At 41.3% G+C, this 144,179-nt stretch overlaps 6 protein-coding genes across 7 annotated transcripts in view; 4 read left to right on the top strand and 2 right to left on the bottom strand.

Moving 5' to 3' along the window:
* Window positions 1–12,902: 12,902 nt before the first annotated feature.
* Window positions 12,903–80,964, top strand: LOC136701582 (NACHT, LRR and PYD domains-containing protein 12-like). 2 transcript variants are annotated; one of them, XM_066676188.1, is made up of 13 exons: window positions 12,903–13,029; window positions 21,399–21,584; window positions 22,232–22,286; window positions 25,891–26,086; window positions 26,487–28,251; window positions 34,440–34,613; window positions 37,815–37,988; window positions 48,566–48,736; window positions 55,557–55,730; window positions 68,663–68,836; window positions 72,574–72,747; window positions 77,341–77,387; window positions 77,667–80,964. In XM_066676188.1, exons 2-13 carry the CDS (start codon window positions 21,463–21,465, stop codon window positions 78,203–78,205), a joined length of 3,765 nt encoding a protein of 1,254 aa, XP_066532285.1. In that variant the 5' UTR covers window positions 12,903–13,029; window positions 21,399–21,462; the 3' UTR covers window positions 78,206–80,964. The 2 variants fall into 2 exon arrangements, with proteins under 2 accessions (XP_066532285.1, XP_066532286.1); XM_066676189.1 differs by having other exon boundaries at window positions 77,804–78,058.
* Window positions 80,965–93,886: 12,922 nt separating this feature from the next.
* On the bottom strand, window positions 93,887–106,313 carry LOC136701960 (zinc finger protein 850-like). Its single transcript, XM_066676763.1, has 3 exons — window positions 106,092–106,313; window positions 103,193–104,110; window positions 93,887–97,522 (listed from the first exon to the last, which is right to left on the bottom strand). Exons 2-3 carry the CDS (start codon window positions 104,011–104,013, stop codon window positions 96,001–96,003), a joined length of 2,343 nt encoding a protein of 780 aa, XP_066532860.1. The 5' UTR covers window positions 104,014–104,110; window positions 106,092–106,313; the 3' UTR covers window positions 93,887–96,000.
* A 235-nt stretch (window positions 106,314–106,548) lies between these two features.
* On the top strand, window positions 106,549–115,601 carry psmc6 (proteasome 26S subunit, ATPase 6). Its single transcript, XM_066676261.1, has 14 exons — window positions 106,549–106,750; window positions 107,359–107,438; window positions 108,206–108,245; window positions 108,760–108,812; window positions 109,266–109,333; window positions 110,002–110,116; window positions 110,429–110,516; window positions 111,573–111,634; window positions 111,724–111,847; window positions 112,899–112,960; window positions 113,849–113,969; window positions 114,345–114,425; window positions 114,816–114,887; window positions 115,159–115,601. The coding sequence occupies exons 1-14, from the start codon at window positions 106,666–106,668 to the stop codon at window positions 115,275–115,277; spliced, it is 1,170 nt and encodes a 389-aa protein (XP_066532358.1). The 5' UTR covers window positions 106,549–106,665; the 3' UTR covers window positions 115,278–115,601.
* Window positions 115,602–117,135: 1,534 nt separating this feature from the next.
* Window positions 117,136–122,033, bottom strand: cgrrf1 (cell growth regulator with ring finger domain 1). The gene is made up of 6 exons (XM_066676272.1): window positions 121,900–122,033; window positions 120,355–120,539; window positions 120,006–120,183; window positions 119,656–119,803; window positions 118,758–118,865; window positions 117,136–118,501 (listed from the first exon to the last, which is right to left on the bottom strand). The coding sequence occupies exons 1-6, from the start codon at window positions 122,001–122,003 to the stop codon at window positions 118,154–118,156; spliced, it is 1,071 nt and encodes a 356-aa protein (XP_066532369.1). The 5' UTR covers window positions 122,004–122,033; the 3' UTR covers window positions 117,136–118,153.
* Window positions 122,034–122,173: 140 nt separating this feature from the next.
* On the top strand, window positions 122,174–141,100 carry ddhd1b (DDHD domain containing 1b). Its single transcript, XM_066676217.1, has 14 exons — window positions 122,174–122,675; window positions 123,222–123,678; window positions 124,547–124,723; window positions 126,190–126,318; window positions 127,327–127,474; window positions 127,688–127,797; window positions 128,045–128,151; window positions 130,060–130,319; window positions 131,184–131,259; window positions 131,852–132,001; window positions 133,009–133,073; window positions 134,419–134,597; window positions 135,571–135,825; window positions 137,340–141,100. The coding sequence occupies exons 1-14, from the start codon at window positions 122,427–122,429 to the stop codon at window positions 137,522–137,524; spliced, it is 2,547 nt and encodes an 848-aa protein (XP_066532314.1). The 5' UTR covers window positions 122,174–122,426; the 3' UTR covers window positions 137,525–141,100.
* Window positions 141,101–142,521: 1,421 nt separating this feature from the next.
* The window catches only part of stxbp6l (syntaxin binding protein 6 (amisyn), like), a 10,701-nt gene continuing 9,043 nt past the window's right edge, over window positions 142,522–144,179 (top strand). Inside the window, exon 1 of the mRNA XM_066676285.1 lies at window positions 142,522–142,605. The gene's annotated coding sequence lies outside the window, so the exon portion shown is untranslated. The remainder of the gene's footprint in view (window positions 142,606–144,179) is intronic.

Genomic DNA, 144,179 nt, shown 5'->3' on the forward strand with positions numbered 1-144,179 from the left:
ATCGGTGGTTCGGCACACATGTCTGCGATTCGACTGCACCGGTAGATTCAACGTGCATCGGGTTTAATTTGTGGGCGAATTTACGGTGCATCTCCTCTAGCCTTTTTGCATCGGCAAATACCATGGTTAAATCGGGTGTTTTGTTTTCCAGTATCTATTCCTTATTCTAACGTATTTTCAGAGGCAACATATTTTTTATTTTTATTGATTTCTTTTTTTTTCGAGGCAACATAAATGCACCATCGTGTCCTCAGGTACTGACGCAAGCACGCAGACGTACACAATAAATATGGAGGGAAACGAGAGCATTAGCAACGACAAAGAGATATTTAATGCACCAAAAAAGACACACAGATCAAACGTGTGGCAATATTTCGGGTTTTTTAAGCGAGGTGGTCAACTTGACAAGACGCACGCAATCTGCAAACAATGCCGTGGGTCTATCAAATACGTTAGTAGCACAACGAACTTGGCGACACACATGAAAAGACGGCACGGTGTGGACATCTCTGCGGCCGCCACCCCCTCGTTTTCTTCGGATCCTGCTGAAACACGAGCCACACTGAGCAGTAGCAAAGGAGGTGACAGGTCTATCGCAAGTTTATTTAGGCAAAACACGCCCCTGGCAGCTAACTCTGCTCGCTCCCAAGCCATAACTGATGCCATAGCCTACTTTATTTGCAAAGATATTCAGCCCTACAGCGTCGTAGAGAATGAGGGATTTAAACAACTGGTCCACATCTTAGACCCAAGGTATAAAATACCACAAAGGGCATTTTTTACTGACACACAAATTCCTGCTCTGTACATAAAAGTGAAAAAAGAGGTGATGGAATCCCTCAGTAATGCCAAACGAGTTGCTATCACTGTGGATGGCTGGACATCATGTGCCACTCATTCATATATCACAGTCACATCACATCATATTGATAATGAGTGGAATATGAAAAACTATGTTCTACAAACAAGAATATATGATGAAGCCCACACTGGACAGAATCTGTCAGTTTTTCTGCGTGATGTTTGCTGTGAATGGAAACTTGAAGACAAGAAGCCTGCTTTAGTAACTGACAATGCTAGGAACATGCTACTGGCTGGAGCAGGTGCAGACATGGAGCCACACATCAGATGCATTGCTCACACTCTTAATCTGTCCTCCCAAAAGCTCTCAAGGTTGAAACTGTTTCAGCACTGCTGGTTAAGATAAGGAAACTTGTAACATTCTTTCACAAAAGCCCCAAAGCCTGTGGTGCTCTGCATGAAGTGCAAGCCCAGTTAAAACTAAAAGACCACAAGTTGATTCATGATGTCACCACAAGGTGGAACAGTTCATTGGACATGATGGAGCGTTTGTGGGAGCAGCAGGCTGCTGTGACTTTGACAACAAGGAAGATGAAGTCAAGGAGTCGAGGAGAGAACCTACCTGATCTCACTGAGGAGGACATTACCTTGATGCCTGAGATCATTAAGCTGCTGACACCACTGAAAACAGCAACCAAGTGTCTCAGTGAAGAAAAGACGCCCACTATTTCCATCATCGCCCCAACACTGGTCAAACTGCTGGAGCATTTTAATCCTGATGACAGTGACCTGCCAGTCATCTCTGAGATGAAAGATAAGTTTAGACAGGACTTCAGCACCCTTTACACATACATTCAAGACTTTCTCTGGAAAGCCTCAGCACTCGACCCCCGCTTCAAGGCACTGGAATTTCTGGATGATGACCACACCAGGGACACCGTATACCTGGGAATAACAGCTGAAGTGGAGAACATGGTAATATGCTCATTACGTTTATTCTTATTCCTAAATTCATTCTGCCATGTCAAACTGATGTGTTTTATATGATTTAGTAAAATAAGTGTAATTGTTTATATCTGCTCATTATTCTCAGGCAGAAGAGGATGGCAGGCTGAATGAAAGACAGGCAACCAACCCAGAGAATGAACAGAGCTCCCACAGAGAGGAGGAAGACGAGGATAAATGTTTGTTTTTATTCAAACGTATTTTGATATAATATAGTTCTTGTCAAATTGTATTAAATTTCTCTTTTCTTTTCTAGATGATGACCCAGAGCCTCCCATGAAGAAGTCAGCATTGGACCTGATGTTTGGAAGTTTCTCCTCTCCAAGAGCACAGAAGAGTTCAAGAGAAAGAGCTAAGGAGGAAACTGCCAAGTACAGGGGGAGGGATTGTTTAGATCTGCATGGTGATGTGTTGCAGTGGTGGAAAGAGCAGGTGGATCTCCCTCTTTTGTCCAAATTGGCCAAAACCTACTTATCTATCCCTGCAACAAGTGTTCCATCTGAACGTGTATTCAGTACAGCCGGTGACATCGTGACTGCTCAGCGTAGTCTGCTACTCCCAGAACATGTTGACCAGTTAATATTTCTAAAGAAAAACCTTACACTAAGCCATGTGAGATAAATCATGAAGTGAAGAAAGTTGTTGGCACTTTTAGTATTGTTTGATTGCCAGTTGATGTTTTTTGTTTACATGTTCCATTTCTAATATAAATCACACAATACTTTTTTTTCCTAAGTACACAGGAGTACTATGGACATTGCACTTTGAAAAGCAATACTTCTATTTGAGCACCTTAGTGAAAGTATTGTTTACAGCAGCTGCTACATGCTGCAATAATAGTTTTATTTTTACATTGTTATTTAATTTTTATTTGTAAAATGGAATTAGAGCCATTTATGTTCACTACTCAGTCAGTCAACTATCTGAAACTTTGTGTAGCAGTTAAGTCTAGCAGACTGTGTTGCAGATCATAATTTTCACTATGCACATTGTTAATACAGTACTTTTAAAAACTGTTCATCTTAAGTTTTATACGATTTGTATAAATATAGATGGAGAATATAACTGAATAATTAAGTTGAATAAATTAATGCTCTGTCTGAATATACTGAATTATGCATTTTTTATATTATGTATTGGTTTTGCTCCATTGAAAACAACCAGATGCATACATCCCTTAAATTGTTATAGAGTAAATTAGAATTGTGCTATTGAGTTAAGAAAACTGATGGGTTAGGCCAATACATCCTCAAACCACAACTAACTGTATCGAATGATCACTTATCAAACCAAATCCTCATATAATTAAGTCATATCGTTATCAAATCATTTTTGAATGGCATCATATCGTGAACAGGAGTGATTTGTATCGCATCGTATCGACAAGGGGTTTCAGTGTATCGCAAGTATATCGTATCGGTGGCAGTGTATCGAGATGTGTATCGAATCGACCTTAGTGGTGAAGATATACATCCTTAACACACACATACGAACACTTTGGAGTCACCAATCCACCTACCAACGTGTGTTTTTGGACCGTGGGAGGAAACCGGAGCACTCCTCACAGACAGTCACCCGGAGCGGTAATCAAACCCACAACCTCCAGGTCCCTGGAGCTGTGTGACTGCGACACTACCTGCTGCGCCACCGTGCTGCCAGATACAGACATTTGATTCTATAATATGTTAAACACAAATTATGTCTATGGTATATTATTTCTATGTGCAGTAATGGTAAAAGTGTGGTAGACGGGACTGCGACATATTGCTGCCTATGTTTAAAATGAGAATCATCTGTGTGTGCTGATACCTTCACTATGCTATAACTCCTTTGTGAAGACATCACCCAAAGGGGTAAGTTACTAGAGTGAGAGGGAAAACACAAAGCAAAATTTAGCCAACTCCTCATTCATATTTCCCACTCCACTTTCAATCAGTTTCTCCCATGTCCTCCCATGTCAGTTTCTTCTATGTTTCTCCTGCTTCATTTAAGATAAGACTTCATTGATCTCCTTGGGGAAATTAACTTGTTACAGAAGCAGGAGGGAAAGACTGAGGGAAAGAATGAGAAGATCATACATGTTAATTGTATGAAAAATTATAATTAATAATCAATTAGTAGTTTAGCAATGGAATTGAAAAAGAAACAATGAGAGAATTCTTTATATGTGGGGGGAAAACCACGGCAGGTGTTAAATAGGGTAGTGAATAGGTGTGTGTGGTCACTTTTCAGGCAAGTTAGACCGGTTCCATATCATGTGAGTGTGACTGGGTGTCATGTGAAAGTTTGTAGATGAGAGTTGTCCTTGCAAAACAGGTTAGACAAGATCATATTGATAGGAGTAGTGGGTGTGACAGTGTTGTGGAAGTTTTGAGTTTATAAAAGATTATTCCTATTCAATCAGCACAATTGTCAGCTTTAATTCAATGACGAGTCTTTTATTTCTTCTGCAGAAGAATTACCCCAAGTCTGAGAGCTGCTCTGGTCTGCTGCAGGGTGGTCCACTATTTTATATCTCTACTTCTGTCGCCTTGTAAGGGTATAAAATACACAATCAGTCCTCTTTTACTGATAACTACCCTCAATCTATACCAGGTGTGCTGCCAAGTGGACCACACAGAACTAGTTCTGCTACATGTCTCACCCAAAAGCAGATATGAGCCCCAACAGACTAGAATACATTTCAACATACACACACACATACAACAGAAAGATTATGTGTTGCACAGCACACACCTAATTGTAGTTAATGAAATATTCTACTACACATATCATATATTGTAGTTGATGAGAGTATTAATGAAAGATCCCACATATTTTATATATGCTCAAACAACAGTTTGTAAGGGAGACAGTGTAGTATTGTAATTTATGGTGTATTTTCTATCGTTAGTTTAGTTATAATTGTATAACATGAGTTAGTATTGATTTGTTTGTTATCTTTGGGCATATACATATCCCTGATGATATAATGTATTACCTGCAGGCATTAAACATTACTTACTCATGTACCATTATTGTAAAATGTTACCCTGAAAAATATAGACATCAAATATCAAAATATACATGAAAATGAAAAAATGAAAATATTTAATTTCTTCTGAATAAATTGTGAATTGAATCTAAATTCTATTTAAACTGACAAAAACTGTCTTAAACTTATTTTAATTTTGAATACATTGTTGTACTCAAGATCTGAAATTTCAATTTTTTTTTTTTTTATTAACAAAACCTCTGACCGTAAATTACCTCCATAGACTGGGGGATGATTGAGGGTTCAGTGTGAAAGAAACATTAATACATTAAATATGCAGATGACAAAACAGTCATTGCAAAAAGAATTCAGGACTTGGAGGGCCTTCTTATGAAAGTTTTAGAACAAAGTGAATAGATGGGACTTCAGCTCAATTTTTTAAGAAGACAAAATCATGGTGACAGTAAAGATTACATTTTCACCGCTCACGAAGGGTGGACAGTTTTGCCTTCTTGGATTATCGACAACAAAGGATCCAGAATCAGCACATATGACAAAGACTGGCACTCGACAGATCAAGGATGAAGATTTTCAAATGTAATGATGTGTCTCTCCAAATAAAGATCAGAATTGTTAAGACTGTGGTCTTTTCTCTGGCTCTTTCTGCACGTGAAAGCTGGACAATTAAAAAGTTGGACAGGAGAATATCAACTCTTTTAATCCTTATTGTTGGAGAAGACTTCTGAGAGAACATTGGCTGAGTTAAAGTGGAACGTAAACCTGAACTGAACGTCTCTAAGATTTGTCTCACAGACTTATACAGAGTCAGAGTTGTGCTCTGTCTGTTTGTATAATGCTGTGGAGCAGTACTAACTATTAAAAGAGGGGTCCAGGGAGACACAGAGCAACCCCCTCCCTTCATTATCCCACCCTCTAATCTTGTGGCTGCTGCTGCTCTATGCCTCAAACTTTCTAGCTTGCACCCCTCACCAGGTGCTGCTGCAGGCCTGCTTCCTGCCCAGCAGTCTAGGCATTCAACGCAACCTCCTAACTGCATGGCTTCCTTCTTGCTGATTTGCTCTCATGTTATAATCCCACCACACCCTTTATCATTCCACCCCTCACTTTATCATCCCACTACCTCCCCCTGTGGCAGCTGCCACGTCATGCCTTTACAGATTGCACCCCCTCCTACTGCCTTTTTGCTAGCAGCTATGCTGCTCCCAGCTCTAGCATTGTAGTTTGCAATTTCTCCTACCACAGACCTTCTGTCCAACCTCTCTTTTTGGTTACATCACTCCCAACCTCTTCTTTTTCAACCCTCACTCTGTCCTCAGGTATTGCTGTGGACTTTTGTCCCATCATCTTCTCTCAGCAGCCACACTGCTCCCGGCTTCTAACTTTCCAGCTTGTGCCACTTAGGAGCTTTGTCCATATCTCTTCTCTAGCAACCACGCTGCACACTGCTTCCTAGGGTACAGTTCACACTGCCTTCTCTAGCTGCTGTGGGCCTTCAACCTGACCTCTCCTCTTTGCAGCCACACTGCTCCTAGCCCCTAAATTTCAGCTCATGCTCTTTCCTCAGGCAATTTCTTGGACAGCACTCCAGGTTTCCAACACCACCTCTGTCTTGGATGTATTCCTCAAATTCAAATCACTCTCTCACATGCTGCCTCTTCTCTGGCACCTGCTTTTCACCATCTAGGCATCTCTGCCATCTTTGAGTCAACTTTCTACCTTGTAACCACGCTTGAGCTCCCCAGCACCTTTCAACTTTTGTCTCTTTGGCCTCACTAAAACCTTTCACTTACGTATTTACGATTCAGGACACCAACCAATCCGTCAACCAAAGCACCTCAATCTGTTAATTCTTTAGCACTTAATGACTAGCATTCCTGTCATTTTTAGGGTACGGCTTCATATGCATTCATAAGCAACCCTGAACTCCTCTTCTAAAATGTCAAAATTTACCTCACTCTTTCAGCCTTTATGTGTGTTTTCTGTACTAGCAAAATGAAGTTATATAATAACATAATGTTTGAAATAGGACCACACCTAAACCCTTCCCCTCAACCCTGCAAATTCACATCATTTTCACAATGGACAAACTTGCTCTCACCTCCACCCTGTCTCCACCATCTTCTTGTATTTACATATCCACTGGTTTAATAACCATTCCATAAGCTGCCCTGAACTCCTCCACAAAAACTTTTGAGTCAACTTCCCCATTTCAGCCTGTATGGGTGTGGTATGTATTAGCATATATAACATAAACTGATGAAACTCCTGTTTTCTGTTGTGTGTGAGATGAATGTGAGCTGAAGTCGGTGATAAATTTCACGGTGTAAAGCTCCTCCTACAAAGGCAGTGCTGAGTGTGAGGTGTCTCCCATCCTGTACAAACAGACTGGACTTTGTCCAGGTGTGTCGAGTTTTATAAAGAGCTTTATGGAAAATTCTGAGGCACATTTTCAGTCTGGTCACTAACTGCAGCTAGAAAGCTAGCTGTTTAACCTTGAACACACAATTCAGACATGAAAGAACCACAGCTAGAGAAAATGGCAGCCAAACTATTCTCAGAGGAGGATTTCTCATGTTCTGTGTGCTGTGATATCTTCAGGGATCCTGTTCTTCTGTGCTGTAGTCACAGTGTGTGTAAAGCCTTTCTGCAGAGCTTCTGGGAAACCAAAGAATCTAGAGAGTGTCCAGTTTGTAGAAGAAGTTCTTGACTAGAATTCCCTTCTCTTAAACTGTGCTGTTCACATTTAATTCAGATTATTTACTTCTGAAATATGAACACAAAGCCTGAGGACTTTAAACAGGACAGGAGCAAGGGCTTTTTTCCCTTCACACATTGTAACCAAACACATCTTGGAAATTATCTGCTTTATTGGTTCTACTGTTCCACTTCTGGAGAGACTGTGAAGCTTGAGTTAGCACTTTTCTTTAAAATGGTTTTCAGTGCATTTACAGTTTTTAAAATCAAACACTTTTCTGTGGAAGATAGCAGCATGGTAGATGGTAGAGCTGCATGGCTAGCAAAGTGTTTCCACTTTGTCTACAATAATACCTGAATTCCAGCACTTCATGTTTTTCTTCCCCCCAAACACTTTGTACATAAATGCATAAATTAGTTCAGAGTTTACTACATGGTGCACACCAGAGAGCATCGATTTGCACCCAAGTGTGAATGGAGAATATGTGTGGTGCCCTGTGATGGACTGGTGCTCTGGCCAGTGTGTGTTCCTGCCTTGCTTCCAATGAATCTGTGTAGGCTCTGGACCCACTGCGACCCTGAACTGGATGAAGCTGTTACAGACAGCTGTAAGGGAAAACAACTTGCAGGCCAGTGCATAAACAAACAAACAAGGCAGAAACATAAAATCAAAACACATTTAGCAGAAAATAAAAACACACACAGTATGCATAACAATACTTTGAAAATTGCAAGTACAACCATGCCACCTCAATTCGCTTGTAAAGTCATGATGCATCAACCTGGTGAAATGTCACATCTCGGTCCAAACCGCTGCTCAGTATGGCCACTAGATTTAGCAACTTTTCAGACCATCTGGTGAGTTATTTAAAAAAAAAACAGACTACCACCATATCTATTGACGTTCTGTACAAATCTTTGAGATAATCACTGGTTGCCATGACTGATTGGGACTCACAGCTCTCCCTGAGGCTTCTTTGCTCCCAGAAACCATGCAGCAGGAGACACAGCTCCACTACAGCCTGAGCTGCAGGAGCTCTCAGCTCGACTCCTCTGCTCCCAGAAACAGAGCAGCCCAGTCAGTCGCACGGCAAATCACATACATCGAAATTAGCTGTGAATATAAAAATTGTGCTCCTAAAGACACGTTTGCTTCTTTTTACATTTTATTTATTCCCTTTTTTGAAATATTGAACTGAGATTACATAATTGTTTGAGACATTCATCTTTATTCAAACAGTAAACACATGCCTTATGAACAAGTGGATTTATAGTTAAAAAGTAGTAAATAATAATTAGCATTCTAGGGAATGAGGGCAGGGGTGTGGACTCTGATCTGTAGACCATCACTCATGTCCATGTGATTCCCCAGGGGATTCTGGGAAATGGAGTTCTTAGACTTCTGACTTATGAATGCATGAACTTATTATCAGAACAGTTTGTGTTTATTAGCTTAATTAATTATTAGCTTATTGTTATTTAGTTAAATGAAATTAGGAAACTTGTATTTAAATTTCATTGGTTGTTAAAATTTGTTTTTATTATTATTATTATTATTATTATTATTGTAATTGCTATTTTGGCAAAATATCATAAAAATGTACTGTTCTAAAAAATCGTTACTGAAAGACTGAACATAGCTAGATTGAGATGTGGTAATGCTCTCTGCACAATTACTGTGTGAGTATTCTTATCAAATCATGAGCATTTTTAGCATCCTCATACCATCAATTAGTCTTATACAAAGCTCACCTCAAAGCCCTGAACACAAAGAGATGCTATTCTTAAATTTAACCATGAATAATAAAAGTGTTTTGTGTCAAGACAAAATGACAGATGACAGCAATAATTGAGTTATTTAAAGAAGATAATTTGTTCTGCTTTAGTTCTACCCCTCCAATTCTGCAGAGAATATGAAGCTGGATTAAGGTGTTTTTTTACAGTGACTTCAAACTGGGTAGAGTAGCTATTTCAATCCCTGTCAATATATTGATTTTAAGTAGAGCTATTCTGCATTAAAGCTGTTGTCCACAGAGAGCAGTTTGTACTGAGTATTGCGTCACAGAGGGCAAAGGCCTTAAACCTGCAAGAGCTTGTTAAACACTTTGCAAGAATTAAAGCATTAAAATATAGAATGTAGAAGAACCCTAGAGGAGTTATAACAGAAATCAAACATGAAACTGAAATAGACTGAATAAATAATGTTGTTAAACAGAGCAAATGCCTTGAACAGTGATAATGCTTCAATATTTTTGTAAGAAACATTAGACAATTTAGAACATAGGTCTCCACCAGTTTCTCAGAGATGAAGAGGCAGCCAGGATCTCTGCACTGGGGGAGGAAGAGGAGCAGAAGAGTCAGAGGATGAAGGAGAAGATCGAGAAGATCAGCAGAGAGAGCTCGTCCCTTTCAGACACAATCAAAGCCGTAGAAGAGCAGATGATCTTCGGATAATGGCCATACTCAGGAGGTGTATTCGGAGGAAGCCGGGTCTAAGCCAGAGCAGGAGCCATAGCACATGGAGAGGTAGAGCAAACATAAGACATTTGGCCCTCGATCACAGGATGTTTTAGACTGAGACGCTCACGTTCTAGTGTAAACTCCACATCTTCAGTTCTCTCCACTGTTGTTAGGAGACCCTTACCCTTTAAGACCCTGGGGGACAACTCAGTGATGTCGTATACAACAGCAGTGTGCACTTCAGAGGACATTTCATTCCAGGTTTGGAGTCTCACTCCACCATCGTTCACAGCAGCTCCAGTTTCTCTCCATCTTTGGAGCGTTTCTGGAATCATCTTTAACATCTCCACCACAGCGAGTGACTTTTGGAGAACAGTGACTACAAACAGCAGCAAACGATGGCCTTCCTCTAAACCCTTTGTTCATGTCCCAGGTTAAGAGTTCATGTCGGTGAAGAGGTCAGTGGCAGCAGAAAGTCACTGATTAGGAACAAGATGGTCAGAACACTTAAAAATGTGCTGGATACATCAGTGCTGTGTGTGTGCAGTGTGTTTAGTGTGGACCCTCAGTGTGAACAGTATCAATAACACACTACTGTACATAGGAGAGCGATGGAGAGACTGAACAGGATTCACAGTCCTGCTTTTACTGTGTGTGCTGTGATTTGTTGACGGAGCGTGTCACTGTGACACAGAAGAGAAAAACAAGACTGTTTCTCTACACTCAGTAACTCAAAGGAAATAATAAGGAATCAGAAATATACAAAGACAGTTTACAGTCCGATAGAAAGCAGGGCTTAGAGAAAAGTGTCCACACAGTGCAGTCTGGGGAATTCCAGCTCAGTCTCACTCCTCCTGATATTCCTGTCTGTCTGGCCCCACACTCTCACCCACATGAAAACGGAGACACTCCCCTTGAAGGAAAGACTCTGTGAGAACATCTTCTCCAGGCTCTGCAGGCGTCTGCGCTGACGTCCTCACACACTGCGTCCACAGCAGTCAGCAGGTGGTCTGAGTGTGTGTCTATGATCAGAAACCTTCCACCTCCAAAGTAGAGCTCCTCCACTGGGTTAATAAAATAAATCAGTAAAAACACTGAGACTGAGAACATCCAGCAGACTGCATCTTGTTCCAGAGGATCACATTCATCCTTCACTCAGACTTGTTCTGGACCAGTATCCTACGTCCATCAGCAGAATGGTACAGTGTGTCCCCATCTTGTCCTCCTCTTTGGACGCTGAGGGAGCAGTGAGGACCTTTGTAGTTCACAGGATCCAATGTTTGTGATTCAGCAGTAGATGTTGTGTCAGGTGTTGTTCTCCTGTTTACACCGAGGTGTGTACACACACAGTTCCTCACTCCCTCTACAGTGAATTACATCAGTCATAAACTACACTGTACACACACAGCTCCTCTCTCCCTCTACAGTGAACTACATCAGTCACAAACTACACTGTACACACACAGCTCCTCGCTCCCTCTACAGTGAACTACATCAGTCATAAACTACACTGTACACACACAGCTCCTCTCTCCCTCTACAGTGAACTACATCAGTCATAATGTAGTTATGGAGGGGGAGGTGTTCTCCGAGACCTGGCGCTGCTTTCAAAGACAGCTTGTTCTCAGGTGGTGACTCCCTGTAGTTTACTTTTTTTTTGGTAGTTGTACTGTACTTCCTGTATGTTTCCATCAAAGGTAGTGTCTGCAGTCTCTGACAATCTCATTTACCTTCTCCCACAAACACCTTCAGAATCTGCCTGAGAGCCTTGTGAAGGGACAGAAAACCATCGCTGGAAGGCAGCAGAATTACGCCAGTTCATGGTTTACTGTTGTCCTGTGGCTCCACAACAGCTTCATCACCACTTTCTTATTTTCAGTGCTGTGTGTTTGCTGATCTGCCCAGTGTGTCCAGTGTGAAACATACTGAGAGCTGGGAGTGCACTCTGTGTTTTACCTGAAGTTCAAGAACACCGATTCACACTTTTCACATCCCTCTCCATCCTCAGATCTCTGCTCTGAACAGGATTACGACTCACACAGACGGTTCAGTGTGAACAAGGTCATCACAATAAAGAGAAAAGGTGTATTACTCTCAGAAAGGGGATATTTTACTGCTGTCCCTCTCTCTCACCAGTGTCTGACAGAGGAAGGACTTACAGTTTCAGATTAGACACCAGGAATGAAAAAACCTGCACAGGCTTAAGGGGCACTTCACCCAAACAAAGGACAACTGTCTGATTTCACACATTCACATTCAGTCCAAAGATATTTTAACAGCAGTGTGGAGTAAATACAGTAATTTAATGATAGCCAGCTTTTTTCGATTCTGTCACATCTTTAGAAGAACTGAAATAAGGCAGAGGAACAATGGATAATACACTGTGCTTTGTTCTTCATTCAGGAGTCGAGAACCACCTGTTGTTATCTACTTTAACTGTGTGAAAAAGAACTGCTACAACATGTTTACTTTGTGTTCCAAAGAAAAACTAGAACCACACAGTAGTTCCTGGCCCTCCTGTCAGAGACAAGCAGAAAAAAATCAATTCACTGCTGCACTGAGAGTAGTCCACAGAATAAAATCATCCAGCCGACAGCGTCCTGTGTCACTGATGAAGGGACTAGAGGACGACCGACACACACTGTCCAGCAACAGATGAGCTACTGTCTCTGACTTTACATCTACAAGGTGGACCAATGAAGGAGGAGTGGACAGTGAGTGGGTTTATAAACTCACGCTGCAGTGCTGTGTCTGATCTACTCGCACCTGCACAACACACACTGACACACCCCCACTGCAGTGCTGAGAATGACTGGAATGTGCAATGTGCTCTGACTGGTATATCCCCCTCAACCGCCCAGTGATTTCTCTCTCTCTCTCTCTCTCTCTCTCGTTCTCTCTCTCTCTCTGTAAAGAAATAAAGAAATGAAAGTTCAGTCAGTCCTAACTGAGTGTGGACTGAAGAAGAGTGTGTTTGTTTAGTGGTGATGTCTTTCTGAGTTTGTGCTGTTGGAAATTAAAACCGATCAGATTGAACTTTCTCTCTGAAGACGTCCAGACAAAGCTCAGAAAAGGTAGCAGTGTTTTCTCTTTCTCTCACACATCACTCTGCTCTTCTCACACCAATGGAGGCATTATGTTTCTGCTTGTATTGTGTGAGTTATAAAGTGGGGGCCAGTAAAATGTAAAATTAGATCATATTGGATTTTCTGACATCCAGTTTGAAAGTGACTGTAGTGATCTGCTCTGTGTCCAGTCTGTGCTCATGGCTCTGATCCTCTGTTCTGATCCTGAAAGTGTGCAGTGGACACTAAACAGGACTCATTAAACTCTGGAGTAAATCAGTTTAAATCTGTGTTTGTGTTGGTGGTGTGTAATGGACTTTAAGAGGAAGTGAATTCCAGAAGCTGTGTGTGTAGAGACTACAGCAGCTCGACATGTTTTACTCCATTTGTAATTGGACACTGGAGGAAGTGTTTATGTACATCATCAGAGAATGTCTCAGCCACATGTTCATGTGGAGTCCATAGGGGTCAACACTGCAAGAGCCCAGTGCATGTTATTTGAATGCAGTGAACTCTCCCTAGAGCCGCCATGCCTGGTTGACTTACTCTGACTGTAGCATTGATATCTGCAGCTGTAATCCTGTACACACACTGCATCATTGTTTACGGCTCTCTGCATTTTTTAAACATTTTATTTCTGAAAATAAGTTGTGATGTGTCTTTTTAGATGTGTTGTACTGAACCAACGCAGGATGTGTTTTTTCTATGTTTCTGAGGTGAGACTGTTAATACAATGATTTGTTTGAGACAGACACACACAGTTCTCCCTCAGACAGAGGGAGGGGCAGATGCTCCATGGCACCTAAACAAAGAATGAGCTTCCCATTTGTCATCAATCTTGATCTTTTTATCATTTTTTTGACTGAAGTCAATTTCACCTGATATTTGATGTCAGTCACGTTTAATAAACCAATCAGAGCCAGAGATATCTGTCCCTCATTAATGCTGCAGCCAGTGGAGTTACAGTCCCTCCTACAGGTATTGGTTTAGGGGTGGCGCTGAGACCATGTGATGAAACACTGTGGAGATTAAGATATATGTAAAAAAAGGGCTGTGCGTTTTAACACTATGTCTTGGAGAAACTAGGTTTTGTTTCTCCCTCAACACATCTATGATGACAGGAAATGACTGACTTAAAGAATCAAACAATTCTTTATGTATAAAAATCATATTAGATCATTTCATATGAGAATAAAGAACAGTTCGATCATAAAGTGATGGTGTTTCCACTGAAAGGAGGACTCTGAAGTTCCTCATCATATGAAAGCTTTAATGTGTGCAGTTATAAGACCACATTTGTCTAACACAACAAAGAGAAAAGACAAAAACTACTCCTGTGCTCCACAGAACATACAATGCAGATTGTTGCAGATGTGTAAAGCAGAAGCATGATGGAAAATAAAAAACAAACAATGCAAACCATTAGAAAACACTTTCATCAAAGTAATGGGAATGGTGCCATCAGGTTACTATAAAATACCATTAGAAACTAATATAATCAAAATATTTTTTCCCAAAAGGATCCATTAGGAACAACATGTTTACATGCAGTCTGATAATCTATTAATAATCCGACTGTCATTACAGACCAATACAAATCCATTACAATCCACTAAGGACCACTAGAAATACCTAAAGGATTCTAATGGTTTTCTAGCCGAGAATAATGTATAAAATATGTTCAAAAATTGTTGCCCACATATTATTCTTTATTTTGTCCCATGTTGCAACTCTGTCCAAAAGGAGTCTCCCTCAGCTCTGTTCCTATTGGAAAGACTTGAATTGGGGCTTAAAGGCATAGTTCACAATTTTTATCAAAAACACTTTTCATAAAATTCTGAGGATGTTTCCTCTCCATGTTCTGCTGTCCAGTCTGTTTGTGCTGGAAACCAGTTTAATGTATTTATGAAACAAAAAGAATGCATGGGAAGGAAATTTAGGGTAAATGTCATTAGAAAGTAATTAAAAGAGTTTGAGAGTCAGATTATGATGAGTGCATGTACAGTTCCCCTCTGTGCTTGTGACTTTCATATCAGCACTCGCAAGAGGTATTCTACACATGAGAAATGTTAAAACATACAGGTTAATATTTTCCATCTGGTGTTTTTGCACCCTGTATTTTAATATTAATGTGAAGCCATACTCACAGCTCAGACCTATGAAGTATACAGGAGAGTGTTGTCACATGTTGTACACAGAGTGAACCGGACAGAAATTCCTGCAGCTCCTGTAACACTGCTGTTGCTCTCATAAAAAAGCTCCAAGCAGATTTTAAAAGTTTCAAAGCGACATTCAGTACATTATTTTATTTATTGTTGATGACTGCTTTCACAGTGTTTCAAGAACATTTCATCTCTACAGTGTTCTGTCCTGTCATGGTCATTTTTTCAGAGATTTTTTCATGTTAGAGTGAACTGTACCCTGGGAGAACTGCATGGAGGAGGCAAACAAAAGGAGCCAAGTTCTCCAAGTACCAGGAGTTAGTAGAGAAATGTCGAGCGCAGGACTGGAACATCTGCTGTGAGTCAGTAGAGATAGGATGTTGGAGATTTGCGGGGCAATTGCTCTGTAAGGTCTTGTGTGGTGACTCCAAAATTGGAGGTCTATATTGTCCAGTGCTACTGGGACAAAAGCCAGGAAATAATCACTCCTGGCTGGGTCACCTGAGTTAGTGTGTCTGAACTTGAAAGATCCAAAACTCCTAAGGATACAAGGATACATGACTGATCATGTGTCCAAGATTGCATTCACAAAGAATGTATTGTGGAGTGTGGAGTTCGGGCCTTTGTTTAAGGAAGGAACACCTTCAAGGGACTGGAAGGGAAGTTTGGAGGTTTAAAAGAGTGAGAAAGTTGGTGGCCTTCACTTTTCCTCAAGGAAGTAGGACAATGCCACAACCTTAGAACCTGGGGGAAAGTCTTGCTGGTGGATGAGTTATGGTGATGTTTATAGAGTGTTGGTTTTGTCTGTTTATGTGTATTTTACATAGTATTAGATAAAGATGAGGCAAAGGAGCTAGAGTTGCCCTGGAATATTCCACCATTGGATGAATATGAGTGGCAAATGGAGGTTAGCCCACTAAAATGGGATGAGGTTTAAGATGTGTGTCATGTGTAGCGAAGTCAGTGATAATTAATCATTATTTGATTAATAATTAATTATTTAATTTATTTGGTTCTGTGTTTGGGAACCATTAAATAATATGTAGTGTCTTTACCTGTCCAATGTTAGCTTGGGCAAGTAGGTCATCATGTTGGATGGATTTACATATAATATAGCAGAATTAGCTAGAATTAATTATTATTAATTAATTATGCTCATTGCCTCATTGTAGGTTCTTGGCTCCGAAATTGAATCTGACCTAAAATAATTCTATACAAGAAAGGTGCACACACAAACAAATAACCAAATAATTGGTTTTATCACACAGATTGTTTATTAAATTTAACATCAAGTATTGAATATTGATTATACATTCATATAATGAAATGGATTACAGTGATATATGAGGGAGCAGGGAGATTAACATATGACAAAATTTCTCTATGAAAATTACCCTAAATTCTATAAAGGCTGTAATTTGACTATATCTTCAGAGCTATGAAAGAATTTAACCAGTGACATTATGTACCCCTGGAGAGGAGTGGAGCTGGCTTGCAGGATGTCACTGACATGCAGGGCTTTGTGGGCATGGGCCTTGTAGCATTGCATCAGTGGCCATTCCTCTTCTCCCTTTTGGCTTTGGTCAGAGACATGGTCTTAGAAATGGCGACCACTCCGTTGAAGCTGGTGGCGTTCTGAAGGTCTCTGTGGGGATTCTCCATCATCACTGATCTGCATCCTTGTGTGGGACATGTCTCTGAAGGTCTCTCCTGGGCCTTGGCTCAGAGACACTACCTCAGAAAGTGATCATTCTGAGGGAGCATGTAGCCTTCTCCTTCATGGCTGATCCTGAAGCTCTTGTCACCTCCTTGAGGGTCAGAGGTCTGAGGTCTGAACGCGGCAGTGAACTTTGCTGGATTTAAACTTTCAGGCTAGAAGCAGATTCACCCTTGGGTGAACCTAAGTTTCTCTTTCATTCCACCCCTCCTCTTTCTTCACTCTCTACATTTTCTTTCTGTGATTTAGGAGAGAACCATAAGAGTGATCTGAAGAGCTTCTGAAGAAGCTTGAAGACAGCTGAAAGTTTCTCTAGAAAGTTCTGAACTGAACTGAAAACTGAGCTGAAACTCTAAACTCTAACTCTTAGAAATCTGCACCACTGGTTTTTAACCAGATTTTTGGAAACCCACCTTAAAGACCTGATTGGTCCTCAGGGATTGAGGATTGAAGCATCTCTTGCTCCTGATTGGCTGTTTTCTGTATTTTCCTTGGTAGTGGCATCACATAATTTATGAAACTTGACAAGACAAAGACTTAAGGAAGATTTCTGTTGAATGAATATCCAAGGATTCTGAACCATGCTTTTGCAATATAAAAGGTTATATGTTAACACAAAGTAATATCATTCAGACAAACCCATGTTTTACATCATTCTTAACCACATAACACCTAGATTATGTGGTGACCTTGGTTCCTACATGTTCATATAAAAAGGTGATTTTAAACACATGTAAATTAAATCCACCCATTTTGATTGTCTAAATGGGATTCATTTCACACAGTTGTACCCATTTGCAACTTGTTTACCATGTAAAAACTTAGGAATTAAGAAATGTTTGATTCTTTTAGTTTTAAGAGTCTTTAAGATGTGTGAGAGGACATTGAATCAAAGGCTTTGTGCTATAAAAAGACCCCGGAGTGGCCTGTAGTGTGGGTCTCTGTGTGTTATCTCAGATTTCAATCTTGGCTTGAGTGAATAGGCAAGGTCTCTGAATTTGACCATATAGATTTTAATTTCCATATAGATATTAAATTCCCAAAATTAATTTTTATTATTAAAAGTTAATGCATCAAAACATAGTACACTACCCATGCCTAATGGTATGCCATAGCAGGTATACAAATATGCACCTGAAATCTTGAATTTTTTTTGGATGGTTGTTGTTTGGAAGAAAGGGATCATTCCAGAGAAGAGCAGGTGGTATTCTTATCCCTAAAAAGATAGATGCTGTGAGTATAGAACCGTTGTGGCCCATTAGTCTTCTTAATGTGAAGGGTAAGGTTTTCTATAGTGCAATAGCAAAGAGACTTGCTGCTTATTTGAAAGCAAACACATTAATTGATACATCAGTACAAAAGGCAGGGGTTTCTGTTTTTGCAGGTTGTTTGGAACATAGCAGCATAATCTGGCATACGATTCAGACAGCTAAAAAAGAGGGTTTACGTGTTGTTTTCCTAGATGTAGCTAATGCATTTGGCTCAGTGCCACATAAACTTTTGAATTCTTCCAGGTGCCAGATAAAGTTACTTGACTGGTTAAAGCATACTTTGAGGATATTCAGTTTTGCTTTAGTACAGGGGGATTTGTTACATCATGGCAGAGGTTAGAGATAAGTATAATGGTTGGATGTCTGATTTCACCATTAGCATTTACAATGGCAATGGAGGTAGTAATCAGGGCCTCTAAGTCGGTTGTAGGAGAGGAAAAGTTGCATGACAGTGCTCAGCTCCCCCCAGTTATGGCTTACATGGATGACATGATGACACTAAAGACTGCTGTGCCTTGCACACTGCATTTAATGGAGAAGTTAAATTATTTTATAAAAAAATTTTTTTGATGGAAGGAGAAAGAATCCCTACAGTAATGGAGAAACCACTGAGTTTAGGTAGATGGTATATTGCGTCAACAATACAGAATAAGTTGTGGGACTAAAAGTCGAATGCTGTTTGCAAGGGTTGTTGAAACTGTGGTGTCTGCAGTTTGGCTTACAGCCTCGTATTAGGAGCCATCGACAGTTTATGGTGTTTCAATCAGAGAAGTAGAGCATATTGAAAGGGTTATTAACAAGGCCATAAGGAAGTGGCTAGGGGTACTGCAGTGTTTAATAGTGTGGCATGGTATGGGAGAGGGGTACTGGAGTTACAAATCACAAGTTTAGTTGAGGAAATTAAATGTGAAAAGGTGAGTCATGAGATGATTTTGTCAGGATTAAAAGATGCAGTGATAAAAGCAGTAGCGCCAATCACAAAAATAGGAAGTTAGTGGAATCTGAATGTAGGTAGCCAGGAGCTCATTGGAACTAAGGGATGTGATTGTCCAAATACAATGCTGAAGAGCAGGCCTTGGGTCAGGTGATTCTTGGAAAGGTTTTAGTAAGGCCACATCACCAGAGAGAAGCAGGCAGGAGGAGGAGGCATGGTCTGCAACAGCAGTGTCACAGGCAAGACAGGACCGGTGGCTTGGATGGAAGAATTGTTACGCTGCGCTGTGAATGTGTATGTTTCTTTTTTCACTCTCTCACTGTTTCTATCATATTCTAGGTTCTGCTTTCTGTTCCCATCCATGTATTTGTTCATCCGTCCAGAGTTTGTTCCATATTCCAGTCCATGTATTTGTTCAGCGTGTTTCACAATCCAGTCCATATGTTTTGTCTGTCACTGTTTCCTGTATGTCATCTCCGCCGGAATCATAAAAACACATCTAGCTAGCTGTGTTTTGTGATCTGTGCTTTTGTAAATTCTGTGTTTTCTTGGTTTTCTGTGTTTTCTTGGTTTGCCATTTCTACTTCAACTATGAGACATAGTGTATATATTTCACCACAGTAGGGTTGGCTGCCATTTGTTTTGGGAGTGGGTTTTGTGTGTGTTTTTGTGTATATCTAGGGAGTGAGGTAAGACATTGTCTTTTGTTTCCTTTTTGTTTCACTTAGGTATGTTAGAGATGTTTGTGGGTCAGTTAGGTGGGGTATTTGTTTGTTATTTTTGTCGGCATAAGGCCATCCTGATGTTCACTGGTGTTTGTGTCACTGTAAATATCACATATAAAATATATTCTATTCATTATCCATTGTGTGTTTGCATATATTAATCATAACACACACCTCATTCTGTTACAGCTCAACCCTAGATTTGAACCAATTTTCTGGCAAGAGTTGTGGGCAATAGAGTCATATTACGTTTTTGCTGGGAGAACTTATGACATCTTTCCAACAACACAAAATCTTGGACAGTGGTAGGTGAAGAACCTAGTTGTGGATTATATACAGTGGTTGGCACGCTGAAGCATATTCTATCAGCTTATAAATTTAGGTACAAGGTCTGTATACATGGAGACATAATCAGTTGCTAAGGGTATAAGCATTTATCTCACTCACGTGGTGGGCTCAATGAGCAACCGTACTTGTTAAATATAGCTTGTTCCTGATCAGATCTTAAACTGACACACCAACCTTATTGTTGAGGTGTAGGATTCAACAAGAATTTTGGTGGCTGCAGGTAAGAAGAGAGTATGGTGGTCCCTATGTGAAGCCCTAATGGATTGGCATTGAACATTTTACATTGTATCTTGTGTATGATTATAATTAGAGGAGCGGTGGTGTGTTGGTCGGCGAGTAGGCCTACGGGACCCTTGTTTGGGGGTTTGTTTTTGTGCAGTGGTGGTGTCTCAGAGAGCTTGTGTTGTGTAGATTGCTGAGTAAGGTGGTTGTACTTGTGTGTAGTGTGTAGTGACTCAGTCAGGTGGATTGTTTTTGGCTACTCTCTGGGTAATGCTCAATTTACTGGCCTACACATTTCTTTGTAAATTAAGTTTTAATAAAGATGAACTGATGAATATACTCCAGTTTGTGTGTGGTTTCTCTGGCCTATTATCCAGACCTGACAAGTTTAATAAAGGAGGTGGCAGCCTCAGCTACTTAGGAAAGAAAACAAAAATGTGTATTACAGTACCTTAAAACTAAACAAAGGGTTAAAAAGGTAGAAGAGGTGAGAACTGACAGAAACGTGATGTTCCTTATTTCACTGTTGACCAATGACCTACTCTGATTGGTCCAGTAACACATCACTCTGCCCATCTTTACACTTTTACACAGCTCTTTCTGCTGTGCAGGTGTAATCCAGTTCAAACCAGAGTTTAAAGAGAATGTACACATGCAGCTGTGCAGTGTGTTTGTGTGTGTGTGTGTTTGTTTTATTTTATTAGTTGTATAAAGCAGTCAGATATTAACTCCAGAGATGGTGGTCTTTGAGTGCTCCCTGATAACACGTCGTATCCATGGGATTCCTACAGTTCTCTCACACCCACAGCTCTCAGTAATGGTCAGTCTATTTTACACAGGTGTAACACAGTAAAGATTTAGGAGAATCTGACCACTCCCCTCTCTCCCTGAACTCCTACCAGAGTTTGTACACACCACTGGGTCTGAATATGTACACTATCCCTTCCTGTGTTCTCTTACTCAATCTACTGTCCTGTTCACTCTGTTTAATATCCACAGGACTGAAACCCAGAGAGCAGATTCTCCAGTGTCCAGCTGTGTGTCTGTAAAGAGTGACTAGATCATGGAGGACCCTCATAAACTCAGCACTGGGGGAAGAGAACCCAGCTGTGTGTCTATGAAGAGTGACTGTTCCAAAGTGGATCCTCCATATCTCAGCAGTGGAGATGTCCCCTCTGATCCAGAGTGAGTTACTGTCCTTCAGTGAAACACTGATAAATGAACAGATAAAGATTGAACTCCTCTTGCTCTAAGAGCGTGAGAGGACACAGTGGAGAAAGACAGTCCAGAGATTTGTAGATGTTCCGTCTGTGTTTAACTAAAAATCAGTTAAAGATCTATTAAATGAAACTGAAATGGACATGTCGGACAGAGCTGAAGACGTTTTGTCCAGTTCTGATACTTCTGTAACACTATGATAAGATAATAAACACAGGGACTCTTATTCTGTAATAGCTATTGTCCTCAGTTCAGTCTTAACTGAAGATCTGATGAGAACTAAACAGATGAGATTAAGATGAGATTTTCAGAAACAGGAGCGCACATGATCCACTTTTTGAAGATGAACTGATGAAGGAGTGGAATCAGGTGTGTTTCTGCTTTATTGGAATGAAAAGCTGCAGTAACAGCGCCTCTTTGTGGAGAATATTGGACCCTGCTGATCTGTGCAGCTGAACTCTGTGTGTTATAACGCCAGTGGGACCTTCATTATATATCTAGGATTTCCTACTGAATATGGATCCAGAACAATCTGAATAATTAGTAATATCTGATGATGTAATGTATTGATCAGGTTCTCCACATTATTCAGTCTGTGTTCTGATTCTCCGCAGAGTCCAGAAGAAGACTCCTGACAGGACCAGGAAGAATATGGAGTCAATATTCAAGGTGTGTGTGTAAAACACTGGAGGTGTGTGTGTGTTCCAGTGTTGTTATTATAGGACAGTAATAAAGGCTACTGTTTGTTCACTGTAGCAGTGTTATGATGGAGAGTGATGTAGAGTTTGGTGACGGACAGTGAATCTGGGTTTTCTTATAATATCCATCCATCCATTCATTATCCACCGCTTATCCGGGTCCGGGTCGCGGGGGAAGCAGTCGGAGCAAAGAAACCCAGACCTCCCTCTCCTCAACCACCGACGCCAGCTCCTCCGGGGGTATACCGAGGCGTTCCCAGGCCAGTCGAGACATATAGTCTCTCCAGCGTGTTCTTGGTCTGCCCCGGGGCCTCCTCCCCGTTGGACATGCCCGGAACACCTCTCCAGGAAGGCGTCCAGGAGGCATCCGAACCAGATGCCCGAACCACCTCAACTGGCTCCTCTCGACGTGGAGGAGCAGCGGCTCCACTCCGAGTCTCTCCCGGATGTCCGAGCTCCTAACCCTGTCTCTAAGGGAAAGTCCAGACATCCTGCGGAGAAAACTCATTTCAGCCGCTTGTACCCGCGATCTCGTTCTTTCGGTCACTACCCAAAGCTCGTGACCATAGGTGAGGGTTGGGACGTAGATTGACCGGTAAATCGAGAGCTTTGCTTTTCTGCTCAGCTCTTTCTTCACCACAACGGACCGGTACAGAGCCCGCATTACTGCTGACGCTGCACCGATCCGCCTGTCAATCTCACGCTCCATCTTTCCCTCACTCGTGAACAAGACCCCGAGGTATTTAAACTCCTCCACTTGAGGCAGGATCTCACTTCAAACCTGGAGAGAGCACTCCACCCTTTTCCGACTGAGTACCATGGACTCGGACTTGGAGGTACTGATCCTCATCCCTACCGCTTCACACTCGGCTGCAAACTGGTCCAGCAAGAGCTGGAGGTCCCGGCTCGATGAAGCCAACAAGACCACATCATCTGCAAAAAGCAGACATGGGATCCTGGGACCACCAAACCGGACACCCTCCGCCACTTGGCTACGCCGAGAAATTCTGTCCATAAAAATTGTGAACAGAACCGGTGACAACGGGCAGCCCTGACGGAGTCCAACTCCGACTGGAAACCAGTCGGACTTACTGCCAGCCATACGAACCAGACTCCTGCTCTGTTTGTACAGGGACTGGATAGCTCGTAACAAAGAGCCCAGTACCCCATACTCCCTGAGCACCCCCCACAGAATACCCCGAGAGACACGGTCGAATGCCTTCTCCAGATCCACAAAACACATGTAGACTGGTTGAGCAAACTCCCATGCACCCTCCAGGATCCTAGCGAGGGTAAAGAGCTGGTCCTGTGTTCCACGACCGGGGCGGAATCCGCATTGTTCCTCCTGGATCCGAGGTTCAACTATCGGTCGGACTCTCTTCTCCAGTACCCCCGCATAGGCCTTACCGGGGAGGCTGAGGAGTGTGATCCCCCTATAGTTGGAACACACCCTCCGATCCCCCTTTTTAAAAAGGGGAACCACCACCCCAGTCTGCCAGTCCAGAGGCACTGCCCCCGATGTCCACGCGATGTTGCAAAGACGTGTCAACCAGGACAGCCCCACAACATCCAGAGCCTTGAGGAACCTGGGGTGAACCTCATCCACCCCCGGGGCCCTACCGCCAAGGAGTTTCCCTACCACCTTGGCCACTTCAGCCCCAGTGATAGACGAGCCCCCCCCGGGGTCCCCAAGCTCTGCTTCCTCTGCGGAAGATGTGCCGGTGGGATTGAGAAGATCCTCGAAGTATTCCTTCCACCGTCTGGTGACGTCCCCAGTCGAGGTCAACAGTTCCCCATCCCCACCATATACAGTGTTGGTGGAAAACTGCTTTCCCCTCCTGAGTCGCCTGACGGTTTGCCAGAAACTTCTCGGAGCCGACCGAAAGTCGTTTTCCATGTTCTCACCGAACTCCTCCCACACCCGAGTTTTTGCCTTAGCGACTGCCGAGGCTGCGAGCCGCTTGGCTCCTCGGTACCTGTCGGCTGCCTCCGGAGTCCCCTGAGCCAACCATGCTCGATAGGACTCTTTCTTCAGCTTGACAGCCCCCCTCACCCGGGGTGTCCACCACCGAGTGCGGGGATTGCCACCCCGACAGGCACCGACAACCTTGCAGCCACAGCTCCGTTCAGCCGCCTCAACAATGGAGGTCCGGAACATGGCCCACTCGGACTCAATGACACCAGCCTCCCCCGGGATGCAGTCGAAGCTCTGCCGGATGTGGGAGTTGAAGATCTTTCTGACAGGTTCCTCTGCCAAACGTTCCCAGCAAACCCTCAACACACGTTTGGGTCTGCCAGGTCTGTCCGGCATCCTCCCCCGCCATCTGATCCAACACACCACAAGGTGGTGATCAGTTGACAGCTCAGCGCCTCTCTTCACCCGAGTGTCCAGAACATATGGCCGCAGGTCAGATGATACGACTATAAAATCGATCATCGAAATGCGGCCTAGGGTGTCCTGATGCCAGGTGTACTTGTGGACACCCTTATGTTCGAACATGGTGTTCGTAATGGACAAACTGTGACGAGCACAGAAATCCAACAACTGAACACCACTCGGGTTCAGATCAGCGGGGCCGTTCCTCCCAATCACGCCCCTCCAGGTCTCACTGTCATTACCCACGTGAGCGTTGAAGTCCCCCAGCAGAACAATGGAGTCCCCAGAATGAGTGTTCTCCAGCACTCCCTCTAGGGTCCCCAAGAAGGCATGGTACTCTGAACTGCTGTTCGGTGCATAAGCACAAACAACAGTCAGAGCCCTTTCCCCAACCCGAAGGCGCAGGGAAATTACCCTCTCGTCCACTGGGGTAAACCCCAACGTACAGGCGCTAAGCCGGGGGGCTATGAGTAAGCCCACACCTGCCTTACGCCTCTCACCCTGGGCAACTCCAGAGTGAAAGAGCATCCAGCCCCTCTCGAGGAGATTGGTTCCAGAGCCCATACTGTGTGTCGAGGTAAGCCCAACTATATCTAGTCGGTACCTCTCAACCTCGCGCACCAGCTCAGGCTCTTTTCCCACCAGAGAGGTTACGTTCCATGTTCCAAAAGCCAGTTTCAGTAACCGAGGATCGGAACGCCAGGGCCCCCGACCACCACCCGATCCACAATGCACCAGACCCGGATTACTACCTCTCCCACAGGTGGTGGGCCCATGGGAGAGTGGACCCATGTATCCCCTTCGGGCTAAGCCCGGCCGGACTCCATAGGTGAAAGTCCGGCCACCAGGCGCTCGCCAAGGAGCCCCTCCCCCAGGCCTGGCTCCAGGGTGAGGCCCCGGTAACCCTGCTCCGGGCAAGGGAGGCTGTGTCCTCGTTGTCTTTTTCATCTGTGTCTTTATGGATCACTCTTTGTCTGGCCCATCACCTAGGACCAATTTGCCTTGGGAGACCCTACCAGGGGCTATTGCCCCCGACAACATAGCTCCTAGGAGCACGCAGGCACGCAAACCCCTCCACCACGTTAAGGTGGTGATCCAAGGAGGAGTTTCTTATAATAATAAAATATAAATCATTAGCACTTCCACCCCTCAGCTCAGACTCTGACAGACCCTGTGTTAATATTTCTATTTTAATCAGGAGCTGGAGCAGAGAGTGATCTCTGTGGTGAAGAATCATCTGAAGAGGTTTATGAAGCTGCTGAGTGAGGATTACCCAGCATGCTCTGAGAGAGAGGAAGAGGAGGAGGATGATGTTAGAGACGGAGTGATGAAGATCACACTGAATGTCCTGAGGAACATGAACAACACACACCTCGCTCACACACTGCAGAGCAGTAAGACTCCAGGGTCTTTTCTTTACTCTTTATACTTTTTTATAACAAAAAAGTGAAACCAACAGAATTTTTATAAATATTGTGATACACATTTTTGACCAGGTCCCCTAGCACTAACTTTAATATAAAAAGATCAGAGGATCAGAATGATGTGATTTTATTCAAACTAATCTATTTCATTTGGTGAATGAAATTTTGTGATGTTGCTTTTTTCATATTCTATTTTCAAACATTATATTTGCTGACATCAAAAGGCTAAGCTGAGTATGAGTTTAATTTTTTACATTAATGACAACATAAATGTTCAGTTTTAATGTTTCATGTTGTTTTTATGGCTAAACTAAAGATGAATTAAAGGATTTAGCAAGTTTTTATTATGTTTGTATCCTATTTTTATTAGAACTGGCTCCTTCTTCTCATCGAAAGCTGAAATCAACCCTGAAGAAAAAGTTCCAGAAAATTAATGAAGGAATCTTTAATCCTGGAAGCTCAGCTCTTCTGAATGAGATCTACACAGATCTGTACATCACAGAGGGAGGGAGTGGAGAGGTCAATACTGAACATGAGGTCAGACAGATTGAGACAGTGTCCAGGAGACCAGTAGCACAGGAGAAACCCATCAAATGCAGTGAGCTCTTTAAAGATAAAGCCATCAGAACTGTACTGACTAAAGGAGTGGCTGGAATTGGAAAAACAGTCTCTGTGCAGAAGTTCATTCTGGACTGGGCTGAAGGAAAGGAAAACCAGGACATCCTCTTCATATTTCCACTTCCTTTCAGAGAGCTGAACCTGATGAAGGAGAAGAAGCTCAGTCTGATGGAGCTTCTTCATCAGTTTTTCAAAAACACCACACAATTAAAACCAAGAGACTATGATCTCTACAGTTTCCTGTTCATCTTTGATGGTCTGGACGAGTGTCGACTTCCTCTAGATTTCCAGAAAAATGAGGGATTGTGGGATGTAACACAGTCAGCCTCAGTGGATGTGCTGCTGACTAACCTCATCAAGGGGAATCTGCTTCCCTCTGCTCTCCTCTGGATCACCTCTAGATCAGCAGCTGCCAATCAGATCCCTCCTGAGTGTGTTACCCAGGTAACAGAGATACGAGGTTTCAGTGACCCTCAGAAAGAGCAGTACTTCAGGAAGAGGATCAGTGACCAGAGCCTGGCCAATCAAATCATCTCCCACATCAAGTCTTCCAGAAGCCTCTACATCATGTGCCACATCCCAGTCTTTTGCTGGATCTCAGCCATGGTTCTAGAGAGAGTTTTGGGTGGAGCAGAGGGTGGAGAGAGCCCCAAGACTCTTACTCAAATGTTCACACACTTCCTGATCTTTCAGATCAAACACAAGGAACAAAAGTACCAGGTAAAACAGGAGGTTGATCCTCAGAAAACTAGAGAGTGTGTCCTGGCTCTGGGAAAACTGGCGTTCCAACAGCTGGAGAAAGGCAATCTGATCTTCTACGAGGACGACCTGAGAGAGTGTGGCATTGATGTCAGAGAAATATCAGTGTACTCAGGGGTCTGTACCCAGATCTTCAGAGAGGAATTCGGGCTGCATCTGGGGAAGGTGTTTAGCTTTGTCCACCTGAGTGTCCAGGAGTTTCTGGCTGCTTTATATGCATTTCTCTCCTTCATCAGCAGAGATGAACCAGAACAGAGTTCCACTGATCTCTCTGAGATCTTCAGAGAATCCACCATGTCAAAGTTCCTGAGGTCTGCAGTGGACAAGGCCTTACAGAGTGAGAATGGACACCTGGATCTTTTCCTCCGGTTCCTGCTGGGTCTCTCACTGGAGTCCAATCAGACTCTCTTACGAGGAATACTGACTCAGACAGGAATCAGATCTCACAGCAGAGAGGAGACAGTCCAGTACATCAAGGAGAAGATCAGGGAGAATCCCTCTCCAGAGAAAACCATCAATCTGTTCCACTGTCTCAATGAACTGAACGATCACTCTCTAGTGCAGGAAGTCCAGGAATACCTAAACAGAGGAGGTTCTCTCAGTGGAGTCAGGTTCTCTCCTGGTCAGTGGTCAGCTGTGGCATTTGTGCTGCTGAATTCAGAAGAAGAACTAGATGAATTTGACCTGAGGAAATATAATCCATCAGCGGAAGGTGTTCTGAGACTGCTGCCAGTGATCAAAGCATCCAGAAAAGCTGTGTGAGTTCATCATTAATAAATGTTTATTTTACTTTTAGATTAACTGCTGAATTTGCTCTCATTGCCTGAAATTTTTTCACTGTTTGATATGTCTTTCTCACCAGCCTCTCTCTCATCTGTCCCTCACTACAACTCCTGTGTCTCCAATGGTGATCACAAATCCTGACAAAATTGAAATTGAATTGAAAGCAAAAATTGTTACCTTTTAGCTTATTATATTTAAAATAAAACAAAGCAAAATTAAAAATTAAGTGAAATAATTTAACATTTGCAGTTTAATTTTTTAAACTTAAACTTTAAGTATGGGTCAGCGCCTAAAAAAAAAATAAAAACATTTTTGCATGGTTTTCGTACAGTGCTCATTGAAACAGGACATGGTCTTCTCCAGATCACTGACATTTAACTGCCACTCTCACACAAACCCTTGAAGACATTACACATAGACTCATACACACAGAGCCTAATACATAGGAATAACAGAATGAGGCACAGACTTAAGGAAGCCTGGATAAATGTGGCTGGATTTTTAAGGTGGAATGTAAAATTGCAGATGTAGTTTATTGAACAAAGTACAGGGTGGGCCATTTATATGGATACACCTTAATAAAATGGGAATGGTTGGTGATATTAACTTCCTGTTTGTGGCACATTAGTATATGGGAGGGGGGGGATTTTTCAAGATGGGTGGTGACCATGGTGGCCATTTTGAAGTCGGACATTTTGGATCCAACTTTTGTTTTTTCAATGCATATCTTGATGGTATGGTGTGGTATATGGGGTACAAAATAGTGGGGCCATTCTTCATCAGTGTAAACTTCAAGGCCATTGGATATACGAAATTGCTACACGAGGATGTGTTTTCCTCTTTATGCACTGAAGTTGGCATGTTCCCTGAGTTTTTCCAGAAAAATGGTGCACAACCACGTTATGGGTGTCAGGTCCGAGCATTCCTAGAGGAACAGTTTCCTGGAAAGTGGATTGGTCATCGTGGGCCAGCTGAATGGCCCCCAAGGTCTCCTGATCTCACCCCTTTAGACTTTTATCTTTGGGGTCATCTGAAGGCAATTGTCTATGCTGTGTACAGCACCTGAAACTATGGATACTGGAAGCCTGTGCTAGCATTTCTCCTGCAGTTTTGCTATCAGTGTGTGAAGAGTGGGAAAAGAGAGTTGCATTGACAATTCAACACAATGGGAAGCACTTTGAACAAATTTTATAAGTGGTCAGAAACTAGTAAATAACTCATGAAAGAATAAAGTTACATTAAAACCAAGCACACCATTGTTTTTTCCTGTGAAATCCCCAATAAGTGTGATGTGTCACATGACCCTCTTCCCACTGAAAAAACAAAAGTTGGATACAAAATGGCCGACTTCAAAATGGCCGCCATGGTCACCACCCATCTAGAAAAGTTTTCCCCCTTCCATATACTAATGTGCCACAAACAGGAAGTTAATATCACCAACCATTCCTATTTTTTAAGGTGTAACCATATAAATGGCCCACCCTGTAGTCTTTTTAAGAAGGCATTTATTTTAATGTGAACCCATTATGAAGTGGTCATTTGCATAAGGTGGAAGCCTAAATAAAATGGCAGATTTTTAAGGAGAATTTTTAAAAGATGGCCTGCAATATATATTGGGAGGTTTAAATTCTTTTAGTGTGACCATTTCAATCAAGTGGTCACTTAAGGTGGATTATTTAAGGTGGTGTTCAATATAACTTAGCAGTCTTTTTAAGGGTTTAAAGGGTTATTTGTAATGGTAATTTGTTTAATGTGGAAGTCTAATTTAGAAAAATTAGTTAATAGCAGGTAATAATTAAAAAAATATATATAAGCCTGTGCTAAAGAGATGTTAATGACTGCATCCCCGATTCTTCCAAGTTCATGTTTCAGGTGATCAGCTGCAATCTAGATATCCATTTCAGTGGCACATTTCATCACAGCAAGCAGCTGTGAATTGATGCAAACAAATTTAAGTGGAATGTAATACAGCCCCTGGCAAAAATTATTGGATCACCAATCTGAGGATGTTCCTTTTTAATTTGAATTTTTTAGAAAAAAAATCAGATCACAGATATGTCAAAAAACTAAAGGCATTTCAAATGGCAACTTTCTGGCTTCAAGAAACACTAAAATAAATCAAGAAAAATAATTGTGGTAGCCAGTAACAGTTAGATTTTTAGTACAAGTACATGGAACAAATTATGGAAGCACTCAATTCTGAGGAAAAAACTATGGAATCACCCTGCAAATTTTCATTACAAACGCTAACACCTTCATCAGATTAAAGCTGCTCATTAGTATGCAGGTAAAAAGGCGTAATCACACATTGGAGAGCTGTTGCAAGTGGACTGACATGAATCATGGCTCCAACACCAGAGATGTCAATTGAAACAAAGGAGAGGATTATCAAACTCCTTAAAGAGGGTAAATCATCACGCAGTGTTGCACAAGATGTTGGTTGTTCACAGTAAGCTGTGTCTAAAAGCTGGACCAAGTACAACATGGCAAGGTGGTTAAAGGCAAGCATACTGGTAGACCAAGGAAAACAGAAGGCAATATGCCTTGAAAACAGAAAATGTACAACAAAACAAATAGGAGGAAACTGAAGTCAGGGTCTGTGACCGAACTGTAAGAAACGCTAAAAACAGAAAAGCTAAAAGAAAGCCATCACTAACACCTAAACAGAAAAAAACAAGGTTACAATGGGCTAAGGAAAGGCAATCGTGGATTGTGGATGACTGGATGAAAGTCATATTCAGAGATGAATCTCGAATCTGCATTGGGCAAGGTGATTATGCTGGAAGTTTTGTTTGGTGCCGTTCCAATGAGATTTATGCAGACGACTGTCTGAAGAAAAACATGCAAATTTCCACAGTCATTGATGATATGGGGCTGCATGTCAGGTAAAGGCACTGGGGAGATGGCTGTCATTACATCTTCAATAAATGCACAGGTTTACATTGTCATTTTGGACACTTTTCTTATCCCATCTATCGAAAGGATGTTTGGGGATCATGAAATCAATTTTCAAGATGATAATACATCTTGCCATAGAGCAAAATCTGTGAAAACATTCCTTGAAGAAAGACACACAAGGTCAATGTCATGGCCTGCAAGCAGTCGGGATCTCAATCCAATTGAAATCTGTGGTGGAAGTTAAAGAAAATGGTCCATGACAAGGCTCCAACTGCCTTGTCTGCAAAGCTGATCTGGCAACAGCAATCAGAGAAAGCTGGAGCCAGATTGACAAACAGTACTCTTCATCACTCATTAAGTCAATGCCTCAGAGACTGCAAGCGGTTATAAAAGCCAGAGGTGGTGCAACAAAGTACTAGTGATGTGTTGGAGTGTTATTTTGTTTGTCATGTCATTCCATAATTTTTTCCTCAGAACTGAGTGATTCCATAATTTTTGCCAGGGGTTGTATAAATGTCTATTCAAAACAATAATCAATAATTAATTAGCCATCTGCACTAATGTGTGTGTGTAATATATATATATATATATATATATATATATATATATACTTCAAGTGACGAATGCAAAAATAAAATCTTGATTATTTGATTTGAACTCCAAAAAGCATGGCACTGCATGTAATAAATGTAAAGCATTCCTGACAAGTTAACTAGTAATCTGATTAAGCTTCACAAAATGAATCTCTCTCTAATTGCTTTTAAATATGTAGGAGCTAACGTTTATGGTGCTAAAATTAGAAGCTGGCACTAGTTACTAATTAACATTTGGTCTGCTAAGTTAATGTTATGAACCCTAAAATCATTTAACCTTAAAATGTAGTTTAACACCAATTACATACATGTGCACTTATTCTCACATAATCTATGGGTTGCTCATGAAAACACTATTCGGTCTGGCTGATTAATTTATATTTAAAGTCTTATTCTGAGTTGTTTTCCCAGCTAACTTGGGGCCCAAGCTAGCATAGACGCTATCTAGCACAGTTAATGTTAGGTGATTTTCCATATTCAAATTTAATTAACCAATCAGTTAATATGTTTAACTTGTTTTCTAGCTATGTTTACACCAAGAGGCAAATGTTCACTTAAATTTATCAACCACACTGCTCTGTTGCTGCTTTCAAAGTGCTCCAGCTCTTCCAGAGACGTTATAAACGCAGCCTACAAGACTTCTTCACTCAGCCCTCAGAGGGAACAAGAAAGGGTGCAAAATTACCTCAAGAATTGTAGTTCAGCAGTATCATGTATTGAAAAAGCTAATAAAACCCACCCTGAAGAAAAGATAATTACCATCTAACCCTACCTCTCAAATTACTGTGTACCATGAGGCCTCTTATTTGTGTTTTATTTGGTAATTTGTACCAAAATAGTTGTAATAAAATCTCCTGATATGAAACAATCATCACTTCCTAAATTGTGGCTCAGACAGAGCAAAAAGAGGAATTTTTAGAATATAAGAAGAATTATTTAACTACTGAAATTCAATCTTGCATGATTCATCCATGAGTTACATCTTGACCCCTCCATAAATGGCAACACGTTCAACTGAAAAATATAGCCACCATTAGCCAGTTAGTTCATTTCAGTCAAATAATTATAGCCTATAGCCTAAATAATTATCAATCAAATTGTGCTATTTTTGCATCTTTTGACTGGAGTACAACAATCAATCCGTGTGGTGTTGGATATTTTTAACCACTGTGAATGACTGTCACCCCATCCAGGGTGTATACCTGCCTTGCGCCCAGTGATTCCAGGTGGGCTCTGGACCCACCGCGACCCTGAATTGGATAAGCGGTTAAAGATAATAATGAATGAATTGTAATGAAACTTAAAACCCATTTCCCCAATGTCAACCTGAAACAGAATAATAAATAAAGAGATTTCATGAGCATTTTTGTTATAATGATAATAATTTAATAATTTAAAAGAATTTGAAATGCTTGCAAAATTTGTGCTTTATTACATATTTCTACATCATTTAAAGAGGCTCAAGGTGCGATGTGTGTTCACATGCAAGCAGCTGCCATAGGTTCAGGGTTCAAATCCTGAGGTGGGCTGCAGTGACAGAAAAATGCTTTTGTGAATGCTGTAAGGACCTTGTACACAAATGTAACTCAATCTTCCAGTACAGTGTTTTATTGTTGTTAATAATACCCCAAAGCTAAAATGATTAGTATAGATTATTTTTCTTCCATAAGTAAAGTTTTACACAGACCAAACCATAAGGTCTAGAGACATGAAACAACTGTCAACTACTCTTCTCCCACTACTCAGGCAAATTAAATTACCCTAATGAGCCTGATGTTTGCACTGTAGAACAACATTTTGGCCCATTTTGTTTAATTATTTATAATGATAATAATTCAAAATATTTGAAATGCTTGCAAAAATGGTGTTTGATTCCCTATTACTCCACCATTTAAAGAGGCTCAAGATGAGGCTAGGTGTCCACAGTTCCCTTGTGGCATAACATGCAAGCAACTACTTCCTTGAACCATAGGTTTGGGGTTCTGAATCCTAAGCTGGATTGCTGTTACAGAAAAATGCTTTTATGAATGCTGTGAGCACCTTGAATGCTGCAATGTTCTGAATGTTTTATTCTTGCTAATAATACCACAAAACTGAAATGCTGCATTAAAATGTTTGCCCAGACCAAACTATAAAATTTAGCTTGTTTCCATATTACTCCACCTTTTAAAAAGGCTCAAAATTAGGCTGAATTTTGGCTGTGTTTTGTCTGGTATCAAAACATGTGCATAACAAAACATAGCATGTATAACATATTAACGTGTGTAACAATATATGTGTAATTGCAATAATTCTCTTGGAGAAATACTTTAATTTTGGGAAAAGGTTGAGGGGTGCCAACACTTTTGTTAATGACTGTAAATAGTGGGTACTTTATTTGATATTTGGCATTAAATGAAATATTAAAGATTATGGGGATTGAGACAAAAAAAAACATAAAATTAACAGCAGCAGTTTTATTGCTTCATGAACAGGTGGTTTGGAGTATAAAATAAATATACAACACTACTGTTGTCTTTTTCATTTAACTTTAATTATAAATCATCTTCCAGTGTTAGCAGCAAAAATCAGGCTACAACAATCCAGTGAACTTTTTTTAGTTTCAGGAAGAATGCATCTTATCATCATTCCACATCATCATACTATGTGCTCTATTTACTCTGTTTTTACAGACTTGCTGACAGTAATCTCACCAAGGACACCTGTGAAACACTGGGATCAGCTCTACAGTCAGTAAACTCCTCCCTGAAACAGCTGGACCTCAGTAACAATGACCTGCATGATTCAGGAGTGGAGCTGCTATCTGCTGGACTGAAGAGTTCACTCTGTAAACTGGAGACTCTCAGGTAAAACTTTCAACAAATGGGTTTAAAATAAAGCATCATTTTCCAAAATCGGTATGGATTTAGGGTGGCATAGTGACGCAGCAGATAGTGTTGCAGTCACACAGCTCCAGGGACCTGGAGGTTGTGGGTTTGAGTCCTGCTCCAGGTGACTGTGAGGAGTGTGGTGTGTTCTCCCCATGTCTGCGTGGGTTTCCTGCAGGTGCTCTGGTTGGTAGGTGGATTGGTGACTCAAAAATTGTCCATAGGTGTGACTGTGTGTGTGTTTGTGTTGCCCTGTGAAGGACTGGCACCCCTCCAGGGTGCATTCCTGCCTTGCAGCCAACGATTCTCGGTAGGCTCCACGACCCTCCACGACCCACCACGACCCTGAACCGGAAAACAGTTATAGATAATAAATGAATGAATAAATGGTATGGATTTGTTTAGTTAAATCTATGTATTGATTTAGAAGCATGTCTATTTCAACATATTTTATATAGTACTTTTACAGGAAACTAAGATGAAATGTTTTTGAACATATTTTCTTTAAGAGGATTGAGGAGAGTAACTTCTCTTTGCAACATGTTCTCTATTTTGCAGATTATATTTTTATATTTTTGTTATAATTATTTAATGTTAAAATTAAATATATGTGCTTCAAACAGATGCCACACATACTTAATCAGTAAACCTTTAAATATAAGTACTACATTTATTGGTTCTATTGTATTTAAAAGATTACTAAATGTATTCAGTCACACTATGTTCTCTACAAATATATCTCCAAAATTCCATTTAACAACTTAGTAAATGTAAGCAATATATACATTTGAATCATTAAGCTGTCTTGAGTGTGAGACAATGTGCTGTGTTTGTTTGAACTGACTGAAAGAAATATATTCAGCCTTCTCCTAAACCTTTAAAACAAAGGCCTTGTTTACTTTACATTTTGATTTTGCTGGATTCTGAATTTGAAACAAAAAGCTTAAATGTGTTGTTTTTACTTAAGTGTGTTATTTTTTTCACTTGTTTACAACAATTTTTTAACCTTTCAAACCTATGCATTAAGTTAATATTTTTGTTGTAAATGTTACTGTTTCGTGTTATTATTTACAGTGGTGTGAAAATGTGTTTGTCACTCTTACATGTTTCAGATCATCAAACAAATTTAAATATTAGTCAAAGACAACACAAGTAAACCCAAAATGCAGTTTTTAAATGATGGTTTTTATTAATAATGGGGGAAACAAAATCCAAACCTACATAGCCCTGTGTGAAAAAGCCAGCGAACCACAGTGAGAGCCATTATCCACTAATGGTGAAAACGTGGAACAGCAGTTTACCTTCTCAGGAGTCGCAGGCTAAACAAAATTACCCCAAGAGCACAACGACGACTCATTCAAGAGGTCACAAAAGACCCCACAACAACATCCAAAGACCTGCAGGTCTCATTTGCCTCAGTTAAGGTCAGCATTCATGACTCCACCATAAGAAAGAGACTGTACAAAAATGGCCTGCATGGCAGAGTGAGAAAACCACTGCTGATCAAAAGTAACTTTAAGGCTCAATTTTGCCAGAAAATATCTTGATGATCACCAAACCTTTTGGGTAAATACTCTGTGGACTGATGAGACAAAAGTTGCACTTTTTGAAAGGTGTTTGTCTCATTACATTTGGCATAAAAGTAACACTACATTTCAAAAAGAGAACATCCTACCTACAGTAAAATATGGTGGTGGTAATTTGATGGTCTGGGGCTGTTTTGCTGCTTCAAGACCTGGAAGACTTGCTGTGATAAATGGAACCATGATTTCAGCTGTCTCCCAAAAAAAAAAATTCTGGAGGAGAATGTCCAGTCATCTGTTCCTGACAAGTTGAATCAAACTTAGGTTCTGCAGCAGGACAATGATCCATAACACACCAGCACCTCTGAATGGCTAAAGAAAAACAAAGTGACCCGAATCCTATTGAGATGCTGTGGCATGACCTTAAAAAGAGGTTCATGCTTGAAAACCCTCCAATGTGGCTGAATTACAACAATCACTGGGCCAAAATTCTTCTACAGTGCTGTGAAAGACTCATTGCAAGTTACTGCAAATGCTTGATTGCAGTTGTTGCTGCTAATGGTGACCCAACCAGTTATTAGGTTTAGGAGCAAACACTTTTTCACACAAGACCATGTAGGTTTGGATTTTTTTCTCCCTTAATAATAAAAACCTTCATTTTAAATTTTGTGTTTACTTGTGTTGTTTTTGACTAATATTTAAATTTGTTTGATGACCTGGAGCATTTTAAGAGTGACAAAATTGCTGAAAAATAAGAAATCATTTTTGCAAACACTTTTTCACACCACTGTATGTAAGTGTTGTTTGGAGTAATAGCGCCTATTATGTAATACCATGTATGTCTCATTTAACCATATATTCTCTCAGACTTATTTTCCAGATGAGAATGATAATAATAATAACGAAATGTGTGTTAATGTTAGTAAAAACACATACACCCTAGTGCACTTGGGGCTGGGTTATGGGTAATAACAGAGGGTTATGGACAGAAAGACAATACATAGGGAACTAAACTGAGACCTAGACTAAAGAGACAGATACAGACTAAACCTGGACTGAGATAACTAAACAGACAGAGAGAACTCAACAGAGACCTAAACAGAGAGAGCTAAACATAGAAGTAAGCAGAGAACTAGACATGGAGAGCTAAACAGGCCAAACAGAGCACAGGAAGGGAAACAGACAAGACAAATAGACCAGTGAAAGTGGAACAAGGAACAGCAGAGACAAAATGACTTGTGAGCATAACAAAAGGTGGAATGTCTGACAAAACAGGAAGTAACACAAAGGAGCCTAAATAGACAACACTGACAAGGGACACCTGGAATAAATAACGAGGGGGTATTACAAAGGAGGCACAATGAGAGGGTGGAGCTAAGGTGGGACAAGGGTGGAGAGAGGAACAACAACAAAGAGCCATGTACTGCGTGAGCATATTGTGGAAACAACAGAAGGACCAGGGCATGACATATACTTTAGTCCATTCTAAATGTTTTCTAACAATATCTCTTGCTGCTTAGAATGAAACATAATTTAACATGTAGTAATAAAAACTAAAAAGACTACTATTTAATTATAGCTGTGTTGTTTGTTCTATAACAGTATTGATTCATTTTAAATAGAGTTTAGTGATGTGTTGTACTGTTCCTTTCTGCAGATTATCTGGGTGTATGATTACAGATGAAGGCTGTACTTCTCTGGCTTCAGCTCTGAAATCAAACTCCTCCCACCTGAGAGAACTTGATCTGACCTACAATCACCCAGGAGAATCTGGAGTGAAACTGCTTTCTGATCTACTACAGGATCCACTCTGTGTACTGGAGAAACTACAGTGAGTCTCTCTCTCTCTCTCTCTCTCTCTCTCTCTCTCTCTCTCTCTCACACACACACACACACACTGACACTACTAGGTAAGAAAAGACTTTATTGATCTCGAAGGAAATTGCAGTGTCACAGTACTGTACATAATGCACAAGAGAAGACATACAAAATGAAATTACAATAAATAGTGCAGGCATATAATAGAGGGTTACAGAGGTAATAAAGTGTGGAACAACAGTGCTATGAAACATAATATATTAAAATTGAGTTGGGTCTATACACATTTGAGCTCTTGTATATGACACAATTGCAGCCTTAGCAGGTATAGCAAAAAGAAGTATAAGTGTTTATATACAGTATATTACAACACAAATGAAAAAAGTCTATATACCTAAATGGCAATGTATATGTCAAAAACAGAGCAGCATAATTACTATGATGAGTGTATCATAATAGTAAAATGGACAGTATGGACTGGACATGTGTCAGTATGGTGTAGTTCAGCACAGTTCAGACAGCAGGAGATCAGTAGCATCCCTGCAGTAAGGAGATTCATTGTAAAGCCTTATTGCTGTGGGAAGAAACAACCTCACACACTGCTTCTTAGCACAGCACAGCTGTATCAGTCTTCTACTGAACATGCTTCTCTGTTGTTCCACTGTGCAGAAGGTGTGAAGTATTGTCCACAATGGCCAGCAGCTTGTTAAATGTCTGTTTTCCTACCACCACTTCCAGAGTATCCAGTTTCATTCCATAAACAAAGCCAGTCTTCTTGATTAATATATCCAATGCACTTTTGTTGAAGCTGTTGCGTCAGCACACAACAGCATAGAATATATCACAAGCAACAATGGACTAGAATGTCCAAAGGAGTTTAGTGGACACTCCAAAGGACCTCAGTACTTCCATTCCATCAATCGCAACTGATGACACACAGCAAAATCCACAGACACAAAATAACTCCATGAGAGTTAATTTCAACACTTTAAATGTGTCTATATGAGTCCACTGTCTGGGGTGTTATTTTAACACTTTTCAAAGTGTTGAAAATTTACCAATGTAATATAGTTAATTCTGACTCTCTGGGGAATTCAAAATTCTGTTTCAAAGCTCTGTTACCATTATCATTTGAGTACTGCTTATCAAAGGGTCTGAAATAAGTAAGCTGGTCTATAGAGATAACAGAATATTCAACATCTCTCTCCTAGATACAGTATCCATTAAAGTGCTCATCAAAGTACTGTTTAGCTTTGAAACGCATACACCATATAAGTATAAGAGGGACAAATTTTTTTAATACACCGTGGATAGTGTATCATCAGGTGGTGTTTTGGAATCAATTTCCTGTCAGGATACAGTAATTTAAACATATTATGGTGATCACAGATAAAATGTTTCAAGTAACATATCACTCCATTGGTTACAATTGGGGAGAACACTATTTTGACTATGTATCAAAAGGAGAAGTTGATTCTAGTGACTGTTACCCACTGTTTCAATGACATCTCCAAATATAAGGGGAGTGTTGCGCAGAACACACCATGACTGGACAGCATTCAACCCCAGGTGTTTGCTCTTGTCATCCAATTGTAAGCAACTTTGTTTTTGCGCGCCATGTAACCATAGTTAAAGCTCTGTAATCTGTCAGACAGTGTTCACAGAAACATAACCCTGTTTAATAAGGTATAGAAAAAGCAGCTTGAGTTCATACTGTACAACACCCTCTCGTGCAAATCGTGCATAATGTCAACGGCATAGTTGTCAGATGGCATTTAAAAAGCAAAAATGAAATTATATCTCCTGTTCTAACCTCTAAAGCAGTGGTTTTCAATTGTGGGTTGTTGGGCCACCCTGCACATTTTAGAGATTCCCCTAGGGTTGAAGTGGGTGTGATTGAGTGAGGAGAAAATTACAACATACAGGGCAAAGGCCTATCAGGATCAGGACTGAGAACCATGTATTTTGAATCATTCCTTCATTAATCAATCAGTACATCCAGTTCAGGGTCATGATGGGTCTAGAGTCTATCTGGAATCAATGGGCACAAAGCAAGAATGCATGCTGGACAGGGCACTAGCCATTCACAGGGCAGCACACACACACACACAAACCTTTTGAATACTGTTCAATAGCCAATACATCAACTAATCAGTGTGTGTTTTTAGGCTGTGGGGGAAACCATAGCCTCTGGAGGACACAGGGAGAACACAAAGTGACCTGATGCAGGGTTTGACCCACTCCTTCAGAACCCTTGAGCTGTGTGACAGTGAAACCATCTGCAGCGCCACCGTGACACCCTTAATATAAATCAAAGATTTCTAAATGACAAGACACAAAAGACAACATTGAATATGTACAAAAGCCAAACACTACATACTTGAAGGTATCGCACAAGATGGTTGGCTGCCTGGGCTGAACTGATCTTCACTGTTTTTTCTGACCTCTTGAGGTTGGGGGCAGTAGATGCAGAAACAGGAGAATCAATGACATATCACGGCCCCATCCTAGAGAACAAACAGTGTTAAATTTACAAATGCTTTTTAAAAATCTTCAGAAATATATGGGGAATAAAAAGTTCCACTCACCATACATTTCCTCAGGATGGGTTTCAATTGCTAACAGCAGTTCCTCAACATACTGATTTGGGCTGCGGGTCCTGCAGTCACTAATGACTCTGGGCTTGAAAAAAAGTAGGCTACTTCGCCAAAAACCTACTGGACACCTCATCTCCAAACATCATGGCAAAGTCTTGGTCAAGCTTTGAAGAAGGAGACATACAATTTCCATACATGATTAAATATACAGGATATTTAAAGAGTAGAGACCTGTCTAATATTTAAGATGACATTTCTTACCAATCCAGGAATGTCAAGGAAAAGAGGGAAGACATCCAGAACTGAAACTGATGCATCCTTATCATGAACCATCTTCTGCCTATACTGGAAAGTTGCTCTCATTCTCTCTTTGACTACAGACTCATCTGTTGTGTGCCTCATTGTAGATAAAGCCTCCCTGCACTTGTCACTAAAGAGTTGTTCACCACTTGGCAGAGCTTCTCGTTTGCTTTTTGGACAATCCTGATAAGTAGGCCTTGATTGCCTTTGAGAGCCAACAGAGGTGTTGCTCCTAACTGTCTTAATCCTCCATGCTAGGTAGCCAGTGTTACCCACAGGATTGTAGTAGTGTTCCTGTTTTGGACACAAACCAATCACAACCATTTTTTTATTAAGAAAGACAAATGCCATTTAGTGACACAGCAGTTTGGGTCTTCAGCAAAATAATAACATTAACTTACATATCCATTATAACAGTATGGATCTTGGAGGTATGGAAACGGTCACAATTCCCAGTGCATAATTAATTCAAGCACTTGATGGTGGAATCCTCCTTTAAAGGGAAAATAAATATCTTACATTTTCAGTGTATGTGGACCCTAATTCAAATTCACTTGAATGTCTTACACATGTGTTTCGATCATATCTGCAACCAGGATGTTCACCATTTGTTTACGTTCTGAATCTGTAAGTGTTTTAGTCTTGTCATACTCCATGAAGATTTATTTGCCCTTTGGATTAACCTTGAGGACAGCTTCCACCATCTTCCAAAACATAATTCAATGCCATATTAGATCTTCTAATTAATTTTTACTAAAACTAGTTCAACTCAACTCAACTCAACTCAACTCAAATTTGAGCTGAGGAGGATTCTGAGCCAGCAAAACTTACACACAAAGTTCTGTCCATCAGATAGGGCCTAAACCATTCCAAAGCACTACCACAAATGCCGACTAGATGCTGCAAGCGGGAAACTAAAATGTTGTGATCCACTGTGTCAAAAGCAGCAGTTAGATCCAGCAGGACAAGAATTGCATGGTCCCCAGAATCATTGGCCTATGCAAGGTTTTAAAACCAGACTGAAAAACCTCCAGGATATTATGCTCATCCAAAAATAATTTCAGTTGAGCATAAAAAACTTTCTCCAAGATGTTTTAAATAAAAGGCAGCTTGGAAATAGGCCTATAATTAGCCAATACTGTATGGTCGAGGCCAGGTTTCTTGAGCAAGGGTTGTACTACAGCATGTTTAAAACTCACAGGAACAACAACAGAAGACAGACTGCTGTTAATAATGGCCAGAACATGCTGCCGTATACTATAAACAATCTCTTTTAGAAAGTGAGGAGGCAAAACATCACAAGGAGAACCTGAGGGCTTTAAATGGCCCACCACATCCTCCAAGTGCGACAGAGTCACCGGCTCAAACCTATCAAACACAGCCAAGCAAGGGGCAGAGTCAGAGGGGTCAAAAGCAGGAGCTGTGATAAGAGCTCTTGCAGTAACAATCTTATCAATAAAAAAGTGCAGAAAGTCATTACACATGTCAGGAGATACTTCCAAACAGACAGGCTGAGGGGCCTTAAGAACAGAGTCAATGGTTTTAAATAACAGACGTGGATTATGGCAATTTGCCATAATAATATTTGACAAGTGTTCTCTCTTAACCTCTTTGATAGTGCTCTGGTAAGAACGCCAGCAGTCTTTTAACATTTGAAATGAAACCTGCAGCTTATCCTTTTTCCATCGGCGTTCAGCTCTGCGACACTTCTGCTTTCCTGCACGCGCTCGGTCATTGATCCAGGGCTCAGGTTTAACTTTGGGCTGTTTAGTTCTTAATAGAGCCACTGAGTCCAGCATGCTTTGGCAGGAGGAGTGAAACCAGGAGCTGAGCTCCTCCGTATAAACAGACGCTGAGTCAGGAGGAGAACAAAGCTGGTCGAAAGCACAGGTGAACTGACCGGCAGTGAAAGAGTTAAAACTACGACCAAGCCGAGCAAGAGCGCAAGGTTTAAAAGCAGCACAGGATAAAGCAGCATCAAATAAAACAGACATGTGATCAGAAAACCCACTATCATAGATCTCTAAATTTAACACAGACCACCCATCAGAAAGAACTATGTAGTGTATGTTGTGTATTGGTCATACACCGTGATATATAAATATATATTTGATATATATTTATATATTGTGTTTATAGCTTTGACCTTATTCAAACTCTTATGATTACTGATATTTGACTAATAATAGTAATTAAAGTCTATAATTGGCTTAAGCAATTATAACGTTAATAATTAGTTTGAGAATGAATAATAGTCAAGCTAAGTGAGATCTTCAGGATTTTCAGACCCTTAATGAAAAGACTGTACACACTGTAATTTCAAATAATGAAAGTTTTTATTAACAAAGAAGAAGGATATTTAATTAACATAGCATCATCTTGCAATCTCACGGCATCAACGCAGGGGAAGCCGATTCGACTTTAAATATAAGCTAGGCACTATGGCTTGTAACTGAGGTTTGATTACGTATAAATTTATAAAGGGAGTTAATTAGGCATCAGCTTCTGGAGAATGTGAGAATTTAGCTTGCTTACTCTTTCGCCATTTTTCTGCCGAGCCGTCGGGTCCCACGGTTTGATCTCCGTGCTCCGGGTTTCGCCTCTCGTCCTCTCAGCGCCGTTGAAAGGGAGTTCCTCCCAGGGTGAGTCAGAAGCTCTCGGCCTCAGGCGTAGTGACGTTGGACGGGATTTATTCATTTCACGGAGGACCGCGGGCCTGGCTGGTTTCCCCTGAGAAAGGGGAGGTGTCTTCAGAGTAGTTGCCTCGTCGCTCGATTCTCCAGAAGTAGTGCCCTCAGAAGTCGGCTTATAACGCTAATATATCCGCTATCAACTAATCTAAAAGGGTGATATCTTATTTTGGCCATGAATAAGTTTCACCTGCTTTGATCACTCGTGAGATCAAACTTCGATGGGCGATAAAACAAACACAATTAAAAGAAAAGAAGGTATTCAAATCACTCGACGTATTCGTAAATTTCTTTCACACTAGCTAACTCAAGACGTCTCCTGGGAGCTTAGTGAGGTTTCTTCAAAAGTCTTTGTTCGTCGGCGTGGAGAGGAGAAAACGTCTCGCTTGGAGAGGTTGGAGCTTGAAGAAATAAAACAAAGAGAACGCGTAAAGGCGTTCAGAGCGGAAACGAAGTTAAGAGTTAGAGAGAGCGTTCAGGGCGGAAGTGTAAGAGTGTAAGAGTTGAAAAATGCGAGAGATAGAGTTCGAGATTTCAAGGTAAGAGAGAGAGAAAATGAGCTGGCATCCTCTTTTCAAAGGTAGCGCGGTCACGCCCTATTGGGAGGTGTCCTTCCTTTGATGGGATCCGGGTCCGAGGCTCACGTGACTTGTTTCCCGAAAGAGAAGAGGGGGAAGGTTGGATCAGAGATTCAAACAGTAATAAGATAGAAATTTCGCGTATCGAAATTTCCTATATATGTTAGTAACATATCACAATGAGTGTCCTGGATTATTAATATCAAACATTTACATAAGATTTTATCTTGGGTACGTCGTGTTTACGTCCCATTTACAATGTTAAAATATTAATTCGTTTCCTTTAGTTTAGAGACAGAAATTTCTTTCATGATTGACAACAGTAATACACATCACTTCATTGGTTGATAGATGTCCATCTGAAGACAATAGAATGGCATTCGTACATATTGTGTATACATATTAATCAGAGTTTGATTTATTTTCGTCATTGTTTAGGCGACCTCGGGCGAGGCGTAGTTTCGCCAGTGTCCATTTGGGGTCGCTGTTGATCCATGTTGTTCGTCCGGTGCGGATGAGTTAACGGGGGTTCAAACCAAGGTCACCCCTGCTAGCCACCTGTTGATTTCTGCAGGAGATAAGGAGAGACACTTAGGTGCCACTCGTCATAAACGGATTATAACTCCCCCACTTTGTTTGAGGTTCCTGTTTCTTAAAAGCATTATAAAAGTGGGTTTGTTATCTTTCATCCAAAGGGGGTGAGGGGTAGTGTCGCTGGAAAGTGTCCCGCTCCGTCTTTGATGTAAACCTTGTGTGTGCGTGAGTGTTTATCAAAGCGGGTCTGCGCACACACATACAATCCTGTGGAATGTTGGGTTCTGTTGTAAAACGAAAATCCTTGTTAGAGGGGACAGTTTTTTAATGAAGAACTCTGATTTCTTTATTTGGTCCATACTCCACTACAACTAGGTCTAAGGTATGTCCATGTTCATGTATGGGCCCAGACACATACTGCACTAAAAGAGTCAATGATGTTTACAAAGTCCTTCACCAGCAGTTTATCTGGACAGCAAACGTGAATGTTAAAGTCCCCGACGATACGGATGCGATCATAGTTCAGCATATGTCCCCCCACAAAATCAGAAAAGTAATTTATGAAATCCTTATTGTATTTAGGGGGTCGATAGATGACAGCACACAGCACTGGGTCAGAGCGGCCCACCTCAAATAAAGTGACTTCAAAACTGGAAAATGAGGGTGATACAGTGCACTGTTTACATTTAAAATTATTTTTAAAAACAGTCGCCGTTCCTCCTCCCCAGCCTGACGTCCACAGGGTATTAAAATAACCACAGCCAGCTGGCAGAAGTTCAATGAGAACACTGTACTCACCAGCACCAATCCAAGTCTCTGTCACAAAAAGAAAATCCAGGCTTTGGGAAGAGAAGAAGTTCCTCAGGATAAAAGTTTTATTTGCCAGTGATCTGGCGTTCACAATCAGTTCATATTAAAATCATAAGATACTGAATTATACTTTTCTTGCTTGATCCCGATCCATAAATTCTGTTGCCCTCCTCCTCTTTGTTGATTCAAGGATGACAGTCAAATCGGATGAACTGGATGACAGTGGGGAAAGTGGAGTCTCTGATACTACAGAAGAAGCTAATTCAAGCCGGAAAATTTGGACATCCAGATCTAAGAAACAAAAAAGTATTAGTAGAAGTAGTAAAATTAAGGTTCCCTTGTGCCCAGTGATCCTGGATAGACTCCTAACACACCGCAAGCCTGAACTGGATAAGCGGTTACAGACAATAAATGACCGAATGAATGAGTGAAAATAAGGAAATAAATAAAACACACACACAAAAAGCAGCATTCTTTATTATGTCATGTTTTTTTTCTATTTTTATAAGCAAAATCATTCCATACACTAAATAGGCTTACCTATAACTGGTTGCATAAAAGAGATCTTGAATTTCAGTACATCCAAGTTCACAAGATCCTTAAAGATATCTTCATCTACTTCTATTCTTGAAGAGAACAAAAAATGTTGCAGTAAACAACCTAGGCACAGAAACAGCAATATAAATTTTACTATATTCAAATCATCCACTTGTTAAAGTAAATAGCCATTTTCTCACAGTAAACATTCTAATTTCAAAAGTATTATTGATGGTTTATTTTCACAAATAAAAAATACTAACTGTCTTGAAGAAATCTGTTATATTCCATGCTTTCACTGGACTGTGGAACTTTTACATATTTTTGTGTTCCTCCAAACTCAACTTTAGCCAGCATATCCTACAGGGAAAGAAGTGAAGGGTTGTGATGATTTCCCAAAGATTACTCACATTGCCTTATCATCAAAACACATCATTTACCAAATATTTTATGAGATATTACATAAAATTTGGTTGAAAATTTTCCAGAATTGTTCACCTAGACACAAATATAAATTGTGTTGTAGATGGCAAAACTAAGTGTATTCACATTTTGATATTTATTGACCTGCAGATATAATGACCTGTGAATTATTCTAAAAGATTTCGGTCCTAATTGTAGAACATTTGAAACAGACTCAAAAAACCTATTTAGCTCTATAAATGTCTAAGTTCATGAATTCATCAAATAATCTCATGAGTCGCCCATCCGTTACCCGACTCCAACATCACACAGCAATAATTCATTTTAAAAATGTGTAAATAATAAATATGCCAAGCAGTTCTACATAAATTTAACAGAATGCAGCACTTACTGATGAGATTAGCCTGAGCCACTTATGTATAAATGCTTTTTTCATAGCTCGCCTTCACACTTACATTCTACGTTCCTTCTATGTACATCTCTAACAATAAAATGAAGCAATAAATAAAAGTTTTACCTAAATTTCTCAAAGCATTGAATTATGTGCTCCAAAATATGACCAGTAATAGCATTTGCCGCGTCTGTTCAGCAAATGGCCTTTGCTAACTTTTAACCAACTGGGCTTTTTTCATCATACTGGCAGATATGAAATTAAAAATATACAAATTAACCCAGTGTCAAAAATCTCTGAAAAATGATGCTGGCAGTTTTATTTTAGTACTTTTATACAAGAAGGATGTAAACATAAACTTGAATGTGGCATTTACTGCCTCAAGCTACCTGTGTTCTCTGCTCCATGACTCTGTATGTGTGTTGCCCTCCTTGTCAGCTATACATAATACAGAACATTTTAATCAATTAACACATAAGCATTCATAAATTCATATATTTAAACATGAACTTAATGATACACACAAGAGAAATGAGATGCCCCTCCTGTAGGATTAGATGTGCTGTGGGGTCAGGTCAACACTCTGGGAGTAAATCAAAATCTTAATATTTGGGTCAACACTCTGGGAGTTAATTTAAACAGAGCAAGTTTAACACTCTATTTTGACACTACCTTTTTTAAAACTGGGGGTAAAACAAACAGATGAGACTCTATGCAGTGTTGGATTGACTCTGGCATTAGTCAGATTGACTCTCTACTCTCAAATATTTCACCAACACCAGATATTTAACTCTGCTGATTTTGCTGTGCAGAGGAGGTCTGCATTTCCTGACGTCCACCACCATCTCATTTGTCTTACTGATGTTGAGCTACAGACGGTTCAGTTCAGCTTGCAAAGTCTGACACCAGCTCCCTGTTTTCAGTTTCCTGTCCATTCTTGATACACCCCACAATGGCAGTGTGATCTGAAAATTTCTGCAGATGGCATGTGCTGGAGCTTTATCTGAAGTCAGAGTTGTAGGTGTTGAATCGGAATACAGTCCCCTGGGGGGCCCTCACACTGCATGTGGCAGTGTCTGAAACACAGTACTGCAGCCGCACATACTGAGGGCGACTTGTCAGGTATTCCATCATCCAAGAGATAATGGATTCATCCAACTGCTTCTGTCTCAGTTTCTCCCCGAGAAACACTGGTTGTAGTGTGTTGAATGCACTGGAGAAATCAAAGAACATGATCCTCACACAGCGGCTTGTTGTGTCCAGATGGGCAGTGTAGTTTCGCAGTCACACAGCTCCAGGGTCCTGGAGGTTGTGGGTTCAAGTCCTGCTCTGAGTGACTGTCTGTATATATTAATATATTTTGGCTTATACTGACAATGGAGTTTTATTCATGCTTGCTGCATTTAGCAAGTTTCTCATATCATTTTCCTAAAGCAGACATTGGTTGTGCTCTTTAACACATAAATAGTGGGTATGATTTGACATAGTTATTAAACAAATTAAAAATCAAAGATTATGGGAAATCAGAAAACTTACAAGAATCCATGAACAGCAGCAGATGTCTGTCACATAATCAGTTTTATTGATTATCAATTAATATTAATGATAAAGCACCTTCCAGTATGAGAAGAAAAATCAGGCTACAACAATCCAGTGAAATGTTCCTAGAATGGACCTCATCATCACTGCACATCATCATATAAAGTTGCTGTATTTACCTGTTTTTACAGACTTGCTGGGTGTAATCTCACCAAGAACTCATGTGAAACTCTGGGATCAGCTCTACAGTCAGTAAACCTCCTGAAAGAGCTGGACCTCAGTAACAATGACTTGCAGGATTCAGGAGTGGAGTTGCTCTCTGCTGGACTGAAGAGTTCACTCTGTAAACTAGAGACCCTCAGGTAAAACTTTCAACAGGTTTTTAATTAAGTATTGTTATGAGAATCTGGTATGCATTTATTTATTAAGTTTATTTATTAAGTTAAATTCTGTATTGATTTAGGAGTGTTTATGATTCAGCTAATATTTAATATTGTACTTTACAGGAAATAAATATAAAATGTTTTCTTTAAAACAACTGTGAAAAGTAACTTCACTATTTGCAAAATTCTCTCTATTTTGAAGATCACCTATAAAAATGATTACCAAGTTGTAATTAAATAAATGTATTCAACACAGATGCCACAAATACTTCTTCAGTGATAATATTAGGTTTCCAGTGTATTTAAAATATTACTAAAAGTGTAATAATTTCATATTTATTATATATACCTGTCACAGCCTGGCCCTACCCTGTACTGTCCTGTGTCTGTTTTTCCTACCATGTGTACATGGCTCTGTTTGCTGTTGTTCTTGTCTCCGCCCTAGTCCCGCCTTAGCTCCACACTCTCGTTGTGCCTCCTCTATGGTCCTGCAAACTCGTCTTTCCCATGTGTTCTTTGTGTGTGGTGTGTATTTAAGTTCCCTTGTGTCACTCTTTCTTCGTTGGGCATTGCTGTTTGTATTGTTGCATGCCTTCTCTGTATATTTCCATGTCTGTACGTTTATAGTCTGTCTGTAATCCTCTCTCTGGTCTGTTTGTACCTTTGTTCTATCTGTCTGTATCTGTTTAAGTTGTTTCTGCCATTTGTTGTTCCAGTCTGTCTCTTTGTATATCTCCCTAGACTGTAAGTACCATTTAGTTTGTTTATCTCACTAGTCCGTCTGTATCTCTCTCTAGTCTGTTTGCACCATGGTACCTGTAGTTTGTCTGTGTCTTTTTCTAGTCGTGTTTATTGTATATTTCTCTGTCCAAGTAGCTCTGTTTAGATTGAGTTCTGTCAAGGTTTTCTGTCTAGGTCTTCCTCTAAGTATCCTATATCCGTGGCCTATGTTCCTCTAAGAATCCCAGTCTAGTTATCTCTGTTGGTTTCCTTCGGTGTCATAGTCTGCCGTTGTGTTTGCGTCCACCTGGTCATGACAATACCTAATAAAAACAATTTGGGATCCAATTCAATATTTTTAAAAATAATCTGCTCATACATCTCTTATCTTCTCCCAAAATGTTTTTATTCTTGTACACTGCCAAACATATGTGAAACAGAGTGCCTTTATCCTCTATGCATTTAGTGCAAATATATGGTATATTTTTGTAGTCTTGTTTAAAATTATAGCTCTATTACTAAAATAAAACAAATAAGTAATTATTAATTTGGCCAAAGATAAAAAATACCTTGGTATAACCTGTGTATATATAGTTCCTGTATATACAGGGTGGGCCATTTATATGGATACAACTTAATAAAATGGCAATGGTTGGTGATATTAACTTCCTGTTTGTGGCAAATAAGTATATGGGAGGGGGGAAACTTTTCAAGATGGGTGGTGACCATGGTGGCCATTTTGAAGTCGCCATTTTGGATCCAACTTTTGTTTTTTCAATGCGAAGAGGGTCATGTGAGACATCAAACTTATTGGGAATTCCACAAGAAAAACAATGGTGTGCTTGGTTTTAATGAAACTTTATTATTTCATGAGTTATTTACAAGTTTCTGACCAATAAAATGTGTTCAAAGTGCTGCCTATTGTGTTGTATTGTCAGTGCAACCCTCTTCTCCCACTCTTCACACACTGATAGCAACACCGCAGGAGAAATCCTAGGTTGAAGGTATAGTGTGTTATATAGGGTACAAAGATAGTGGGGCCATTCTTCATCAATGGAAACCTCAAGGCCACTGGATATGCGAAATTGCTACATGATGATGTGTTTTCCTCTTTATGCACTGAAGCTGGCACGTTCCCTGAGTTTTTCCAGCAAACTCAGTGCATCACTACATTATGGGTGTCAGCTTTGAGCATTCCTAGATGAACAGTTTCCTGGAAAGTGGATTGGTCATCGTGGGCCAGTTGAATGGCCCCCAAGGTCTCCCGATGTGACCCCCTTAGACTTTTATCTTTGAGGTCATCTGAAGGCAATTGTCTATGCTGTGAAGATATGAGGTGTGCAGCACCTGAAACTATGGATACTGGAAGCCTGTGCTAGCATGTCTCCTGTGGTGTTGCTATCAGTGTGTGAAGAGTGGGACTCCATGCCAAGCCACATTGCTGCAGCAAAAAGGAGCATTAATCACTAAGTATCGAGTGCTGTACATGCTCATACTTTTCAAGTTCATACTTTTCAGTTGACCAGCATTTCTAAAAAACCTTTTTTGTATTGGCCTTAAGTAATAATCTAATTTTCTGAGATACTGAATTTGTGATACTTTTCTTTAGTCAGTTATAATCATCAAATTAAAAGAAATAAACACTTAAAATATGTCAGTCTGTGTGTAATGAATGAGTATAATATACAAGTTATACTTTTTGAATAGAATTACTGAAATAAATACACTTTTTCATGATATTCTAAATTTATGACCAGCACCTATAGATTAAAATGACCAAGCTCTTTAAATTACATGTTATTAGAGTATAGTGGATAAAGGTATTGAATTTTCCCCAGAACTTTAGATGTCCAAGTTTTAAATGTAGTGTCTGCTCTTCCTGGAATAAAAACTGATTACCCCATATTGGACTATACTGAGACATGATGGATGGTTCTTTTAAAATGCTTCTCACACCATACCATATTTTAATCATGTGTCTTACAATTTGATTACAAGTTTGCTTATTTTTTCACAGTATCAGAGTATATGTGCATGGGAAAAGGTAATTGTAGACCCTGAGATTCCATTTCTGTCCAGTGAGGATTATCATTTGTTAAAAAATAAAACATAATGGACCTTAGATGTGTAGCCCAGTAGTACAATAGTAAATTGGGACATTTTAACCCACCTCTATTGAATGTTAAATAATACAAAGAGAGACGAAACCTTGCTCTCCTATTTTTCCATGTAAATCTCCCAAATATTTTTTTATTTTATTTTCTGGAACAAATCTATAGGTGGTGGTAAAAGAATGTTTTGAAAAAAAAAACATAAAGTAATTTTGGCAGAAAATTCATTTTTAGAATATTAATTCTACCAACAAGTGAAATGGGTAGAGACATACATCTATCAAGGGAATCAGTAATTTTTTCCATTGAAGATGTAAAGGGCACTATATATATATATATATATATATATATATTACCCTGCTACCTCCTTCTTAATTTCAAAACATCTTCTAATATATGTGTTTCTTGTAGGAATACAATTTTAGAGTCCATATACTTTAGCCTGTTTATATCTTGTTTGATTTTTTGAAGTTTGTTTAAATCTCTAAAGTTCCAAGAAATAAAATTAGGCTCTACCCTTTGAGACACAATAACCTAAAAATATATACACAAAATGGATTACCTACTAACATAATCTTTTCAGGTTTGAGGAGCATAACAAATTTAAAAGCAACAACACACAATCTACTCCCTGAATATTTGTGAAAGTAAACCCCAATTCTCCTTTCCGGTTGGAGCCCCCCCACATTAGCTCTGATTCCAGTTATCACCATAGACTGTTCCACACTATGAGGATTAATCTAACTTCCATGTAGTCAGGAACTAATTAGCAAACATCAACAAAAATGCATTGTGTGCTGCTTTTGTATAACTAAAATACACAATGGTCTGCGATTATTAAATTCTCTTTCAAAATGTGCTAAACTTTGAATAAAGAAATAGGTTTTTAACCCTAGCTAGGACTTTAAAGAGAAAATCTGAAGAGCCAATATCCAGATTATGTGGCAGACGTTATTAAAAATTAAATGCCAATTTTGATTTGTTCATATTTCTCCTATCCTTCTGATGTAGTATGTCACCCAAGGGAAATGCTTATTAAGACCATCAATGGGGCCTCATCTATCAATACCTGCAAACTCTTGAACACAAAATAGCCCTAATCACCGGCTAACTGGGACTTATTGTAGGTATCCACATTGTGCTACTACTTAGGGTCCTAATTAGCTCTCACTTGTTTTGATTTTGATCTTCTTGATGAGGTCTTGCGCCTCTGTCTGAGTGTTGAAGATGTGGGTTTCTTCTTTATATGCCACCAAAAGCCTTGCTGGTATATTCACTCAGTGTTGGAGCCTCTGATCCCACAGCACCTGTTGAACAGGGTCATACTCCTTCTGCAGTTTGTGGATATTCCCCAGCTGAATCTGAATAAAATCTTACTTGTTGTATCTTAAAGAAGATGACCTTCTTAGCCCAGAAAGCGTGGATAATTTTGCGATTGTCCTTGTTGTTGGAGCATTAGTATACCTCTTCTTCCTGAAACAGTGTGCTCTTTCCAGAACAGTTTGGCTTTTAGCCACCAATACTTCTTGTATCCAGTTTTACATAAATGAGCATAGGTCTGATACCTCAGCACCTTCCAGTAAGTTTACCAGCCTCAGGTTATTCTGTTGTGACCTTGTTTTTAGGTCTAAAGTTTTTCCCTCCAGTTCTTTATTCTTTGACTCCAGAGCTTGTTTCATAGCCTTTAGCCTGACCACCTCATCTTCAGCTGTTGAAATTTGTAACTCTGTTTGAACTACTCACTCCATAAAGTCTGTTATTGTTATTTTGTTGTTTCTAGTTACTGAGAGGCTGCTATGATTCCATGAAATTGAGGAAAACTCAGTTTTCAGATTGTGAATTGCTGCCAGTATGGCATTCGATACAGCCCAGTCAAGCACCGTTGTTGTCCCAGCCCCCTCATCCATATTGTCGCTAGCCTGTTAAGCTGCACCTCTAGCACCAAAATTTGTTAGTTTGTTTCATTGTTCTTCTTTTCTCTTTGCTTGTCTTATTATTAGACATCATCACTATGTCCCTGGAGCAATTTACTGCTTAGTATTTTGCAGAACCAAGTATTTGAGAAGTTTTCAGGATTAGCAACAGAGCGGTGCCACCTCTTAAACAGTGGCTGCCATTACCAGACATTTGTGTGTGTTCTGATGTCCCCTGTCTACCATGTGCTCCTTTAGCCTCAGTGTCTCGCCTCAGTCCCTGTCCCTTGTTATTCTTCCCAGGTGTTCCTTGTCTGTGGCCTATGTTCCTGTGTATATATACCCCCTTGTTATCAGTGCTCATTTGTCTGGTCTTGTGTGTAGATGTAGGTTTCTGTTTTGGTGTTGTACAACCCCAATTCCAATGAAGTTGGGACATTGTATAAAACATAAATAAAAACAGAATACGATGATTTACAAATTATTTTCAACCTATATTCAGTTGAATACACTACAAAGACAAGATATTTAATGTTTAATGGATAAATTGCTTTTTTGCAAATATTCACACATTTTGAATTTTAGGCCTACAACACATTCCGAAAGAGTTGGGACAGGGGCAACAAAACACAGAGAAAGTTGAGGAATGCTCAAAAAACACCTGTTTGGAACATTCCACAGGTGAACACCTTAACTGGAAATAGGTGAGTGTCAAGATTGCATATAAAGGAAGCATCCCCAAAGGGCCCAGTTATTCACAAGCAAGGACAGGGTGAAGTTTACCACTTTGTGAACAACATTTTTCAAAGTTTTCAAAATTTCAAGGAATGTAGGGATTTCATCTTCTACAGTCCATAATATCATTAAAATATTCAGAGAATCTGGAGAAATCTCTGCAAGTAAGCAGCAAGGCTGAAAACCATCATTGAATGCCCATGACCTTCACTACCTCAGAAGGCACTGCATTAAAAGCCAACATCATTCCGTAATGGACATACCACAAGGCACAATTAATGCTGAAATGAACATACAGGTTTTGGAGCAATATATGCTGCAACATCTTTTTCATGGACATCCCTGCTTATTTCAGCAAGACAATGCCAGACCATATTCTGCACATGATACAACAGTGTGGCTTCATAGTAAAATATTGTGGGTACTAGACTGGCCTACCTACAGTCCAGACCTGTCTCCCATTGAAAATGTGTGGTGCAATATGAAGCGCAAAATACGAGAACAGAGACCCTGGACTGTTGAGCTTCTGAAGTTGTACATCAAGCAAGAATGTAAGAATTCCACCTACAAAGCTTCAACAATTAGTGTCCTCAGTTCCCAAATGCTTACTGAGTGTTGTATAAAGGAAAGGTGATGTAACACAGTGGTAAACCTGCTCCTTTCCCAACTCTTTTGGAATGTTGCAGGCCTTAATTCAAAATGAGTGAATATTTGCAAAAAACAAATTTATTTGTTTGAACATGGGATATCTAGTCTTTGTAGTGTAATCAATTGAATATAGGTTAAAAAGTATTTGCAAACCATTGTATTCTGTGTTTATTTATATTTACATATAATGTCCCAACTTCATTGGAATTGGTGGTGTATGTATACACTGGTTCCTGGCTGTTTCCTGTTTGTTCCTGTCTTTATTTTAGATTGTGTTTCCGCTACTCATGCTTGTGTTTATTTTCTGATTTGTGTTTTGTTTTTATTTAGTTCTTTGTCTTATTAAAGCCTTCCTTGCATTTATGTCTGACTCCATGTCTCTCTTGAACTTTGTCAGTATAATATTGCATATGTAATATCATGTATGTCTGATTTAATATTATATTTACTCAGACTTATTTTCCAGATGTGAATGACTTCTACATTGTAGTCTTAGGTCAAATGGCTCAGAATAAAACCTATTTTAAAATTTAAAACTAAAACACCTACTATGTAATTTCAGTTGTGTTGTATGTTGTATAACAGTATTGATTTATTTTAAACAGTTTATTGATATGTGTGTACTGTATTACAGCTGTTGTTTCTCTGTGCATTCTCTGTTCCTTTCTGCAGATTATCTGGGTGTATGATTAAAGATGAAGGCTGTTCTTCTCTGGCTTCAGCTCTTAAATTAATCCCTTCCCACCTGAAAGAACTGGATCTAAGCTACAATCACCCAGGAGATTCCGGAGTGAAGCTGCTCTCTGATCTACTGCAGGATTCACACTGTGTACTGGAAAAACTACAGTGAGTCACACACACACACACACACACACACATATACACTGCTGTCTGATCTACTGCAGGATACACAATGTGCACTGGAGAAACTACAGTAAGTCAGTCTCTCTCTCTCTCTCTCTCTCTCTCTCTCTCTCTCTCTCTCTCACACACACACACACACACACACACACACACATCCTGACAACACTTACACAACTACACAAGGTTACTTTTTTATTACTTTTAATATTCTACAAAATTCTCTCCACAGATTCATTAATCATGTGTTATTATAAAGATCATTACAGATATTTATTTGACAGTTTCCTAAATGTTGTAATTATTAAACAACACTTTAATAAAAAAATACTACAATGAATTCAAAATTAAAATAAGCATATGATTTTATTCCAGTTTAAATAGAATTGATTCAGTTTTGGATTTTTAAAAATAAATAATTAATTTTTAATTCACTTTACTATATAATTTGATATGTGAAGCCTTATACAGTCATGCCTGAAGGTGTTGGCACCTCTGAAATCCATAAAATATAATATTTCTCCCAGAATATTATTGCACTTACACGTTTTGTTATACATGTTTGTTTCCTTTGTGTGTATTTGAACAACACAAAAACACAGAAACTCCAACAAAATTCATATAATTCCATGCAAAACTCAAAAAATGGGACAGACAAAATGATTGGCATATTTTCTGAACTGTAGGTAAATATCTTTTTTCAGGCATGTGTTGCTTATTTAAAGTCACCTGTGGCAAGTAACAGGTGTGGGCTATATATGAATCAAAACTGAAACTACAACCTCTGGCAAAAATCATGGAATCACCCGTTTCTGAGGATGTTCCTTCAGTTGTTTAATTTTGTAGATAAAATGCAGATCACAGACATGACAAAAAACTAAAGGCATTTCAAATGGCAACTTTCTGGCTTTAAGAAACACTAAAAGAAATCAAGAAAAATAATTGTGTTAGCCAGTAACAGTTAGATTTTTAGAAAAAGCAAAGGGAATAAATTAAGGAATCACTCAATTACCTGTGCTTCTTTTTCAACCACTCCTTTGTTGCCTTGGCTGTATGTTTTGGGTCATTGTCATGCTGGAAGGCCCAGCCACAACCCTTTTTTAATGTCCTGGTGGAGGGAAGGGTTTGTCAATCAGGATTTTATGGTACATGGCTCCATCCATTCTCCCACTGATGTGGTGAAGTAGTCCTGTGCCCTTAGTAGAGAAACACCCCCAAAACATAATGTATGAAAGTGGGCACGGTGTTCTTTGTGTCATAGTCAGCATTTCTCTTCCTCCAAATATTAACTGTTGAGTTAATGCGAAAGAGCTCAATTTTTGTTTAATCTGACACAGCACCTTCTCCAGATCACTCTCAGAATCATCCAGGTGTTCATTGGCAAACATCAGACGGGCCAGCACATGTGCCTTCTTGAGCAGGGGGACCTTGCAGGCACTGCAGGATTTTAATCCATTATAGCATAATGTGTTACAAATGGTTTTCTTGGTGACTGTGATCCCAGCTGCCTTAAGATCATTAACAAGTTCCCCCTTTTAGCCTTATTTCTCACCTTCCTCATGATCAAGGATACCCCACAAGGTGAGATTTTGCATGGAGCCCCAGACTGAGGTCAATTGACAGTCATTTTGTATTTCTTCCATTTTCTTACAATGGCACCAACAGTTGTCTCCTTCTCAGCCAGCATCTTACTTATGGTTTTGTAGCCCATTCCAGCCTTGTACAGGTCTATGATATTGTCCCTGACATCCTTAGAAAGCTCGTTGGTCTTGCCCATTTTGGAGAGGTTAGAGTCTGAATGATTAATTGAGTCTGTGGACAGGTGTCTTTTATACAGGTGACAATTTAAGACAGCTGTCTTTAATACAAGTAATGAGTTGATTAGGAGTATCTCACTGGTCTGTAGGAGCCAGAACTCTTGATGTTTGGTAGGAGGTCAAATACTTATTTCTCTCTGCAAAATGCAAGTAAATTATATATTTTATACAATGTAATTTTCTGGATAGTTTAGTTGGGACACTAAACAAATTGTGAATAAAAATGGAATGCAATGATGTGGAGATGGCAAATGTCAATATTTTTTTCGTAATAGAACATAGATGACAGATCAAAAGTTTAATCTGAGTAAATGTGACATTTTAAAGGAAAAATATGTTGATTCAAAATTTCACAGTATCAACAAATCCAAAAAAGTTGGGACAAGTAGCAATAAGTGGCTGGAAAATGGAAATTGAGCATATAACAAACAGCTGGAAGACCAATTAACACTATTTAGGTCAATTGACAACATGATTGGGTATAAAAAGAGCTTCTCAGAGTGTCAGTGTCTCTCTAAAGCCAAGATGGTAAAAGGATCACCAATTCCACCATTGTTGCGCAGAAAGATAGTGCAGCAATACCAGAATGGTGTTACCCAGCGTAAAATAGCAAAGACTTTTAAGTTATCATCATCAACCGTGCATAACATCATCAAAAGATTCAGAGAATCTGGAACAATTGCTGTGCATAAGGGTCAAGGCCGTAAAACTCTACTGGATGCTCGTGATCTCCGGGCCCTTAAACGTCACTGAACCTCAAACAGGAATATCACTGTCAAGGAAATAACAGAATGGGCTCAGAAATACTTCCAGAAAGCATTGTCAGTGAACACAATCCACTGTGCCATCCGCCGTTACCAGCTGAAACTCTACAGTGCAAAGAGGAAGCCATTTCTAAGCAAGCTCCACAAGCTCAGATGTTTGCACTGGGCCAGGGGTCTTTTAAAATGGAGTGTGGCAAAATGGAAGACTGTTCTGTGGTCAGATGAGTCACGATTTGAAGTTCTTTATGGCACACTGGGACGCCATGTCATCCGGACCAGAGAGGACAAGGATAACCCAAGTTGTTATCAACGCTCCATTCAGAAGCCTGCATCACTGATGGTATGGGGTTGCATGAGTGCTTGTGGCATGGGCAGCTTGCATATCTGGAAAGGCACCATTAATGCAGAGAACTATGTTCAGGTTCTAGAACAACATATGCTCCCATCTAGACATCATCTCTTTCAGGGAAGACCCTGCATTTTTCAACAAGATAATGCCAGACCACATTCTGCAGCAATCACAACATCATGGCTACGTAGGAGAAGGATCCGGGTACTGAAATGGCCAGCCTGCAGTCCAGATCTTTCACCTATAGAGAACATTTGGCGCATCATAAAAAGGAAGGTGCAACAAAGAAGGCCCAAGATGATTTACATTGATGAACATTTAGAGGCCTGTATTAGACATGAATGGGAGAGCATTCCTATTTCTAAACTTGAGAAACTGGTCTCCTCTGTCCCCCAGACGTCTGTTGAGTGTTGTAAGAAGAAGCGGGGATGCCACACAGTGGTAAAAAATGGCCTTGTCCCAACTTTTTTGGGATTTGTTGATGCCATGAAATTTTGAAACAACATATTTTCCCTTAAAATGATACATTCTCTCAGTTTAAACTTTTGATCTGTGATTTGTGTTCTATTCTCAATATAATATTAGATGTTGGCACCTCCATGTCATTGCATTCAGTTTTTATTCACTATTTGTTTAGTGTCCCAACATTTTTGGAATCCGGTTTGTATTCTATCTCTCACTGTTAAAATAAACCTACCCTTATAATTTTAGACGGTTAATATTTTGGCAGTGGGTAGACTTACAAAATCATCAAGGGATCAAATTATTATTTGTGAATATTGTATATTCCTCCATTGTATATTCTGAAAACACACTCTAAACATTTCTAGCCAAGACTTTTTAGGTCAGAACTTTGTAAACAAGAGTGTTGGCAACATACTCGTTATTATAGTTTTTATAAATAGTATGTGGTTTTATTCCTAAAGCATAACAAATGTAAGGTGACACTGTGTTTCCCTCAGTCACTAGTTCCTACATTGAATATGCATGAGATAGGTGTGAAAACTCAGATGAGTGGTCCCCACCCCACTGTCAAGGTAATGGCCCATTTGTCTGTCCTACCCCCACAGCTGTCAAACACGAAGAGACCAGAAGCAAAGTCTTATCACAATTTATTGGGAAAATAATGAACAAAACAAATCTAAACAAGCAAAAACATCTGGCGTAAACAAAGATAAATGTAAACTGAATTCACATGTAAAGACAGTTATACTATACTAAAGATAGTCATACTATATATCCTTGTGTGTATACATGTATGAGTCAATTCTGAAAAAGATGCCAAGCTCTAAACTAGTTTCTGTCTGATCATATGCAAAGGTAAACCTCACATTTACTTCAGTTTTCCATGATGGTGGCTGAACACAGAAAAACTTTAAAATGTGAGTAGTTGCTTTGTGAGCAGTAACAATCTACATAGCAGTATACATTCCAGCAGCCCTTGCAAATATTTGCTAAAAATTAAAGTACAGTATTTACACATGACCTATGAATAACAAAACACTACTTACAATAGAGGTGGAGTAGCATGATATGTTTCTGTCCTGTGGTTGTAGGCTGGACCGACAATTTGGATATTGGGGGTTGGTGGAATATTTTCCACATTTCTGAAAAACAATTAATGTGAAATTTGAGTAATTGCCTTTTGAGCAGTAACAAAGATTTGCATAGCAGTAAATCTATATATTCCAATGGCCACTGCAAATATTTACTTGTATTTCAAGTAAAATATGACATACGTATAGCAAAACGCTACAGTTACAGCAGTGGTGAAGTAGCCTCATGTATTTCTGTCCCACATGTTGTAGGTGGTTATAGATTGGACAGACTTTTTTGTGGAGGTGTAATATTTTACACATTTCTGAAAAATAATAAATAATAAATGTATTTGCCTTCTGAGAACAAATATTTACAAATAAGCTACATAGCATGACACTCAGTATTACACAGGCCATTTACACATTGCATTACCACAATGACTAAACAAACTGCCATTTACACATTATAGCATAACTATAAGCTACACTTATGGTACAGGAGCCTTGCATAATAATGTACAACATTCCATTCAAACATCAGATTAACAATAAGCTACACTTGAATGTTCCATTTACACATCACAGCAGCATTCCCTGTATTTACATAATAAGTGTGAATGAAAACGTTTTCTCACACGATATATATTACATGTGTTTTACATTCATTTATGCTTGTCACAAACAAAATAATGTTTATTTTGTCAGATGAGCTGAAATACTATTCACTCTCTAGAGCAAGTTCACCTGGATGTGTAAATTGCACCCGCAGCTGTAAACTGTAATTGTGCAATGATGAAACTCCTTCCTCAGTATGTAAACATTTCCCTACACAAGCTTTGTGTTGGTAATAAGGAAATGGGCATTTTCATGCATTTTCTTGGCCACTAATACTCCACTGGCAGCTACCAATTAAAATGTTTTTAACATATGAATGGCAGAACACATGAATTGGCAGAACAAAAGGGCTTGCACCTCAAGGATATGCCTCTTGTTGTTTATTCCTCTCTCACAAAAATATAAAAATATATTTAGTTTCAACCTATATATAGTTGAAATGTAGACCATTCAAGGTTTCTGGGGTATGTTTAATTTTTTTTTCTAGGATAAATTCTCACAGAAAATTTATTTAATTTCAGTTATATCCCACCAGCGGGATAACGATCCAGAGGGTTAACGATCCCTAACTCATCTCCTTTGGGTTGACTAATCAGTACTAGAATCCATGAGTCCATTTGAGTTAGGAATTCTTATTATAGGACCAATGCCTAAGTCCCTGCTCCTCGAGCACCCAGAACCAGAAGTTTTCTATACTCAACCAACAAAAGCCATCGCTCTCTTCTTGGATCTGAACGTGGGCAAAAATGCCATTTATAGAATAGACTTAGCTGACAACAATCAAATAACGGTCATGATCTTTTCCTTGGACTCATCCCTGGAATCCTTCCAGGAATCACCCCTTCTCTCCCAGAAACAGGAGAGAATACCATGAATCCCCACAACCCAATTGGGCTATCTGTCCCAGATGTTATGGAATATTAGGCCATACACCTTTCTATTACCATCTACACTCTCACTTCTCCATAGCCAGCATTATGTCTTGCAGAGAGTCAGGTCTAGTTGCCCTGTCCCAAATAGGTTTTACATTTACATTTTGGGTGACTTTCCTAAATCTAACTAAAGAAATGTAATGTAAAGCACTTTTCACTTCTCAAAAGGCATACAAGGGTCATGCCTCAAGCACAGCATGTCCTGTACTATTATAATCTCCACATATTGATTACAGTGTATCACAATCATTTCAGATTAACGACATTATTATTTCACATTACACATTCATTACATTGTTAGTTTGCATTTTTCCATCACAATTTCCTGACTGGACCTGTCCTGGCAATGCAGAAACCTTTGCCTATTCTTTTTTGTTTTTATTTTTCAGACAGTCATCTCAATAACGACTCATGTGAAGCTGAATTTTAGCTGCAAGTAAAACATGTAAAGCATCTTTAACAGCACCATTAGACATTCACTCTGACTTTCCTGTTTGATGTCTTCTAACCCCCAAACTCCCATCTTCTTTCCAACTGATGATGTTGATATCACTGATGATGATATTATGATTTTTTTCACATTGCTCTTTCAAGCCAAACCTTGCATTAAAATATTAGCTTATACATTCAAGCATCTCATCTATAGAAACTTCTGGAGGTTCAGAATCATGTTTCTCAGTAGTCTGTCTTTCAACAATTTCAAAAATATTGTTTTCTTGCAATTCAGCTCTGTCTTGCTCAATTATAATTAACAGAGAGAGAAATGCACCCACAACGTGAGCATGTCAAGAAGGGAGGGTTAAAAGATAAGACTTTTTGAGAGAGTTTAGAAGGCTGGGTAAAGTGATGAGGCTCAGTACAAATTAATTTTACACCCTTTTTCTGCACACCACTGAGACAAACACATATGCTATAATTTGGCAAGCACCATGACAAACAGAAAATAGACTAATGTATTTACAAAGAAAGCAGGCATTAGTTAACTTAGCATCAGATAAGCTTAAATAAATAACCATTAAAAGATAATTACTGGACCACCTACCTGGCCAGCCCAGAAGAGGCATTTTCACTTACTGACCGACTGACTGACAGAAATCTAACGTTGAAATGTGCATGCGCTAGTAGGATTGCAACTAGAACTAACTAGTTGTTAATTGAGCCATATTTCACATTCCAGTTCATGAAACAAAATTTAGAACCATTCTGTGTGTGAATTCCCTTCGGCTGCTGAATAATAGGAAATAAGGCAGAAACATGCTCTGCTTTTGTTTGTTTGTTTGTGTGTGTGTTTCTGGCTTGTTAGCCAGGACCTTGGCTTGGCAACATTAACACATGTATTATACAGTGGTGTTTGCCCTTCATGATTTCTTAGTTTTATGCATGTTTGTCACTCTTTAATGTTTCAGATCATCAAACAAACTTCAATATTAGTCAAAGACAACACAAGTAAACACAAAATGCAGTTTTCAAATGAAGGGTTTTTTATTATAAGGGAGATCACACACATCAAAATCCAAACCTACATGGCCCTGTGTAAAAAAGTATATGCTCCTAAACCTAATAACTGGTTGGGCCACCCTTGGGAGCAACAACTGCAATCAAGCATTTGCAGTAACTTGCAATGAGTCTTTCACAGCTCTGTGGGGGAATTTTGGCCCAATGATCTTTGCAGAATTGTTTTGGTCTGTTTTGGATCATTGTCCTGCTGCAGAACCCAAGTTAATTTCAGCTTGAAGTCACGAACAGATGGCCGGATATTTTCTTTCAGGATTTGTTGGTAGACCGTGGAATTCATGATTTCGTTTATCACAGCAAGTCTTCCAGTTCCTGGAGAAGCAAAACAGCCCCAGACCATCCCAGTACCACCACCATATTTTACTGTAGGTATCCTTTGTCTGAAATGCTGTGTTACTTTTATGCCAAATGTAATGAGACACACACCTTTCAAAAAGTGCAACTTTTGGTCTCATCAGTCCACAGAGTATTTACCCAAAAGTTCTGGTGATCATCAAGAGGTTTTCTGGCAAAATCAAGATGAGCCTTAATGTTTTTTTTGCTCACTCTGCCATGCAGGCCATTGCCCTGTCTCTTTCTTATGGTGGAGTCATGAATGTTGACCTTAACCAAGGCAAGTGAGGCCTGCAGTTCTTTGGATGTTGTTGTGGGACATTTTGTGACCTCTAGGATGAGTCGTTGCTGTGCACTTTGAGTAATTTTGGTTTTGGCAGGCCAATCCTGGGAAGGTTCACTGGCCACTTCTGGGAAGGTTTATCGCCATTTGTGGATAATGGCTCTCACTGTGGTTTAGAAATGGCTTTTTAACCTTTTCCAGACTAATAGATCTCAATGACATTCTTTGTCTTTTGGTCTACTTGGATTTGTCAGGCAGGTCCTAGTTAAGTGATTTCTTGATGCTTTGTCACACTACTGTATCTCACACAGAGAGAGGAGTGTGTGCATTTGGGGTTGGGAGACATTTTGTGGTGTTAGTATGTTTATAAAACTCCATATAGCTGCACAAAAACACATTAAATTCCACGTGTTTTACTGTAAGAGTAACATTCAATAAATCTTTCTTAAAATTCTCAAAATCTTAAAATCAATCAAATGTTCTTGGTTTTTGTTCTTTGGTGGTAGATCTAGTATTTATCTTTAAACAAAAAACACTGATGAATGTGTTATATATTATGAACAATATGTATGCTCCTTTTTGTTCTGCATTTATTACCTGCCCTCTGTACTTTCTGTACAACATACTTACATAAAAAACACACATAAGCAAAGAAACACCTCTGACAATGGCAAGTGGCAGTCCAGCAAAACGAGGTTTGCCTAGTTTCTATGTTACCTTCAGCAAGGATAGCACCATTCAACTTATCACTGTGTGGTTTGGATGGATGTTTCTGTTTATGGGCCCTTTTCACACAGCACAGCAGATGTTGAAGTCAGCACAGCTCAAACTTGACATTGGAAGCTAAATCTTGATTTTTGATGTAAAGGCTCCTTGATGTCTTGGCCAAATGTTGAATTGAGGTGTTCAATGAGGTTGTTGAGAATAAATTAGATTGAGTCATGTGCGTATGAAGTATGTATGAAATAAGTATGTTTTATTTGAGAGCAGAGATGAAAAAGTTTACAGAGTTGTTATTAGGTTGCATTCAGAAATGATACAGAATGTTATCACAGACAATTATTCCATAAACAATCTTCCCCCGAAGCATTGAGACAAATATCTCTGAAAGAGTTTAGAGTGACCTAAAACAAAGTACAAGAGAATCAGAATAAAATGTGAATTAAATTACAATTAATATGGAATTAATATTCTAACAATCACTTTCCAACAATCCCCCTGAGATCATGTGTTGAAAAATAATGATCAAAGACATGTATTTGATTAATTAAATATAACATTGCTAAATATTGTCAACTCAGCTTACACACCTTGAATTCTAAAAATTCAATTGCTAATAGTAGTTACAGCTACATACTAATAATTAGATTAATTTAATTAATAAAAGACAGCATCCTAAGGATGAGCTGCCCACATCAGATCAGAATTTCGTCAGAGGCACTGTTGACATACAACACTGTGATTAGCTGAGCAGTGAGCAACCTTGTGTTTAGGTAGTAATTGACTCTGTAGCAGAAATAATTGTGCACACATTGCAGTGGCATAAGCACTACATAGTGGAGTCAATGATAATTAATTATTATTTTATTAATAAGTAATTATTTTATTCATTATGCTAATCTCCATGTTTGAGAGCCATTAAATAATATGTAGTGTCCTTACATGTCTTAATTTCAGCTTAGACAAGAAGGCCATCTTCACATATTATAAAGCAGAATTAGCTAGAATTAACTATTATTAATGAATTATGCTCGTTGACTCGCCGTGGGTTCTTGACTCTGAAATTGAATCTGAACTAGAAGTTATAATTCCATACAAGAAAGGTGCACACACAAACAAATAACCAAGGATTGGTTTTATCACACAACTATTTTTTAATTGTAAAATAGAATAATGAATATTGATTAGACATACATATAATGAAATGGATTACAGCTGTAGTGGAGTATGGACCTAAAATATGAATACCAGATGAACAGATCGAAATGACAAATGGAAAGTTTTGAATTAAAACTTTCCCAGTCTGAATAAGACCTCTCGTCTGTGACAAAAATCCAACCTTCCACAGGACTGTTTGTGCCTGCGGGGGTGCAAAGCCCCACACACACGCACACACATAAGCTAAACATCAAAGAACCCTTTAAAGTAACACATGGCCCCAACGACCCCCTCTCTTTAGGAGATAACCTATTTTATAATGCTTTTAAGAGACAGGAATCTCAAACAAAAGGAAGGGTTATAATCCCGTTTATGACAAAATGGCACCTCAATGTCTCGTTATCTTTCACGGGGATCAACAAATGTTCAAACCAAAGTGACCTCGAGTGAACTCCCGTGAATCACCAACCGAAGCATGAATCAACAGCGACACCAAATGGACACTGGCGAAACTACGCCTCGCTCGGAGTCGCCGCAAGACGATAGCGGAAAATAGTCGAACTCTGAATTATTGGTGTATTAAACAAATGTATTAATGTCACTTTCTGTACCCTCAGATGAATGCCTATCTCCTAATGAAATGTTGGATATTGTTGATTGTTTCTATCGTGAAAAGAAGTCCTACCTCTGAATAAGAGAAAATGGATTAATGTTTTATTTTTCCAGCGTGTCATCATGAATTGGACGTAAAACAACGTACTCAAGATGGAATCTTGTACTGACGTTTGACATTAATAATCCAGTACACTCATTGTTATATGTACTAAAATGTATAAGGGATTTCAATACGTGAAATATATTTTTCCGTCCCTGTGAATCACAGATTCGAACCCCTCCTCCTACTCTCTCTCCCTCGCGAGAGTCACGTGAGCCTGGATTTGTGTCCAATCAGAAAGAAAGCGCCTCCCGTTAGGGCGTGACCGCGCCAGCCTTGAAAACACAGAGCAGCAAGGCAGAACAGCAGTTAAGTTTTTAGTTTAGTTTTTAGTTAAGTTTTTTTTTAGAGCAAGAAAGAAGGAAGTTACAGCAACGCAGAACAGAGTCTTCGAGCATCCGACGGAATCAGTTCAGAGGAAGTTCAGTTCAGTTCGGCAGTTCGACACAGATAGACGAGATCAGAGAACAAGCTCAAAACGGAGAAGAGAAGGAGTTCAACAATTCGAGAAGTTCAAAAGGAACTCCGAGAAGCTCCGAAACAACAAAGAGATCAACAGAAAACATCGCTTCCAGTCCAAACCTCTCCAACGCGAGACGCTCTCTCTTCCACGCCGACAACGAAACAAAGGAAACCCTCTCAGACTTCATCCAAAAAGCTTACGGGAGACGTCTCGAAATTAGCTAAGAGTATGAAGTTTTATTAATACGTCGAGCAATTTGAATATCTTCTTTCTTTTAATCTTGTTTATGTTTTATTACCCATCGAAGTGTGATCTCACGAGTGATCAAAGCGGGTGAAACTTATTTGTGGCCAGAATAAGAAATCAACCTTTGGTTAATCGATAGTAGATATATTAACGTTATAAGCTGATCCCTGAAGATATCACTCCTGGAAAGCTGAACAACGAGACTAGCTAATACTCTAAAAAGCCGCTCCATTCCGATGGAAACCAGCCACGCCTGTTAAATCCAAAGAAGGGAAATCTCGATCAACGCAGCCCAGCTTGGAATCGAAGGTCTTCAACTCAACCGGAAAGAGATCCTCCATAAGCGGGCCTGTTTCTCACCACGTGGGAACGACGAGAACAACCCAGGACACGGAGATTAAACAGCAGGACGCGACGGCTCGGTGAAACGGCAAACGAGTAAGCTAGCGTATTTAAGACCTTTTCAGGAGCTGATGTCTAAATAAACCCTCTTTATCACTTACCATTTATTAACCTTAGTTAGCAGCAATTTAATCACAAGACAGTAGTGCCTAGCCCACCTTAAGGTCAAAATCGGTTTTCCCTGCTGTGATACCGTGAGATTATAAGGCTACGCTATGTTAATTAAATATCTTCTCTTTATTAATAAAACTCTCATTATTTGAAGTCACAGTGTTTGCAATTTGTTCATTAGAATTTCTGAAAATCCTGAAGAACTCACTTAGCTTGATTATTATTCATTCTCAGACTAATTATTAACGTTTTAATTGCTTAAGCCAATTATAAACTTTAATTAATATCATTAAGTCAAATATCAGAGATTATAGGAGTTTGAATAAGGTCAACGCTATAAAACAAATTATAAAATATATAGATATATGTATCACGGTGTATGACCAACATCCACTACACAGCGATATATGAGGGAACAAGGAGATTAGTATATGAGGGAATTTCTCTATGATGGTGCTTTCCAGCACGACTTCCTGGAGGTTGCAGCCGCAGACGTTCCTTTTCTCCCGAGGCTTTCAGACGCAGCCGTCGGAGCTGGTGTCATTCTGAAGGTCTCTGTGGGGATTCTTCGTCGTCGTTGATCTGCCGCCTTGTGAGAGAGAGACGCCCATGCAGGTCTCTCCTGGGCAGGTTTCTTCTCATCTCAGAAGGTCAATCTGTGGGTGCGTGTGGCTGTCTTTGTCGTTGCTGGTCCGGAGTCCTAGTCTCATAGGTCTAGTCTCCTCCAATGCTCTGGATGTGGCATTGAATTTTTGCTGCAATAACTATAGCTTTTCTTAATCTGTAGTTTCTATCTGGACAAAATTCATAAAGAACTTCTGTCTATTTGGTCCTGTGCAAGGTAGACCCTGTGGCTGACTATTATGACCCAGAGCTCTGCTATCACCAAGGCTTTATGGACCTTATCATCACTGCATATTATCATACCATGTGCTGTATTTACTCTGTTTTACCAGACTTTCTGGCTGTAATCTCACCAAGGAGTCATGTAAAACTCTGGGATCATCTCTACAGTCATTAAAATCCATCCTAAAGGAGCTGGACCTCAGTAACAATGACCTGCAGGATTCAGGAGTGGAGCAGCTCTCTGCTGGACTGAAGAGTTCACTCTGTAAACTGGAAACTCTCAGGTATGATTTTCAACAAATGGGTTAAAAATAAAGTATTGTTTTCCAAATTTGTTATGGATTTGCTTAAAACCTGTATTGATTTAGTGTTTTTGCAGATCACCTCTGTAATTGATATATATATATATATATCTATATCCATCCATTCATACATTATCCACTGCTTATATATATATATATATATATATATATATATATATATATATATATATATATATATTATTGAACATAATTTTGGAAGTAGGACCACGCCCAAACTCCTCCTCTCAGCCCTATTTATACCCCGCAAATTCACATAATTTCCGCATCAGACAAATTTGCTTAATTTAGTTCAGGAGACGGATCTTGACTCGACTGCTTCACTATGTCAGCTTGCTCCTCCGCGCTGGGTCATTCCTGCACATCCCCCTATTCTGAGCCATGTTTGGCCATTATCAAACCCACTGAGCCTCCTGTTTTAAAACAGCTGGCGCATGGCTTTGAGCCTCCCTTTACCTTCATCTCCGGCTACGCTGCTACGGGACTGCCTCGTGTTTGTGGAACGCGAATCTACCATCTGTATGGCTGCTGCTCCACAGCTATGAGCTCTACAGTGCCTTGAGACTCCCATTTCCTCCTCTCCGGCAGAACAGCCTTGGTGTTCCAGCAACGTGCTCTTAACAATGGCGTTCCCTTTGCTCACTCAGCTAAAGAGAGAAACCTGTCTGCCAGTGTATGGAGCCTCTGCATAGCAATGCGATGACATCACAAACTCCTCTCTCTCCCCTGACTCAACGCCCCCTGCTGGAGCATTCTTCGTCTTCCTGTTACCCTTTCTGGTTGTGTCTAAGCTGGAGACAGCCTCAATGTCTTATAGTCTTTGTTGTCTCACAGGTCGGTGCCTTAGAGGGCTGTTTTGATAATAATATAATTTCCTGAGCTGCATTGGATAATGACTTGGAATCTGCAATATTTATGCACATCACTAGGGCACTAGTTCACCTACACTGCTTGCCAAGATGGTCCTATTTGAAATGTTAGAAAAGAAAGCAGGCAACATGTTTAAGTCTTCATTCCGAATCGGCTCCTCCTTCCCTCTGAATACTGCCTTGATTGACAGCATTGCACCCATTTAGACACAGCCCTCCTTGCTTGTTTCATTCTCTCTTATCCTTTCTACACATCATCACAACCTCTCCCTTTATCATCCCAAACCCTCCCTTGCTCCTCCTCTCTACATCTGTCTCTACGCATCATCCCACCCCTCCCTTTATAATCCCCACCCCTCCTTTTATCATTCCATCCCTCCCTTCATCATCCCTTCATCTACTCTACATAGGTCCACTCTATGCATCATCCCACCCCTGCCTTTATCAACCCACCTCTTCCCCCATTGCAGCTGCAGCTGCATGCCTCAGACCTTCTAGCGCGCACACCTCTATAGGTGCTGCGGCAGGGCCTGTCTCCTGTCCAGCGATCTGGGCACTTGACGCAGTCTACTCTATGGCCTACTCTAGGTAGGTCTACTCTACGCATCATTCCACCTCTTTAATCTTCCCACCCCTCCTTTCATCCCAAACCCTTCAATTTGTGGCTGTGCCATACCTTGCCTCTAACTTTACAATTCTCACTTTTCTATTCAGGTGCTGCTGTAGACCTTCATCCTATCTCCTCTGCTGCTGTGCTCCTCCCACCCTCCGGCTTCCAGTTTGTAATCTTTCAGATGCTGCTGTAGACTATCGTACTGGACCCTCCTCTATGCTGCCTTGCTGCTCACACTCTACCGTGTCTAGGTTCTGCTCTGTTTTCAGGTGCTTCGGTGGACCTTCACCCCCCACTTATTGCTGCTGCACTACTCCCGGTCTCTGACTTTCCAGCTCATTGTCTTCTTGGGTGCTGTTACAGGCCATGTCATAATCCTCTCTACTTTTCGGCTGTCCCACACCTTTTCCTTTACAGTGCACCCTCTATCCTAATGTGGACGTTCATCCTAATCCCCTTGCCCTTGCAGTTTTGCTGAATGCTGCCTCTGCCTTTACAGCCGTCCTCTCTAATGCCACCGACATTTGTCCCAACCCCATAGCTTTGCGGCTGCACCACCCACCTCCAACTTCACAGCTTGCACTCTCTCCTCTGAAACTGCTGTGGACACTTATCCCTATGCCTTCCCATCACAAACATACAGCGCCCTGCGTCCACTGTATGGCTTGCACTCTCTCCTGCTGGATCTTACTTTCTGCCTCTCTGCTTGCAGCTAAGCTTCTCTTAGTGACTGCATCTCAACCTGCCTCTTATGGTACTGTTCGCACTGATTCCTCCGGCAGCTGCGGGCCTGACCTCTCCTCTTCGCAATCAAGCTGCTCCGAGCCACTAAGTTCCAGTTATGCTCTCTCCTCAGGTGTTACCTTGGACCAGCACTCAGGCACTTGACGCCACCTCAAATTCAGTTCACCTTCTTACATGCTGCCTCTACTCTGGCACCTGTTTTTCATCACCATCTAGACATTTTCACTATCTTTGAGTCAGCTTTCTACCTTGCCCCCTTGCTTGAGCTCCTCAGAACCTTTGGATTTTGTCTCTTTCAGAGTTTTCTCCCGTGTGACAAACAGCCTTCTCTCCATTCCTGCAGTGCAAACACTTTTTGGGCTTCTTATTTGGCCTCATCTGTCATCCCTCTAGATCACCCTTCCATTCTCAATTCCCTCTATGCCATTGAAAAGGCACCACCAGGGGACACCTGCCAATGAAGGATATCTCACTTTATTAATGCTGCCCCTCTATAGTACTTGACTTCAAGGCTGCTACTAATCCACTTTCCACCTATTGTTGCCAGCCTCAGACCCCTCACCATTACTCAACCACCATCAATTAAACTGGACTTAGCAACACTCTGTCCAATGCATCCAGATGCACTATCATGCTGACCCCATCTAAAAGCTAGAATTTCTGTCATCATAATCAATAAAGGACATTCAACTTACTCAACCTAATGCTTGTTCTCTACCATCTCACATGACACTCAGTCATGCACCAGTTTATTAAAAATAGTTAATTCATAGACTCACTAACCCCTTTCATTTACTTACACACAACCCAGGACACCAATCAAACCCTTGACCAGAGTACCTGAACCTGTCCATTCTGTAGCACTTAATGATCAGCATTCCTGTACATTTTTGGGGGTCCGGCTTCATACGCATTCATAAGCCACCCTGAACTCCTCCCCAAAGATTTCTGAGTTCACCTCCCCATTTCAGCTTCTACAGGCGTGGTCCATACTAGCAAAGTTGGTGTTAAAATAAGATATGTACTTCAAACAGTTGCCAAAAATACTTCATCAGTGAAATAAATATTTAATATTAAATATGCAGATTTCAATATATTTAAAACATTCCTAACAGTGCTTATAGTCACTATGTGCTCTACAAATATACCTCCAAATATCCAGTTAACAACATAGTGAATGAACTTTATAAATAAATATGAATTACTAAGCAGTCTTGAGTGTGAGACAATAGACTTTATTTGTCTGAGCTGACTGAAAGAAATATATTCAGCCTTACACCACAGTTCTTTAAACTTTCAGACTTTAATACTGTTAATTAGATAATTAGATAATGTTACGGTTTCATTATATTATTTATGTAAGTGTTTGTTGTAATGATGCCTATGTAATATCATGTATGTATTTAACAATATCTTTGCTCAAACTTACTGTCCAAATGAGAATGACTTATATACTCTTTTGTTCATTTCTGCAGATTATCTGGATGTATGATTACAGGTGAAGGCTGTTCTTCTGTGGCTTCAGCTCTAACATCAAACCCCTCCCACCTGAGGGAACTGGATCTGAGCTACAATCACCCAGGAGAGTCCGGAGTGAAACTACTCTCTGATCTACTACAGGATCCACAGTGTGCACTGGAGAAACTACAGTGAGTCTCTCTCTCTCTCTCTCTCTCTCTCTCTCTCGCTCTCACACACACACAGACACACACACACACACACACAGACACACACACACCCACACACACACACAAACAACCTGAAAAAACTATACAAGGTTATTTTCTATTCAAATTCTGACATAACTATAAATATTTTACAAAATTTCTCTACAGATTTATTAATCGTGTTAATTGGGGTTCAAGCATTATAGTGCATAGAACCCTATTGTTTTGTTCAGATTTTTCTTATTCTCCTAAACAAATAAATCTGCAGAAGAAACCGTTACCACTACAGACATTAAAATTGGTGGGTAGGTGCTATAATTTAGCTAAATGTGTTTTACCTCATAACTCCTAAATGCTGGTAGCTAGTGTGATGCAGCCTATCTCTTACCCATTAAATCACCAAGCCCCAATGGTCATAAGAGGGATAATACCCACTAACAGAATGGGGTTATAAAAAAAAATACCCTGTAATTATAGACCGACTACGCCACCTGAGGAATTGCACCTCAGGAAGACTAGTAAAGACTAGCCAGGCAATCCAGGTTCGTTTTGTTGTAGACAGAGACCTGTTTTCCACACTCAGTTTTATTTTCACAATGATGTGATTTTATTTCAATAATTTGACACTTTCAAACACTGACCTAAAACAATAAAATACTTTTTATTTAAAAGGCTTTTAATTTAATACATCTACATTCATTAAAAGGATCAGTCAAAATTACTATATTTTAAATGACAACAAGGTGCCATAAGCTAGCTGCCACAACTAGAGAGAGATTCTTTAACAAAACAAATATTTAAACAAACTTTAAAAATAAATCTCAAGAAAAAATAACCAAAATAATGTATATAGTATACCCTTTCCCAGAATTGGGAAATAACCAGCTAACTAAACCCCAAAATTTACACAAATATAATCTAACAAATTTCAATAAAATAAAAAAGAAAAACTTAACACAAAAGAAAAGCAACAATTACCAAAAAATGAAACTGTCGCAAAATAAACTGCGTCTTGAAAATTAAACAAAAAAAATAACCAAACAAAATAACACAAATAAACAAAAATAAACAAACAAAACAATTTAACAGACCCACAAGTGATACGAATTTATAACAAAGCAGCAGCACAACTTAGCCAAGACGTGGAGAAAACAGCAGCACCACAGGAGGAGAAGCAGCTAGAGGAATGTTTAAGCTCAAAGGAGTTTATCTATCTCTGTCGGCAGTATGAGGTGCAGCAACTGATAGAAGAGAAGGAGCAGCTGGCAACGTGATGGTTCTGGAATTAAGCTGTGAAGCAGCAAAATAGTGAAGGTGCAAAGCACAGAGCAGCAAAGATGCAAAACAGAGAATGAATGAAGGCCTCAGACCACAGCACAACACTAACACAGCAATCACTACTGAATCCACCACGCCAAACCACACACCAAGCAAACGACAGGAAGGTCAAGGAAGAGGGTTGCCTCACGCATTGCAACACATCTCTTTTGCATAGAGTTGATCAGGTTGTTGATTGTGGCCTGTGGAATATTGGTCCACTCCTCTTCAATGGCTGAGTTGATGGTCGTTGGATGAATGGCAAAACAACTTGCCGCAGGATCTTGTCACAGTATCTCTGTGCATTCAAAATGCCACCAATAAAATGCATTTTTACTCAACAAATGAGGTTGTTGTCCATAACATGCAACTGCCCTTATCATAACCCCACCGTCACAGTGAGCAACTGGATTTACAATATTGACATCAGCAAACCGCTCACACACACAATGCCATACAAACAGTCTACCATCTGCCCTGTACAGTGAAAACCAGAATTCATCCATGAAGACAATATCTTTACAATGTGCCATACACCATTGAATGTAAGCATTTGCCCATTCAAGTCGGTTATGATGATGAACTGCAGTCAGGTGCAGGACAACTAGCAGATGCACCTGAGCTTCTCTAAGATGTTTCTGACAGATTGTGCAGAAATTATATGGTTATGCAAACCAATCGTTGCAGCAGCTCTCCAGGTTGCTGGTCTCAGACAATCTTGGAGGTGAAGATGCTGGATGTGGAGTTGTGGTTGTGTGGTTAAACATGGGCTGGTGTAGTTAAGCATGGTTTGCAGTTGGATATACTGCCAAATTAGGTAGAGAAATGAACATTCAATTGGCAACAGATTTGGTGGACATTCCTGCAGTCAGAATGCCAAATGCTCACTCCCTCAAAACATCTATGGCATTGTGCTGTGTGATAAAACTGCACATTTTTGAGTGGTCATTTATTGTTTTATTGTGATTTTGCGGGCCCCAATCTGAGAGCAGCCAACAATAACTCAAACATTTGCATATGTTAAGTGGTTAAGAGGTTAAGTGAATGTCGTTTATGTCACCCTATACATAGGACCCCATTTCTCCCCCTCGCATCAAGTTAGGGAGAATAAGTCTGTGTAGAATAAGTTGGTGTATAAGATGATGAAGTGAAACTATCCTTCAGGATATGACAGGAGGAAATAAAGACTCCACGAGAGTGAGCTATGTGAACAGCAGTCAGGTAAACTTGTGACTATTCTTCTTGAGGCTGGATTGTTAATAAATACATAATAGTCTATGAACATAGCCATGCAGCTGCTCTCAACAACCTTAAAATCCTCAAAGTGCCACAGAATCATGAACCAAACTTTGAAGCAAAAAAACATTGAACATACTGATGTTTTTATACTATTTATTACTGCCTGGACAGACTATATCATTTTCATGAGTAAATGGCCCATCTCTGAATCTTGCCTCTGAAATTTTGTCTAAGCAATATTCCTTATAGAATATACTTACATGAGTTTATGTGAATTTCTCACATGAGAATTTATTTCAAGATAGCTTAGAGCAAGTTTCTGAGTGAGATTAATTGAGATACATTTTAATACGTTTGTTACACAAAGTAAAATTTGTTTACACAAAGTAATATTATTCAGACAAAACAATGTACACAATTCTTAACCAAGTGGCATACACATATCTAGATAGCGGTCTTGGAGATGCTGATGATTGATGATTAAACGGTCATTTTACACATATCATTATAATTCCAATGTTTGCTTGTATTCTACTTGAAACTTGAATCCTTTTATAAACAAAGGAGGATTAAGTAAGGTTTAATTCTTTAATTTGAACAGTCTTTAATATGTCATTGCAGAGAGGAACAATTTTTAATTTATAGATTCTCTGACTTTGGTTTAAGTTGAATTCTGTTCTTGCCTCCTGGAGACCTAATGTCAAAATCAGGGCCTGGAGTGTAGTTTTTCTGAACCCTTATCCAGACTTTTAGGCACCAAAGAATTATCTGGATTCAAATCCTAGGGGTAGGGAAAAGTCAATTATTTTACAAGAAAACAAACAACATTCATCATATCAAACTACATAACACATGCCAGTTTCCTCTCATCCAGGGACCACTCTTAGAAGGAGGACCTGAGGCTACTGCCATGTTTTCACTCATGTGTCTTTCTGGTGTGAAAACAGTCTCCAGACTCTTAGCTTTTAGTTCCCAGTTTGCATTAACATAGTGTATGGTCAGGGCCATATATGACTTCATGTTTACACTTGACCACATGTCCACTGTCTCTGAGAAATGGTCAACATCTTTCAGTCCCATATTTTGCTGATCTTCACTGACAGATACTTTTCAGGGGTTGCTGTTAGAGAAGTGCATTCAGTGGGAAGTACATATTATTTAGCCTGAGGTTGTACCTCCTCTTGAGGCAGGTGTGCTGCTGCCAGGCCCGAAAGATGCTTCATTCTAAGATCTTATCTTAGATTATATGTGTTTCCTTATGAGGAGGATATTTTTCTACAAATGCAGCATATTGCCTCATACAGATTCACTGGCTGCCTCTTGTTGTCTGACTCAAAGACAAAATGATTCCAAATGAATTTGGTTTAGGAGATTTGTGTCCATTGTTAAATGGTGTAATGTCCACTGTCTACTGTCAACAATCTGGACATTACCACATGAGAGAAGTGTGTTAACTACTGCAATTACAATCTAACCCTTTTCTTAAAAAATCTGTCTTTTATGTCTGTGTTGTGTTTCTATATTCAGTTTAATTGATTATCTGTAGATATCACAAGAACTCCAGCCTAGAAGTAATCAATAATAATCAGACAAACACAAAAGAGACCCCCATGTGTTTAATGGACTGTTCACCCCCATTCGTGAAGCTGGAGTAACCAGAGTCTGACTTTTTGTTTCTCCAGAAGACCTTGATCATCAGATGGAGGACCGTCTCTGATTAAAACTAACAATGATTATTATCTTTATATTTCATATCACACTCCACATACAACATCCACCATAACATTATAAACACCTTCTTGTTTTTACATGGTCTAGGTACTGATCATTTTAGAATGGGGGAAGGAAACTAGCAAAGTATGCAGGGTAACAAGTGGACTAAATTGTGACTGGTGTGCTGAAACCCGCAGGGGGCATCACATGACCCTGGTGTTGGGGGAATGCGATTATGGTCACAGCCCTAGTTTCAGGTTGATGTGGAGTTTAATGAGTTTATAAATGTGTGTGTTTGATCTTTAGAGTCCAACATGGAGGAATCAGCAGAATGAGACCAGGACCAAAGAAATGTAAGATACACATACACATGTACACTGTACACTAACGCACAAACTACATATATATATATATATATATATATATATATATATATATATATATATATATATATATACACATGAACACACACACACTACAATATACACTAACAAATACACACACACACACAACACTAACAAATACACACACAGGTACCCACACACTATACACTAACACACACCCAGATTATACACACACACACTTTAGCAAACACATGCATACTAAGGTGTTGTGTGTGTGTGTGTATACAGATTCCTGTGATCTGACTCTGGATCCAAACACAGCGAACATTGCTCTCTCTCTGTCTGATGGAAACAGGAAGGTGGAGTGTGTGAAGGAGATTCAACCATATCCAAATCATCTGGAAAGATTTGATCGTGTTTTTCAGGTTCTGAGTGTGGAGAGTTTAACTGGACGCTGTTACTGGGAGGTGGAGAGGAGCGGGTGGGTTTCAATCTCAGTGTCGTACAGAGGAATCAGGAGGAAAGGAGCCGGAGCTGAGAGTGGGTTTGGTTTCAATAAATTCTCCTGGAGTCTGATCTGCTCTGGGAACAGATACAGTGTCAGACACAATAATCAGGAAACTGAGATACCTGCCCCCCTCTCTCACTCTAACAGAGTGGGAGTGTATTTGGACTGGGGGTCCGGCACTCTGTCCTTCTACACCATCTCACCTCACACACACACTCTCACACACTTACACACACTCACCTCCACATTCACTGAGCCCCTCTATGTTGGGTTCTGGGTATTTTCTGGATCAGTACGACTGTGTGAGTTGTCCTGTTAATGTCTGCTTTATTGGGTTTTAATCCTAACTTTTTGTTTGTAATGACTCACTTCTGGTTGCAAATAGGCTGTGTGCACTGGGCTGTCGCTTTGCCCTTGTCTATCCTGAAACCTCTACTCTGAACTTACAGTGCATTTTGGGATTATACTGGATTCATCTTATCTGGCTGCATGATGAAGCAAAGTTCAATATCAAAACTCCTTGCCTTCAGCCAGAGTGAGTGAATTTCTGATCCCCCACTAAGTTGTTGTCGTGAATTTGCCTATTGGGCAGTCCCTCTTTCTCACCTTCAAATTGATGGATTGGCTTTAGGATGGCTAACTTGCTTTATTGGTGTTAGTGATTTTGTTTTTGGGCGGCATGGTGGCGCATCAGGTAGTGCCACAGTCACAAAGCTCCACGGACCTGTAGGTTGTGGGTTTAAATCCCACACCGGGTGACCAGGTGTGATTTCCCTGTGTCCTGTGGGTTTCTTCTGGGCGCTTCGGTTTCACCCATGGTCCAAAAACACACGCTGATAGGTAGATTGGTGATTCAAAAGTGTCCATATGTGTGAGTGTGTGAGTGATAGTGTTTGTGAAGGACTGGCGCCCCCTCCAGGGTATATTCCTGCCTTGCAAATAATGATTCTGGGTAGGCTCCAGACCCAACGTGACCCTGAGCTGGATAAAGGTTGCAGATAATCAATGAATGAATGATTCTGTTCTTGCTGAATGTTTAATGAAGATATCATGTCCTGCCTTTGGATTTTTGTTTTTTCAGAATGCTTGCCTTTGTTTTTTCCCCATGATGATTGCATACTCTGCAACTAAACTAAAATGCTTTAACACTTGTGCTCAGCTAGATCCTGTGACATTTAACCTGTGTCACAATCTTGGCTGTGCATATACAGGGTGGGCCATTTATATGGATACACCTTAATAAAATGGGAATGGTTGGTGATATTAACTTCCTGTTTGTGGCACATTAGTATATGGGAGGGGGGAAATTTTTCAAGATGGGTGGTGACCATGGCGGCTATTTTGAAGTCGACCATTTTGGATCCAATTTTTGGAAATTATTGGGAATTTCACAAGAAAAACAATGGTGTGCTTGGTTTTAACGAAACTTTATTCTTTCTTGAGTTATTTACAAGTTTCTGACCAATAAAATGTGTTCAAAGTGCTGCCCATTGTGTTGAATTGTCAATGCAACCCTCTTCTCCTCAATCCTGATCTTTGCTTTTTCAAATATCTGGCACTTACTCATCTACTGGAATGTTTCACTCAAAATTGGCCTTCTGGCCAATGCCTGAAATGCCTGAACATGCTCCACCTCATTGAAACATGACAACAGGCTGGGGATCCGTGAATTTAAATTTAATAGTGCCATATATATATATAAAGCATGAGGGCACTATTAAATTTAACTTATATATAAGCTGCATCTCATATGTAAAGGTGGTGGCCTAGGTGCTATATTTCATAATGCTATAAATGCCAAACTGTTGGACTTTCATGTTGTTAATACTTTGAATACTTAGCTCTAAAGATTATTTAATCTATTCTGTTATTATTGTTATTGATTTACTGCCCTGCCAAATTGTCTGCTAAATTTTGGCTTGTGGCAATATAAAGAGGGATTTATGGTTGCAAGACCCAGATGCATTTACGGATTAAGATGGCGCCAATGGTGCTGGAGGTGGATTGGCAACTCAAAAGTGTCCGTAGGTGTGAGTGAATGTGTGAGTGTGTGTGTATTGCCCTTTGAAGGACTGGCACCCCCTCCAGGGTGTAATGATTCCAGGTATGCTCTGGACCCACCATGTCCCTGAACTGGATAAGAGGTTACAGATAATGAATGAATGAGTCTCTACCAATACAGACAATAAGCAATTTGATAAAATAAGAAATATCTTTTATCTGGAATAATAAATATTATTTATTTATAAATAATAAATGGAATAATGTGTATGTGTAAATCTGTGGAGGGGGGTGGACTGGGGTTACCAAAATTATTGTACTATAATTATGTGTTTAACCTAAGACATTTGGCACACTGGGCACTCCCCCCAGAGAGAGCTCCATCTTGGTATAGTATAGAATGCTCAATTTTAACTCTGCATCCACTTCTACTTGGTTTATCTAGAAAATTACCAACTAAAGCCAAATTGTTTCCCATTATTTCTCACTTACAATCAATTTGATTCAAAGTAGCAAAGAGGATTAAAATAGATCCATTTTTAAACAGTTCTTCAAGTGTCTGTCTTAATCTTGAATGGCTGGAAGGGAGTATTAATACATTAAATGAAAACAGGAATTTTGGATTGGGCTATATAAATATATATATGTGATATCCTGGGTTGTCAAATCTCCTAAGCTGTTCATATTTGGTGAGCCCTCTGTCTTGAATATTCAGGACAAATACATAAAAAGTTGGATTCAAACCAGCTTAATGATTGGGAGACAAATTATATTAAGTGGTTGGAGAACAGTGGGTTCACCATCAGGATTGGGCTACAGAGCTGGGTAAATTGGCAGCATATGAGAAGTTGTCATAGATGATGGAGCAATTAGATATATATTGGCAGAAGTGGGAAAATATTTGGACTATCTACAGGATTCCTGAGGCTTCTGGAGAGGTGAGACTCAATTTAGTTTAATCTTTTATCTGCAAATATATGTTGGAAACAATACGTGTGAGTTGTACAATATTATAAATGTTATAAGCATGTTAGAAAACAGACATATCCTGTTTCCTTTCTTTTGTATGCCCTAATATTACACTAACTCCAGTGGGGAAGGGGGGATGAGGGAAGGGGGTTATTAAGATGTTATTTCATTAACACTTTGTAATATGTATGAAAATGGAAAGTAATAAAACGTTGAATCATTAAAATTCATATAGGCCTGGTGGTGTCTCAAATGCAGTTTTCTCCCAATCTCCAAGATTCATTCCTACTTGCCAATATCTGCTGGCCAGGTGTAAGGTAGAGAACCTCTTGGATTTTGAAGTTGTTAACATCTCTTCGATTCTAGGGAGAGAAAAAGCATCTTTACAGATTACAGCATTTAAATTGTGATAATCAATGCAGAACCACAAACTACCATCCTTTACCATGACCACAGGTGCTGCATATGGGCTAGAACTCTACCGAATGTCCAACATCCCTGCAAGTAAAGTTTTCATTTACTTGTATATCATGGGAGGAAAAGGGAAGAACCTCTAACAGTCATAGTGTCTCCCGTGTTGATTTTTATGATGCACTGTGTCAGTCTTACCAAAGTTGTCTTCTTTTGTTGCAAAAACATGGCTCCACTTACTCAGCAAAATTTGCAGGTCATCCTGGAGCTGAGGTGGCAAATCTGGTCTACTGCCCAAGGGGTCGATTCCAGGTCAGGAATCAACTGGTAAAGCAGGAAAAAAAAGCTGGCCCAATTTCTGATAGTGACCTATAGATAAAGCATAGGGCTTGAAATTATGTAACAATATCTCTTCAATACGTTACCACTGCCACCAGTCTTGCAACTTGCAACCAACAAGGGGCTGGTAGGGCTTCCACTAACCCACAGTAGTCAGTGCCACGGGGAACCAATTTTGCATGGCCCCAAACCAACTCTTCACTTTGTGCTGGTATTGTTATGCCCTGATGGGTGGATGGGAAGATGTAGCCAATGTACCCGTTACCTAGGATAGCCATTGTAGTGCGTGGACAAACTGGGAACAGAGACTTGAGTGTCTGTTTTCTGAAAAACAATATACCGACATGCAGATATTACATGATAAATGATTTTCAACAAGATCTATCCTTCAATTTCAAAATACAGTCAAAAATATCCATAGTAAGGTATAGTCCAGTCATTTGTTGCTTCGGGGGTAAAAACATTAGAAGCTAGCATGTGGTTTAATTAATTTATTTAATGCAAATTAAACAGATTCTGCCACGTTAGAGTGATTTGTGATCCTGTATCCAATACCCTAGTAAGTTGGACCCCCTCAGCAATAATATCATCTGAAGGGCAGGTGCCAATAAATGAATAATTCTTCTCTTTCTTTTTGTATGATTTATTTAGTATTAAATCTGTAAATACAGAAAAGCATGGTTGAGTATTAAATTTAATTAATTGCTGAAGGTATAAATCACTGATCAGTGCATGGTTATGACCTGTGTGTTTATTTACTGCAAAAAGTAAATAATGAAAGTACTATATTACCCCCTAAAGTAACGAAATGGCTTTGTCACTGTGATGGTCCCTAATCAGTCAAAACTGAAACTTTTTGGAGGGATTGGCTTGGGATTTACGTTTCTGTTGTCATGTGCAATGCCCAACCTAGCCACCAGAGGTCCTCATCCCCTGAGTATTAACTGTTGCCCCTAGCGACAGCCTCATACACCTGTTCTCGATAGCCTCATCAGCTCCACTACTTCAACTTCCCCTCACTCACACACTCTTCGTGAAGCACTGCCAGTAGTTTCTGCTTCCTAAGTCTTCTCTGAACTGTGTTTTCCTGCTGACTGATCTCTGCCTGCCCCTTGACTCTGGATTTTGGGGTTGGTTTATTGGACTGTTTGCCTTGTTCCTGTGTGTGTGATTCTGGTTGATGACCTTATTAAACTGCTCTTCTGAACTGCACTGTGTACCTCCTTGTCTCTGTCAGAATTAAGCCTGCACGTGGATCCTGCAAACTCTCCTCAGCTTCATTACATCTGTTACTTTTCTAATTATTTTAATTTGGTGTCTGATAAAACTCTTGTTTCAGAGTTGTCCCCATCTAGTGGAGGAATGTAGGGCTCATAGAGCAATAAAGCCTGGTGAGGATACCTGGAATGTGTGGCCAGAGCAGGAAGTCACAGTCTTTGACCTCATTTCCACAAGTCCAGGCTTCCTCTGAGACTGTTCCTCCTTTGTTTCAGTTAATCCTTAGTTTATGTTTTCAATCCTTGTTTTCTTTATGTTTTTAATGTAATAGCATTGCATCATTTTATTATTTGAAATAAATACGGCTCCATTTTTGCTCAGGCATCGCAATGGTTGAAATAACCACTACAGTTCCTTGTGGTACATTATTGTCTTTGTGTTTATTGTTCTATTAAAAGGTACAGTGTGGTATGGTACAGTTCAGTTCCCTAACTAAAGGTACAGGAGATGCCCATCTGAGGGGACCATCCCAGTGAGGAGCCTTTATGCCCTGAAATGTACAGTGTGGCATCTGTATTCCTCTGAGAGTGTGTAATGATTCTGTGGTGGACTCTGCCTGTAGTTCAGACTCAAATCTGAACTCATCTGATGATGTCACGCAGCAGGTTTATGATCCACACCTGGACAGGACGATAGGAGCTCACCCAGAGGTTTCCAGCTGTGGAAGAAGAGCTTATCTCAAGATCTAACCCTAGAACCCAGCCACAGAGACCCTTCTCTCTGAAGAAGCACACTGCACCATTCAGCTGATCACAGTCCACCTGGAATCAGTGGACGCAAGGTGGGGACATGGGGTGCATCGCAGGGCACCACGCATTCAGACACTCACAATCACACCTATGGGCACTTCCAAATACACACTCCACCCACCAACATGTCGCTGGACTGTGGGAGGAGAGCGAAGCACCTGGAGGAAAATCACTGTACTGCTCCACTGAGCTGTAACAGGGAGAATATAGACTGTCCCTGCTTCTCTGGGCTCTGCACTGCAGAAACTGCACTGTAACTTTTAAACTAATATTGTACTGTGATATTTCCACAGATGCTCTGCTCTACTCGTCTTTTCCCTGTAGATCTGCAGGTGAAGATGCTGCTGGGTTTGTGACAGCACTGCTCCACAAAGGCCTCTTCCATCCCAGCTCCATGTGCTCTTCATAACGATATTCACACCAGAAAACTGCTTTTATTGACAGTGTCACGTTGTGGAGGTCAGTGGAAAAGTGTGTATCTTTGAACAGAGAGAAAGCAGCTGTGAACACATGAAATATGTGTGGTACCTTCACACAGATTCAGGTGACCCATGCCATGGACACTGTCTCCATGTTTCAGAGTTCAGTAGCAGAACCCTTGAAGACAAACACTGTCCCTAATGGTAAAGTCACTAGTGAACATTACTGGTGAATATGAAGGGGTTCAGTCAGTGTAGGAACATGAAGACACAACCAACAAAAGTACTACGAGTGTAATTTACTAAGAACAGAACCAGAAAGGACACACACAGTAAGTTCTAGAAAGAGAAGAGAATAACAGTAAAAAGAAGTCAATAACAGTAAGAGTGTCTATAATGTAAGACACGGTTTACACTCTGCTTTAATCTGGAGGTTAAACCAAGCTCAGGGTGGACACTGGACGCTGCCAAAGGAAAGAAACAAATAAAACCACTTATCCACCAAACAGACAAATCTCTCCTCACTAAAGGTACACAGTGGCACTCGCCCCTTACCTAGTGTGTCTCTACAGAAGTGATCTACCGTCTGCATGAGAAGCCCCTTTTCTCGCCTGTCCACACCGAGCTGGAAGAGGTGGGAGCAATAAAACAACAGGAGGTGTAGTGTTAGCAAAACTAAGACTAAAAACTCTTAAAACAACTCAAAACAGTCGTCTGAACGCTTCACAGCAACATTAACATTTTAGCATTAGAGCTTAGAGCTTTAGCCACAGCACTTTAGTCTCAATACTAATGTGTGAGCAGCCACAACAAACACAACCCTCGCATCTCCCCAGTCACCCCCACTTCTGTCTGCATGGCACTGCTTATGAAGAGAAAGTCCCGCCTCCAGTCCTTAAGCAGCATTTCCCATTGGTGGAGCAGGAGGAAACCCCCCCCACCAAAAGAAAAAAGTAAAGTTTTTAAAAAGTTACAACTACTGGATCAAAAGCTAACTTGGATCTCTTCCTGCTGTTCGCTGTGAAGTTCATGGGGTCTAGATTGGTCTGGTCTTTGAAAGTGACTGCGTTGCTGTAGACTGGCCTGGGTTAACTCTCATTCCACAAGCTACACTTCCACAGCCAACACAGTCATCTTCTTCTGATATATGCGGCTTTGGATTCCAAGGCTCCTGTTTCATCTATTCCTGCCTAACGCCGCTGTTTCTACCATGATTTTCTGCTACACTTTTCTTCAGCTACGCCGACTATTTCACTCCACGCCTCCTTCCAAAGACATCATTGCAGAAATAAAAAACTTTGGATCATTACGCCGCCGCTACATACATCCACAACAACATCATACCTCATCAGAACACCCAGCAAATCAACACTTTCAACCACTGCTCTGTCCCCAGCTCTTTAAACACCCCTTCAGAAGAAAACCCTCTAAAATTCATACTACTCAACACAAGACCACTCAACAATAAAAGCTTTATACTCAATGAATTTATAACAGACTCACTACTAAACCTACTCTGTTTGACTGAAACATGGCATAAATCCCAGGTCTATTTCATCCTCAACCAAGCCGGTGAATAGCACGTATTGTTGCTATTCACAGGCAATCTCTCAAACCCCTGCCCATCCTCATTTCTGCTGTTCCCTCTTTTGAACACTTATCCATCAAACTCCCTGGCTCCACTCATTTGTTTATTTCTATTATTTATCTTCCTCCCAAACCCAAGACATCTTTTCTTTCAGACCTTACAGAATTTATTACACAACTCTGCTCCTTGTCCACATGCACATTACTCATAGGAGATTTGATCATCCACATCGACTCACATCGCCTACTAATAAACTTTGTGCTGACTTCTTGAACATTTTAAATAGTTTTAATTTCACCCAGTATGTCAACTTTCTCACTCATTCTCGAGGACACATCTTGGACCTACTCTGCTCCACTGGCATTCACATTGAAAACCCCTCCCATGTGGACCTTGCTATCTCAGACCATTTGGCTATAACTTAATATTAACATCCCCAGCTCCCACTATAATCAAATTCGTACCATATCTTACCGCAAACTTAAGTCTCTCTGTCCCACCACCCTTTCTACCTACATATCTAATGCCATTTCTACATCTATCCTTCCTCAAGAACCAACCACTCATGACTCAGTAACACATTACAATTGCACACTTTCCTCCTGCCTCAACCAACTTACTCCTATTACTACTGCATCTGTCTCCTTCACCCGTCCAGCTCCCTGCTTTCAAACTAGCCACCATCACATCTATACCCAAAAAACCTGGACTGGACCATAACAACCCTGGCAATTTTCACCCCATCTCCAACCTTCCAATCCTGGAATGGTCAGTATCTCTACAGTTGAAACAACATCTCCAATCTAACCAGCTTTATGAGACTTTTCAGTCTGGAATTCGCCCCAACCATAGTACAGAAACAGCCCTCATAAAAGTACCAAATGACCTTCTGCTTACCACAGACTCTGGTTCCCTCTCTCGTAGCTCCGCAAACCTGGGCCTGGGTTATTCTCCCCAGATCAGCACTGTTTATATGTGCTCCTGTCTCTTTAAAGACACACACACACACACACACACACACACACACACACAGAGAGAGACACGCCCCCTTGGTGACATAGAGAGGAGAAAACGAAAGTAGATTTACCCTCCATCATTTTACACATACACAGAGAGAGAAAGAGAGAGAAAATATTGTCTTCTTTATTTTCTGTCAAGGACCAGGAGTAATTTTAATACACACACTCACACACACACAGAGGGACATTAAACCTGTGAGATTTACAGTGAGTCTAAATCAATGAAGTCTAGAAACATTCGGGCTGTTTCGGGCCGATTATACCATGCCGAGCCCGAGTCTCATCGGCTTCCGTTTGAATCTAGTACGATCAAAACAGTGGCAGATGCTGGTCTTTCAAGGAGGGGAAGCTCAATTTCGGCCTACATCATAAAATGTGTCGGTTTATTTATACGTAAATTGTACCCTCCGTTCCTTTTCAAGAAAATGATCTGTGACCCTGTCGTACCAACAAGGCGTCTTTTCCAGGGACTTGACTAGTGTCCTCTCAATGGCCAGCAGAGCTAGGCTTAAACGGCCTTGGCCCATGTGAAGTGTGCCTGCCTATGAGTGCTTTATGAGTGCTATGAGGGGCTCAGCAGCACCCGCTGGACAGACACTGAGATAGAAGTCAGAAAGTGTGATAGAAGTCAGTCTCCAAACACAAGCAGCTACAAAAAACCCACCAGAAACAGAAGCTCAATTTGTTGCTAGTCAAATGTTGCTGAAAATGTGATGCTGCCACGGATCTTTACACCAAAGTATCGCTGATTCGCTCATTTCGCTGTCAATCAAAAAGGGATTCAGCCTCAGACAGATCATCCAATCATCATGCAGAAGCTGAGCATCCGGGCCAGCCGAGGCCAGCCCACTGCCCCATAGACCCCCAGAGACGCTGAGCGTCCGATGGGTGGTACAAAGCCCAGCATTTATCCAATGACTCGTCTCGTTTCGCTGCAATTCGCTGCTTCGCTATTGAACTCGTCCACACTGTTTAAATCACTGTGAAGTGCGGGAATGACTGAGAGGAAAGCCGCGTCTTTACCAGTGATAAGAAGCTGATTCTGAACAAAAGTTGAGCGCGTTGTAGTGCATATTTATTCAATGACATGTACAAACAACAGTATATATTTGATCACTTATTTTTTGACATGTTAGGGGAAGCTGAGCTTCCCTTGCAGTCTTAGAGCAATCGCCTCTGGGTCAAAATACTCAGCTCATATCTTAACCATAACGTATTAGTGTGTTTTCCACATGGACACGGTTCGGGTTTCTCAGTTCTGTCACAGGACCGCTCTGTAGGAGGGGTTTAAATCACATTATAATTTATCCTCATTATAATGAAGAAGAGTCGACTCCCAAAGAATCAATAAAAACCAAACGATAAAGTGACAGAATGATAACTGACCCATTATTAAACTGCTGCTGCTCGTCTGTTTGTTCTGAACCATTTAAGGTGGAGCGTAGTCTCAGGTGTGTGCTGTTCTACTGATCTCTACAGAGTCACCGGCGTGTGGACGGTGGAGCAGAGAGAGTGGACAGTGTAACTGTAGAACTACAGAGTGTCCAGCATGTGGATGGTGGAGCTGAGAGAGTGGACAGTGAGTGGACATGGTGTGTAACTGTAGAACTACAGAGTGACGGGCATGTGGACGGTGGAGCTGAGAGAGAGGACAGTGAGTGAACACGGTGTGTAACTGTAGAACTACAGAGTGACCGGCATGTGGACGGTGGAGCTGAGAGAGAGGACAGTGAGTGAACACGGTGTGTAACTGTAGAACTACAGAGTGACCGGCATGTGGACGGTGGAGCTGAGAGAGTGGACAGTGAGTGGACAGTGTAACTGTAGAACTACAGAGTGACGGGCATGGGGACGGTGGAGCTGAGAGAGAGGACAGTGAGTGGACATGGTGTGTAACTGTAGAACTACAGAGTGACCGGCATGTGGACGGTGGAGCTGAGAGAGTGGACAGTGAGTGGACAGTGTAACTGTAGAACTACAGAGTGACGGGCATGGGGATGGTGGGGCTGAGAGAGAGGACAGTGAGTGGACACGGTGTGTAACTGTAGAACTACAGAGTGACCGGCGTGTGGACAGTGGAGCTGAGAGAGAGGACAGTGAATGAACACAGTGTGTAACTGTAGAACTACAGAGTGACGGGCATGTGGATGGTGGAGCTGAGAGAGTGGACAGTGAGTGGACACGGTGTGTAACTGTAACTATACACTAACACACACACACTCTACACTAACACACACTATATACACGAACACATATACACTATGCACACAATGTACAACAACACACACAATACACAGACGCACTATACACTAACACACACATACAGACACACACACACTGAGAAACTGAGATACCTGACCCCTCCCCCCCACCACCACCACCTCGCTATGAGAGAAAGGGAGTGTATCTGGACTGGGAGTATGGCACTTTGTCCTTTTACACCATCTCACCTCACACACACACACTCACACACTTACACACACTCACCTCCAAATTCACTGAGCCCCTCTACGCTGGGATTGAAATGGACCCTTACACCACAGTGCGTCTGTGTGAGACAGAATAGACACACACACACACACACATCCCTCACTCTGTTTAGAAAGTTTAAATAAACTCACACACACACACACACACACCCTCAGCATTAGGATTAATACTGATCTGGGTGTATGTGTGTGTGTGAGAGAGACTGAGTGAGTGAGTGATATGGACACAATGGACTGAATTCTGGATGGACTTCGTTGTTTGTTTGTTTGTGTGTACTGTGTTCTAAACAGTGTATGTGTGTGACACACACCATTTATTATGAAATATTTCCCTCTGAAATATGGAGGTCCTGCAGCTCCTTGTCCACATCTGCCTCCACAGTGAAGTACCAGGTGGGACAGGGACCTGACGGAGTTAAATGTCTTAAAATGACCTAATTATTAAATATGGAATTACACAAATTATAAGAATAATGCTGTTTAAAGTAAAATACTATAGTTAATAATGATGGAAGTGTGAAGCTGGTTCTCTCTGAGACAGTGGGTCTGTGTGCTCTGTGAGGCCTGAGAAAGTTTATCAGTGACACTGAAGAAGCCCACTGTAGTAAACATTACACACACTTTTTATGTGAACAAAGGCTCTTACAAAACCTGAGTCTTATTATCAATCAGCTGTGGATCCAAAGGCAGGAGCCTGAGACAGTGATGGTTTTAAACTTTTATTATCAGTCTGCTTTATTAGCACACGGGGAAACTGTGAGAAAGGACCAGCTCAAGGTCTGAGACCTGAAGCCTGAGATTGTCATTTGGTAAAAGTTGGTTAGAAAATAACGAAAACATTGTTAATGATATAATAAATAATGACTATTCAGCAACCTAAAACACATGTCGTTTGGAATTAATAATGAAGAGGTGTGATGTATTTGGGAGGACAGGGAGAAGCCAGGTGTTAGTCAAGAGACTGTCAAAGACTGTGGAAAACAGAAACATAATGAATGGGAAGAAAAAGGAGGATGGGAAAGAGAAAAATGGCCTCGAGTCTACATATGAAACTTTTCTAAAAAGCACACAAACGATCTTTTGAACCTAACAGTGTCCAGTAAAACATGTCTGAAGAGTTAACCGGAAGCAGAAGTCTGTAGAGCCATGCTCTACAGTATCAGCTGCCAGAGACACCGAAAATGCATGAGCAATCTCCACCATCCTACATCTCCACCTCACCCTCACCCACCCTGAATCTTCCAGCAACAATGGAGAAGCTGGTATCTGTTGGGACTTTCCCTGTCAGCTAGTCTTTAGGTACAGAGAAAAATCAGCCCAGCTTCACCTCCACTACCATCTACTGCTCCAAGGACTCAGCAACCCTCCTCCTCCCCACTACACTCATAGATCAAGGAGTTAGTTAAAGTGGCCTCAATGAAGCTCAGCCAGATGGATGATCTGTTAAACAAAACTTCCCTACAGCCTACAACACCTCAAAAAAAAAATGCAAGCTCCAAAACCATCAGATAGGCAACTTCGCTCCCTACCTCATCGTCAACAGAACCTACTTCTCTGAGATCATTAGTAAAACCTCTAACTCATTATTCACAATATTTGATCGGCTGAGAAACCCACCACCACAGGTTTAACCCAGAACTACTCTCTGTTCAAAAATGTAATGAATTTGCAGCTTTCTTTAGCAATAAAATTCTAAACATCCGGAAAGTGATCTTCAATACGTCTCTTGACAGCAGAGCTGTTCAGATACAGCCTCAAAATCTGAAATGTACCCTGTCTGAATTCACTGCTATTGATCTGAAGACTCTAGAGAAAACTGTCCAGCGTCTAAAACCATCCACATGCATTAGACGTGCTGCCTGCGCACTTTATGAAGGAAGTCTTCTGTTGTCTATCTGAGGACATACTCATTATCATCATCATCATCATCATCATTTTCTTTTCCGCTTCTCCATTTCAGGGTGTGAGGACATACTGCAAATAGTAAATAGTAAATGGGTCTCCACTTTCAGGAATCTTCCCTCAATCATTAAAAACTGCAGTAAACAAACCTCTCTTAAAAAAGAGCAGTTTAGACAGCACTCTCCTGAACAACTACAGACCAATCTCTAATCTTCCTTTCATGGGCAAAATTACTGAGAAAGTTGTTTTTATTCAGCTCAGCAAATTTTTACATGAACACGGTTATTCCAGTCAGGCTTCCATCCACATCATAGCACAGAAGCTGCCCTCATAAAGATCCTAAATGACATCCGTCTGAACACAGACAGCGGTAAAATATCTGTACTAGTGCTTCTCGAACTTAGGGCTTGCTGCATTTGATACTGTCGATCACAGCATCCTTTTAGATAGACTAGAGAACTGGGCGGGGCTTTCAGGAACAGTTCTTAGCTAGTTAAGATCGTATCTAGCGGAGAGAGACTACCTTATTGCTATTGGTAATTATAAATCTAAACGAACATCGTTGACCTGCGGTGTTCCACAAGGATCAATTCTTGGGCCTCTACTGTTGAACCTTTACATGTTACCACTTGGACAAATCCTTAAATATAATAAAATCGTCTATCATAGTTATGCAGATGACACTCAGATCTATTTAGCTCTGTCACCAGGTGACTATAGTCCCATTGACACTCTCTGCAACTGCCTGGAATCAGTAAATAACTGGATGAGGGACTGTTTCCTTCAACTAAACAAAGATAATACAGAGGTGATTGTGTTTGGCAGCAAGGAGCAAAGACTTGAGGTCACTGCTCAGCTCAGAGATCTAAAAACTAAAGGCCAGGTCAGAAATCTGGACCTAATCCTGGACTTAGATCTCAACTCTAACAGCCAAATACAGGCAACAAAAAAAATCTGCATTTTATCACCTTAAGAACATATTAAAATTCAAAGGGTATGTGTCACAACCAGACTCAGAAAAACTCATTCACTCATTCATCTCCAGCAGCTGGACTACTGCAGTGTTCTCTTTACTGGACTTCCCAGGTCCACAGTAGGACAGCTGCAGCTTATTCAAAATGCAGCCGCTAGAACTCTTACCAGAACCAAGAGAACCAAGCACATCACTTCTGTCCTCAGGTCACTGCACTGGCTCCCGATTAAACACAGAATTGATTTTAAAGTGTTATAAATTGTTTATAAATCAATAAACTGCCTTGGACCAAAATATATTTCAGATCTGCTAGAAGTGTATGAACCCAGTGGCCCCTCAGATCACTCTGGACTGGTCAGCTATTTGTGCCCTGGGTCAGAACCACACAGGGGGAAGCAGCTTTCAGTCACTATGCTTACTGCACCTCGAACAGACTCCTGGAAGACATCAGATTTGCCCCAAATATGACTATCTTCAAATCTAGACTAAAGACCGTTCTGTTCTCCTGTGCCTTTGAGTAGCGCTGCACTCAGATTGAATTAATAATGTAGATTTACTTATTTTATTTCTAGTACCATTTTAATAGCTGTCCTTTTTTATTATTCTTTTTTTATTGTTTTAAATTATACTGAATAGCCATGGTGTATTCCCGCCTTGCGCCCAATGATTCCTGGTAGGCTCTGGACCCACAGTGACCCTGAACTGGATAAGCGTTTACAGATTATGAATGAATGAATGAATGAATAGCTCTTAATATTTTTTTATATTCTGTTTTAATTCTATTCTATACTTTCTAATTGTTTTTCTTTCTTTTTCTTTTTAAATTCTACTGTAATCTTTCTGTATCATGTTGTAAAGCACTTTGAATTGCCATTGTGTACGAAAGGTGCTCTATAAATAAACTTGCCTTGCCTTTTGCTATATAATATTGTCCTATCATAGGAATGTGCTTTGAAAAAGTCGTTCTATTTTTTTATGCAATATTATGATGCACAAAAGGAAGGGGAGGGGGAAGATAGACTCCTTTTTCAAACAAACCCAAGTAAGTGGAGTTGACAATTTGCTGCAGGCCTGCAATGTGTAACCCCTCGTGTGTGTTTGCTTTGTGGTTTTCACTCAAAGATCGAGGAGATGTGGGACCATGCAACGGTTTTATTCACCTGGCACAAACCATAAAAAAATTGGGACTCCAAGCAAGGCAGCATAGATTCAAATGGAGGGGTAACGCTAGTATGGGGAGAGAAGGAATATTAGCTATCCTCACCTGATTTCAAAACACTGACAAAAAGAATTTACTCAAATCTACATAAACAACAACACAAAGTACACTGATAATATGTACAAGCAGGCAGCTATAATCTTTCTCAGTCAGTGCTAATTTAGAATGTTCACCGAGGTATGTATACTTAATTAGGTCAGAGCTGTTTATACAGAACTTGCGTTGGCTTAATCTCCAAAACTGTTCTACCTGTGGGACACCATTTGAGGTCTTCTTGAATGAAAAAGGAAAAGATTGGTTGTTTCAAGTAAATATGGCAGGGTAAAGTGCACTGACCCCTACTGTTTACGTGTGCTGCACCTTGCATATGTGAGGCATGATGTATTTAACAGCTATATCTCTATTCTTAAATTTGTGCTGTAGAAAAAGCAGTTATAATTATTTGTTTATTTTAATATTAAAAAACTTTGCAAAGGGCTCTTGGTCCTGAAATTGTATGACTCAAAAGTCAGACTTCTGCACAAAAACAGCACACAAACAAATAAACAAGGACTGATTTAGCCAACACAGCTGGTTTATTAATTGTAATATCCAATAATGAATATTGATTATATAGTCATATAAAAACATGGACTACAGTGATACATGAGCGGGAGGAGGGCAGATTAATACATGGGTGAATAACATGAGGGAACTACCCTAATTTCTAAAGGGGAGCTATATTTTAATACACTCAAAACCAAACTCGGCCATGAAATGAACCAAGTGTCCTTACTATCTCCCCGGAGCAGAGGACTTTCCAGATGCGTAAATTGTAGAGATTTCTGAAGCCATCGGTCTGGTCTTGTTGCACCAGGAGCAACATCCCCCCCGCCCAACCACTCTGAAGCAGCCTGTGACATTCTATTGCTGGATCTGCGTCCTTGGGTGAACTGCAGGCGTGTCTGTCCTGGGCTGCAGGCTGGGTTCAGAGGTCTGAGGATTCTTTCATGCGAAGGCCATGACATCGAGGGTTGGTTCATTGTTAAAATGTCATTTTAAATATATAACTACAGTTCTTGAATTGTGTGTCCAATTTGAATTATTTTTGTACAATCATATATAATCTCAAAGAGCTGTAGAGATTGGATTAATTTATAAACTGATGAGGATTAAGGAAAGTTTTATTCTGTATTCTGTAATATTAAATTATACTCTCCCATCGCTACAACAGTGATCTCCAAATTGGGGCAAAATACTGTGAAATCACGGTTAGCCTGAACTTGCAGGTTTTCACAAATGTCTATTCTCTCCCTTTTCATGAAGTGTTACCTGTGAAAAATACTATATTAAGAAAGCATTAGATTGTCTTATGAGACAAAAATACTGCATTATGTCACAATTAGGTTTTACACTTTATAAAAGTTGTACACTGTTCAGAAAGTTAAGCAAAGTCATCTCTCTAATCTGTGCCCAATATAGAAAGGAAATAGTCAAATCTATTACAGATTATGTGGTCGTAGCTAAAGTAAAAACTTGATGGTTCTGTCCAAGGAAATAAATCGGTTCATCATAAATCCATATTTTTAACTCTCTCTACGATGATGCAGCAACTCACCTGTAGGAGAATTAAAATTATATAAAGTTCGCTTTGACCTCTGCTAAAGATTGTATATTATTCAAATGCAGAAGTCTGACATTCCAGGTCTGAACTCACTCAGGAGATGAATTCATATTTTTATTTGGGGAAAATGTCAACTTTTGATTATTTGTTTATAATGTCTGTACTGAAGCTCTAAATCTGAAACAAGAAGATTTTGAATATACAAGTAGATTGAGAATATACAAAATGAACATTATACAGATGAAGATATGATGAATATATTAGATAATTTATGATTCTTAAGATAAAGATATGTCATTCAAGCTTTGTCTGAATTCAGTTTAGAAAAGACTTAAATGCTTGCAATTATCTGATTAATTTAGAGACATAAGATTCATTCTCAATCAATGATTTAATTCACTCAGGAAAGGATTGGAAATGCTAATCATGCTACAAAATGTTCTTGAGCACATTGAGTTCAGTAACACATTTACATCACAAGAATGTCCAATATTACATAATGAAGATAGATGGAAAATTCAGACTTTGAATGACGTGTAGCATGTAAGTAATTATCAGAAATTATTGTACTGATACTGATGGTTAATAATAACTGAGAACACTGCTTCTTTGTTAAAAAAAATCCCAGCTAACTGCACACCATCAGAATATCTTATCAGAATCTCCTTTTAAATGCATTCATATATTTTGTAACACAAAAGTCTGAAGATAATTCCACACTGTGCAGAGATGTATCTGTTATGGATGAATGCACCAATGTTTCTGGAGACTAGTACGAGCCTACTAAAACTGTTTTCACATTCTGAGCTTTGATAAAGTTTCCAATGTGAAAACCCTGATGTTATTAGAGTGAACTTGGTCTTGTAAGATTCACCCCATCGTCTGAACATGTTTTTTTTTAATCTGGTGTGAACATGCTGTGGTCCTTGGAGATTGGCATTAGGGTACAACTCTGCCCACACTCTGAACAGGACTATGGTCTCTCTTCTGTGTGAACGCACTGTTGTCTTTGGGCAGAACTTTGCTTTGTGGGTAAAACTTTTCCCACACTGTGAACAGAAATAGTTTCTCTTCAGTGTGAATGCACTTGGGTTTCTTGAGGCAAATCTGAAGAGTAAATTAATACCCAAAATCTGAACAGGAAATTGATGCCTCTCATGTGTGAATGCGCTGGTGTTTCTGGAGATTACCCTGTTGAGTAAAACGTTTCCCACACTGGGAACAGTAATATGGTTTCTCTCCTGTGTGAATGCGCTGGTGAGTATGGAGATTACATTGTTGAGTAAAACTTTTCCCACACTGTAAACAGGAATACGGTTTCTCTCCTGTGTGTATAAGCTGGTGTGTCTTGAGACTACTTCGATGACTGAATGTCTTCCCACACTCTGAACACTGATATGGTTTTTCTCTTGTGTGAGTGCGCTGGTGTTCTTTGAGATGGCTCAGTGTTGTAAAATTCATCCCACACTCTGAACATGAATAAGGTTTCTCTCCTGTGTGAATGCGCTGGTGTATTTTGAGAGACCTAAGCTCAGTAAAACCCTTTCCACACTCTGAACATAAATATGGTTTCCCTTCAATATGAATGTGCTGATGAATTTTGAGATTAATCTGATGAGAAAAACTCTTCCCACACTCTGAACACTGATAGGTTTTCTCTCCTGTGTGAATGCGCTGGTGAATCCTGAAAGCACCCTGTTGACTAAAACTCTTGCCACAATCTGAACAGGAATACAGTCTCCCTCTTGTGTGAACGCGCTGGTGTCTGTTCAGATAATCCTTTTGAGTAAAACACTTCCCACACTCCGAACAAGAGTACGGTTTCTTTCCTGTGTGAATGCGCTGATGAATATGGAGACTACCTTGCTGAGTAAAACTTTTCCCACACTGTAAACAAGAATATGGTTTCTCTCCAGTGTGAATGCGCTGGTGTTTCTGGAGATAACTCAGTGCCGTAAAATTCATTCCACACTGTGAACAGTAATATGGTCTCTCCCCTGTGTGACTGCGCTGGTGAATATGGAGAGTGCCCTTTTGAGTAAAACGTTTCCCGCACTGTAAACAGGAATACGGTTTCTCTCCTGTGTGACTGCGATGGTGTTTCTTGAGACTAAGCCGATGACTAAATGTCTTCCCACACTCTGCGCACTGAAATGGTTTCTCTTTTGTGTGAACGCGCTCGTGTTCTTTAAGACTGCTCAGCCTTGTAAAACTCTTCCCACACTCTGAACAGGAAAATGGTTTCTCTCCCGTGTGAATCTGCTGGTGAATTTGGAGAGAGCTCAGCTGAATAAAACTCTTCCCACACTCTGAACATGAATACGGTTTCTCTCCGGTGTGAATGCGCTGGTGAATTATGAGAGAACTCTCTTGAGTAAAACTCTTCCCACACTGTGAACAGGAATATGGTCTCTCTCCTGTGTGAACGTGCTGGTGTCTTTTGAGATGATCCTTTTTTGTAAAACTCTTTCCACACTGTGAACAAGAAAACGGTCTCTCTCCAGTTTGAATGCGCTGGTGCCTTGCAGATGAGGATGTTCCCAGAGAACTGGAGATTCCATACTCTGTGTCTTCACATTTAATCTCTACTATTTTCAACATTGTGATATATTCCTCTTGGTGATGCATCTTTCTGTTCACACTGGAAGCAGGAGAATACTTGCACAGAGAGGTATTTCTAAGACAATAAAGAAGTAGGTAATTAGTCTGCAGCCCGGTATATATTTAATTTATGTGTTTAAAGTATGTAACAAAAATGTTTATATTCTAAACTCTGTCTAATGCACCCATAAAGGCTCATATATAAACTCTTAATTTGTAATTGAATATGTTGGTTTGAACGTTTGCAGCCATGGAATCCAGTAGAGGGCAGTTCAGAGTTAAAGGCTTCCGATGACAGAACAAACATGAGGACTGTGGAAGAAATGAAGACAAAGTATTCTAAGCCATAGACACTCGCCCACAAGTAAACAGAGAGTCTGACCCCATCAGTATGTTAACGTGGTCTCACAGTCAGGATTCTGCCAGTTGCAATCTGATTGGCTCACTGTACATCTGCGTATACACACTTCACTTCATATATCATTTTGTACTGGCTCTGGTCTGATGCCAAAATAGCAGACTTGTGATTGGTCCTTTTGAGTGTCAGTCATATTTCTTTTACGTAGGCGGTTCTTGGCCATGTGAAATGGCGAAAGATACCACTCTCCCTAGGGTCTAACAATGCGAGACTAATGACAATGTAACTTTCAGGTTTAGCTTCTAGATTTTATTGTGAATTACTGTATACACTAAATATTTAATATTCATTACTGCTTGACAAAGTCAAGCTCTTTTTTAGTTATGGGTGAAAAGTTGTCTTTAAAGAATTTGACATCTTTTTAAATTTTTTATTTTGAATGCTGTGCCAAGATTCTGCACACTTGTTTATTAATTTAGTGACAAATAAATAGCAATATTTGTGTTGATTTGTTCTATTTGGTTTTAAAAGTTAGTAATATTACATTAGTCCTGATGCCTCTGCCACATGTTGGGATATGCAGTTTATTAATCCATCAATTATACTGGATTGATATTGGGTATTGGATAAAAAACTATTTTATGTAGCCTATCAGTATCACAATTTAGAAAGTTGTAACTATACTTCTGTTGTAATTATTACTGTACTGAGGGGGTGTGTCCTTCACGTTGGAGTGGACGTTCCACTAGAGGGCAGTTCAAAGTCAAAAGTTTCTGATAAAAACAAATATATATATATAGTTACAGTGGAAGTTAAGATAATGTACCTTTACTCACTACAAAAAGAGAAGAATAATGCAGTGGTGTAAACAGTGGTGGTCTGTGAGGCTGATAAATATTTCGTGACATGTGGACAGGGAATTCTTTTTATTTATTTTACCAGTGGTTGTGTTTCTCTTGAACCATTTCAAGTGGTACAGCTCCGTTCACAAATACTGTGCACAAACACTGACAAAATGAACACAAAGCATGGACAGAAGGCTCTGTACGTATTAGTACTTAACACTGATCATTATTTGTAATTGAGCATAATAATAATAATAATAAGGTATGGTTTGATGTTTTTGCTGCTGGCAAATGACAGGCTCTGTTCTCACTATTACAACTCAGTGAAATATCACAAAGGTTTTGAATCTGTAATTTCAAGATACAAATACTACTTTGTAATCATTTGAGCTAAAAGCATTGGAGTGAGGAGGTGTTTATGGTAAAAGAAATATTAATTTATATCCTTTATACAGTTTTTCAGGTTCACTTACCTGGAATCACAGTGCACAGTGCAGGAACACAAACTGGACAGTCACAGGGCACACACTCACCCAGTCACTCACACACTCAAACCTGTGGACAATTTTACACAGACCATAAACTCACTCTAGAAAACTAGGCAATGTTATCTCCTAGAGTCCGAGCTAAGAGCTAACATGGTCTTCTCCTGAGGTCGGGGTAGGCACAGCTCCAACATTTCCCTCATTCTCCATCTTCCTCTTCAGAGAGAGAACCTGTCTGTCTCTGTTACTGAGTGAGAGGCAGTTACACACAGTGTAAACAGTAAGAAAAAGATCCTTACCTTCTGTAAAAACAGCTCCTGATTTCTCTCCAACACACAGCTCTCCTTCTGCTCCTCCCTCAGACACAGACCCCGCCCACAACATCCGGCCCCACGCGATTGGCTGGATCTTCATTCTAGCTGATCTCTGATTGGCTAGTTACCGTTAAGACACTACAGTAACAGAGTGTTTGACTCCTCGGCAGAGCTACAGAGAGCGGAATGAACAAGGTTGCTATGGGGACCATGTCGCAACGGCATTTTGTCCAATCAGAGCGCACATATTATGAAGTTCCAACCAATCGTATATGAGTGGGCGGGTGTTGGACTGTGTGAGGGTAAGGAGCAGAAGGAGAGCTGTGTTGGAGAGAAATCAGGAACCGTTTACACCAAGGACGGTTTAAACCTATGTAAACACCCTGTACCAAAATTTAAATGAAGATGTTTGGATTTAAATAGATGGCTTTATGTGGAATGAAGAAAAATAGAATGAAATCTCCCCATACTGCCTGACTGAAGTATATCTAATTAACTGAAGAATAGAGAAATATATTTGTTTATCCAGCGTTCAGACTACTGATTTGTACAGAATATGTATTAGAAACACAGTTAAACAATTACTGCAATTGTACAGCTATTAAAATGAACCCATTTTATGTTTTTACCTATCCTTTTTACATGGAGGAGGTTTAATAGGAGAAAAATAACTAGTGTTGCACTGAATTCTGTAACCATGAAGTTTTGTTCACTCATCCACGCTTTTCAAGGGGATGTCTATGATTGTGGGGAAACAACAATTGGTTGTTTACATTCAGGATCTCCACATTTTTTAAGGTGGAACGTTGTGATTGAGAAGACAAATTAATGTTGTTTGTACATGACTGGAACACCTTCCTCCACGGGATGGGCTTGTAACAGCATGAAAAATGTAATGACTGAAAACATATGCATTTTCCCTGTGAGGTGAATGTGGGCTTGAGAAACAAATCAACAAACACAGACCGGATTTACAAATGTTTATTGTGTATCTTTAAAAAGGACAGAAACACTTCAGGAGTGACCTGGTCCAAAACGAACATAAACAGATACAGGAATGGATGAAATCATAGTGAAAACAAGCAGCTCTACAGATCAGGTTTACACACAAGAGCGAGAGAAAGTCTCCTTCTGTTTGGCCAGCAGCAGCAGCACCATTTTAACGGTGGTGAGAAGAGATTATTCCACAGGGAAGAAAGAAGCAGGAATCTGGACCCGAGAGGTGGAAACAACAGGGTGGGATTTTTCCCAAAAGCATCTTAGAACAAATATGACTCCTAAATGATAGAGTGAGCATCACATTGAACACTCTCTCTCTCTGTTAGATATTAACACTAAGATGTTTACAGAGACTTGGCTCAGAATGAAATAAACTGACAGACAACACACACACACACACACACACATGTCAAAGAAAACACTGAAGGACATAACATCATCAGACTCAGAGTCATCTGTGTTTATCAGATTCATCCAATTGGGCAAGTGTCAGAAGAAGCAAGTTCACGTTGAACATAATCACACATTTTCACCACAGAGGTCTCCAAAGCCCCCAGTGGTACCTTTTTTCATTCATTCATTATCTGTAACCGCTTATCCAGTTCAGGGTCACGGTGGGTCCAGAGCCTACCTGGAATCATTGTAGGTGGATTGGCGACTCAAAAGTGTCTGTAGGTGTGAGTGAATGTGTGTGTGTGTGTGTTGCCCTGTGAAAGACTGGCACCCCCTCCAGGGTGTATTCCCTCCTTGCGCCCAGTGGTACCTATTTTACGCAATTCATACACTGAATGAGAAAAGTTGGAAAAAAAGGATTTAAAAATATTAACATGTCGGCTTACTTCAGGTTGAGTCAAGAACAAAGCCAACTGAGTATGATCCCTGAAGCAGGAGACAAACGCTCTCTGATGGCGCAAACGACTAGCTGGGGGTTATTTCTTCTTTGCTTGTGAGACTAGCACAAACGTGTTTTACAGTGCCCTCTGGTGGAGTACAGAGTTTGGATATGGTCTTTATTATTTCCTCTGTTACTTAAAGGTGATGTTCCCAATTTTAACCCAAAATGCTTTTTATGATTTCAAAGAAAATTTCCTCACCATCTGCAGCTCTCTGCTCTGGTAAAATGTATGTGTATGTGGCTCAGTAATAGGAAACAAACTAAATGTCACCATCTAAACTGGCTCACGTCTCTCTCTCTATATATGAGCCAAGGCAGAAAAATGGCAGACTCTGAATGTTGAAAGCATGAAAAGAGATGAGGAAGCTACTCTTTTTCGGCTCCATATGCAAGTAATATGTACGTATTTTTGCTGTTACAGTTACATTACTTAAGGGGGAACTGACTCTAAATTCAGGAGAGCGCTAACTGCATGAAAGTAAACACAGAGCGAAAGTGCTACAAAACTAAACAGCTCGAGTTACACAGGAGTTTCTTACACTTCAGACACGGACAAGTCGCTTCTTACTCACACATACCCCTCCACCGTAAAAAGATACAGTCGCTTCTTACTCACACACACCCCTCCACCTTAAAAGATACAGTCGCTTCTTACTCACACACACCCCTCCACCGTAAAAAGATACAGTCGCTTCTTACTCACACACAGCGCTCCACATTAAAAGATACAGTCGCTTCTTACTCACACACACCCCTCCACCTTAAAAGATACAGTCGCTTCTTACTCACACACACCGCTCCACATTAAAAGATACAGTCACTTCTTACTCACACACACCCCTCCACCTTAAAAGATACAGTAGCTTCTTACTTACACACACCCCTCCACCTTAAAAGATACAGTCGCTTCTTACTCACACACACCCCTCCACATTAAAAGATTCAGTCGCTTCTTACTCACACACACCCCTCCACATTAAAAGATTCAGTCGCTTCTTACTCACACACACCCCTCCACCTTAAAAGATTCAGTCGCTTCTTACTCACACACACCTCTCCACCTTAAAAGATACAGTCGCTTCTTACTCACACACTCCGCTCCACCTTAAAAGATACAGTCGCTTCTTACTCACACCCCTCCACCTCCACATGAGGAACTTCTGAATGAACACTAACACAAGGGGTCTGTTTTGCTCTGAAGACAGAAGTTCTCCAGAATCTTGTACGCTGATGAGGACAAGTAACACCACAAAACCTAATTTGCACTGTCCTTATTTACTATTATGTTCTTTCATTCTAGAATACAGGTGTTTATCTATAGTTATTTATAAGGTTTATTGGTACCACTTTAGAATAAGACTACACTTATAAAGGTTTATAAATCATATATACATTTATTTAATTTATATATCTATTTATTAATGTTATTAAATATACTGTTAGACAGAAATTGCAACAGTGACCTGTTGTTTGCCAAATAGTGAACCCAAATCCATCTACAGTTAAACCTCAGATTTTGTTAAATACTGACTTTATGTTGTCCTCTCCATCAGTCAACATTAACCCTGTCAACTCCAGCACATATTTATTAATATGTTCTATCTTTATACCACCAATATCTTTGAATCACCAGGTTTAATACATTAACCAACAGAGTGTCTTTTATACACATTAATTTTAATGGGGTCTTTATCTAAACACGTAAAAAGACTAAATCCACATTCTCAGGTCTGAGCTCATTCTTTACCTCAGCATTTTCAGAAGCTTCTCTGACACTTTCCATTTCAGACAAACACCAGGTCACTGTGGCCCTTTCTCTCTTTATCAGTCCAGTAATTATCTTCCCTCACTCTGAGAACTGATGTGGATTCTCTCCAGTGTGAATCCGTTGGTGATGTTTGAGAGTACTAATCCAAACATAACTCTTCCCACACTCTGAGCACTGATACGGTTTCTCCCCAGTGTGAATGCGCTGGTGATTTTTGAGAGCACTAATCCAAATATAACTCTTCCCACACTCTGAGCACTGATACGGTTTCTTTCCCGTGTGAATGTACCGGTGTGTTTGGAGATTTCTGAGTCTAGTAAAACTCTGCCCACACTCTGAACAGGAATACGGCTTCTGTCCTGTGTGAATGTGCTGGTGTTCTTGAAGGTACTTCAGTCTGGTAAAATTCATGCCACACTCTGAGCAGTAATACGGTTTCTCTCCTGTGTGAATGTATTGATGTCTTTGGAGATTCTTCCGTCTGGAAAAGCTTTTCCCACACTCTGAACACTTGTAGGGTCTCTCTCCAGAGTGAATCCGCAGGTGTGTTTGGAGAATACTGAGCTGGTTAAAACTCCTCCCACACTCTGAGCACTGATAGGGTCTCTCTCCTGTGTGAGTGCGCTGGTGTTTTTTGAGGGTGTCACCCTGTCTAAAACTCTTCCCACACTCGGAGCAGGAATACGGTTTCTCTCCTGTGTGAATGCGCTGGTGTTGTTTAAGAGAACTGAGCTGATTAAAACTCGTCCCACACTCTGAGCAGTCATGGGTTTTCACTTTGTCTGAGGTTTTCTGTGTTTTTCTGCCAGGTGTTTCATGGTGTAAAATAGTGAAGGGTGTTTCCTGAGATCTGGAGATGTCGCGGTCCGTATCCTCACATTTAATCTCTCCTGATTTCAGCATTGTGAATTATTCCTCGTGGTGATGTTTCTTGATGTGTTTGTGGAAGGAAAGCGGACCGTGTCGGACATCAGGAGCAGAGGAATATTTCTTTCCAAATCTGGAAAACAAAAGAGGAAAAGCAAAGGAAGGTAATGGTCAGTGTCAAATTCAGTAATAGTTAGAGCGTTATTAGATGAGGTTGTAAATATGAGTTTGACACTAAACTCAGCTCAGTCCAAGCATGGGTTCCTGCAGGGTAAAGTCATGTCAGACATCATTTTATTTTAATTAACTGTAGCCATGTTTACAGCCTAATTATCCATTAATAATCTGACTATTAGCTCAGAACAAAGCAGTGCAACTGATTGAATGAGGTGAGTGATCCTTTAATAATCTGTTAAACCCCATAATAACAGCCTGTATCAGATCACATTCCCCAGCTGAATAGTTTATTATGTATGTTCTGTGGATGAGCTGAGCTTGTACAAGACAACAGCAGCCCTGATTATTACTGGAGTGGGGCTCTAATGATGGGTTCAGCAAGGGCTGAGACATTCTTTCATCAACTCACATTAAATAGAATGACTGCCGACGCATACAGACACCCTACTCCCACTCAGAGTGTGATCTAGATTCAGTCGTTTCAGGACGTGTGTAGTGCACTACAGAGGAAGGATGGAGTGATCTGGGATTAAACCTCTGTTTTTCTCTCAGGCTTCATGGTGTTTTGATGTCTCTCTTTGAGAGTTACTATGGCCCCCTACTGGACTGGCATGATCATATTCATATTTGTCTGGACACGGTTATTTTCAAAAACCAACGGAGGAAATCACGTTTTTAAAAATATCTGGATCCGTGTGGATGAGGCCTGAGAAAAACCATCTGTATCTTTAATTAGGAACAGAACTGGACCTTACTCTATATTAACTGTAGATTTTAAAGTTGTGTTGATGTCATTCGCCCCGTTTCATCTCCAGGACTTTTATTGTGTTCTTTTATTCTCCACAGTTGTATAATGAAAAATTACAGAGATCCCCCTCTCCTTCTGGAGAAGAGAATGTAATGAACCTTTAGGGAACACAACTGGACTCTAACACCACTGCTGTACCTTTAAAGATACACTACACTGTTTGTAGCTTTAGTGACAGTAATGTATCTGTACTGTACACAGACAGTCACCCGGAGGAAACCCACGCAGACACAGGGAGAACACACCACACTTTTCACAGACAGTCACCCGGAGGAAACTCATGCAGACACAGAGAGAACACACCAAACTCCTCACAGACAGTCACCCGGAGGAAACCTACGCAGACACAGAGAGAACACACCACACTCCTCACAGACAGTCACCCGGAGGAAACTCACACAGACACAGAGAGAACACACCACACTCCTCACAGACAGTCACCCGGAGGAAACCCACGCAGACACAGAGAGAACACACCACACTCCTCACAGACAGTCACCCGGAGGAAACCTGGAGCTGTGAAAGAGACACTACCTGCTGCTCCACCGTGCTGCCCTCTCCATATTTTAATCAAACTTTGCACATCGGTTAATGTCTGCTGTCTTTTTATTGTGTTGTAGAAATGAAGCTGACTAATCTGCTGTGATTTGAATACAGTGTAACTACAGCAGAGGGGTCTAATGTAGGTTATATCATACTCTAAACATTCTCTGTACAGATTAGACACTATTCCTAAAGTTTACTCAGTACCTGAGCCTCTACTGACAACAACACACTCTCCTCTCAGCCTTGGATACGAACCAACATTTAAATTAGACCCTGATCAGGAAAACTAATATTCATCTCTGTGAGCTATAAAACTACAAACTGGTTTCAGATCATCTTTTATATCCGTATTTACAGACGTCTGTGGTGGAACATTATCCCTGTACATGAATATAAATCACACCTGACTCCTGAGATATGACGAGCTAAGAGCTAACATGGTCCTCTCCTGAGGTCGGTGTGGACACAGCTCCAACATTTACCCCGTTCTCCATCTTTCACTTCAGAGAGAGAACCTGTCTGTCTCCGTCACTGAGAGAGAGACAGTTACACACAGTGTAAACAGTGAGAAAAATATATTTACCTTCTGTAAACACAGCTCCTGATTTCTCTCCAACACACAGCTCTCCTTCTGCTCCTCCCTCAGACACAGACCCCGCCCACAACATCCGCCCCTTCATAAACCATTGGCTGAAAAATACACCCGCTGCTCGCTCTCTCTCTCTCTCTCTCTCACACACACACACACACACACACATTCTCTCTCTCTCCCACTCCCTCGTTTACTCGCTCCCTCACTCCCAGATCTTTTTCACCACTTTTCATTCTTTCTTCACTGCCTCGCTTCCTTTCCCTCCCTCCTCCACTTGTCCTCTAGCTCCCTGGTTCCCTTCTTCCCTCCTCCACTCACTTACTCCCTCCCTGCTTCATTTCTTCCCTCCTCCACTCACTCCATTCCTACCTGGTTCTCTTTTTACCACCTCTTTCCCTTTAGTTCCCTTCTCCACTCACTCCCTCCCTCCTCCCTCCTGCTCCTCATTTATTCGCTCCGTCCCCTCGCTCCTCCCCTGTTCTCCCCGCTCCCTCGGGTCGGCAGGGGGCGCTGTGCCGCTGTATAACCGCAGTGCTGGAGGCAGCGGTAGTGTCTGAGCGGGACGATGGCAGACAGTCGGGAGAAAGGTCTTCAGGACTACAGGAAGAAACTACTGGAGCATAAAGAGATAGACGGGCGTCTGAAGGAGTGTGAGTCCTAAAGGCGGTGTTTTTGCTCCGTACCGTGACCCAAGCCGTACTCGGTCCGATTTGTTTGGACTGGAGTCCGCGGCCGCACTGAAGCGCTTTGTCATGCAGCGCTGTGTAGCGTTAGCTTAGCAAAACGCACCCGTTTTCAGGCAAGTCCCGTCCTCGCCCGGCTTGTGATTGGCTTACATTTGTCAACGACCTGTGATGTGATTGGATGATGGGTTGAACTTCCTGGAGTCCTCCAATCACAACTCAGAAGGGCGGGGCTTTTTGGAAAACGAGTGGGTAAAAAAATTACTACAGTTAATTTGTGTAACTAATAAACAGTCGACTAATGTCTGTTTTACACGGGTCAGATTCTCAATTACAGCTCTCAGATCAGTTAAAAACACCGTTTATATTCAATATTAGATATAATTTAAATACAATATAAGATGTATTTGGGGTTTCTCACTCTAGAGTCATACATTCTGTGCCTCACAGGCCTCCTAAACTGATCTAATGAAGAATAATGTGAGATGTAGAGTATGAAAATGGTCATTTCTGACAGTAGTGGAGGTGAGTGTTGTTTATGTTGAGTGAAAGTTTGGTTTTGTGCTGTGTTTCAGTGAGAGAGCAGCTGAAAGAGCTCACTAAACAGTATGAGAAATCTGAGAATGATCTGAAGGCTCTGCAGAGTGTTGGACAGGTAGGAAAACAGCCTGCGACTTTTACTTTTATTCTTTTATTGGGCTTATGTACTAACATACTGCTGGATTTGAACATTATAATAATAAGAGGGATTTTACTCAGTGCAGCCCACAATCACCCTACAAGGATTTCACAACATAAAAATAATATAGTTAAAAAAACACATGAAAAACAAAGGATCTTTAAAATCGTAACAGAAAAGCACTCCCCACTGAATAGAGCTCAACAGCAGACCCCCCACCCCATCCACCCCTAAATTTACAGGTTGTTTATGAAGCTCATTTTACTTACAGAAATCTTTGTCTACAGCCTTTAGAAGACTATGCTTTTATTTTAATCACATGATTATATATTTGTAGGACTTTTATCTAGGGACCCTATGTTAAATGTGTTCATTATTATTTATAAATATTATTCACTGGACTTTTAATTTAGAGAATTTTCCATATTTAATATTAAGCTCTTATTACTGTTGATATTTAGTCCTATTTAATCTGAAGTATTTATTCTTACACATTATATACTGCACCTTTATCTGAGTTATTGACAGTATGTAGAGGACTCATTAACATTAATTTACACTATGTACAGGACTCTTATTTGCTGTGCTTGTGCAGGTCATAATTAATGGTTTACAGTCTTAATAATTTCTGTATGATTTGAAGTAACTGATGTTATCACAGGACTTTTATGTGAACCAGTCTTTTTATTATTACTTGGTAGTGGTCTGTCCTGATTAAAGCCTCCTGTTGTTGTGTGTTGTAGATTGTTGGCGAGGTGCTGAAACAACTGACGGAGGAGAAGTGTAAGATATTCCCCTGGAGACTGACAGACAGAGAGAGACAGACAGACACAGACAGACAGACAGACGGACGGACGGACGGACAGACTGAGAGAGAGACGGACGGACAGACAGACTGAGAGAGAGAGACGGACAGACAGACAGACTCGGAGAGAGAGAGAGAGACAGACAGACAGACACAGAGAGAGAGAGGGACGGACGGACGGACTGAGAGAGAGAGACGGACAGACAGACACAGACTGAGAGAGAGAGATGGACAGACACAGACTGAGAGAGAGAGACGGACGGACAGACAGACTGAGAGAGAGAGACGGACAGACAGACTGAGAGAGAGAGACGGATGGACGGACAGAGAGACAGACAGACAGTCTGACTGAGAGATAGACGGACAGACTGACTGACTGAGAGATAGACGGACAGACTGACTGACTGAGAGATAGACGGACAGACACTGAGTGGTTTCTGTTTGTTGTTGGTTGTAAAGTTTTATTTATTTATTTATTCATTGTCTTTGCAGTTATTGTTAAAGCCACCAATGGCCCTCGTTACGTGGTGGGCTGCCGCAGACAGGTAAGAGCCAACGCCATCAGGACATAGTTTAATGACACACACTTTTCTGAAACTGTTCACTGTGTAGTGCACTATTTTGGGGTTCTGCCATTTTGTTGTTGGAGAGTTTTCAGTGCAGCCACACTGTCCCACAGGGTGGTGCTAGACGGCCAGCACCGTGCAGGAGGTCCTGTAAAAGACTCACTGACCCTGGGACCGTCTGAGTGTTAAACCCCAACCCAACAGGGCTTTAGAGTCGAAAAGTGAACTGTGTAAAGAGGAAAGGGCTTCGACTGAATCAGGAGGATCAATACCTGTATGAACTCTAGATTAAATTCATGTTGTTTCCCAGTGAAACACTGTGGTGTGGGGGTCTCATGGTGTTCAGCACCGCACGGTGAGCTCTGGAGTTTATTTCCTGCTGTGTTTCAGCTGACTGCTCTCTCCCTCCTAACACACACTTCTCTCCCACAGCTAGACAAAACGAAGCTGAAGCCTGGGACCAGAGTGGCTCTGGACATGACCACACTGACCATCATGAGGTGAGGATCTGACCCAGATATAAACACCCCACCCTGGGCTCCAGGAGATCACACCCCGAGTCCAGAACATCATCAAAACAGAGTTTACTGTAGAGAGAGTATCAGCCAATCACAGTCTGCACTGCTTTACTGGAGCCTCAGTGTGACCACATCACTGTTTAAGGTGGAGAGGGATTTTAAACTTGTAACTGCTGTACTGTTTAAGGTGGACAGGGTGATTAGAATAATGTAACTGCTGTACTGTTTAAGGTGGAATGGAAAACTTGGTTCAGAAGCTGACCCACAGGTGGCCGAGTGTGGAGTGTGTGAAGACCTGGACTCAGTTACCACCACACTGTACTAATTAACTCTAGATATTAACACAGTACCTAAAGTCAAATTAGTTTACAAATATACTTCTGTTTATTACATTTATTTATCTGAATTTTCTAAAGCACCCTATGACACAGTTTATTAGTGTTCCTGTAGTGTGCCGTGTGTTCCTGTAGTGTGCCGTGTGTTCCTGTAGCGTGCCGTGTGTTCCTGTAGCGTGTAGCTGCCGTGTGTTCCTGTAGCGTGTAGCTGCCGTGTGTTCCCGTAGCGTGTCGTGTGTTCCTGTCTACACAGCAGAGGGGGCACTGAGTAAAGGTAATTCCCCACTCTAAGAGCTGTGCTGTGTTTATTTGCAGGTATTTGCCGCGAGAGGTGGACCCTCTGGTGTATAACATGTCTCACGAGGACCCGGGCAGTGTGTCGTACTCAGAGATCGGAGGACTGTCCGAACAGATCCGGGAGCTCAGAGAGGTCAGATCTGTTCCAGAGGTTTCACTCTGTTCACCAGTGAATCTGACAGCGTCCTGTTCTGTGAGACTGGTTTGGGGAATAAATGACTCAAAATTGGGTCAAACACCCTGTCCCTGTTGGTTTCTCAGCCTGTAGAATGAGAACAGGGAGATGGACAGACATTGGACTGATCTCAAAGATGACTGTATAAATATGTACAGTTTCCTGTCTCTTCCTGCTTTACGAATATCTGATAGAGTGAGATAAACAGAGCTGTGTCACTGCTGTGGTGAAGAAGAGAGAGTGAACACCTCTCTGTTTGTGCTCTTTCAGGTGATTGAGCTGCCGTTGACCAATCCTGAGCTTTTCCAGCGTGTGGGCATCATCCCCCCGAAGGGCTGCCTGCTCTACGGTCCTCCGGGTGAGTGACAAACCTTTAAACACTGTCCACATCAATGTATTCTATTCCATTCATTCCTCTACAGGGAAACTGTGGCCAGAAATGAGGGCATAATCATGACTGCTCCTCCTGTAAACAGATCTGCTCTAGTTTAGAGGAACAGCACAGTGGCTGTTATTACATTGTTAAAAGACTGAGGGAGTAGTTTCTCTAAAGCTGCTTTCACACAAGACTTTCATCAGCAAAACCTCTCACAGGAGAAATCACAGTCAGTTTAATGGAGTCTTCTGCAGTGAGCTGGTGGAGCTCTAGAAATGTAAAAGCGTTGGGGTGGGGCTTCTTGTAGCGGTGCTGTAGATCCAGAATGAAAGAGGAGCAAACTACAACTGTGTGGTAGAGAGAAGAGTTTACTGGGCACTGTGTTTCTTATTCTCCATCAGGAAAAAGCTGCAGAAGACTGTGATGGGTTTGTTCTGTTTTTGAGGATAATGCTGTGTCCAGAAGTGTGAGTGTGTGTTACAGATGGGGATCTCGATGTTGGGGATCATGAACACACTTCGTATTTGAACACACAGTCACCGTCAAATCACAAAAGAGCAGAGAATGTTTGAAGCTTGAATCGCAATTATATTTTACACACAAACGCCTTAAACATATTTGTACTCCTGATAACGTGGGGTGTAAATGTGGGGCGGCCAGGAGCACGAGGCTGGGTTAGAGAGGAGGAGCTTGGGGAAGCCCAAGCTCGACTTTCAAACTGAGAATATGATGAACACACATCAGCTTCTTCTCTGCAGCAGAAGTAAATCTACTAAACCCTAGTCTCTAAATGTGTTTTTTATTCTCACTGCACTACAAGGCTCCTGGCCCGGCCTTGGCCCACGCAGCACAGCACCAACTGCAGAGGTGTAGTGTGACCACCGCTGTGCCCTGAGCTTGTTCCTTTTAGATAAAAGCTCAGTGGAGGGTGCAGGGGTCAGGACTGGGTTGGCTCCACAGTGGTCCCCTGCTCCCGTTTGGTGTGTCTCTCTGCGTATGATACAATGTACAACGTAACGTTTCTCTGTCATTAAACAGGAACAGGGAAGACCCTTCTGGCCCGAGCGGTGGCCAGTCAGCTGGACTGTAACTTCCTGAAGGTAACCGAGAGGATTGGAGATTTCTTCTTGTGGTTTTAATGTAGACCTGTGGTATTATTTTATCAGACGGTTAATGAATGTTTCCGCAGGTTGTGTCCAGCTCCATTGTGGATAAATACATCGGGGAGAGTGCGAGGCTGATCAGAGAGATGTTTAACTACGCTCGGGACCACCAGCCCTGCATCATCTTCATGGACGAGATCGACGCCATCGGTACTTTAAACCTTTTAGTTATAAGTTCAGTGCAGGAGAGTCTGAGGAGACGATTACAGTCTCTCGGTGGTGCGAGGGACTGTCTGGAGCCACAGAGCGGTGCTGTAGTCGAGTAGATGAACAACAGACATCAACAGCAGCCACTGCTGCGTTTGGCATTCTCCAGTTTCTAGGGTTTTTCCTCTAACTAGATTTTAGAACTTACGGTGCCCCCAAAGGGACATGTGGGGGAGGGGAACGAAAAGACATGTAGGGAAACTTTTTATTTTATTTCTTTTTGGTACATCAAAAAAAATTTTCCCTTATCTTAATTATCTTGGGATCTCGAGAATTGAGCAATACAGGGGATACATTAAAGGCGCATTACCGGATTTGACCGATAGATGGCGCACATACTCCATACAGACAACATTCCACTCATTTCCCTAAGACGCCCTGCTGTTCTAAGCTCTACACTACTCTTGGGTCTAGTGCCTTCAGAATTATCCGGACGTCTTCTGTTTTGACTCGCAGGTTATTCTCTAAGCACTTGGCCTATAGCCATTCTGTTTTCCAGAAAGCTGTAGCTGCTCTTGAATAAACATTAATACCTCAGCTGTATCTGAACAACCCTTCCTCAGAAACAGTCTGTTACGTTATAAAACACGTGTCAGATGGCGCTCTGATAAATACAGCGATGTCTGTTAGCGAGAAACTATGTCTTTGTTTTTGAGGCCAAGTTCAAAATAAAGTGCTATATAACGGTCAGTCTCCAGTCACTGAAACTAGAGACATGGAGGCACTGCTTTCACAGCGGAGGATGTGTTTGGTTATTACTGCTGTGTGTCTGAGTGTGTGTGGATATTGACCTGCTCTGGGGATTCAGTAAAACTAAAATTAACATCTCCACAGTCCACCAAATCCTTTGTGTTATACAGGGATATTGGCACCAGCAGTGTACATCACCCCCTGAAGAAAGACACACACACACACATCACGTCTATTGTAGATGCTAAACCGAGGAATTTCAGTTTCTTGAAATGGAACTGACTCTGATTTGCTGTGTTTTAAGGTGGTCGTCGTTTTTCTGAGGGGACGTCTGCTGACAGAGAGATCCAGAGGACGCTGATGGAGGTGAGATCCCGTGTGTGTGTGTGTGTGTGTGTGTGATGAGAATGACAGATGGTGAGAGAAGTGGTTTTTATTCTGAGCTCCATGCCACTGTCGACTGATTAGAAAACAGCTACAAAAAGAACAAGTGAGAGGAAGTAAAGGGTTTGAAAAGGAAAGTAAGGAAATACAAAATAAATCATTTTACTTTTAATGAAATGTGAAAAAAGAAAGGGAGAAAACAGACGAAATCTGAAAGGATACAATTAAAAAGAAAAGGAAAATGAAGAAAATCTGGTTTGTACTGCTGCTGACGTCACTATGTAACTACAGCCTGGGAACGTCTTAATTCCTTCATATTAAAACAGGTTAAATATCTCATTCTCAGAGAGGCATTCACACACAACACTTATCTCATTCCCATGTAATAAATATCTCATTCTTGTGCATTAACTGGTTCTAAATGAAATATCTCGTTCCTCTGCATTACCTCACGTTAAATATTCAGTTCTCATCAACTGAAATATTAAATATTTAGTTCCCACAAAATCAGTATCTCATTTTCTTGCATTAAGTTGTTCCCACACGTTGTTATTAATTGTTCACAGGCATTAAATACCACGTGCCCAAACTTCAGTTCATTCTGTCTTTGAGGCGTTCCTGCACATTATTAATTTAAATGTCTTATTTCCACACAGTAAATATCTAATATTCACGCATTAAAAAGTCATTTCTACATTTTAAATATCTTGTTCCCAATGGTGAGTGGAGATGTAGTTGTGTATTTAATGGAGTTGTTTTCTCCTAAATCAGACTCAGTGAAGTGGTCAGTTCATTGATACAGGGTCAGAATCAGACCAGAACCCCTGGACGGTGCACCTCTGACTGTGTGTGTGTGTGTGTGTCCTGCAGCTGCTGAACCAGATGGACGGGTTCGACACCCTCCACAGGGTGAAGATGATCATGGCCACTAACCGTCCAGACACTTTAGACCCAGCGCTGCTCAGACCCGGACGACTGGACCGGAAGATCCGTAAGATCCTCATCAGTTCCTCAGTGTAACACACACAGTGACTGGTCTCACGGAGACTGGAGTTGGGCGGGGAACAGTGGAACTGTGTTCCTGTGGGGTACTGTGATTATGGCCGTGAAGCTGATACAAGACAGTCATTTTATTTCCACATCCAGAGCCCCTTTCTAACGTACTGTCCTCAGCATTGTCTTAACCTGGATGTGGATATAAACGACCAATTAGACGCAGCCAATTGCACATCAGCTATGACATCACAATCATGACTAAAGTACTGGTGTTGTTTTACAGAAAATAATGATCATTTTAATTGTAGTGTTCTTCAGATTCCTCAGTGAAATCCTTCATTCATTCAGTCATGTATTTATTTATTTACAGATATCGAGTTGCCCAATGAGCAGGCTCGCCTGGACATCCTGAAGATCCACTCAGGACCAATCACCAAACACGGAGACATAGGTGAGTCACTAAAAAAACTGACTGCACTTTTACACTTCAAATGTTCAGAAAATAGAAAGGTACAGCACTCACTCGTGAGGGTTATGGGTCTTTTTTTAGTCAAAATTAATTTAAGTTACAAACTAAAATTAAACAGAATGGTCTTAAACAGAATTTATTCATGAAAAAAATCATCAGCTGGTTTTAAGTAAAAAAAAAAAAATAATAATAAAAAAATAATAATAATAATAATAAGGCAGGTTTGTGCTGTTTTTACCCAGTAGATTTGTTTTTGAGCGAGGGCTGGACCTCACCTGACGTCTGATAGTGTTCAGTTGAAGCTGCAGGTGTCAGATCGGCTCCTTCTCTCGAGACTCAGTTCAGAAAACTAACCCTTCACTGTTTCCTCAGATTATGAAGCCATTGTTAAACTGTCGGACGGTTTTAACGGAGCTGATCTGAGGAACGTCTGCACTGAGGCTGGTACGAACCCCCCCCACAGTCTCTCTCTCTTACTCCCTCTCACTCTCTCACTCACTCAAACACACACACCTTAACATCTTTCAACTAAAGATGTTAAACACTATTCTATGAACTCTTTCATATTTTGATGTGGGAATATTTGTTGTTTTCATAAAGCTTTAGTGTTAGTACTTTTTTTGATGCAGGAACATGTGAATTTAATATTTTTACTTTTCTTTTATTGAATATATTGATGGTTAGTTTTTTTGATGTGGTCATGTTTGTGTCACAGGTATGTTTGCGATCCGTGCGGACCGGGACTACGTAACTCAAGAGGATTTCATGAAGGCCGTTCGGAAAGTCGCTGACTCTAAGAAGCTTGAGTCGAAACTGGATTATAAACCTGTGTAAAATATGAAATAGTACTCTTAGATCACAGGAGGGGGAGGTTTTACTTGTGTTATGGAGCCCATGCCATACTTTTCTCCTTTTGAGTTACATATAGGTTTTTCTTTTTTATTGTTATTATAAACAGCTCCCTCTGATTATTGTAATTATTATTATTGTCAGAACAGTGTGACCATCTCCGCTGTAGGGAAATGTTCTGTGGTCCAAAACATCGACTTTAAGACTAAACTGATACGATAAACTACATCTGTCTGTGTCATGGACAGTAGTGTTGTTCCTGCCTCATCACCGCATTAAAGTTTGATACTGAACGGAGGTTTTGTTTTTCTTTTTTATTCGTTTCATATTAACGTTGTTACAGGACACTTTTTTTTTTTTAAATAAATAAATATTTTGAATGGACCAATTCGACCTGCAGCCCCCTCCAGGGTGTGTTCCTGCCTTGCACCCAATGATTCCGGGTAGGCTCTGGACCCACCGGATAAGTGGCTACATATAATGAATGAATTCTACCTGCAGTGGTTTAGCCCTGTCCCATTTACACTGAAGTTATAAAAGCTGTGTTCCAAAGCCTAGGCTGCAGCTGAGGTAGGACTCCCCTGAAGACTCCTTAGTAACCTGGTCACACAAATTGAATGGTCTAAGGAGGCTGTGCCGTGATGTCACCGGAAAGGTCTTATCTGCCTTGAAGCACTAACGTCACAGTTAAAATAAGTTGTATTTTCTCATTAATATTATCCTGCAGGTCAATACTACTTAAAAAATTATTAATACTCATACTCCAACCTTAATCACTGAAAGTGCATCTTTAACCCTTTACATTTCAACTGGGATTAAAAATAAAATAATACCAAATGTTTTCTGTGGTACTGTGATGTGCCAGTAGCTTTTTGATTAAATATGGAATAGAGAAAAATAATTTACTTAATTATTTTACCCTTTAAGCCCTGTGAAGGAGTGGCGCCCTCTCCAGGGTGTATTCCCGCCTTGTGCCCAATGATTCCAGGTAGGCTCTGGACCCCCCGCGACCCTGAATTGGATAAGGGTTACAGATAATGAATGAATGAATTTTACACTTTAAAAGGTAAATGTACTCTGAAGGTCTTTTTTAATTTTTTTTATTTTATTTTTTTTTTTTTTGGCGCAGTGTCTTATTTACTTTCTCCAATGGGCCGTGCACAGAATTGTGGGTAACTGAAGGATAAGTCTGTTGCATCCTTCAAATGGCGCCAAACGTAGGCTGCATGTCTCGGCTGTACACAAAGGATCCTTCACATTGGAACAGCCTTCTGTGACATAGCGGCCACAGCCTAGGCTTTGGAACGCAGCTGCAGGGTGTTTCAGCCCATACTGCTTTCTGAATGAGGCTTATCCAATCAGGACAGAGCAATTTACATATGTCTTAAAGGCACAGTGGTAAAATCAGCTTAAATCTGATGATAATAATCTTGTGGAATATGTATTAATATGAAAGTAAACTTGTATTTGTCACCATAAAATAAAACATTTCCACAGTTAACCCAAGTGCACTGGGGGAAGTGACCTCACACCCAGAGCAATGGGCAGCCCCCAGCCCAGACCCCAGGGACCAGATAGGGGTTCAAGGGCCCCGCAGCTGTGGACGTTGAGGGAGGAGACAGTGCCTTTCCTTCACTCGCCCCGGCCCCAGTTGTGGGAATCGAACCAGTGACCCTCCGCTCCGAAACCCTCTACTTTCTCTACACTAGGTGTTTATGCTAAACTGACCCATTAAAACATGGAGAAAAAATATATAAAGAATATAATGTAGGACATTGGCTCTTTGAAGAAAACTTGTCTTGTTATAAATGAAGTAGGATACCATTCAGAATTCAGAGCTCAGGACTTTTATTGCAGAATGTTTATTAGTTTGATATGTTTCATTTTATCACATCAGTTTAAAGGTATTAAACCAAACCGAACATAGAGTTATTTCTTGTTGAATGCTCCGCTAATCAACTCTGGTTTGAACATGATTTTAAATTTACTTGGCCTGCAATTAGAGGGACACAGTTCTATTTGGCACCCCCTTCTGGAGAACTGTCAAACTGCTAAATGTGAGTGAGTGAGTTTACAATCCAGTTTCAAGAAGTGATTTTTACATCCTAGAAAAAAAAGACATTCTCACAAACACACACACACACATCTCTCATCACCACAAATAAATAAGAGAAATAAAACTCTTTTTACAGAACATTTTCTGAACTACCTTCGAGGGTAAACTCCAGAGTTACTGCACAGCTGCCTTTATCTAAAGAAACTATAATGATCTATACAAATCAGCCACAAGATTAAAACCACTGCCAGGTGAGGTAACACTAATGATCTGGTTACAGCGCCCCCTATCCTGGAGGCTGACTCTCACTGAGTAGCCCTCAGCTCCTTACACTGACCATTTCTCCTTCAACAACTGACCCTTACGGCTGATAGAGATCAGAGGGGAAAATACTGAAGCATGCCTGTAATGTTTCAGAGCACCTGCCCATCGACTTCTAAAGTAAATATCACTGTGATTAAAGCCTAAATCCAGCAGATAGGGATCCAATCAGAAAGCACTGTATTGTCCCTTTAAAGCAACACTAGGTAGTATTTTACCTTCAAATTACAGCTTCAAAATCATTGTGATGCTCCAATGAGCTGTAATAGTGACGATAGAGCTTGTCTCTGCTATCCCAGGCTCAGCACTGCAGAAACTGCACTATGTAACTTTTAAAGGAGAGTAGGAAATGCCCCCCAGGAGAGTGCTGTAAAAGTGGATAACACTCTGCTGCTGTAGGGATGAGCAGAGGCACAAAGACACCAAATCTTACCTAGAGTTACTTTAATCCTAACACTGATATTAATTTCACAGGTCACTAATCTCACTCCTCCTCCTCCTCCTCCTCACCGCCAGGCTGCGTGTGATTGGCCAGAGCGAAAGACTCTATAATAAAAGCCCTGCACATGGGGCAGTGCTGAAACCTCGTAACACACGCGTCACACAGGCAGGTGTGTCGGCACGGCAGCAGCACTCGGTTCACGGGGGCGTTCTGACACACCACACAGTCCTTTCCCTCCACTCCTGGCTCCGCCTCTTCATCTTCTATTCCTTCCCTGTCCTCATCGTGCCCTGCCCCCTCTTCATTAGGCCCCTCCTCTTCCTGTTCCTGGGCAGAGGGGCTGGGTTCTGGTCCAGACTGGTCACTGTTGTCCGTGGACATGTAGAGAGGCTGTGAGGGAAATGTAAACAACATTAAAGGTGCAGTCCATTTTAAAACAACATACAAGTAGCAAGACATTTTAAAATGTTTTAAAAGACAGTGCTGTGCTGGGGCTAAATGACCACAGCAGGGCAACACAGACATCTCCCTCTAGTGGTGGACTCCATACTGCAGCAGACACTAACACCCGGGTAAATAGGGTCTGAGGAGTTCACAGCAGGGACACGGAGAGGACAGAGATCAAACACAGATACACTGATCTCACCTTTAAATGATAAACCTGACCCTGAGCCGTCAGCAAGAACTGAAACAGAACCCTCCCAGAGAGAGTGTACTTCTCATCAGGGACATGGAGCACCATCACACTGGACACCTACAGAGAGAGAGAGAGAGAGAGAGAGAGAGAACAGAGAGAGAGAGACAGAGAGAGAGAGAGAACAGAGAGAGAGAGACAGAGAGAGAGAGAGAGGGAGAGACAGAGAGAACAGAGAGACAGAGACAGAGAGGTCAGATAGAGAGAACAGAGAGCGAGAGAACAGAGAGAGAGAGAGTGAGAACAGAGAGAGAGAGAGCGAGAACAGAGAAAGAGAGAGAGACAGAGAGAGAACAGAGAGAGAGAGCGAGAACAGAGTGAGAAAGAGAGAGAGTGAGACAGAGAGAGAGAGAGAGAAAGAGAGAGACAGAGAGAGAGTGAGACAGAGAGAGAACAGAGAGACAGAGAGAATAGAAAGAGAGAGAGAGAGAGAACAGAGAGAGACAGAGAGAGAGTGAGACAGAGAGAACAGAGGGAGAAAGAGTGGGAAAGAGAAAGACAGAGAGACTCTGGACATGATGTTTATCCATATTAAAGGTGCAATCAGCCATTTTTGTCTCATAATGAATCAGTTGTAACACTGACCCCTAGTGGCCTGGATGAGTCAGAGATCCTGTATTAAACCCGATTTAAAACATGGCTGCCCCCCTGTGGGAGACCTTCTCTATGAAACACTGACTGGTTCATTCAGGGAAGACAGAGCAGTTTCACTTTATAGTCAACACTGTAGAAAAGATAATGACTTTCATTAACACTAACTAACTGCTAATTTTTGGTGATAAAAACGCTGACTGCACCTTTAATCCTGTTCACAGATGTCAAGGTTGTGTTTTAAATATAAAAGTCTCACTATATTATAAGAGTCTGTGAGCTCAGCATCAGCCAGAGTTAACACGGCCACCAGGGGGTAGCGATCTCTCGGCAGGAACCCGAAATCTCTCACTCCCAGCTCCTCTGGGATCTGCGTCACACACTCCTCCCTCTCCTCCTTCCGTACGCTGACGTCACAGGTTAAGGACAAACTGCAGGGGGCGCTGTGTCTCATTTACCATCACAACTGCTGTAGAGGAGCTTTAATCACACACGTGTTTACATCTACAAACACAGACTGCACCTTTAATGTTAACTCAGCTGAGTAAGGTCAGCCTTAATAACAGTGATTTCTCCCCTGGGACTGTCCCTTTAATCCTGGGAGGATACTGAAAGGTGGCACAGTGGATGTAGTCAAAGTCTAGCGCCTCCTGGAAAAGCCGAGTCGTCGACAGTCTCCCCTCGTACTGATGTTTCTGTAGAGCGACCTGCAGAGCCTGAACTCCACATCCCCAGAAACAAGTCAGAACACACTCCTCCAGACAGTACGGCTTCAGGGTCACTCCACCTTAAACACACACACACACACACACACACACACACACACATCAGTAAACACATTATCAGTTCTGCAGTAACCCCAGTGAAATGTGAACAGGGCTAATTCTGCTCTCCATGCTGTGAAACATGGGGGTGATGAATTACAGTCACCCTGCCCCCTGTGCCCAGTGTGTTTTACCCGTCACTGTGCCTGTAATGGTGCATGTCATGGTGCCCCCTGTGGTGTCCCCCGGGGTGCCCCCTGTGGTGCCCAGCTCCAGGGAGAAGGGGTTGGGCACCTGCACCATCCTCTTCTCCGGGATGGGGCTGAAAGACTCGGATTCATCAGAACTGCGCAGAATCACTGGTACATCAAATCCGAACCTGGACACACACACACAAATCACTGTCTACAGTGCAGTGCAGTATTTAACTTTTTTCACATTTTTTACATATGTAATAATCATATCATCTGAATAAAGCAGTATATATTATCATTATATTTTATATAAATATTTATTCTTTTTTTAATTTAATAATATTAACAGTTGGCCACCACTGTAGTTATTTATTATTTTCCATTATTATTGCAAAAGACAAAAAGTATATGGTGAGGTTTATATGATCATGTTTATTTATATTTATTTATATTTATATTTATATTTATATATGATCATGTTTATTTATACTTTTGTATTTGTCTTTATTTATTATTTTATTGAATTCATTTTATTAATCTATTGAGTATTGTTTTAGTAAAATTAAGTAACTATTATATCTGACCTGTTCAGTAGCTTTTATATTTAATGTTGATCATTACTATAAAGTCCTACCAGCAAAGCATTAGTGTTTGTATTTTTATAATAAGAGTCCGATCAGCTGAGTACCTCAGTACTTTACCACGGTGGTGTTTGTATAATAAGAGTCCTACCAGCCCAGCACTGTTGTGTTCGTTACGGGGGTGTTTGTATAATAAGAGTCCTATCAGCCCAACACCCCTGTAGTTTATTACCGTGGTGTTTGTATAATAAGAGTCCTATCAGCCCAGCACCGTTGTGTTCGTTACGGTGGTGTTTGTATAATAAGAGTCCTATCAGCCCAGCACTCCTGTATTTTATTACCGTAGTGTTTTTATAATAAATGTCCTTCCAGCCCAGCACCGTTGTGTTCGTTACGGCGGTGTTTGTATAATAAGAGTCCTACCAGCCCAGGACCGTTGTGTTCGTTACGGTGGTGTTTGTATAATAAGAGTCCTACCAGCCCAGGACCGTTGTGTTCGTTACGGTGGTGTTTGTATAATAAAAGTCCTACCAGCCCAGCACCGTTGTGTTCGTTACGGTGGTGTTTGTATAATAAAAGTCCTACCAGCCCAGCACTGTTGTGTTCGTTACGGTGGTGTTTGTATAATAAGGGTCCTATCAGCCCAGCACCCCTGTAGTTTATTACCGTGGTGTTTGTATAATAAAAGTCCTACCAGCCCAGCACCGTTGTGTTCGTTACGGCGGTGTTTGTATAATAAGGGTCCTACCAGCCCAGCACCGTTGTGTTCGTTACGGCGGTGTTTGTATAATAAGGGTCCTACCAGCCCAGCACCGTTGTGTTCGTTACGGTGGTGTTTGTATAATAAAAGTCCTACCAGCCCAGCACCGTTGTGTTCGTTACGGTGGTGTTTGTATAATAAGGGTCCTACCAGCCCAGCACCGTTGTGTTCGTTACGGCGGTGTTTGTATAATAAAAGTCCTACCAGCCCAGCACTGCGGCGGCGGTGATGATGAAGCAGACGGAGATGACGCTGATGTAAAATACGGGCGAGTACTCGTACAGTTTCACCAAGAGCTCGGCGGCCATCGCCTCCTCGGAAGGCGCCCGCCTCTGAGAGGCCGTTTAAACCGAGCGGTTTGTAGAATTTAAATCAGAAAAAAATTAAAAACAAAAATAAATACTCCGCGCTGTCAAAACAAACCCATCACAACAGGAAGCCCAGCTCCGCTGAGGAAGGCTACGGCGGCCCGCAGGGGCTCGGGGACGTGGAGATTAGAAACGCGTTTTCGGCGGCGGCGCAGGGGATGACGGAGGAGCAGATGGAGGAGCAGATGGAGATGGAGATGAAGGGTCTCTGTCCAGCAATAGAGAGGACTGGGGTTTAAACACGGGGGGCTTCAAACGGTTTCTCTCTGTGTGTGTTTACCTCTGTGTAGTTGTTGTTAAAGCTGAGGATCCACCTTAAACCTTCTCTCAGAGATAATCCCGATACAGCGCTAATCCGCAGAAATGAGCGGGTATCAGGAGGCGCAGGAGGCGGGTGGAGGCAGAGCTGGGTGGAGGAGTCATGTGCAGAGTCAGGACGGACTGCTGCTAGGAATCATGGGGAGCTCGTACCAGCACTACCACACTAATAACTCAGACTACAGCACCCCCAACCCAGACTACAGCACCCCTAATCCAGACTACCAGACTACCTCTAGTCCCGAATACCCCACCTCTGATCAGGACTACAACTCTTCCAATCCAGACTACCAGGTAATGTGTTTCTGCTCTGCATTCATACTTCATACAACTCCCCCCAATACACACACACACACTTCACCCTGTGCTTTAAATTTCAGGACCCACACAGAGCAGGTGAGGCACTGACGTGGTGGTGGTGTGTTAGTGTGTGTTGTGCTGTTGTAGAGTGGATCAGACACAGCAGTGCTGCTGGAGTTTTTAAACCCTGTGTCCACTCTCTGTCCACTCTGTGAGACACTCCTCCCTCGTTGGTCCACCTTGTAGATGTAGAGTCAGAGACAGTAGCTCATCTGTCGCTGCACAGTGTGTGTCGCTCGTCCTCTAGTCCTTCATCAGTGACACAGGACGCTGTCGGCTGGATGTTTTTGGTCGGTGGACTGTTCTCAGTCCAGCAGTGTCACTGAGGGGTTAATAACAAGGTGCTTTCCCTCATGTTAAGTGTTTGATGTTTCGTGAATCGATTGAGGATCCTGAAACGTATCAGACCTGTGAATATTGTGGATATTTTGCTGTAATATCAACCATAACGACCATGTCTTCTCCTCCTCTCGTCTCCAGGACGCAGACCCAGAATACCAGGGCTCAGAGCCAGGCTCGGATTACCTGGACGTTGTGGGTTATGGTTCTAGACGCAGCCGAGCAGGGAGTTCTAGACACAGAGGAGAAGTGGTGACGGAACTGGGACCCGAGGAAGTCCGCTGGTTCTATAAAGAGGACAAAAGAACCTGGAAACCCTTCGTGGGACACGACTCTCTGCAGATAGAAGTGGCTTTCCGCAAACTCTGCGAACTCAACCCGAGCAAATACGGCAAGCCTGAGGAGTGGGAGGAGCTGGAGGCGGAGCTAGAGGCAGCCGAGGGGTACAAGAGCCCGACGGAGGTTCCGGTCGCCAAAAAGACGATGGAGGAAGTTGAGGTGGACTCCATCAGCTTGAACGTGGATGCAGTGTGTGTCCGAGGAGGACTGTACGAAGTGGATGTTAAAGAAAAGGAGTGTTACCCCGTCTACTGGAACCGTGAGTGAGGACACACCCCCAGCAGGGGGGGCCATGTTTAGAATTAAAGACGTCCCGATCCCATCTCAAAGATCAGGGCCGACCACGGCATTGTTTTACTGATCTTTACTGAGTTCAGTCAGTTTCCTCCAGACAGCAATCACACACTCCCTCCCCCCTCCTCTTTCTCCTCCTCCTCCCCCACTCCTCCTCTTCCTCAAACCCCTCCTCCTTTCTCCAACTCCTCCCCTTTTTTCTTCTCCAATCTCCTCCTCACCTCCTCCTCCTCCTATTCTTCACCTCCTCCAACTCCTCCACCCCCTCCTCCTCCTCCTCCTCTTACTCTTCCTCCCCCTCCCCCTCCTCTGAATTGTGGTTTTTATTTGTTGTGACTGTGTGAATATTAAGCTTCTTGAGCTCTTCAGTGTGGTATTGGGATTATAACTCATTTGGAAAAGTTCTGTTTTACTGCTGCAGTGCTGCACTAGGTTTAATTTTTATCAGCTGTTTGAAAAGATAACTTTTGTTTACTTTGTAATAAACAATAATAAGCAGCAGTTTGGATGCAGGCAGCAGTTTCTCAGTGTGAGATGTTCAGTGTGGAGCAGATTCTGGGCTGAGTTTAATTACTATCATGTAATTAAAGTGTGCACTGTGTAACAGTAAATCAGTGTCAGATCGGACTCAGTATCAACAGACACTCAGTATTACAGACTCGGATCAGGACCAGGGACAAAAAACGTGATCGGGACGTCAGTGTTTCCATCCCCATTCCCAGAGAATTTGTGCAAGAAAATGAATGAAGTTCACTGGCAACAGGTCAATGACATGTTTAGGTTTAAGTGTGTGTGTGTGTGTGTGTGTGTGTGTGTGTGTGTGCGTGAGACAGAACAGGAGCGTATCCCGGTGATGCGTGGTCAGTGGTTCACTGACGGGACGTGGCTCCCCCTGGAGGAGGACGACAGTGACCAGATCGAGCTGGAGCATCTCTCACGTTTCCGCGGACACCAGATGAAGGACACGTTTGAAACGGAAGCTGTGACCGCGGCGGTGGACAGTAAGGACGGTGAGTGGGGGACACAGTCTGGGGCAGTGCCGTGTACAGCACACACCTCTCCTCTCAGAAGAACACCACTGTGTTGATGGTAAGATGTTTTTCACACAGCTCTCACTGGGGGCTCAGGGTGTGAGTGGAGGTCAAGGTCATGAGCGCTGTGGGGCAGTGTGAGCTGAAGTCAGCTGCTCTGTTTCAACGGTTGTCTTTTACTTCCTTTTTCTCACTGAAGACACTGAAGTGTGGAGTTATTGCACAATCATCGTCACGGGACACAGTTCACTTTAAAGATCTTTAAAAACCTCTTCAAATTCACCACTGGATGAAGTTTTAAAATGAATACAGTGTGATATTTACGCTCTAATTAAGTCTAATCTAATCTAATCTAATCTATAATCTGACTGCTGTGAGGAGGAGTGTATACAGTAAAATATCCATTCCACTTTATGGATCATGCAGTTTCCCTGGTTTGTGTTTGAGGGAGAATCAGGAGAAGGTCCCGCTCTCTTTTGTTCCTGTTCCATCTGATGAATGTAATTGTTGTAAACTCCTGCAGAGAGAGAGTTTTAAACCCTCTTTATTACTGTTACGCTTCTGTTGGGTCAAACGCAGAAGAACATGAGCCACTGTAGAAATGTGAAAAACAAATGAAGAAATGAGGAAAAACAAAAGTGATGATGTAGAGTTGTAGAAATAAGGAAATATAGAAATGTAAAGTTGTGAGAATAATATAAATATAGCATATGAGAAATGCCCTGTGAAGGACTGGGGCCCCCTCCAGGCTGTGTTCCTGCCTTGTGCCCAGTGATTCCGGGTAGGTTCTGGACCCACCGTGACCCTGAACTGGATAAGGGTTACAGACAGTGAATGAATGAATGAATGAATGAATGAATGAATTGTGGAAATGTAGAGACTTGTTTATATGTAATTTACCGTCCTCCGTAATGTGACTGTGATGTTTACAAGAATAAAAGTGAATCTAATGTTTCAGTGGCAGTTGTGATAATGTAAAAATAATCATATTTCTGTGACGCCAGTGTTTAAAACCCAGTACAGAGTTAAATTAAAACACACCCCCTGTAACAAGGGCTGACCTGCTCCTCGTGAGAATGGAGCTAACACCTTTAACGCACTTTAACCTGGAAGAGGGTCAGAGCCGAGAGTGAATCAGGACTCGGGGGAATAATGTGTACAAGGAAGATTTAAATGAAACTGAATCGCCCAGTGTTGGAACTGACCCTTCAGTCCGGGGCTTTCTGACCCAGTCTGACCCCCGTCTCCAAGGACAGAGCTTTCAGAAACACCCCCGGGAGCTGTGTGTGAGGGGTCTGTGTCAGTGTGGACGGGGCCTCTGTTGGAGTGATGCTGAAATAATCTAACCCTCTGTGTTCGGTTATGTCCAAGAACTAGTGCTAATAAATGAATATGAAGAGATGTAATTCTCTCTCTCTCTCTCTCTCTCTCTCTCTCTCTCTCAGCCATCCACAGTCTGAAGCTGAGTCGGAGTCACGTAGACTGGCACAGTGTGGATGAAGTGTATCTTTACAGCGACGCCACCACGTCTAAAATCGCCCGCACCGTCACTCAGAAACTCGGCTTCTCCAAAGGTCAGACCAGTTCATACAGACTGTGTGTCTTTTATAAAGGAGGGGGTCCTGTAGTGAAAGGAGTGTAAGGAGTTCAGTAGGCAGCTGCAGCGGCTGATCCTATGGTCAATCGTAGCATAGTAGCCTAGCCACAGCTTTGCTAACATTGCCTACAGTTCATTGATCGGCGGGCAACATGATCAAAGTGCTGTGAAAATGTTGTCTACAAGAACCCACTTTATACATCGAAAAACTCCAGCAGCAGCAGAACTGAATAAACACACACAGAGGAGACAGACGCTTTGAGAACACACTTCACTGTAAACACAGTCTCTGTTCATAATGAAATAATACAAGCTTAAAGGCAAAGTTCATGATTATACTCCACACTGTGTATAAAGCTCTGCGTGTGTCTCCTCTCCATGTGCTGCTCTGCAGTCGGTTTGCTCTGGAAACCGCTCTAATGTGTTTACGAAGCCCCAGTGTCTGTAAATGGGTAAAAAAACAAAGTGTCTGGGTCCGGTGCTAGGCTTTCTCTCTCTCTGCTCACGGCAGAGAAACGCCATCTGAAGGTTTTTAGACAACGGAGAGACTCCAAACGCTGAAAAGCACCAACCGAGATGAGGATGTTGCTCTATTCCTGCTCCATAGGGGGGTAACACTGACTTATTTTTGCTGTTTCAGATCACTTAAAGAGTAGAGAGAGATAGCTAACTACATTATTGACAGTGCAAACAGTGAATAAACACAGACAAGTTACACTTCAGACATCTACAAACAACAGTCAGTTTGTCCTCAAACATTGTTCCACCTTAAAGGAGGTAAAGATTAGGACATTCCTCACACTTGTGTATATAAACCTTAAGTTGGTAAATGTGGAAAATACTAACAAGCTTATTGTGTCATAGAGAAATCCAGATTGAATGTGGAACTCCTTATATGGGCATGTCTCTCACCACAGGGTGGGGCACTTCAGTGGGGAAATAGGACTAGAATTTATTTTTCTTTCGTGTGTGTGTGTGTGTTCAGCCTCCAGCAGTGGGACTCGCCTCCATCGAGGTTATGTGGAGGAGGCGGCCCCTGAGGACACGCCCCCTGCTGCCACACACATTGTGTTTGTGGTGCACGGGATTGGACAGAAAATGGACCAGGGGCGGATCATCAGGAACACCAGCATGTGAGTCCCCACCAGAAAGCAACATGGACACCATAGCAACCAAAATTGATACCACAGCAACCATTTTCTTGACTTAATCTGTCATTTCATGTTTTCTTTAGGAATGTCACGTTAATAGTCTTAATAATAAAATAATAACAACATTAACACTGAGTTATTATCATTATTATAGGCGCTGCGAATGTGAGATGATGTAGTTGTGTTTATTTACAGGATGAGGGACGCTGCGAGGAAGATGGAGGAGAAACATTTCTCAGACAGAGCCACCGAACACGTGGAGTTCCTCCCGGTGGAGTGGAGGTCTAAACTCAGTCTGGACGGAGGTACATCCTCCCCTCACTTCACAGGAAACAGACTGGTGTCCACCTTAAATTTGGAGCAGGTTCATTCTGCTCTCTGTAGGTTTCAGACTGTAACTGCCACCATATTTAAGGTGGAATGGAAGATTTGAACTATAATAACTATAAATAGACTATAAAGACTATATATAACTACTGTAACTGCTGCACCACACCTGGCTCTCTCTCTCTCTCTATTGTCACTTCTTTATTTTCCTTTTTCCTCTGTCAGACACGGTGGACTCCATCACTCCAGATAAAGTGCGGGGTCTGAGAGACATGTTAAACAGCAGCGCGATGGACATCATGTACTACACCAGCCCCCTGTACAGAGACGAGGTCAGAACACACACACACACACACACACACACACACACACCAATTAATATATTCTGTGTTCTGTTTATGTTTACTGTAGATCACTGGGGGTCTCTCTGTTTACCATAGATCACTGGGATCTCACTGTGGGGTCTCTGTTTACTGTTGATCACTGGGATCTCACTGTGGGGTCTCTGTTTACTGTTGATCACTGGGATCTCACTGAGGGGTCTCTGTTTACTGTTGATCACTGGGATCTCACTGAGTGGTCTGTGTTTACTGTCAATCAGTGGGGTCTCACTGTGGGGTCTCTGTTTACTGTTGATCACTGGGGTCTCACTGAGGGATCTTTGTTTACTGTTGATCACTGGGGTCTCACTGTGGAGTCTCTGTTTACTGTTGATCACTGGGGTCTCACTGAGGGGTCTTTGTTTACTGTTGATCACTGGGATCTCACTGTGGGGTCTATGTTTACTGTTGATCACTGGGATCTCACTGTGGGGGTCTCTGTTTACTGTTGATCACTGGGGTCTCACTGAGGGATCTTTGTTTACTGTTGATCACTGGGGTCTCACTGTGGAGTCTCTGTTTACTGTTGATCACTGGGGTCTCACTGAGGGGTCTTTGTTTACTGTTGATCACTGGGATCTCACTGTGGGGTCTCTGTTTACTGTTGATCACTGGGATCTCACTGTGGGGGTCTCTGTTTACTGTTGATCACTGGGGTCTCACTGAGTGGTCTGTGTTTACTGTAGATCAGTGGGGTCTCATTGTGGGGTCTCTGTTTACTGTTGATTACTGGGGTCTCTGTTTACTGTTGATCACTGGGGTCTCACTGAGGGGTCTTTGTTTACTGTTGATCACTGGGATCTCACTGTGGGGTCTATGTTTACTGTTGATCACTGGGATCTCACTGTGGGGGTCTCTGTTTACTGTTGATCACTGGGGTCTCACTGAGGGATCTTTGTTTACTGTTGATCACTGGGGTCTCACTGTGGAGTCTCTGTTTACTGTTGATCACTGGGGTCTCACTGAGGGGTCTTTGTTTACTGTTGATCACTGGGATCTCACTGTGGGGTCTCTGTTTACTGTTGATCACTGGGATCTCACTGTGGGGGTCTCTGTTTACTGTTGATCACTGGGGTCTCACTGAGTGGTCTGTGTTTACTGTAGATCAGTGGGGTCTCATTGTGGGGTCTCTGTTTACTGTTGATTACTGGGGTCTCTGTTTACTGTTGATCACTGGGGTCTCACTGAGGGGTCTCTGTCTTCACTGTAGATCACTGGGATCTCACTGAGGGGTCTCTGTTTACTGTTGATCACTGGGATCTCACTGAGTGGTCTGTGTTTACTGTAGATCAGTGGGGTCTCACTGTGGGGTCTCTGTTTACTGTTGATCACTGGGGTCTCACTGTGGGGTCTCTGTTTACTGTTGATCACTGGGGTCTCACTGAGGGTCTGGGTTTACTGTAGATCACTGGGATCTCACTGTGGGGTCTCTTTTTTCTGTTGATCACTGGGGTCTCACTGAGGGGTCTCTGTTTACTGTAGATCACTGGGATCTCACTGAGTGGTCTCTGTTTACTGTAGATCACTGGGGTCTCACTGAGCGTCTGTGTTTACTATAGATCAGTGAGATCTCACTGTGGGGTCTCTGTTTACTATAGATCATTGGGATCTATGTTTACTGTAGATCACTGGGATCACACTGAGTGGTCTCTATTTACTGTAGACTACTGGGATCTCACTGAGTGGTCTCTGTTTACTGTAGATCACTGGGATCTCACTGAGGGGTCTTTGTTTACTGTAGATCACTGGGATCTCACTGAGTGGTCTCTGTTTGCTGTAGATCAGTGGGATCTCACTGTGGGGTCTCTGTTTACTTTTGATCACTGGGGTCTCACTGAAGGGTCTCTGTCTTCACTGTAGATCACTCGAGGTCTCACTAAGGAGATGAATCGTCTCTACACTTTGTTCTGCTCAAGAAACCCGGAGTTTGAGGAGAAAGGGAAGGTCTCCATCGTGTCTCATTCTCTCGGGTGTGTCATCACCTTTGACATCATGACTGGGTGGGACCCAGTCCGCTTTCATCACCAAGAGGTGGGGCCAGAATCTATGGACATTGAGCTGAGGGGGCGGGGCTTAGAGGAGCAGAGATTACTGGAGGAACTCTACCACACTCGCATGAGGTAAACCGCAAATGACTGAGGGTGAAATTCCTGCTGAAAACTTACTGGTCCCTACACTTCCTAATTGAAATGTCCGTTCCACCTTAAATGACATAATGACATAAGATGAAGTCTGGCCCCCAAGCTTTTGTTCCAGTTTTCTGTTCTTAAATGGTGAAGCAGTCACATTCTTGGTACCTACGTATTTTTACTAAGTTTGTCATTTCCACACATAATTCAGAAGGTACACTCTGTCACACAAGCTTCTAATTCAATTTTACTTTTCCACATTAAATAGTCATGTTTGGGCCCCTACACTTTTTAAAAACTGTTCATTCCACCTTAAATTGTATATAAGTTATGTAATGGTGACCAAGTTTTATATTGGAGCTGTCCACTCCACTGTATATTATTATGGTGCCTAAACTTTACAGTGGAATCCACAATAGTCAAATCCACCTTAAATTGTGCAGGAGTGAACATCGTGGTGCTTAAACTTCCTAAAACAATCCATTCCACATTAAATTATGCAGAAGTTACATTCTGGTATTCAAGCTTCCTATTTCAGATTTCTGTTCCATATTAAATTGTGAAGCAATCACATTCTGGTGCCTAAGCTTTGTAATGAAATGATTGATTGATTAAATGTTGTGTGTGCGCACGTGTGTGAAAGAGAGATGGATGTCCTCTGTAACACAGCCTAGTAAAATAATTTCCTTTCTCTGTGTATGGACCTGGATGATTTTTTTAAGGTGGATGTGTTAAGGCGGTATTGTACTGTAGCTGAGAGGCCGATAGTGATTTTGATTATAAAGGTGAACCCAGATGTTTACTCTCTTATTAATGGAGATGATCAGATTATGGGTCTCCATTGTCCATTGTCAGGTTGCATGACCTGGAGGATCAGATCCAGGGCCTGAAGACATCGTCCTCCAGAACCAACCCACCTTTAAAATTCAAGGTAACCGTGCCTCTGTCACTTGGCTCTGACCCAGGACCAGTCAGTCTTTCCTTCTGTTGTGAACCTGCCCTTACACACACTCCCACCACAGTGTGGGGACCCACTCTATGGAACGTAAACTGGCTCAGGGCCCAGAGAGCAGCCTCATTCTCCTCCTGTGAGCAGCACTTCATAGGTTCATCCACATGGTTGGCTCTTGAAGGTGTTAAATGACTGACCTTGTTCAGACAAGGGTTTCCCACAGCTTCACTATGAACCTAAAGGGAAATTCCACCAAGTTTCTAAATTCTCTTCGTAGTTAAGTTGTTAATATGTAAACAATGTGATGTCCGTTTTTCATCACTCACTCTGTTAATGTGTCATTAGATTCACATTTAATTTAAAGTTAATGCAGCCTCTTTTTCACTTGTGTTTATTATGTTTACTACATAACTGTTTCTTTGTAGATTTATTTGAGGCACGCTGTGAGACAGATTTCCCCGTATATAATAAATATAACAGTAGTAAATGTACAAGTGAGTCCCTTTCTCTCTCTCTCTCTCTCTCTGTCCCTGTGTGTAACGTCCTGGATGTGTGTGATCTGTGGTTCTAGGTGGAGAACTTCTTCTGTATGGGTTCTCCTCTGGCTGTGTTCCTGTCTCTGAGAGGGGTCCGTCCCGGTACGAACGGAACCCAGGACCACATCCTGCCCCGCTCCATCTGCCAGAGGCTCTTCAACATCTTCCACCCCACTGACCCTGTGGTGAGCAGACACGCGTGTGTCCGTCCTGTCCCAGCTCCTGGTGTGTTCCCTTGCTCCCTCCAGAGGGCAGGAGTGTGTGTGGTCATTGATTATTATTTTATTAAACTGAAACAGGGATCGTTATTTAACAAAACTCTTACAGCCAAGTAAGGAATGTTATTCACTAGAGAGAGTCGGCTGTGATAGTTTACACCTTAATTCACAAATACACTTTAAAAAACAACACGAAATAAATACAAATTAAACATTTCAAAATATAATTTGATTCAAAATTTTATTTAATTTACTGCAATTGAAATAACGTTAAATGCAGTCAATGTGTAGGAACTGTATTTTTTTTTCTAGATGAGCTGATATTTTTTAGGGGTGTAGGAAAAAATCGATTCCAGCTCGAATCGTGTTTCTAACATTGAATGATTCAGAATCAATTCTCACTTTCAAAAAACCTTTTTTTTTTTTTTTTTTTTTTTTTTTTGCAGGTGCTGGTGTGCCTTCTCAGCCACCGTAGTGCTAGGCAAAACAAGTCTAGTAGGCTACTGTGGGGGGGTGTAGTGTTGTGTTACGGTGTTTGTTGTTGCGCCGATAAAGAATGGAGGATGAAGAAAAAGAAAACCAACTTTGAAAATCCAAATCTTTGAAAGAAATCATTTGGAAACACTTTGGATTTGAAAGAATCTGAAAAAAATCTAACCATGACCCCAAGAATCGATTCTGAATCGAATCGTGGGATTCCCAAAGATTCGCAGCCCTAATCTTTTTGCTCATTTTTGACACACAGTTGAAACAGTGAAAAATATTGGCCCAGTACTGAATATATTTCCGTATTTTCCTGTGAAAGACATATTTACTCTCAGCAGGTCTGATGTGAAGCTGAGGTTAATGAAGTGTGAACAGAAGATGCAGACAGATGCACTCTACATTACACTTCTTACTGACACTGTTTCACTTGGAAAGCCATGTTACAGTTAAATACGTTGAAGTCATTTTGGTTGTTTTGTTGTTCTCAGGCGTACAGACTGGAGCCTCTGATCCTCAAACACTACAGTAACATCTCCCCTGTTCAGATCCACTGGTAAGAGACTTGATCACAGCAGGTTTCTCATCACTGTGTGGAAGACGCAGGAGTCTTTCTTTATTGTTGGATGCGCTGTGTGTTCATACAGAAGCTCACTCAGAGAACTGTTCAGATCAGTAAAGGATTGTTATTGTTGTGTTTAAAGGCGATGTTCACAATTTGAATTAAAAAATGTTCACATTTTTAATAAACTCTGAGGGTGTTTCCTCCCCATGTGCTGCTCTCCAGTCGGTTTGCGCTGTGTTTACGAAGCCCCAGTGTCTGTAAATGAGTAAAAATAAGGCTAGGCCTTTTCTCTCTCTCTGTTCACCGCAGAGAAACGGCAAAGAGAGAGACCTCCATTTTTGGAAAATCATGAAAGGAGATGAGGATTTTGTTCTATTCCTGCTCCATAGATGTATAATATAGACTTGTTTTTGTTGTTTCAGATTACTCAGGTAGAACCCCACTCTAAATTCAGGAGAGCACTAACTGCAGTAACGTAAACAGCTTGAGTTACAAATGAGATTCTGTCGTAATTTAAACAGAGATCTGCAGTTCCCCACAATTGCAGACATTCCCTTTAATCAAAATATGATACAGCACAAGTAGTGTGTGAGTTAAATCATTGTGTGTGTGTTTGCTTGAGGTAAATTGTAATTTTTATCACAATAACAAAACACACAGCAGAAATCACATAGTTTCTGTAAAAGTGTGTTTAAAACGGCAGCATTAACGCCTGTTCTGCTCTGAGCGTTTATCTGGGAGTTTGTGTTTGTTACAGTGGGTTTATTGTGTATTTATTGTGGTTAAAATGTCTTTGTTGTTTGTTATAGTGCGTTTATGTTTATTGTGTTTTAATTTGCGTCTGTCTGTCTGTCTGTCTACGTTGTCTATAAAATGCCCTTAATTATTTGGTTTGTGTGTAAACCTGCACTGTATAAAATTGCTGTAAATTTACAGCGAGTCTGCTACAGTATTTTATTGTAAATCACAGTATTCACAGTAAATTATTGTATTATTCAATTACAGTAATATGCTGTAAATTTTAAATACAGTAGTGTTCCTGTAAAAATACGGAAAATGCCTGGGAACTCTGCTGCCAGTATTTTACGGTAAAATTTACAAGAATTTTTTACAGTGTGTATTTAATGTGTATTGGTCAGTTATTTATAGAGCACCTTTATATACAATGTCAATTCAAAGTGCTTTACAGAGTCAAAGAAACAGTAAACAGTAATTAACAGTAAGAATGTCTTTGTTGTTCATATGTGTTTAATAAGTTCTGTGGTCCAGTGTGTGTTTGTTGTGTGTTAATATATATTTATAGTGTGTTGATGTTTGTTTGTTGTGTGTTGCGCAGGTACAACACCAGTATTCCGACTCCGTATGATCAGATCCGTCCGAATCTGCTGAATCCTCTGAAGGAGAGCGCCCCTATCTCGGACAGCGAGAGTCTCCCGAGTCCCTGCACCAGCCCTCCACAAAACCGCAGACACTATGGGGAGTCCATCACCAACCTCGGCAAGGCCAGCATCATGGGTCAGCAGGAACAACACCCTGTACAACCTCCACACACTCACTCATTTTTACTACTGCACTCAGATATCCAGGCACTGACACACTAACTCACTCACACACTCACACTGACTCTTGAACTCAATCACTCTTGCACTGTGGTGTTAGCTCTAATATTTCCACGATGTGGCACCACACACTCGCATTAGGAACAGCTTTGCTGCTCTACTCACTGTGTCCACTATGTCCCTGTTCGATAACAGACATTTTCCACTGCAGAGTCCCTACTCTGCTCAGCTTTTCCACTTCTCCATTAGTCAGATCTGGTTCTGGAAGCGGGTTCTTGTTTAGTGGCTGTTCTCTTGTGGTTCAGAGCAAGTCAAGTAGGGACTAAACCGTGGCGTGTAAACCTTGCAGAGCGCTGATCGTCCAGAGAGAGTCATCACTCTACGCCACGCAACGCAGACGACCAGCACCAACTCTCCATCTGTAAAATCTCCAGCTGCAGCAGAGATCACGTTTGTTTTTATCCGACTCACGACGGCAGCTCGTAAAATGACGCCGTGGTCTTTTGAAGAGGTTCAAACGCTCCTCGGATCGGTGGCCGACGAAAGAATCCAGCGAGAGCTGGACGCTGCAACAAGGAAGGAACAAACTCTACTGATCTGTCTGAACTGATGACGGAGCTGTGTTCAGTCCCAAACAACAACAACATGCCGATACACCATGAGTAAACACCGCTTAACGTTACCGCCGCCGTTGTTGCGGTTTCCAAAGCCCACTGTTCCCCTTAGAGACGGGGTTAGAGACGACGCTTGTTACTTTTCAGGGGGAAGCTGTGGGAAACCAACCAGGGACCAATCAGAGAGTAGAGTCAGTACCCCATAAAACATATCGGCTGATAATGAGAATATGTAAATCAGTGAACACTAAACAGAGGTGCGTGTACACTCACCTGGCTGTCTGTGTGTGTGTGTGTGCGTGTGTGTTTCCTCAGGAGCCGCGAGTATCGGTAAAGGAATCGGAGGAATCCTGTTCTCCCGTTTCTCTCGGTCGAGCGGACAGGTGGGCGGAGCCGAAGAGGAGCCCTCAGACTCAGAGGGAGTGGTCGGTGATATAGAGGGCGGGGCCATAGCCGAGGAAGGTGGGGCCACTGAAGTGGAGGAGAAGATGGATGAGAAGGTGGAAGAGAAGAGAGAAGGAGACGGCTCCATGTCTCAGTCGACCTCCACCATCATGGACAACTCCACCCGTGAGTTCAGCCGTAGATTACATTCAGCACTGCAGACACCTGCTCCTCCCGCAGTGTGTTCCTCTCCTCACGGCAGGGACTGTCTCTTCTCTCCTGGGAAGAGAAGGACAGTGCTGTGAGGATCTGATGGAGTTCAGCCTCATAATCGTCAGTGAGGGTCAGGTGCTGGTGTGGGACTCACCACTCTAACTCATCCCAGAGGAACTGGATAGAGCTCCATCACTCCCTCCTGGGAACAGTGTTCCACTGCTCGGTGTGTTTAATCTCTACAGAAATAATGAAATCTAATGGGAGAGACACACATGAACCGAAGGATGAACCCCATTTTACACCTAGCCCCACCCCTCTGTTTTGCCATGAGGTGGGGGTCTTCATTTTTGTTAGGAAAGAGGAGTAGGGTCAAGGGGGAGGGCTGTATCCCTCTGTGATTCTTCTGGGGCACATTTCAAAGAGCTAAGAATACTAATAGCATTTTCTCCTTTAAACTGATCCCCAGTGAATTATCTGAGTTTAATGTAGTTTCAGTGGATTATGGCCTTTACTTCAGAACAAGCCGAAAACAGCACTAATATTTTACTGATGTCTCAGAATTTCCAGTTCCACCTTAAATTACCTGTAGTTATTGTAACATTTAGAACTGTAGGTTTTGAACAAAAAGCTGCAGAATAAGAATCTGAATTCAGCTCCATATCCCAGACGTGTGAGGACGCCCTAAAAGCTCTGACATCACTGCAGAGTGGCGGTGGAGCACAGTTAAGGTGCTGCTGTTTTATTTGTGTTCTGATGACGTATCAGGGTCTGAAAGGTCGTCCCGTTTCATTGGGGGAGATTTTAACCACTGCGCCCTGTAACTCATGTCCAAGGGGCAATAGGGCACTCCAAAACAAGGGGGAGGGGGAGAATAAGAATAGGGATTCACCTACAGAAGTCGCCATACCCGTACCTGTCATGGCTAGAGGGAAGCTCTGTCCAGTTCTTCTGGGATGAGTTGGAGTGGTGAGTGAGGTCCAGATCTAATCGTCCCACATCAGCACCTGACCCTCACTGACGATTATGAGGCTGAACTCCAGCAGATCCTCACAGCAGTCTTCCAGTGAGGGGGTGTTTCTGCAGTGAGAGGAACACACTCCTCATTAACCCTTTCAGCTCCGGAGCAGGTGACCACAAGCCTCTGTAAATGAACTGATGATTGTTAATGATTGACTGATGAAAACAGTAACTGACATCCCATGTCTTTTGTCCCACATCTCATGTCATGATCATGTCCTGTCCCCTTCGCCCTGTGTCTTGTGTCCTTTGTGGTTTCTTCTGTGCCCTTTTCCTTTGTCTTGTGTCCTGTTCTCTGTCCTATGTCTTTTGTCTTGTGTCCTATGTCCTGTTGAACTCTTCTCTGACAAATGTCCTGTGTCCTATGTCCTCTGTTCTGTTTCTCATGTCATTATCACGTGTCCTGTCCCTTCTGATGTTGTTTGTCCTGTGTCCTTTGTCCCCTGCCCTGTGTCCTGCTGTTCCAGTGGAGTTGGACAGACGTATAGATTTCGAGTTGAGGGAGGGGCTGGTGGAGAGCCGCTATTGGTCGGCAGTGACGTCACACACGGCATACTGGTGTTCCCACGACGTCGCACTCTTCCTCCTGACCTTCATGTACGGGAACACAAACGGAACCCAGGAGAACCCTGAGGAACACACGGAATCGTAACACACACATACACAAACACACACATATACAGAGCACAGTGTTCTGGTGTTCCCACAACGTTGCACTTTTGCTTCTTACCTTCTTGTGTGGGAATACCGTTGAAAGCACCACACACACACACACACACACACACACAGCATGATGTACCGATGTTCCCACAGCGTGCCACTGTTCCTGTTAAACTCCATGTACAGAGAACTCCAACAGAACCCAGGAGAACCCAGAGGAACACCTGAATTTACAACACACACACACAGTTCCTGTTAACCTGCATTCCTATAACATCACATTAACAAGGGAACATTGAGGAACACCCCATATAGACACACACACACACACACACACTCCCCAAATTCCTTAAACTCTAGTACACTGTGCAGAGAGAGAGAGGGGGGGGGGGGTTCTCCACCTGTGGATTTGTCCGGACACTCCTGGACCCTGGGTCTCGATGAAGGCCCAGTCTGTGGCCGGCGGTCCTGATTCTGACTGTTCTTCATCAGTAACAACACTCTTCTCTCTGCAGCTCTCTCTCACTCACGCCTTCTTCACTCCTCCTCTCCCCTCTCTCACAGCATCGGGGTACACCCTCCTGTCTGCCATTATTCGTTTACGTTGTTTACAGATGTCTGAATCTCATTAGATATGGGCTGGGAAATGACCCACAGCCTTGTTCCATTAATATTCACAGAAGGATGAGGTTTTGTTCTGACGGTGACATCATACGCTGTATGTCCAGAAGTTTGTAGACGCTCCTTAAAATCTGTGACTTCAGCTACTTTAAGTGGTTCTCATTGAGGACACAGATGTTCCTCTGAGCACAAGAGGTCAGGAAGAGTCACACATGAGCTTACAGTGTCCCTGCTCAATGCTGAGAGTTCACCAGAGGGGTGTAACACCCCCCCACCCCAAGCCCTGGGCTGTGGAGCAGGGGAACTGTGTTCTCTGTACAGACAGCAACATCCTGTACCTGTGGGATGAGTCAGAGTGGTGTTAGTGATCCTGCACTAAGTCCTTCTCTAATTCAGCCCACTGTAGAGGGACACACTCCTGATTAACCCCTTCATTTCAGCAGTTGTCCAGAAATTTCAGGACGTACATCAGTCTCTGAGACTCTGCCAAAACCAGGTCGTTTACGTTTACACTCCGTGACATACTTACATTTCTACGTTTCTAAGACGTGTAAAGATTTAGCTAAACTCTGTACATAGGCATGTTTACAGCCCTCACTCACACTTAGCACAGCGGCTAAATCTCACCCACAGTCAGAGTTTACCCTGTGGAACGGTGCAGAACTCCAAAAACAAGGTGCCAAATATTTATATTTGTTCATGTATCAGCCTGTTTTTGACCCCTGAAGTCATGTGATCATTCTCTGGTGGTAGTCATGTCCTTATATGGAGTTCCAGATCACACCAAGTCTACAGACTGCAAACCAACACTGCTCTAATGTAGAGAGTCAGTTACAGCAGTGTTAGCTCATAGCATGTAGCATTACTGATATAGAACACGTAAATGAGCTGGTGATACAGAACAGTGTTAGCATGTAGCATGTAGCATTATAATTACAGAGCTCCACAATGAGCTGGTGAGTCAGAGCAGTGTTAGCTTGTAGCATGTAGCATTGATTATACAAATCTCTTTGTATGGACATGACATACACTGCAGAATGATGACATCACTTCAGTGGGATATTTAACCAAAGCCTGGACTCCTTAAAGCACAGAAGAACAAAGTGTCATATTTAATTTGGTCTGGATCGCGATACAGAGACGCCGGTGTGTGAATTAGGGCTGGGCGATATGACGAGACGTTTTCAATAATCACAATGTGATTATAATACAACAGTTTTGACTTAAATAGACATCATTTTACATTAAAAATCAGACCACGGACGATCGCATTGGTTTCCTCTCTTTAAATGACGCACACTAAAATTATTTGTTTGACCACAGCATCCCCTGCTGGATAAACGTTAGATTGCTACACATGCTTTTCACAGGGGATAAAGAGCATAATATTTTGTGATTTCAAAAAATCAACTTTTTACCTCTGTTATTAAATCTCTTAATATATTTTATTTCTTTCACTTTTGCATATGTTAAATTCATTTAAGAATCTTAATATATATTTAGTGCGTTTTATCTGTTGCAATTTATAAAATTGGAATATTTTGTTACAAACCTCATGACTGAATATTTGCCAAATTGTCCAGCTCTGAAACATTCACACTGTCTGAACGTCCTGGACATTTAGGTGTTAATAACTTAACGTCTGGTTTACAGACATGTAATAAATAAAATAATAATATTATAACATTCACCAGGTCAAAAGATGTGATGCTTTTGGGAATCTCAGGCCATTAAATTAGTTTTATAAAAATTAATAAATAAGAAATAAGGAATCTGTTGGGAATATTGTATTATAACTGGAGCCCTCTGATTGGTCGACACGGAGAGTGAAAATATTATACTGGAAATAATTTAAAAATGGAATGTTCCATGATCTGATCTATTTTGCCCTGACACTATTTTAATACGTTTGTAAATGTTTTAAAGAGTAATTTATTATTTTATTTAGTGGTGCCTGTAATTTGCCTGTAAAGACGAGTGAAAATGTATACGGTTAAACCCTCTCATTTTACAGCACTGGACAACAGTCACTAAAAAGGACTCATCATTACTTTAATTTTATTTTGTATTTTTAATATATTTTGTGTTATTTCAGTGTTGTGTATTGTATTTATGATTTATATTTCCTTAGAGACAGTGACCTTTGAAAATCACCCATAATGCCTTTACATTTAGAAAGGATGGGCTCATGCTGTCTGTCCTTTGCCCTCAGCGTGAAATACCCCACTGTGGAGGTGCCAACCGTGCGAGCCGTGCCACCCTCCCCAGCAGAGCAGCCACAAGGGGCAGCACAGGGCCTTTATACCCCACCTGGGGTGATAAATATCCACCATGCCACTGTTCATACGCCCGACCATAGGGCATTTATACCCACTGAACCACTGTTTACACTCCCACACAGACGTTATTTTACCCCCAGGAGTGTAATAATAATAAATAAATCTACGCCGTTACTGCAGTGCCAACAACATGGCTCCATCCACACAGCATTTACTGTTTGTTTTATGACCCGAGGGGCATTTTCTGTCCCAATTTACACCCCACCTACAAGGCACTTTGAAACCCCTTTATATCCCATTGACCCAACAGGAAGACACCCAAGTCAGGGGCAGTTTACCACCCCAACTGATCAAACCTTGGAGTAATTTCTCCTATAATAGAGGGCACTTACTGCCCCAGATCAGTAGATAGTCAGGGGGCATTCTGTGACCATATAAGCAGTTGTACGCAGGATATTGCCCCCCCCCCCCCTCTGCTGCCCCCTGCTGTCTGCTCTTCATTTACTGCCCCCATGTATCTGTTTAGAGGTTTGCTGCTGTAAAGCGTGTTGTATGTGTCTCTGAATGTGTCTCTGATCTCCAGCGAGAGCTGCGCCTCCTTCCTCTGAAGATCTCTCCATATTTCAGACCTGTAGCAGAACGATCTCTGTTCACAACATTCAGAATAAAAGCCATGAAACTAAGAACACTGAGTGACTGGGTGAATCTGTCACACTGTCCACAGGTGTGAATGTGTGAGTGACTGGGTGAATCTGTCACACTGTCCACGGGTGTGAATGTGTGAGTGACTGGGTGAATCTGTCACACTGTCCACAGGTGTGAATGTGTGAGTGACTGGGTGAATCTGTCACACTGTCCACGGGTGTGAATGTGTGAGTGACTGGGTGAATCTGTCACACTGTCCACAGGTGTGAATGTGTGAGTGACTGGGTGAATCTGTCACACTGTCCATAGGTGTGAATGTGTGAGTGACTGGGTGAATCTGTCACACTGTCCACAGGTGTGAATGTGTGAGTGACTGGGTGAATCTGTCACACTGTCCACAGGTGTGAATGTGTGAGTGACTGGGTGAATCTGTCACACTGTCCATAGGTGTGAATGTGTGAGTGACTGGGTGAATCTGTCACACTGTCCATAGGTGTGAATGTGTGAGTGACTGGGTGAATCTGTCACACTGTCCACAGGTGTGAATGTGTGAGTGACTGGGTGAATCTGTCACACTGTCCACAGGTGTGAATGTGTGACTGACTGGCTGAATGTGTGAGTGACTGGGTGAATCCGTCACACTGTCCACAGGTGTGAGTGAATGGGGGAATCTCTTACACTGTCCACAGTTGTGAATGTGAGTGAATGAATGAATTAATCTGTCACACTGTCCACGGGTGTGAATGTGTGAGTGACGGTGAATATATCACACTGTCCACAGGTGTGAATGTGTGAGTGAATGGGTGAATCTGTCACACTGTCCATACGTGTGTGTGAGTGACTGGGTAAATCTGTCAAATTGTCCACAGGTGTGAATGTGTGAATGACTAGGTGAATCTCACACTGTCCACAGGTGTGAATCTGGGATACTGTCCACAGGTGACAGGGTGAGACAGTGATTGTATTCTTTGTGTCTGTTTCCTTTTCTCTTTGTGGGTTTCTTCTCTCAGTGTCTACGTCCTTTCAGACCCACACTGCAGTGTCCTCACAGTGGGTGGATGGACCCAGCTGTGGACGTGGTGGTCCTTGTCTCTCAGAGGTGAAGGGTTGTGTCCTGTTTATCTGGAGGCTCCGGGCTGTTAGGGGTCCCACTCTCTCCAGAGAAACCCGTCTCTGCCCTTCGTCACGGGAGTGGACTGCCTCCTCGAATCAGACACGTCTCCTGAATGATTAATTACTCATAATTAATTATTATCATTAATAATTAACCATTATTAATCAATATTCTCATAATTAATCATTACTCATGGTGAAAACACAATGAATGGGGCTTTGCCAGAGGAGCTTCACTTTGCACGTGACTGAAGTTACACACACAATCTCTCTCTCTCTCTCTCTCTCTCTCTCTCTCTCTCTCTCTCTCTCTCTCTCTCTGTGTGTGTGAGTGGGAGTGGGAGGGCTGTCAGAGGTTTTTAAGGAGGCAGCAGATCAAGAAAAAGGAGAAGCAGGAGAACAGAAAGAGCCAGAGGTGAGACATATTTATTTTCCTAATGCCCTGTTATTATCTTCACTTGTAAACTACTCACAAAGAGGAGAGTTCTACTGCTCCTTAGTGTCTCGCTGGTGTCTCGGGAGACTTAACATAGATTCTCTTAAAGTTTCTCAAGAGAAACAGTACTAGTAAGGAGTCGTCAGAGGCTTGTTTCCAGATCTAATCTGAGAGTGTTGTGAGCACTGGTGAGAAGTGGTTGAGTGTTGTCTTTAGGTCAGTTGCAGATAAAGAGGAGTGTTATTATCTCAGCACTGAGCCCAGCATGAGACAATACTGAGACCTCCACTAAAATTCCTGGATTCTTTCAGGTGAACCATTTGAGAAGCAGAAATCACAAACTTGTCTCCACCATCTCTCTGACCTCAGTGTGGTCTCTGAGACATTACAGAGATATTAATGAGACATTACAGAGATTTTATGAAATTCTAAAGAGATATTAAGGAGGAATTGAGATATTTTTAAAGTTGAAGGATTATCTCCTTGTGTGGAGAACTGATGGATAACCCATCCCTCAGTATCTTGGTTTCTCTGTATTTGGTCATTTGCCTCGGACAGTGGTCAGTGTTTATTTGACTTGGTGTTGGACTGATTAAGAAACAATGGGCATTTTGTCTGCTTTCTCAGCTCCACTCTCTCTCATTGTTCTGCTGGAAAAGTTTACCCAGTTCACATTTAAAATAAGTTTTAGTTAAGTTCTTGTTCTTGACGTTAAGATCCAGGAGAAGTTTGATCTGACATTGAATATTTACATCATATATAAATTCTGACATTATATTCCAGATTACATCACATTTACATAAACATTACTTTAAGAAATCATCCCTTAAACATTTGATTTGAGACTCAAACATGCTACTAAAACATGTGTCTGTTCAGTGTTTGAGAAAATGTTTAGTTTATTTTGAGTTGGTTTTAAAAACTAAACCAAAACAACAACAAAAACAGTACTCAATAAAACTCTTTAATGCAGTAAGAAAGGTGAATTAAAGTGTGTTTAGAATGGACCCCTGTGGTACACCCTACAATTTGCCAAATACACATAAAATTCACCAAAACTATAAATATATTTCCTTTTTTTAAAAATAGACATATTCCCCCTCTTTTCCACAGTGGAACATAGTTCTGTTTCTTAGTGAAACGTCTGTGACCTGCTTTGGTCCAAACCCCACGAGCCCCACAGCAGTGTTCTCCCCCTGTGTAAACAGCCCTGTTCAGAACGCCCGCTTTCAGCACCTGTTCCTTTAAATGATAATGAGCCACTTGCTGTTCACCCCGACCCCGAGCGCACAGCAGTGAGGAGCGAGAAGCAGAACCTCTGGTTTTTAGTAATTTTCACTCTGTTCTCTTTCTTCTCCGATTTTACTCAGTGCTCTTATTTCTCTGCGCTCGTTGTGTCTGTTTTGCTGAGTTTAACCTCATCTTTGCACTCTCACATAAACACGGGTCCAGCGCTGTGATTGGACAGACTCAGACGAGGGGGCGGGGCCATTCTAAAGTCTCTGCACTTCAGAACGACTCGTTTTATTCCCTGTTTCCTGACTTAGGCAACG

Source organism: Hoplias malabaricus, chromosome 7, assembly GCF_029633855.1.
Source record: "Hoplias malabaricus isolate fHopMal1 chromosome 7, fHopMal1.hap1, whole genome shotgun sequence".
In the NCBI taxonomy this organism is placed as follows: Eukaryota; Metazoa; Chordata; class Actinopteri; order Characiformes; family Erythrinidae; genus Hoplias; species Hoplias malabaricus.

Excerpts from the sequence above, each read along its gene's own strand:
- LOC136701582 (XM_066676188.1), top strand. The coding sequence starts at position 21,463 with ATGGAGGACCCTCATAAACTCAGCACTGGGGGAAGAGAACCCAGCTGT. Across the intron at positions 28,252-34,439 it reads AAAGCATCCAGAAAAGCTGT|ACTTGCTGACAGTAATCTCA; the intron begins GTGAGTTCATCA and ends CTGTTTTTACAG. Across the intron at positions 48,737-55,556 it reads TGTAAACTAGAGACCCTCAG|ATTATCTGGGTGTATGATTA; the intron begins GTAAAACTTTCA and ends TCCTTTCTGCAG.
- LOC136701960 (XM_066676763.1), bottom strand. The coding sequence starts at position 104,013 with ATGCTGAAATCAGGAGAGATTAAATGTGAGGATACGGACCGCGACATC. Across the intron at positions 97,523-103,192 it reads AATCCACATCAGTTCTCAGA|AAATACCTCTCTGTGCAAGT; the intron begins GTGAGGGAAGAT and ends TTATTGTCTTAG.
- psmc6 (XM_066676261.1), top strand. The coding sequence starts at position 106,666 with ATGGCAGACAGTCGGGAGAAAGGTCTTCAGGACTACAGGAAGAAACTA. Across the intron at positions 108,246-108,759 it reads ACAACTGACGGAGGAGAAGT|TTATTGTTAAAGCCACCAAT; the intron begins GTAAGATATTCC and ends TTGTCTTTGCAG. Across the intron at positions 109,334-110,001 it reads ACCACACTGACCATCATGAG|GTATTTGCCGCGAGAGGTGG; the intron begins GTGAGGATCTGA and ends GTTTATTTGCAG.
- cgrrf1 (XM_066676272.1), bottom strand. The coding sequence starts at position 122,003 with ATGGCCGCCGAGCTCTTGGTGAAACTGTACGAGTACTCGCCCGTATTT. Across the intron at positions 120,540-121,899 it reads GCCGCCGCAGTGCTGGGCTG|GTTCGGATTTGATGTACCAG; the intron begins GTAGGACTTTTA and ends GTGTGTGTCCAG. Across the intron at positions 118,866-119,655 it reads TCACAGACTCTTATAATATA|GTGTCCAGTGTGATGGTGCT; the intron begins GTGAGACTTTTA and ends CTCTCTCTGTAG.
- ddhd1b (XM_066676217.1), top strand. The coding sequence starts at position 122,427 with ATGAGCGGGTATCAGGAGGCGCAGGAGGCGGGTGGAGGCAGAGCTGGG. Across the intron at positions 131,260-131,851 it reads ACCCACCTTTAAAATTCAAG|GTGGAGAACTTCTTCTGTAT; the intron begins GTAACCGTGCCT and ends CTGTGGTTCTAG. Across the intron at positions 133,074-134,418 it reads TCCCCTGTTCAGATCCACTG|GTACAACACCAGTATTCCGA; the intron begins GTAAGAGACTTG and ends TGTGTTGCGCAG.